The sequence below is a fragment of the Macaca fascicularis genome, chromosome 11, assembly GCF_037993035.2.
Source record: "Macaca fascicularis isolate 582-1 chromosome 11, T2T-MFA8v1.1".
NCBI lineage: Eukaryota > Metazoa > Chordata > Mammalia > Primates > Cercopithecidae > Macaca > Macaca fascicularis.
This window is the reverse complement of record NC_088385.1, coordinates 62517293-62657194: the sequence shown is the minus strand read 5'-3', so window position 1 is coordinate 62657194 and position 139902 is coordinate 62517293. Positions and strand designations below refer to the sequence as shown.

Sequence of the window (139902 nt, the reverse complement as noted above, 5' to 3'; positions counted from 1 at the left end):
AATGTTATAAGAAGACATGAGAATGTGGTTTTTGTTAAAGGAAAACTGATTTTTTGTCTACTTTAGAGGTTTTTAAAAAGTTGTTTTAGTGCTGGGCGCTGTGGCTCACACCTGTAATCCCAGCACTTTGGGAGGCCGAGGCAAGCAGATCACCAGGTCAGGAGATCCAGACCATCTTGGCTAACATGGTGAAACCCTGTCTCTACTAAAAATACAAAAAATTAGTCAGGCGTGGTGGCAGGCGCCTGTAGTCCCAGCTACTCTGGAGGCTGAGGCAGTAGAATTGCTTGAATCCAGGAGACAGAGGTTGCAATGAGCCAAGATGATTCCACTTCACTCCAGCTGGGGCACTCTGTCTCAAAAAAAAAAAAAAAAAAAAAAAAAAAAATTCCAGGCATGGTGGCTCACGCCTGTAATCCCAGCACTTTGGGAGGCCGAGGTGGGTGGATCACGAGGTCAGGAGATCGAGACCATCCTGGCCAACATGGTGAAACCCTGTCTCTACTAAAAAAAAAAAATACAAAAAAAAAAAAATTAGCTGGGCATGGTGGCAGGCACCTGTAGTCCCAGCTACTTGGGAGGCTGAGGCAGGAGAATGGTGTGAACCCAGGGAACGGAGCTTGCAGTGAGCTGGGATGGAGCCACTGCATTCCAGCCTGGAGGACAGAGTGAGACTCCATGTCAAAAAAAAAAAAAGAAAAAAAAAAAAGGAAGTTATTTTAAATTGAAGAATGATAATAGATAAAACAAAATGCGTATAAAAAGTTGGAAAAAAAGGGAATGGAAAAATTATTAAGAGGTTATAAAAGGTTTATGAAAATGTTACCTTGTGTGGTCAAAACTGGTTGAAATTAGATAGATTTCTTTATGAGATTTTATTAAAATTAGCTTTGGCATTAATAATAAACATGCAAAGAGAGAATTTGGCTTTCTCTTTTAAACAAGGTTTTTGTGCAGTATTAATAAGAGATAGTAAAAGATTTTTGCTTACTTTTTTTTTTTTTTGAGACGGAGTCTTGCTCTGTCGCCCAGGCTGCAGTGCACTGGTGCGATCTCAGCTCACTGCAAGCTCCGCCTCCCAGGTTCACACCATTCTCCTGCCTCAGCCTCCCAAGTAGCTGGGACTACAGGTGCCCACCACCACGCCTGGCTAATTGTTTGTATTTTTATATATTTATTTATTTTTGAGACAGAGTCTCACTTTGTCACCCAGGCTGCAATGCAGTGGTGCGATCTCAGCTCACTGCAAGCTCTGCCTCCCAGGTTCACGCCATTCTCCTGCCTCAGCCACCCGAGTAGCTGAGACTACAGGCGCCCACCACCATGCCCGTCTAATTTTTTTGTATTTTCAGTAGAGACAGGGTTTCACTGTGTTAGCCAGGATGGTCTCAATCTCCTGACCTCGTGATCCGCCTGCCTCGGCCTCCCAAAGTGCTGGGATTACAGACATGAGCCACCGCGACCAGCCAATTGTTTGTATTTTTAGTAGAGACGGGGTTTCACTGTGTTAGCCAGGATGGTCTTGATCTCCTGACCTCGTGATCCACCTGCCTCAGCCTCCCAAATTGCTGGGATTACAGGTGTAAACCACCACAACTGGTCAATTTTTGCTTACTTTTTAATTAAACTGCCAAAGCTACTTGGCCTCCTGACTAGCTGACTAATGTCACAAAGCCTGGCTAATTTAAACAATATTTGTAGAGATGTGGTCTCACTATGTTGCCCAGACTGGTCTTGAACTCCTGGGCTCAAACAGTCATCTGACTTCGGCCTCCCAAAATGCTAGGATTACAGGTGTGAGCCAATGCACCTGGCTCCTTGTTTTGTTTTTTAGAGACAAGATCCCAATCTGTCACCCAGACTAGGGTACAGTGGCATGATCATTGCTCATTGAGGCCTGGAACTACTTCTGGGCTCAAGTGATCCTCCCACCTCAGTTTCCCAAGTAGCTAGGACTACAGGGCCATGCCACCGTGCCTGGCACCTACCTATTTTTAAAAGATTTTGCAGAGATGGGGTCTTGCTATGTTGCTCAGGCTAGTCTTGAACTCTTGATCTTGTGATCCACCCACCTTGGCCTCCCAAAGTGTTGGGATTACAGGCATGAGCCACTGCACCCAACTTTTTATTATTATTATTATTATTATTATTTTTGAGACAGAGTCTCTGTTACCCAGCCTGGAGTGTAGTGGCATGATCTTGGCTCACTGCAACCCCTGTCTCCCAGGTTCAAGTGATTCCTGTGCCTCAGCCTCCTGAGTAGCTGGGATTACAGTCACATGCCACCATACCCAGCTAATTTTCCTAGTTTTTGTAGAGACAGCATTTCACCATGTTGGCCAGGCTGGTCTTGAACTCCTGATCTCAAGTGATACACCTGCCTCAGCCTCCCAAAGTGCTGGGATTACAGCATGAGCCACTGTGCGTGGCCTAATGCTTGTTTTTGAGACAAAGTCTCTCTCTGTCACCCAGGCTGTAGCGTAGTGGCACAATCATGGCTCACTGCAGTGTTGAGCTCATGGGCTCAATCAATCCTCCTCAGTCTCCTGAGTAGCTGGATTACAGATGCATGTCACTGGATAATTTTTGTATTTTTTGTAGAGATGGGGTTTTGCCATGTTGCCCATCCTGGTCTGGAACTCCTAGGCTCAAGTGATTTACCAGCCTTGGCTTCCCAAAGTGCTGGGATTACAGGCATGAACCACTGCACTTGGCCTTGAGCTATTTATAGTTTATAACAATTTGGTAAATTATACTTCTATGAGTAAAATCAAAATATTTACTTTTCTCTGTGCCTGATTTCTCCAGAATTCAGAAACTATTTGTGAGTATTCTTAGTTTATGGCAATATGGTTATTTGAATAAGTTTAATAATAATCTATTTTCTTTTGTGATGAGACACAATTGGAGTCTTATTTTACTAAGGCTGTGTCTGGATTGGCATATTTTCAAATATGACCAGATTGCTTTCAGGAATTGAAGTAGACTCTGTAGAGCTGATATAAAGCCTCCTGGAAAGCCTGACCTGTAACCTTGTCTATATAGTTCCCTTACAAGGTTTCTGACTTGTGATAAGTAAAGAATGTCACTTTCTGGTAGGTCTAGGAATTTATTTTATTTTATTTTTATTTTTATTTTTTAAGACAGTGGTTCACTTCATCACCCAGGCTGGAGTATAGTGGTGTGATCTCGGCTCACTGCAACCTCTGCCTCCTAGGCTCAAGTGATTTTCAAGCCTCAGCCTCCTGAGCTGGGATTATAGGCGCCCACTGTCATGCCTGGCTAATTTTTGTATTTTTAGTAGAGACGGGGTTTTGCTGTGTTGACCAGGCTGGTCTCAAACTCCTGGCCTCAAGTGATTCACACGTCTCAGCCTCCCAAACTGCTGGGATTACAGGCATGGGCAACTGCACCCAGCCCAGGTCTAGGAATTTCAAGGTATTTTGAAGACCTTGAGAAGAAAAGAATTCAGCAGATTCATATAGGTGTTACAAACACAAGCTCATGATAAATCTTTGACGTGAGTTTCTAGCCTTCAGGCTTTTAAAAGTCTAATATAAAATTCCTTATTAAAAAATTCTGGGCTGGGCGCGGTGGTTCAAGCCTGTAATCCCAGCACTTTGGGAGGCCGAGGTGGGCGGATCACAAGGTCAGGAGATCGAGACCACAGTGAAACCCCGTCTCTACTAAAAATACAAAAAATTAGCCGGGCACGGTGGCGGGCGCCTGTAGTCCCAGCTACTCAGGAGGCTGAGGCAGGAGAATGGCGGGAACCCGGGAGGCGGAGCTTGCAGTGAGCCGAGATCACGCCACTGCACTCCAGCCTGGGCAACAGCGTGAGACTCCGTCTCAAAAAAAAAAAAAAAAAAAAAAAAAAAAATTCTGGCCAGGCATGGTGGCTCATGCCTGTAATCCTAGCACTTTGGGAGGCTGAGGCGGGAGGATCACTTGAGGTCAGGAATTCAAAACCAGCTTGGCCATCATGGTGAAACCCCGTATCTACTACAAATACAAAAAATTAGCTGGGCATGGTGGTGCACACCTGTAATCCCAGCTACTCGGGAGGCTGAGGCAGGAGAATTGCTTGAATCCGGGAGGCAGAGGTTGCAGTGAGCCAAGATCATGCCACCACACTACAGCTTGGGAGACAGAGTGAGACTCCATTTCAAAAAAAAAAAAAAAAAAATTCAGCAAAGACAACTTTAAAAGAGCCTATATGACCAATTCTTGCTGTACTTTATGCAGATAATCAGGCCACGTATAATAAAACTAAAATGTATTTTGCAAATAAATTTATCCTATTATTATTTGTCTTTGGTAGAAATGGGGAACTGGAAAGAGAAAAATTATGTTTCAGAAAAAATATAGTACACATGATATTAGATTGTAACCTTGGCCATTGTTTTTGAATCTTTATTATTTGCCTACAATCTGGACAGAATCTGAATTCTTTCCCAGACACAAGTCTCCAAACTAATGTTTTCAACAAATTTTCCTACAATTTTTCTGACTTGGACTCACTAAAAATTAAAATTGTGCCTTTATTGAAGCCCTGCATACTGAAGCTAGATAGCCTGAAGTAACCTCCAGGAGAAATCACCACAGCAACTTATGTAGAAACAGCATTTGTGCTTGTTAATGTATAGAATACTCAGAACATTCACCTGAACACCTTGTTTGAATTACAATTCAGAAAAATCTGTCAGATTGCATTGGCAATCTGAAGATACCTTAGAGACTCTGCAAAAATGAATTTATAGACTACTCCAGACATTAACTTTTGTTTTTCTTCTGTTTCCATAGAAACGACTCTTACTAAAGATCTGTTTGTCTGCATCATATATAGAGGCCTAGCCCATCTGCAGTAGCACCTCCTGGAATGGGACACAGCTGTTTAACCAAACTGATCTATTCTCAGAACTAAGACTGATTAATGAAGATATGGGATGATATATTTAAATTTGCTCTTTTCTGCTTATCCAAATTTGTCAGCTCCTTTCTCTATCTCCATCTAACAACCTTCACCTCAAATCTCTCCAAAGCTATCAACCTGACTTTTAATATTTGAATCATTTTTAAGTTTCAAAGTGGGGACGGAAGGAAATAAAAATGTTTTACCCCAAAATATATTTATTTGACATATTCTGAGATGGCTGTCAGAGAGCCAGAAAATAGTAGCTCTGTAAATCTGTATTTTGTGGGGAAGATTTGCATCTGTAAGAATCTGCGTTGATACAGCCTGGCCTTCCCTTGCCCAAATCCAGAGAAGATTCACTGAGAGTCTGACACCTTTAAACCTCTGAAACATGTACCATCAATCCTCTTTGAGGGCTGCTGCTTGAGAGGTTTCATTTGCAAAACAAGACCACCTTTGCTAGTCAGGCCTCTTCTCTCCTTCCCATTATCTGTTTTGCCACTATAACATGATTTACCACTGTAACCTGTTTCTGGCCATGCTCTGAGCCCCGTTCTATCTGTAACCTCAAGATGGTATATAAGCTTCTGTACCACACTGGGGATGGGATAATCATTCTATGGCTCTCTCCCCTGTGCACATTAATAAGTTTGTATGCCTTTTCTCCAATCAATCTGCCTTTTGTGAGTTGAGTTTTCAGTGAACCTTCAGAGGTTAGAGGGGAACTTTTCCTTTGGCCCCTGCAACACCTTACTGAGAAAAGGTACAAGAAAGATCAGTTGTGAGCTTGAATTTCTGAAGATGCCTTTATTTACTTTTCACGTTTGACTTATAGTTTGGCTGGGTATTTAATTCCAGGTTAAAATAATTTCTTTCAGAATTTTAAAGGCATTGCTCTTTTAATGTTAGCCTTCAATATTACATTGACAAAACAGGTGTCATCTGATTCATGATACCTAATATATGACTTGTGTTTTCTCTCTGAAAGTTTTAGGAGCCAGGTGCGGTAGCTCATACCTGTAATCCCAGCACTTTGGGAGGCCGAGGTGAACAGATCACCTGAAGTCAGGAGGTTGAGGCCAGCCTGGTCAACATGGTGAAACCCCATCTCTACTAAAAAAAAAAACAAAAAACAAAAAAAGGGCCGGGCGTGGTGGCTCATGCCTGTAATCCTAGCACTTTGGGAGCCCGAAGGCAGGCGGATCACGAGGTCAGGAGATCGAGACCATCCTGGCTAACATGGTGAAACCCCATCTCTACTAAAAATACAAAAAAAAAAAAAAGAAAGAAAGAAAGAAAGAAAAACTAGCTGGGCGTGGTGGTGGGCACCTGTAGTCCCAACTACTAGGGAGGATGAGGCAGGAGAATGGCATGAACCCAGGAGGCGGAGCTTGCAGTGAGCTGAGATCTCACCAACGCACTCCAGCCTGGGCAACAGAGTGAGACTCTGTCTCAAAAAAAGAAAAAAAAAAAAGAAAAGCCAGGAGAGGTGGCTCACGCCTGTAATCCCAACACTTTGGGAGGCTGAGGTGGGTGCACAAGGTCAGGAGATCAAGACCATCCTGGGCAACATGGTGAAACCCTGTCTCTACTAAAAATACAAAAAAAAAAAAATAGTTGGGTGTGGTGGTGTGCGCCTGTAATCCCAGCTACTCGGGGGGCTGATGCAGGAGAATTGCTTGAATCTGGGAGGTGGAAGTCGCAGTGAGCTGAGATCGCTCGCACCACTGCACTCCAGCCTGGGCGACAGAGCGAGATTATGTTTTTTTTTTTTTTTTTTTTTTAATTAGCTGGGTGTGGTGGTGGGCGCCTGTAATCCCAGCTACTCGGGAGCCTGAGGCAGGAGAATTGCTTGAACCTGGGAGGCAGAGGCTGTAGTGCGCCAAGATTGTGCTACTGCATACTTCAGCCTGGGCAACAGAGTGAGACTCTGTCTCAAAAAAGAAAAAAAAAAAAAAAAAAGAAAGAAAAGAAAGTTTTTGGGATCTGCTCTTTAACTTGATGATATGATTGGTATATTTCTATCTTTATTTTTATCTTTCTGAATGCTTAGGACACTTTTTTAAATTTTGAGACTAATCTTCAGTTTTGGAAAGCATTTTTTTTTTGAGACAGGGTCTTGCTCTGTCACATAGACTGGAGTGCAGTGGCACAAACACAGCTCACTGTACCCTTGACCTCCCAGGCTCGAGAGATTTTCCCACCTCAGCCTCTGGAATAGCTGGGACTACAGGTGCTCACCACTATGCCTGGCTAGTTTATTTTTATTTTTTTGTAGAGATGGGGTCTTCCTGTGTTGCCCAGGCTGGTCTCAAACTCCTGGGTTCAAGTTCTTCCTTCCTTGGCCTCCCAAAGGGCTGGGACTACAGGCTTGAGCCTCTGTACCTGGCCTGGAAAGCATTTTCACATGATTTCCTTGGTAATTTCCTCCTTATTTCTCTCTCTGTTGTTCCTTTCTGATATTATATCTTCTCAACTGACATTTGAGTTTTCTACCCTTTTCACTTCTATTGTCACTTGTTCAGTCTTTTTGTTCTACTTAGAGATTTCCTTGACTTTAGCTTCCAGCTTTTCCAATGGAATGTTTTTAATGTTGGTTATCATACTTTAAATTTCCATGACTTTTTTCTTCTTCTTTGAATTATGAAAAATAACACCTTTTCATTTTGATAGGCCAAGGCAGGTGGATCACCTGAGGTCAGGAGTTTGAGACCAGCCTGGCCAACATGGTGAAACTCCGTCTCTACTAAAAATACAAAAAGTGGCCAGGCGTGGTGGTGCTCGCCTGTAATTCCAGCTACTGGGGAGGCTGAGGCAGGAGAATCTCTTGAACCCAGGAAGCAGAGGTTGTAGTGAGCCAAGATCGTGCCACTGCACTCCAGCCTGGGCGACAGAGTGAGACTCCATCTAGGAAAAAAAAAAAAGAAAAGAAAAAAAAATAGCATCTTTCATTTCATGGCATTGATGTTTTCTCTTATCCAAAAATATAAATTATATATTTAAAAAGCAATCTTTTTATGTTGCTTATTCCCTTTGTTTCTTCCAAGTCTTTATTTATTTATTTATTTATTTATTTATTTATTTATTTATTCTTGTTTGTTCTGGTCTCGGTTTTCCATATTGGAAGTTTTCCTCAGATGTCTTGTGAACTGTGACTGTTCATTCATATGTAAGAGTGTGTAACTAAAAAACCTGGTTAGAAGCTGTGTGTTTCACAGTGACCTGCTGATGAGATTCACTGTGGGGAGGCAGGCAGTGTGTTGGCTTTTTGTCAAGGGGCACCCAAGTATCAGTGTTTGTGTTGTCCTCTGGAGCTATTCAGTCCTGCCAGAGAAGAACACTCCAGCTTTCTGTATGGTGGGTGAAATTTTGGCTGCTAGTACACTGGCAACGGGGAAGGAAAAGGAGTCTCGTTCTTCGGTGTGGTAACTCTGATAGGCAGAAAGAACGCCCCCACCTCCAGAGATATATTTTCTTCCTATTCCCCAGGACCTGTGACTATTACATTATTTGATGAAAGAGTTAAAAGTACCTTACATATGGCCAGGTGCAGTGGTTCAGGCCCGTAATCCCAGCACTTTGGGAGGCTGAGGTGAGCGGATCATGACGTCAGGAGATCGAGACCATCCTGGTCAACATGGTGAAACCCCATCTCTACTAAGAATACAAAAAATTAGCTGGGTGTGGGGGCGGACGCCTGTAATCCCAGCTACTTGGGAGGCTGAGGCAGGAGAATCCCTTGAACCTGGGAGGTGGAGGTTGCAGTGAGCCAAGATCACACCACTGCACTCTAGCCTGGTAACAGAGCAAGACGCTGTCTAAAAAAAAAAAAAAAAAAAAAAATTACCTTGTATAGCAAAAGATGTGATTAAATTAAGGATTTTTAAGAAAAAGATTTTTATTCTGCATTATCCAGGTGGGCCCGAAACACTGTTACACACACCTTTATAAGAGAGAGGCAGAGGGAAATTAGATGGTTAGATGGAGACACTCACAAAGGAGAAGATAATGTGAAGACGAAAGCAGAGATTGGAATAACGTGGACATAAGCCAAAAAACACCTGGAGCCACCAGGTGCTGGAAATGGCAAGAAACAGATTTTCTCCATGGCCTTTCCAGGGTGTGTGACCCTGCTGATGCCTTGATTTCAGACTTCTGGCTTCCAGGACTGTGACAGAATACATAGCTGTTGTTTGAAAGCCAGCCAATTTATGGTATTTTGTTTCAGCAGCCATAGGAAACGAATACAGTGACTTTCACTTAAACCCCTGCTTTCAGTCTGGTTTCACGCCCCGCTCTGCCTCTCCAGGCTCAATTTCTCTGGAGAACAAATCTCACATCTGCTGGGAATTTGCCTGGGCCTGGTGAGAGAAACACAAGTATAGGGGCCTCAATACATTTTATTTGTTCAGGCAGATTCTTGCTGTGTCAACCAGGCTGGAGTTCAGTGGCATGATCTTGGCTGACTACAACCTCCACCTCCCAGGTTCAAGCGATTCTTGTGCCTCAGCCTTCTGAGTAGCTGGGATTACAGGCTTATCCCACCGCACACACACCTGTAATCTAACTTTTGTATTTTTAGTAGAGATGAGGTTTCACCATGTTGGTCAGGCTGGTCTCCAACTCCTGGCATCAAGTGATCTGCTCGCCTCTGCCTCCCAAAATGCTGGGATTATAAGCGCAAGCCACTGTGCCTGGCCCACAGACTTTTTTTTTACTGCGGATCTTATACAAACTATATGTCTTATTTAAATTATCCCTTACCCCTGCCATCTGAGAGACTGATGCCTTCCATTGCTGATACTTCTGGAATAAAAGAGACAGGGTCGACCAGGCATGGTGGTTCACGCCTTTAATCCCAATACTTTGAGAGGCCAAGGCAGGTGGATCACTGGAGGTCAGGAGTTCAAGACCAGCCTGGCCAACATGGTGAAACCCCGTCTCTACTAAAAATACAAAGAATCAGCCAGGTGTGGTGGCAGGTGCCTGTAATCCCAGCTACTCAGGAGGCTGAGCAGGAGAATCACTTGAACCCGGGAGACAGAAGTTGCAGTGAGCTGACATCATGTCATTGCACTCCAGCCTGGGTGACAACAATGAAACTCTGTCTCAAAAAAAAAAAAAAGACAGGGTTGGGGCATAAATTGGCTTGCTTCCTGTTTGTTTCACTCTCCATGGGCATTTAGGCTTCAACTCTCTCCAAACTAAATGTTATCACTCCTCTATTTGATTTCCCTCTTCCAAAAATATGTTATCATCTCCCAGGCATTGATTCTTCTCCTGTTCTCCTGGTCCTTGTATGTTTATTCCTTTATTATCATTTTAGAGGACAGAGTGAACATAAATTCATGTATTTATTTTATTAATTAACTAATTCATTTATTTTTGAAACAGGATTTCACTCTGTCGCCCGGCTGGAGTGCAGGGGTGTGACTACAGCTCCTCATAGCCTTGACCTCCTGGGCTCAAGCAATCCTCCTGCCTCAGCCTCCCGAGTAGCTGGGACCACAGGTGCACACCACCACACTTGGCTAATTTTTGTTTTTGTTTTGAGACAGAGTCTCACTCTCCTGCCCAGGCTGGAGTGCAGTGGTGCGATCTCAGTTCACTGCAACCTCCACTTCCCAGGTTCAAGCGATTCTTCTGCCTCAACCTCCTGAGTAGCTGGGATTACAGGCGCCTGCCACCATGCCCAGCTAATTTTTGTATTTTTAGTAGAGACGGGTTTTCGCCATATTGGCCGGGCTGGTCTCAAACTCCTGACCTCATGATCCACTGCCTTGGCCTCCCAAAGTGCTGGGATTACAGGCGTGAGCCATCACACCCGGCCATTTTTGGTTTTTTGTAGACATGGGATTTTGCCATATTGCCCAGGCTGGTCTTGAACTCCTGGGTTCAAGGGATCCTCCTGCCTCAGCCTCCTAAAATGGTAGGATTACAGGCATGATCCATCGCGCCCAGCCTGACGATCTTTTTACTGTTTCCATGATTTTGCCTTTCCCAGAATGTCATATAGTTAGAATCATACATACAAGCTACATCATAGCATGTAGCCTTTTCAGATTGGCTTATTTTATTTTATTTATTTATTCATTTATTTTTGAGAATGGGTCTCACTCTGTCACTTAGGCTGGAGTGAAGTGGCACGATCTCAATTCACTGCAACCTCCTCCTCCTGGGGTGTAGCAATCCTCCCACCTCAGCCTCTGAGTATCTGGGACCACAAGTGTGTGCCACGACATCAGGCTAATTTTTTTTTTTTTTGAGGTGGAGTCTCACTGTGTTGCCCAGGCTGGAGTGCAGTGGCGTGATCTTGGCTCACTGTAACCTCCACCTCCCAGGTTCAAGCGACTCTCCTGCCTCAGCCTCCCGAGTAGCTGGGATTACAGACACCCGCCACCACACCCGGCTAATTTTTTTTTTTTTTTGTATTTTTAGTAGCGACAGGGTTTCGCTAGGCTGTCTCAAACTCCTGACCCCAGGTGATCCACCTTCCTTGGCCTCCCAAAATGCTGGGATTACAGGTATGAGCCACTGTGCCAGGCCCAGATTGGCTTCTTTTACTTAGTAATATGCATTTAAGTTTCCTCTGTGTCTTTTCACAGCTTGATAATTCATTTCTTTTTAGCAATAATATTCTGTTGTCTGGATGTACTACAGTTTATTAATACATTCACTTACTGAAGGACATCTTGGTTGCTTCTACATTTCAGCAATTATGGATAAAGATGCTGTAAACATCCATGTGGAAGTTTTTGTATGGACATAACTTTTCAGTTCATTTGGGTAAATATGAAGGAGCACAACTGCTGGATCATATTGTAACAGTATGTTTAATTTTGTAGGCAACTGCCAAACTGTCTTTCAAAGTAACTGTACCATTTTGCACTTCCACCAGCAATGAATGAGAGTTCCTGTTTCTCCACATCCTTGCCAGCATTTGGTATTGTCAGTGTTTTGGATTTTGGCTATTCTAATAGGTGTAAGTGATATCTCACTGTTGTTTTAATTTGCAGTTCTCTAATGACATAGGATGTCAAACATCTTTTCATATGCTTACCTGCGATCTTTATGTCTTATTTGATGAGATGACTCTTCAGATCTTTTACCCACATTTTAATTGGGTTATATATTTATTGCATTTTAAATGATCTTTGCATGTTAGTCAGCAATCCTTAATCAGTAAACATATCTGGTAAACAAATCAGATTTGTTTATTTTAATTGCAAATAAACAAATATTTGCAATTAAGATATGCAAATATTTTCTTCCAGTCTGTGTCATGTCTTCTCATTCTGTTGACATTGTCTTTAGCAGAGCAGTTTCTAATTTAATTTAATTTTATTATTATTATTTTTTGAGACAGGAGTCTCGCTCTGTCGCCCAGGCTGGAGTGCAGTGGCGTGATCTTGGCTCACTGCAACCTCTGCCTCCTAGATTTAAGCGATTCTCCTGCCCCATCCTCCCGAGTAGCTGGGACTACAGGCGCCAGCCATCACGCCCGGCTAATTTTTTGTATTTTTAGTAGAGATGGGGTTTCACCATGTTAGTCAGGATGGTCTCAATCTCCTGGCCTTGTGATCCACCTGCCTCAGCCTCCCAAAGTGCTGGGATTACAAGCGTGAGCCACCGTGCCTGGCCAGTTTCTAATTTTAATTAAGTCCAATTTATCAATTTTTTTAATGAACCATGTCTTTGGTATTGTATCTAAAAAGTCATTTTCATACCTAAGGTCATCTAGGTTTCTCCTTACATTCCAGGAGTTCTATCGTTTTGCATTTTATATTTAGGTCTATGATCCATTTTGAGCTAATTTTTTTTTTTTTTTTTGAGACGGAGTCTGCTCTGTTGCCCAGGCTGGAGTGCAGTGGCATGATCTCGGCTCACTGCAAGCTCCGCCTCCCGGGTTCATGCCATTCTCCTGCCTCAGCCTACCGAGTAGCTGGGACTACAGGCCCCGCCACCATGCCTGGCTAATTTTTTCTGTTTTTAGTAGAGATGGGGTTTCACCGTGTTAGCCAGGATGGTCTTGATCTCCTGACCTCATGATCCACCCGCCTCGGCCTCCCAAAGTGCTGGGATTACAGGCGTGAGCCACTGCGCCCGGCTGACGAGCTAATTTTTGTGAAGGATATAAGGTCTGTGTCTAGATTCATTTTTTTTTGCATAAGGATTTCTAGTTGTTCTAGCACAGTTATTGAAAAGACTATCTTGCTCCATTGTATTGCTTTTGCTCCTCCATTGGAGATCAGTTGACTATATTTATGCAGCTCTATTTCTGTTTCTGGGCTCTCTATTCTGCTCCATTGATCTACTTGTCTATTCTTTTTTTCTTGAGACAAGATCTGGCTCTGTCACCCAGGCTGGAGTGCAGTGGTGCGATCTTGTCTCACTACAACCTCTGGATTCAAGCCAACCTCCCACCTCAGCCTCCCAAGTAGCTGGGACTACAGGTGCATGCCATTATGTCCAGCTAATTTTTGCATTTTTTGTTGAGATGGGGTTTCACTATGTTGCACAGGCTGGTCTCAAACTCCTGAGCTCAAGCGACCCACCCACCTCAGCCTCTCAAAGTGTTAGGATTACATGTGTGAGCCACTTCATCCAGCCTACTTGTCTATTCTTTCACTAATACTACGCTGTTTTGATTACCATGGCTTTATTAGTCATGAAGTCAGGTAGTATTAGCCCTCTGACTTTGTTCTTGAATATTGAGTTGACTATTCTGTTTTGTTGTGTTTTGTTTATTTTTACCTTTCCATATAACCTTTAGAGACCCTGTCTCAAATAAAAGAAAAAAATTTAAAAAAAAGAACAAGCAGCAAGCAGAACAGGTGTTTGTAGACGATTTTTTGAGACAGGGTCTTGCTGTTTTGCCCAGGCTAGAGTGCAGTGGCAGGATCACAGCTCACTGCAGCTTCAACCTCCCAAGCTTAAGTGATCCTCCTGACTGCATCCTCCAGAGTACCTGGGACCATAGACATGCGCTATGACATTTGGATAATTTTTTTTTTTTTTTCTTTTTGATATGGAGTCTCTCTCTGTCACCCAGGCTGGAGTGCAGTGGTACTATCTCAGCTCACCGCAACCTCCACCTCCCGGGCTCAAGCAATTCTCCTGCCTCAGCCTCCTGAGTAGCTGGAATTACGGGTATGTGCCACTATGCCCAGCTAATTTTTGTATTTTTAGTAGAGACAAGGTTTTACCATGTTGGCCAGGATGGATTTTTTTTTTTTTTTTTTTTTTTTTAAAGATGGGGGCTTCCCTATGTTGCCAGGCTGGTCTCAAACTCCTGGGCTTAAGCTATCCTCCCACCTCAGCCTCCCAAAGTGCTGAGATTATAGGTGTGAACCACCATACCTGGCCTAGAATACCTTTGATGGAATACAGACAGGGAAAGAACATGAGGGTCCCTTATGGGGTACCTGAAATATTTTCTATCTTGATCTGAGTGATGGCTTCATAGACCAATATACACATTTTTAAAAAAATCAAAATACACACTTAAAATTAGTCCACTTTATACATTTTATTGCATGTGTGCTATCTCTCAATTAAGAAAAATATATTAACCTAGTATTACATTAAGTAGAGAACATCCACAACCAAAAAAGAGAGCTAGGGCATCCACAGATTTAGGTTCCCCTTGTGAAACTCCTTCCTGTAACAAGGCTTTTGATCTCACTAAAGAGTAACTCCCTGCTATGCTAGCAGCAAAGCCTGGAATGTGATCAGGAGTCAACAAAGTGCTGGGCCAGGTTTCTCCAACTCATGACGAGGCACTTGAAAATGGAAGACTTGAGGACGTAATGTCCCCTTTGGACTATTATGACTTGAGACATATGTTCTCTAAACCGGGCGCTGAGAAGAGGCAACAACCCCAGGACAGATTATCTGAAATATCCAAGTAACCTATTAGGTCCTGCCTGGCTGGGTCCTCCCCATTTCAGTTAAAAGGCCCTGAAGACCAGGGATCAATCCTCAGGTCCTGCAACCTCACTCTGTCTTCTGTCTTTCAGCCTTTTGCAAAAATGTTGTCAACATTTCCTGCGTTTTCACTTAATAGGGTCTTAGGTCCCTCTGGAAGTCGAGAGCATAAAAAAGCAGTCTGGAATTTCTTTGTATTATGGCATTGTTTAGTTCAGACTTAATTTCCCCTTCTGCTTCCTCCTTTGTGCCCTCTTACCCCAGGTCAGACAGGGTGACAGTCACACAGCCAGCTTGTGATCTGCAAGGGTGTATTATAGACAACAGGGAGGTATTTGTGTGGCTCTAAGAATTCACTGGGGAGGGTGACACTAGCCCTGTAAAATGTCCTCTGTAGTTTGTGGGGCTGTGTGAAGGCACCAGCTCACATTCTGTTTGCCTGGGAGAGACTCACAGTGAAGGAGGTTCCAAACCAGTGAATGCAAAGAAAGATAAAAGAAAACAGTCTCCTGGCCGGGCGCGGTGGCTCACGCCTGTAATCCCAGCACTTTGGGAGGCCGTAGGCGGGCGGATCACAAGGTCAGGAGATCGAGACCACGGTGAAACCCCGTCTCTACTAAAAATACAAAATATTAGCCGGGCGCGGTTGTGGGCGCCTGTAGTCCCAGCTACTCGGGAGGCTGAGGCAGGAGAATGGCGTGAACCCGGGAGGCGGAGCTTGCAGTGAGCCGAGATCGCGCCACTGCACTCCAGCCTGGGCGACAGAGCGAGACTCCGTCTCAAAAAAAAAAAAAAAAAAAAAAGAAAGTCTCCTTAGGATCAACAGTCTTTTTTCTCAGTTATCTTTTCCTATTTCACATTTCAAACACTCCTTTCACAGCTGAGCAGCAGTGCTCATTGTGCCAAAGTTGCACACAGCTCCCTTCCAGTTTGAGTTTGGAATTGTGCCCCTTTAAAACCACTTTAAAACCTTTTAGTTCTTTCTTCCTATGTGCAAGATATATTTGTACACAGCATCAACCCTTCCCCTATGGTCAAATTAATGAATTCCATTTAAAAAAGAATAAAAACACACTGGTGAACACCCAGTATCCTTCTTAAGAAATTTAGGCCGGGCGCGGTGGCTCAAGCCCGTAATCCCAGCACTTTGGGAGGCCGAGACGGGTGGATCACGAGGTCAGGAGATCGAGACCATCCTGGCTAACACGGTGAAACCCCATCTCTAATAAAAAATACAAAAAAACTAGCCGGGCGAGGTGGCGGGCGCCTGTAGTCCCAGCTACTCAGGAGGCTGAGGCAGGAGAATGGCGTGAACCCGGGAGGTGGAGCTTGCAGTGAGCTGAGATCTGGCCACTGTACTCCAGCCTGGGCGACAGAGCAAGACTCTGTCTCAAAAAAAAAAAAAAAAAAAAAAGAAATTTAGAGGCAAAATAGGGGTTGGAGAGAACCCCCCACCCCATCAAAGCAGGTGTCAAGGCATCCCTTTGCCATCAAGGACAGACTTCTTACTCCAACACTCCTCTCTGCAGTTGCTGGCCTGGCACGAACAGAGCTGGGTCTTTCCCAACTTTCTCTCCCTCATCTAGTTACTACCCTCTTCAAAAGGAGAGGTCAGGCCGGGCACAGTGGCTCACCATGATGCATGAAGGGATATATTCTAGCCCCTGGGACAAGGAGGAGACTAGAGAAATAAGAAATGTCAGTGTTCTCTCAGCATCTGGGATGACAGGGAAATGAAGGTAGCACAGGGGTTTTTTGCTTCTTCTAGGAATGGCAGGCTTTTCTTTGAAGAAAACCAAACTGCTTTTCCTAAGGGAGGTAGGATGTGGGTAAGCACTTTGCCCTCTTGTCCTCACCCAAGGTAAGGACAGAGTGAGACTCTGTCTCACCAAAAAAAAAAAAAAAAAAAAAAGAAAGAAAAAGAAAAGCCAGTAGCCATTTCCAGGGGAATCCTGTGGGCAGCACCTTTTTCTGAGAAATGGAGAAGGGGAGTAGATGTTGGTCTCCCTCACACTTTGGCAGAAGCTGAAGAACTTCTGGATTTGGGTCTGACATCCTTTGGGTTTTAGTAGAAACCCCATCTCTACTAAAAATACAAAATTAGTGGGGCGTGATGGTACATGCCTGTAATCCCAGCAACTTGGGAGGCTGAGGCAGGAGAATCGCTGGAACCTGGGAGGCAGAGGTTGCGGTGAGCCAAGATCGTGCCACTGCACTCCAGCCTGGGCAACAAGAGCGAAACTCCGTCTCAAAAAAAAAACAGGAGAGGTCAGTGCTGGGCTCTTTCCCTTGCCAATCCCCTATCAAGCCCTTCTGCCAACAAAAAAAAGGAACCAAACATGGGTTTTCCAGGCCCATGACAGTCCCCAACATCAAGACAGATCTGTTTCCTGGTGTCACAGGGTGATGACAAGAGGGCAAAGTGCTTACCCACATCCTACCTCCCTTAGGAAAAGCAGTTTGGTTTTCTTCAAAGAAAAGCCTGCCATTCCTAGAAGAAGCAAAAAACCCCTGTGCTACCTTCATTTCCCTATCATCCCAGACTCTGAGAGAACACTGACATTTCTTATTTCTCTAGTCTCCTCCTTGTCCCAGGGGCTAGTATGTATCCCTTCATGCAACAGGTGCTGTGCTGGGGAATAAGACAACCAGTAGAAGCCTCCAGGCTGGGGGTGGTGGCTCACGCCTGTAATCCCAGCACTTTGGGAGGCAGAGGTTGCGGTTAGCCAAGATTGTGGGTGAAGGAGGGTGGATCGCCTGAGGTCAGGAGTTTGAGACCAGCCTGGCTAACACGGTGAAACCCCATTTCTAGCAAAAAAAAAAAAAATTAGCTGGGCATGGTGGCATGCGCCTGTAATCCCAGCTACTCGGGAGGCCAAGGCAGGATAATCGCTTCAACCCAGGAGGCGGAGGTTGCAGTGAGCTGAGATCACGCCATTGCATTCCAGCCTGGGCGACAGAGCAAGACTCTGTCTCACACACACAGAAAAAAAAATAGAGAAAAGAAGAGAAAAGTCGCCATTTCCAGGGGAGTCCTGTGGGATAGCACCCTGTTCTGAGAAATGGAGAAGGGGAGCAGATGTTGGTCTCCCTCACACTTTGGCAGAAACTGAAGAACTTCTGGATTTGGGTCTGACGTCCTGTCAACTGAGCTGATGCAGGCCAGTGCCCGATGCAGTGTGTGTGCATGCTGCAGTGGTGGGTGGGTGGGAACGCCGGGAAGTGTTCATACAGGGGTTGAGGAAGTTTGGAGCATCATGGGAACAGAATGTGCTGGCCCTGTCCCTGAGCCATACCCAAGCCCCTCCCACTTCCCTGGTCACTAACCGGTTCCAGCTGTGCACAGTCCTGACCATCACTTCCCATACGGCTTCTAGGAACTTATGCGTAATTAAAGAAGTGTGTGCGTATGTCTGTGTTTGTGGGTATGTAGGGGAGTCCTCCTAAAAACAGAGGTTTCCAGGGTAACAGCTTAAAAATTCAACCCCACTCCGCCAAAGAAAGCTCCCTATCTCCTGATTCCCTCGGGGTTCTGAGGAGGAAACAGGTCAGAGGCTAACACCACCAACTCCCACATTTCTCCAGATCAAGGGCAAAGTCGGGGCCAGCCCTAACTTGGTTACAGCTCATGTTTTCCTCACCTCCAGTTTCCAGTTTCAGGCTCCAGATTTGCCCTTATACCTGCCCTCCAGGATTCCCCTTTCTTCTTTCCCCAGCTTCCCTGCCCACTGCCTCCACAGGGTAAGGGTGACTGTCAGAGGGGGTGGGCGATGGCTTCAAGATTAGCTTCTCCTGAGCTTAGAAATCTCTACAAACTTTGGCCTTCCACTCATAGCCCCTTGGCCCCTGATCATTAGAAAATACTCTCAGAGGTCTACCCTACTCCCATTTCCTATAGTTTAAAATATTGTATTAAAAATATTTCTGTAAAACTCTTTTGCCACAATTTGTGGACAGAGAGGGAAACCAATTTGCAGGAAGGGAGCAAGCAAGACAAATAACCCCATTTTTTTCTTTCAGATCAAGTTCTCCTTTTGCGGCAGGCCAGCCACATGTCCTAACCCTTCGCACACATGCCCACATCTCCCCCAGTGAGAGATGACAAATTTAGAGGGAAAAAGAGCTGGGTCAGCCTGGCTCAGGGGTTAGGGGCTGGTGGAGGGGTGGTCATGATGCTGTGCTGGCAACAATTAGTCATCCAGTCCTTGCACATGTGCCCGGCCTGCAGCTCCTGACTCTAGGGGCTTTTGTTTGGGTCCCAGTGGGAACTCTGGGAACTCTGGGAGACTGAAGAGCGCTGAGCAAAGATGGCAGCTTTAGAGCCCGCTCTAGGCTCTGCTGCATCCTAGCTATGTGACCTGAAGCAACTTATTAGAGACTCCATTTCTTTTTCTGTAAAAAGATGATAATACTGGCCGGGTGCAGTGGCTCACGCCTCTAATCCCAGCACTTTGGGAGGCCAAGTGGGTGGATCACTTGAGCTCAGGAGTTTGAGATCAGCCTGGCCAACAGAGTGAAATCCCGTCTCTACTAAAAGTACAAAAATTAGCTGGGTGTGGTGGCATGCGCCTGTAATCCCAGCTATTCGGGTGGCTGAGGCAGGAGAATTGCTTGATCCCGGGAGGCGGAGGTTGCAGTGAGCCGAGATTGCACCACTGCACTCTCCAGCCTGGGCCACAGAGACTCAGTCTCAGAAAAGGAGTAAAAAAGATGGTAATACTGGCTCAAGGGTTGTTGTTAAAATTTAAATGAAGTTAACTATTTGGCAGCTTTTACTTTTGATTTATTCTCTCTCCTGGCCCCTAAGTTGCTAGAATGTGGTTCCACCCCCAGGCCTTCTGAGGCCAGAGTTAGTACCCAACCTCACCTTATGATAACCGCCATCTCTCTCCCTAACACACTAAATATATATATATATATATTTATTTTTTATATATTTTATATATATATATATATATATTTTTTTTTTTTCTGGCTGGGCACAGTGGCTCACAGGTATAATCACAGCACTTTGGGAGGCTGAGGTGGGCGGATCACTTGAGCCCAAGACAAGCTTGAGCAACATAGGAAACCTGCCTCCCCCGCCCCCCACCCTTTCTACAAAAAATACAAAAATTAGCTGGGCTGGGTGGTGCATGCCTGTAGCTCCAGTTATGCTGGAGGCTGAAGTGGGAGGATTGCTTGAGCCCAGAAGGCGAAGGTTGCAGTGAGCCAGGATTATTGTGCCACTGCATTCCAGCCTGGGAGACCAAAAAAAAAAATTTTTTTTTTTCTTTTTTTCCTTACGTGAGGTTTCTAAGGGGAGGGAGTAATTTGCTATAGCATTCGTTTTACTTTACTCCTTTCCCTTGCATCCTCCTTGTCTGTCTCTTCCCCACCTCTCCCCTCACGTCTCCTCCATTATCCTCTCTGGCTCCTAAAGCTTTCTCCTCCATCCCAGCCAGTCTCCAGTGGCTGAGGCCAGGCAGGCGGAGCTGGATAAACTCAGGTCCTCAGACAGTTTCAAAGAAATGCATCAAAATGTTACTAGTGGTTCTCTTTTGGGTAGAATTTACTAGTGGTTTTCATTTTCTTCTTTGTTTTGGTATTTTCTAACACCAAATATTATAATGAATGATGAATAACTTATTCAGGAAAAAAACACAAAACATTACTTTTAAAAATCGTAATTAATTTTCAATTGGCCCATGTTCTGTTCTCAAAAGGAGAAAGACAGGAATGGGGGTAGAACGAGGGAGGAAAGAGAGGAGAAGGAGCCCTGCAGGGGACTAAGCAGGAACTTGTCCCCAAACTCCATCATTTCCTGGGTGCATCAGCTTTGGTGATGGGCCCTGTCACTCATCTCTCAGAGGTTTTCTGTCCTTCCTTGCCTGTCACTGGTCACTTGAGACTTAGTCACCCAATGGTTACCAGTTGGGTGGTGGATGGCTCAGAGGGACCAGCATCACTGAGGGCAGCAGTGTGAATCAGGAGCATCCCCCACCTTGATCCTGGGCTATGAGGTGTTCCCTTGTGGCCTCCCAGCCCTTCTGAGAACATAAGTTCAGCTACCTTTCCCCCCATTCCTATGTCTACTTCGTTGTGCTTTAGAACAATATGCAAATGTATGATGTGTAACTGATGGTGGATCCTTCAGGGGCTCCTAGTTACTTAAAGAACAAAGCTCTAAGTGTCATTGTGGTGTATGGAAAGAGCATGAGTTATAGAGTCAGCAGAGGGATTTGAATAAGGTCAGGCCAGTTAGGAGTTCCATGTTCTTGGTCAAATTTCCCTTTCTGAGTATCTATTTCCTCCTACAAAAAGGGGTCAGAATAATTCTTCCCTCACCAGACCAGATGGCTGTGAGAACTAAAGGAGGTAATATATAAAGCATGTAATACATAGTAGCTATTTTTTTTTTTTTTTTTTTTTTACTATTTTTTTGGGATAGAGTCTGGCTCTGTCGCCTAGGATGGAGTGCAGTGATGCAATCTCGGCTCACTGCAACCTCTGTCTCCCAGGTTCAAGCAATTCTCCTGCCTCAGCCTCCCAAGTAGCTGGGATTACAGGCACGTGCCACCACGCCTGGCTACTTTTTGTATTTTTAGTAGAGAGAGGGTTTCACCATGTTGGCCAGGCTGGTCTCAAACTCTTGACCTCAGGTGATCCACCCACCTCAGCCTCCCAAAGTGCTGGGATTACAAGTGTGAGCCACCATGCCTGGCCTTTATTTACTTTTAATTTTTTATTTCCATAGGTTTTTGGGGAACAGGTGGTATTTGGTTGCATAAGTTCTTTAGTGTTTAGTGGTGATTTGTGAGATTTTGGTGCACCCATCACCCAATAGTAGGTATTTTTATTTTAATTAACTAATTAATTAATTAATTTTGAGACGGAGTCTCACTCTGTCACCAGGCTGGAGTCCAGTGGCATGATCTCAGCTCACTGCAATCTCCGCCTCCCCAGTTTAACCAATTCTCCTGCCTCAGCCTCCCAAGTAGCTGGGACTATAGGTGCATGCCACCACACTGGGCTAATTTTTTTATTTTAGTAGAGACAGGGTTTCACCATGTTGACCAGGATGGTCTCGAACTCCTGACCTTGTGATCTGCCTACCTTGGCCTTCCAAAGTGCCGGGATTACAAGCATGACTCACTGCGCCCGGCCATATTTTTATTTATTTTAATTTAATTTTATTTTTTTCCAAGACAGAGTCTTGCTCTGTTGCCTGGGCTGGAGTGCAGTGGTACGATCTTGGCTCACTGCAACCTCCGCCCCCTGGGTTTAAGCAATTCTTCTGCCTCAGCCTCCACAGTAACTGGGATTACAGGCGCATGCCATCACACCCGGCTAATTTTTGGTATTTTAGTAGAGACAAGATTTTGCTATGTTGGCCGGGCTGGTCTGAAACTCCTGACCTCGTGATCCGCCCACCTCAGCCCCCAAAAGTGCTGGGATTACAGGTGTGAGCCATCGCGCCCAGCCGGTATTTTAAAATGTAAGTTTTTCTTCTTTTCCTTGCATAGCATTTAAGGCCCCCTCCAAATTCTGTCTCCCAACCACTTTCCCACCCTGTCATTCTTTGACAGTGATTTATTAAGTAGGGCCTCGAAAGCATGGAGATGGCCTGGGACAGGCACTCGGGATTCAGTGGTGAATGAAGCAGTCCTGACCCTTCTGACTTACTGAGTACAGCAGGCTCTCAGCTCTGCACTTTTACTCAAGACCTGCACTGTCTGTCTCTCAGTATCCTTTTACCCTATCAATTCTTTTTTTTTTTTTTTTTTTTTTTGAGATGGAGTTTTTGCTCTGTTGCCCAGGCTGGAGCGCAATGGTGCAATTTCAACTCACTGCAACCTCCGCCTCCTGGGTTCCAGCGATTCTCCCGCCTCAGCCTCAAGAGTAGCTTGGATTACAGGCACCCGCCACCATACCCGGCTAATTTTTGTATTTTCAGTAGAAACAAGGTTTCACCATGTTGGTCAGGCTGGTCTCGAACTTGATCTCAAGTGATCCCCCTGCCTTGGCCTTTCAAAGTGCTAGGATTACAAGAGTGAGCCACCATGCCTGGCCTTCCCCCATCAATTCTTAGCTGGCCTTCAAAGCCCATCTCAAAGCCTGCCTTCTCAGCAAACCTCCCCCCAGCCCCAAGCCCCTTAGGGTGAGTCACCGCTGGCCCGGAATGCTGGCTCCCCTCTTCCCAGGTGTTTCGATTTGCCTCACCTGATCTGTAAGCTCCCTGAGGGTAGGCTCTGCGCCCTTTACTTATTTGTGCCCTTGTTAAGCCCCACCTACACCCACATATTCCAAGCTCATCAGATTCTTGAAATAATGGCTTTTTATTAAAGCAGACATAAGTGGGTTTCAGGAGCATTTATATTCCCAACTTGGTCTTGGGTACAAAGAAACTGAGGACTTCACCCTTGACTCCTTCACCTGAAACCCAAGCTACCTCAGCTGTTTCCTACCTCTCAGCTTATCCTAGGGAAACTCAAAGGTAGGGGCGGAGTGATTTGCTGGCCCAGGGTCCCTGGGGCACAGTGATGTCTAACTCCAGGGGATGTCCATGGTCCCTATCTCTAGACTCTCCAGAGATTCTGGTTCTCGTCCTGCCCGGATGCTCACCCTAGGGCAGTATGAAAAGTTTTTCCATCTCCAGCAGAGGACTCTGAGGGAAGGGATTGGGAACTCTCTTTGGCTTCCACTCTCTGGTAGGGCAAGTGTTAATGGTGAATTGCAACATATCTCTGGCTGAGTCACCTCCTTCTGCCTCTCCCCACAATTCCCCTCAGCTGTTATAAAGAGGACCAGAGGCTGGAGAGTAAAAAGAACTGGAGGAAAGAGTCCCTCTGCCTAGCATTGCTTCCCCCAGGCTCCCAGAAATCTCAGGTCAGAGGGCACAGACAACCTCTGGAGCTCTTGTCTGGTGGGACCATGAACTGGCAGCAGCTGTGGCTGGGCTTCCTACTCCCCATGACAGTCTCAGGTCGGGTCCTGGGGCTTGCAGAGGAGATGGCCGTGGTAAGTCCCCCAAGAAAGAGACCTGGGCCAGGGGAGGGACAGGGGTTACTGCCCATTCAAGCCTCCCTCCTGACCCCCAGCCTGCCTGCCTTTCCCTTGCTCCCTCTGCCCCATGGTCTACCCTGCCCATCTCCTGCTGCCTCCCCTTGTTCCACCTGAGCCCCTTCTCTAAGGTGCTTCTGCATTAGTGCTTCCATATCTGGCCCCTTCTCTCCTGAGGGACCTGTTAGGTCACTTAGAAACTTTACTCTGAGACTAACCCCCTTTTAACCTGCTTACCTCCACTCCCATCACAGGAGTACCTGTCGCAATATGGGTACCTACAGAAGCCTCTAGAAGGATCTAATAACTTCAAGCCAGAAGATATCACCGAGGCTCTGAGGTGAGAAGCTATGAGGTGCATGCCTTTAGGGCTAAGGTCTAAAGGTCTTCTTCCTTCTCATACCTTCCTCTCCCTAGGCCCACCTCCTCCTGACCCTAAACCATGGCAGGGATCTAGAGATGGGTGGCGATCATTATTATGGTGGTGGGGCATGGGGTGAGATGGGGATTCACAGACCAGGAATACAGTCATTGGATCTCCCTAGGCCCTAAGCACTCCTTTGGAGTCTCTACCCACATCATACCTCAAATACTAATATTTAGTTATAGCCCACATAAAGTATAATGATATGTAAAACTGAGTTGAGTTGTTGACATGCTGTTACCTTTTGTGGGCCTTTAATTCAGTACTTATTTCTGTTTTATAATTTTATATGTTGATATAATGGATTGTTTTTCTTTCTGCTCTCAGATATGTTCAGGTCCCTTGAAAAGCCCATAGGCCCTATGACAGTCCGTAGATGGATGAAATTGCTCTAGAGCAAGCTGGGCTGGGAGGGGTATCCAGCCAGGAGGGGAGGAGGTTGAAAGAGGACAGGCTGTCAGGTGGGAGCACTAGTGGGAAGCTCTCCAGAGCAGGGGAGCCGGACACCTCCACAGAGTAGGAGAAGGTTAGAAATTGCAGTAGAGGGGCCAAGCATGGTGGCTCACGCCTGTAATCCCAGCACTTTGGGAGATCCAGGCAGGGGAATTGCTTGAGCCCAGAAGTTTGAGAGCAACCTGGGCAACACAGTGAGACCCCATCTCTACCAAAAAAGAAAGGAAGAAAGAGAGAGAAAGGGAGAAGAAAAAGAAAGAAAGAGAAAGAAAGGAAGAGAGAGAGAAAGAAAGAAAGAGAGAGAGACAGAGAGAGAAAGAGAAAGAAAGAAAGAGAGAGAGAGACAGAGAGAGAAAGAAAGAAAGAAAGAAAGAAAGAAAGAAAGAAAGAAAGAAAGAAAGAAAGAAAGAAAGAAAGAAAGAAAGAAAGAAATTACAGTAGAGGAGGAAGGCTACACCTGAGGGTCAGCTTACTCGAATGAAAGAGCCTGAAATGGGGAGATGAAGCTGGAGTATCTCCATTTCTGTAGAAAGTCCAAATTATGAGGACTGGAGGCTGGAGTAACCCTGTCAGCTTCAGGGATTCTGTGCTATTCTTGGCCATGACCTTGGGCAGCAGGAAGTCAAAGAGCAATCATCTCCAGCTCCCGGTCATTTCAGATTTTCCTGTCCTGGTAGACCCATCCCTCTCCCTCCTTCAGAGCTTTTCAGGAAGCATCTGAACTTCCAGTCTCAGGTCAGCTGGATGATGCCACAAGGGCCCGCATGAAGCAGCCTCGTTGTGGCCTAGAGGATCCCTTCAACCAGAAGACCCTTAAATACCTGTTGCTGGGTGAGAACGGAGCCTGGAAAAGGGAGGGAGAGGAGGGGTGCTGTGATTCTGGACTGTGGGTGGCATCAGGACAGTCTGGACCAGCTCAGTGTTGAATACCTGGTGATTACCTGGTTATCACCTGTCTTGGGGGTTGAATGCCTAAACCCAGAGGAGCTCTCTGGGGTTGGCAGAAGGATCTGTATTTCTAATCTGTTTTCTGGTCATTAACTAGGCCGCTGGAGAAAGAAGCACTTGACTTTCCGCATCTTGAACCTGCCCTCCACCCTTCCATCCCACACAGCCCGGGCAGCCCTGCGTCAAGCCTTCCAGGACTGGAGCAATGTGGCTCCCTTGACCTTCCGAGAGGTGCAGGCTGGTGGGGCTGACATCCGCCTCTCCTTCCATGGCCGCCAAAGCTTGTACTGTTCCAATTCTTTTGATGGGCCTGGTAGGCAACAGTTCTCAGTTCCCACCTCATAGACCTCTGAGATTACCTCTGTCTCCTTGAACCAGTGACTCTGGAACCTTGATGTTTGGGCTGCCCTTTATCCCACCTGCACCATACACTCTAATTACCTTATAACGGGAGCAGGGGAGCAGTTGGTCATCTACATGGTGCCTCCCTCCCTCCCTCACCTCCCTCCCTCCCTTTCTTCCTTCCTTCCTTCTCTCCCTCCCTCCTTTCCTCCCTTCTTTCTTTCCTCTCTCTTGCTTGCTTGACAGAGTCTCACTCTGTTGCCCAGACTGGAGTACAGTGGCACAGTCATGGCTCACTGCAGCCTCAACCTCCCAGGCTCAAGTGATCCTCTCACCTCAGCCTCCCAGGTAGAGACTACAGGAAAACACTACCACACCTGGCTAATTTTTGTAGAGATGAGGTTTTGCTATGTTGTCCAGGCTGGTCTAAAACTCCTGTACTCAAGCAATCATCCTGCATTGACCTCTGAAAATGTTGGGATTACAGGTGTGAGCCATCACCCCTGGCTGCCTATGCTTCTTTTTCTCCCTTAAGTTCCCCTGTTCAAGGCATACCTTAGAGGTATGGGCCAGAGAGGACTGGGTCAGAGAGCACGGAGTGGCTGGGGAGGTAAGGGACAGTGATGGGCATTCCTGAGAGAACTGGGTGATGACAGGGGAATCTGAAAGGAGAGAAAGAAGCATCTAAGAGACAGTGAACATAGCTGGGGGAATTTTAAGGGCATGCATTAATTAGAGTTTATAATAGGCAGGGTGTGCTCTGGCCTAGCGGGCTCTGACCCCCTTCCTGTTCACCTTTGCCTTTGTCCAGGGAGAGTCCTGGCCCATGCCGACATCCCAGAGCTGGGCAGTGTGCACTTCGACGAAGACGAGTTCTGGACTGAGGGGACCTACCGCGGGGTGAACCTGCGCATCATTGCAGCCCATGAAGTGGGCCATGCCCTGGGGCTGGGGCACTCCCGATATTCCCAGGCCCTCATGGCCCCAGTCTACCAGGGCTACCAGCCCCACTTCAAGCTACACCCAGATGATGTGGCAGGCATCCAGGCTCTCTATGGTCAGTCCCTTCCCCTAGTGAGGGGCAGGGTCAGTCTGACTCCCATGTCAAGGCTTGAAGAGACAGGTCTAGCCTCCATATAGGGATATAGCTTAGTGTCTTTCTTCTCTTCCAGCCCAGTTACTCAGTCTTCTTCATTTTCAGGAACAGTTTCTCTCTGACTTTTCTATGTCTAATCTACCTTCCAGGCCTCTCTCTCCTTACACCCATGCTTGGGGATGGAGAATGCACATTCTTCTTCTTCTTCTTCTTCTTCTTTTTTTTTTTTGAGATGGTGCCTCACTCTGTCACCCAGGCTGGAGTGCAATGGCACAATCTTGGCTCACTGCAACCTCTGCCTCCTGGGTTCAAGCGATTCTCCTGCCTCAGCCTCCCAAGTAGCTGGGATTACAGGTGCATGCCACCATGCCCAGCTAATTTTTTTTGTATTTTAGTAGAGACGGGGTTTCACCATGTTGCCCAGGATGGTCTTGAATTCCTGAGCTCAGGCAGTCCACCCGCCTCAGCCTTCCAAAGTGCTAGGATTACAGGTGTGAGCCACCACACCCGGCAAGAATGCACATTCTAACAATCCTCCTTCTCCCTTTCTGGTGCTTCTCAAACCTACAATGTGTCTTCCACTGATACCAACATAATATTGCCTACCACGAATGACAATGCTCTAGGATTCCCTTCTCCCCTCTGTATGGGGCCTCTGGGCAAAACTTACAGGAGACTGGTGCGGAGGACAGGTGCTGTGAGTTCTCTCCCTAAGCAGCATGACTTTACCTTGTAGGCAAGAAGAGTCCAGTGATAAAGGATGAGGAAGAAGAAGAGACAGAGCTGCCCACTGTGTCCCCAGTGCCCACAGAACCCAGTCCCATGCCAGACCCCTGCAGTGGTGAACTGGATGCCATGATGCTGGGTGAGGTCCTTCCCCTCCAGGCTGTTGGCAGGCAGTGGGGGCAGCCTGCTGATCCTGAGGCCTGGACATATGGGAGTGACATGGGACTTCAGCATGAGCAATGGAGGTTAGATCCCAGGCATTAATGACCATGGAAGGAGACATGTGACATGGGGAGGGAGAGTTCAGAGCCAAATTAAAGGTGGCTTAGGCAGGCACTTACCAAGGTTGCCACCCTCTAGGGCCACTAGAACACATCTGGAAATGCAGCAAGATGGAGAAAACTACATTAACCAGATTGCCTGTTAGAGAGGGTGTTGCACCTGGTTGGAAGGACAACTAGGAAGCCACTTGGAGGGGAGGCTGAGGTTCCTAAGGAGGAATAGCTATCTGCAGGACTTTTGTTTTGTTGAGTAGACCAAAGCTGAAATGCTCTGAGCAACAAAGCATTCTGAATCCTCTTTCTCTGCCTTTAATTTTCTCCTTGAATCAAAGTTGAATGACTATTTGAAGAATCAGCCTGCAGGGGGAGGGCAAATTGTTAGTCAGCCTGAGATACCCCCAAGTTTCTGTCTACTTGACCTCTGTCTTTTTGACTTGTTGACACACCATTACTCTAAGGGCCCCGTGGGACGACCTATGCTTTCAAGGGGGACTACGTGTGGACTGTATCAGATTCAGGACCAGGCCCCTTGTTCCGAGTGTCTGCCCTTTGGGAGGGGCTCCCCGGAAACCTGGATGCTGCTGTCTATTCGCCTCGAACACAATGGATTCACTTCTTTAAGGGTAAGGGGGCTAGTTTACAGTATCTTACTTGAGGAGGACCTAATCTTAAACTATAAAAGGGAGGGAAATGAGAAGTTTCTGAATGGGTGGACTGGAGGAGACCAAAAGCTATCACCTGAGGACAGAGGTGACTTGTTCTCTCCTCACATGCTCTCAGGAGACAAGGTGTGGCGCTACGTTAATTTCAAGATGTCTCCTGGCTTCCCCAAGAAGCTGAATAGGGTAGAACCTAACCTGGATGCAGCTTTCTATTGGCCTCTCAACCAAAAGGTGTTCCTCTTTAAGGTATAAAGTTCAAAGCAAGGGCAAATCCCTTCTTAGGAGTGGTGGGCTACCTTATACTGAGAATCGAAGCTTGTGCTTGAAGGGAGATGTTCTGCAGCTGCACTGGGCTGGGGGTAGACCTCTGGGGGTCCTACGCTTTCTCCTCTTCCTCTCCCCACCCATCCCATATCCAGGGCTCCGGGTACTGGCAGTGGGACGAGCTGGCCCGAACTGACTTCAGCAGCTACCCCAAACCAATCAAGGGTTTGTTTACGGGAGTGCCAAACCAGCCTTCAGCTGCTACGAGTTGGCAAGATGGCCGAGTCTTCTTCTTCAAAGGCAAAGTCTACTGGCGCCTCAACCAGCAGCTTCGAGTAGAGAAAGGCTATCCCAGAAATATTGCCCACAACTGGATGCACTGTCGTCCCCAGACTGTAGACACTACCCCATCAGGTGGGGATACCACTCCTTCAGGTATGGGCACAACCTTGGATACCACTCTCTCAGCCACAGATACCACATTTGAATACTGACTGCTCACCCACAGACACAATCTTGGACATTACGCCCTCAGGCTCCACCACCCACCCTTTCATTCCCTCCCAGAGGCCTAATACCTGAATGAAATACCTGTCTGCTCAGTTGAACCTCGCAGGTGCTGTAGCAGGGGCATGACTGTAGAACTCAGGCCTCTAACAGTTCCAGCTCCAGCCACCACTCTCCTGTGCTCTTTCAATCCTGAGAAGTGCTCCCCTAACTCAGATTTGGCCCCCAACTCCATTTCCTGTCTGTCTTAGACAGCCCTTCCAACTGCGTCATCTCTTTTCTGGAGGTCAATGGTGGAGGCAGATGCCTGGGTCCTGTTCTTCTTACATAAAATGCAAGAAAACAGCATGGCCACTAAACTGAGCAAGGGCGTTGGAATCCTTGAGAATCACATTTATGTGCTTATGGTTATGGGCAAGCTAATTAACCTTGTTGAACCTCAGATTCCCCATTTGCAACATTAGGTTAAGACCAGTCCTGCAGGGTTGTTGCACTAAATGAAATACTGTATGTGAAGTGCCTGGCACAGTGTCTGGTACATTTGTGTTTAATAAAGGCTAACTATGTTCATAAGAGAGGACTGAACAGCTCTTCCTCTAGCTGTCTGGTTGTATAACTCTTACAGTAGTCTGTATGATACAGGTACCTCTATTAGATCTTTAGGGGACAGAGGATTTGTCAAGATGGTTAGCTCTTTGTTTTGGGGTGCAGAGAAAGAAAAGAGCACCAACAGCAGAGGCTAGACTCCTGGTTCAGTATGTAATGCCATTTTATTCACATGCTCCCATGTTCTCCCTCCCTCCCATTGTAGCCTTGCTGCCCAGGGGAGGGATATGTCTTCCTTTATGCATCTGGGAAACCAGGAACAGACCTGGGGCAGGAGAGTCAGAGGGGGAAGAGTTAGAGTGGGTTAGTGTCTGGAACAAAGTTCTGGTTAAGGAGGAAATTAGTGCCACCCACAGTGAGAAGCAGAGAAAGCACTTGTCTCCTATGCAGCCCTGAAGACCAGGCTCCTTTGGGCAAAAGGCAAGACTCTGGCAGGTGGGCCAATGCTCTCTCCTTGGAGCAAGAAGCCAGCTTTTGGGGAAGGCAGGTCCTGAGGCAGGCACTGCCCTGTGGTCTTCCCCAGGTTGAGGAGAAAAGTGGAAGCACCATGGAAGATAGTGCTCCTAGCTGAGGTAGGAGGTGGGGGTTTAAGCCTATGGGGCCCAGGGGGAAGGTCAAAGAAACCCAACTATCCCCTAATGAAGTGCCTGGAGGTGGGGGTATCTTGGAGCTCCTCAGAGCCCTTCTTCCCATCAAAAAGCTATCAAATGCCTTAGAAGCTCCCTGATCCTACAAAACAAAAACCACTTGTTTCTACCACTGTGAGGCATGCTGAGGTGGATATTTAAAAGGCTATTTCAAGACCAGGTACGGTGGCTATAATCCTAGCACTTTGGGAGGCTGAAGCAGGAGGATCACTTGAGCCCAGGAGTTCAAGACCAGCTTGGGCAACATAGGGAGACCCTGTCTCTGCAAAAAAAATAAAAACAAATGGCCGGGCGCGGTGGTTCAAGCCTGTAATCCCAGCACTTTGGGAGGCCGAGGCGGGTGGATCACGAGGTCAGGAGATCGAGACTATCCTGGCTAACATGGTGAAACCCCGTCTCTACTAAAAAAAAAAATACAAAAAACTAGCCGGGCGTGGTGGCGGGCGCCTGTAGTCTCAGCTACTTGGGAGGCTGAGGCGGGAGAATGGCGTGAACCCGGGAGGCGGAGCTTGCAGTGAGCCGAGATCACGCCACTGCACTCCAGCCTGGGAGACACAGCGAGACTCCGTCTCAAAAAAAAAAAAATAAAAAATAAAAAATAAAAAAATAAAAACAAATGAATAAAAATTAGCTGTGTGTGGCGCCTGTGGTCCCAGCCACTTGGGAGGCTGAATGAGAGGCTTGCTTGGGCCAGGGAAGTCAAGGTTGTCATGAGCTATGATCACGCCACGGCACTGGACAGAACAAGACCTTGTCTCAAAAAAAAAGACTATATGGATAAGGCTTGGAGGGAATTCGGTAGTCAGTTTCTTCGGGGACCAGGGTACCTCTATTATTGGTCGGAGGTAAATATTCATACTTCCCTTCTTCCCCCTTCCCCATAAGACTCTTCTCTGTTCTTGGAACATATTCCTACAAGGCTGGTCTGGGTTGAGGCACAGATCCTATCCCCAAGTCCAAGAGGTGGGGAAGTTTATGTGCAGGTCCTGTGGCTCAAACCCTGTCCACCTAGTGCTCCCAGGCCCTCACAGGGGTGAGGGCGAAAGTGGAAGTCCAGGCTCAGGTCTGGTTAGAACCAGAGATTCAGGTAAGGGGTACAGTGGAACCACAGTCAGAATCCAGGTCCAGGACGGCGTAGGGGGCTGTGGCCTGGGGTCCTGGTCCCAGTTGGCACTCTTGAAGACTCTGGAAATAACGCTGGGGGGACACAGGGCAGAGAGGAAGGAGGGGCCTGGGTCAGAGCGCCCCTCCCACCCTGACCATCCCCATATGCCCTCTGCTCCATCTGCCCAGGGTGTCCCCAACCCCCCCACTCACTGGAGTGAGACTGTCAGCAGGGCTCCAGGTATTGGCAGGGAGCTGGTGCCGATAGCTGCCCTCACAAAGCCCCACCCCAGAGGGGATCCAGTGCCATTTGGCCTTTTGCTAAAGGGTCGGAAGGAGTTGGAGATGCCTTTGCTGGTGGCTTCAGACCACTGCTGGCCGGGTGCGGTGGCTCACGCTTGTAATCCCAGCACTTTGGGAGGCTGAGGTGGGTGGATCACTTGAGGTCGGGAGTTCAGGGCCAGCTTGGCCAACATGGTGAAACCCTGTCTCTACTAAAGATACAAAAACTAGCCGGGCATAGTGGTGCACATCTGTAATCCCAGCTACTCGGGAAGCTAAGGCATGAGAATCACTTGAATCCAGGAGGCGGAGGTTGCAGTGAGCCAAGATCATGCCACTGCACTCCAGCCTGGGTGACAGAGTGAGACTGTCTCAAAAAAAAAGACCACTGCTTAGGAGGGGGCAATACAGACTCAAGGAGGCCTCTTTAGACCTGAATCCTACCCTAATACACTCGAAAGAAACCCATTTGACCTTCCTGTTATGTTTCTCTCAAGCCTCATCTTCCCCCCATTTATTCTTTTTTTGTTTTTGAAATGGACTCTTGCTCTGTCACCCAGGCTGGAGTGTACTGGTGTGATCTCGGCTCACTGCAAGCTCCACTTCCCGGGTTCAAGCCATTTTCCTGCCTCAGCCTCCAGAGTAGCTGGGACTACAGGCGCCCGCCAACACGCCTGGCTAGTTTATTTTTTGTATTTTTAGTAGACACAGGGTTTCACCATGTTAGTCACGATGGTCTCGATCTCCTGACCTCGTGACCCGCCCGCCTTGGCCCCCAAAGTTCTGGGATTACAGGCATGAGCCACCACGCCCGGCCCCCCATTTATTCTAAAAGAAACTCTTTGGAATTCTATTCTTTCCTCCTAGACTTCCCTGAGATCCTCCTTTCCTTCTGCAACTCTCTCCTGCTTCCCCTGACTCCTTCAACTTTTTTTTCAGTGCCCTGCCCCATTCACCTTGGACATCCTCCCCCACTCTCCTTCCTCAAATGTATTTCTCCCCTTCCCCTCCTCAAGTCTAGGAACTGGGGACATAAGTAGGCACAGTTTGGCTGCTTCTGTACCACAGCACTAACTCACCATTGGTGTGGCCTCCATGTTCCTCAGGCATGAACTTGCTTCTGTACCACAGCACTAACTCACCACTGGTATGGCCTCCATGTTCCCCAGGCATGAGCTTCCACTGGGCCAGGGCCCCAAGGGCCCCCAAGGCTGGCCAAATCCCCAGTAAGACCCAGCTATATCAGCAGAGAGAAGACAAGGGTGGAAGTGTCTACAGGCGTTGGCCCAGCCGACTGCCCAGTGCCAGCCCCTCCAGGAATTAGTCAGCATAGGCCACAAACACTGCAGAACCCAGCAGGGCTGTGCCCAGAACTGTGAATGGACGTGACCACCCAAGTGTGAGCAGGGTTCCCAGCAGCGCCGGCCCCCGCAGCCCCCCAGCTGGCACCCATGCTGAAGGTGGTTGGTAGATAGGCTCAGTGGAGAGCAGGGCTCCAGCACCCAAGGTCAGGCGTAGCAGGAGACCAGTTAATAAGAGCCCAACACAGTGAACCAGCATGGTGACCACGCCGTAGAGGAGTGGTCTATGTAGAGAGTGCTGTGGTGATGACCACAGCAATGCCCACTCTCATTTCCAGGCTCAGCTGTGTCTCCAGCACCCGCACCTTGTGGCACAGTAGGAAGCTCCTGACAGCAGACCGGAGAGAAATATCACTGTCTTGAAGCAGCGATAGCCTGGGAAGTGAGGCAGGAGGCATTGAGAGGCAGGAAGGGGGCTCTATGGGGATGACTCTGATGAATTCCAGGGGAGAGGAATGGCTCACTAGAGGAGCAGAAGACAGGAGCAGCATGTCAGGAGACCTCAAGCCCAGGGGCAGAAAGGGGTAGCTTAGGGTCGGGGGGTCACTGTTTCCAGAACTGTGAGGGAATGGGAGGGAAAATCAAGAGGTAAGATGGATACATCCAGGGGAGTAAGGATAGAAAGAAGGTCTGTCCTTTCAGGGATAGCAGATAGGAAAAAATCAGCACAAGCTGATTCAGGTTTTTGGGGAAGAGTGAAGAAGCCTGAAACATAGAGAATAATTTAGGAATGGGGTTTTCAGGTAGGAGGTAAGAGAAAGGCAAATGATAGATGCCAGAAGTGAGAGCTAGAAGGCATGGGCATGGAGGATGGACAAGAAGCTGGCAAGAGCAACAACATAGGCCTAGGAATACAGCCAGAGCAACATGGGTCACACTGCAGGTAGGAACCCCTGGCAGGGAGGTGAGATGGCTCAGGAGCGAGGAGGAAAGTTGGCATCATCCTTGAGGGTGACAGTCTCAGGTAATGGCCCCCTAGGTCCTTGGCCCTGCCCTCACCGAAGCAGCAGTAGATGATTCCAAAGCAGCAGCAAAGGGCACACACCGGGGCAGGTGCCACTTCAGGATTGTCCTGGGGTTCCAAAACACATCTTGGGTCTGGAGGCTCTGGGAGTTGTTGATTAAAGGGCCTGGGGTCAGATGTCACAGCCAGGGGTGGCAAGACTTCCTCCAGGGCCAAAGAGAAAGCGGTCACAGAGGGGGAGATGTCAGCTCCTCTCATCCATCCATGAATGTCTTTAGGGGATAGGGAAACCTGCAGGGGGGCACGGGACAGACACTTTGGTGCCCATAAATCTTGAGGATTCTGTACCTCTATTTACTTTAAATAATGGTACCCATTTCAGAAGCCAGTATGACCCTGTTGAGGTAACTGAAGAAATCTATAGGATTGGATTGAGAGGAGCAGGATCTGTCTTTACCACTCTCTGAAACAAGGACACTTAAGTAAAATGTAAAAGGAAATCTTATAAAATAATGAAAATCTTACAAAGTAATGAGCCTTTGCCTGCCCCCACCACCCTGCAGCTCTTCAGGGTGAGGATGGAAGGAACAGGAAGCCCTGGATGTGTGGAGGGAGGGGTGCAGGGACATTATTGCCCTATCTGCGATTGGGACTTAATACTATCCCACGAGATTGGGAAGGGTGAGGTTAATAGAGAGGGGAGAGGGAGGGAGACCAGGACAGTATGAGTCATGGTAGGGTCTCTGGACAGCTCCTCCAGCCACAGGGCAGAAAGAGGGAAAAAACCAGACACCAAGAGTTTGGAAGGAGGAATTAAGTATGAGACACACCCACAGTTTGTCAGGGTTTTAAAGCCTCAGCTTCATGCTGAGATGGAGTTGTTGGAGGAAGGGGCATCCAGCCACAGTCCTAATCCCACAGCCCCTCATGGAATAAGCAAGGATTTTGCCCACAGACATCTCACATCCTGGTAGCCACTCGCACCTCCCCTTAGGATACTGGTGGGAATTTTCCTACCTTACCCTTCCCCCAGCGGTATCAGGGCTGCCAATGGGATTTGAATTCAGATCCTGAAAGGAGAACACCAAGGAGGAGCCGGCATTTCGGGCACTGTGGGAATGAAGTGGCATAAATGCAGGCGCTTTACTTCCTTCAGCTGTCCTTTGGATATCAAGGTCCTTACAGGCTGGAGGGTTGGCTCTCGGAGCTCCTCTCCTCAATCTGCTTGGAAGTCTGGGGACCCTGAACAAGATGGGGGTTGGGGAGGGGATGTTAACTACTCACTACCCTGCCAGGGTTGAGGAGGAGGGGGTGGAAGTGCTTCCCTAGACCCCCAGCTGCATCCCCGCTCGGAGGTCCTAGACGCCGAAGGGTCGGCTGTCGGTCGAGGGCACCCCCAGGGCCACTCTGTTTGTTGCTGCCTAAACTCTTTCAAGTCGCAGCCCAGGCTCTGTGAGCTAAATGCAACTAGCTGGGGGGGTAGAGAAAGGGGACAGGGCGTGTGTGTTTGTCTGTCTCTGTGTGTGTGTGTGTGTGTGTGTGTGTGTGTGTGTGTGTGTGTGTGTGCGCGCGCGCGCGCGCGCGCCCGCGCGTCCGCGGTGGGTGGAGGGGGGTGACATCACAAGGCAGGCCCCTCCAACTCTTTCCCCTGTGTGTGTGGGGACCCAGGTTGCCTACTGCTCTAGTCCAGGACCAGAGACCCCCAACTATATAGCAGGTAAGAGTCTTGAGAGTCACCCCAAGAGTTTTGGAGAAGGGTCTCCGAATACTTAGGAGATGACAACCGGAAGCTCTCAAAGCCCCAATAGGGGTCCCAGCGCCCCCCTAGCTCCAGCTTGGTTTCTTCCACTTCCCAGAGAATTGGAGTATTGTCTTCTGGAGAGCCGGGTGGTCGGGATCGTGGACCCAGGGAAGGGGCTTTTGCTAGGCTGGGAGAGCCAGCGGGGGGTTCATGGGTGGAAAAACTTTTGGATCAAGACGGGGCCTGGAAGGGGCACTGACAGGAGAGGTATAAGGCTAGAGCCGTGTGCAGAGGAGGGCACCGACGGAACGGGAGTCGGGGGCGCATGTGGACGTCCACCAAATAGCTTGGTATGCAGATAAGATGTCAAGCAGCATGTAGATGAGTTCAGTATTCTTTGGCTCTCGGGTAAGGTTCTGAGCCGAGCTGAGTTACGCTCCCAGTTCCTAGGCACCGCTCGGTGATCGGGCCAGGGGAGCTGCGTCCCAAGGGGAGGATCCAGGTATAAGGGGCAGCTCGCCAGCTGGGTCAAGCGAGGGGGAGGCCGTGGGTTGCTGTGAAAGGAGGGGCAGCGCTGCAGGGCGAGGGTGGGGGCCAGTCCGGGGCACCCTCTCCTCTGCTCCACCTCCGCACCGCAGGATACAAAGGGGCCTCTGTCCTCGCAGCTGCCAGCACGGAAGGGATCAGGGCAGTGACTCTTCTGAGCTCCCCGGTTTGGTCTGCAAGGGAAACAGACTACGTGAGGCTCGGTGGCTGCCCTCCATCTCCCAGGAATACACCCAGAGCAACCCTGAGAGTCTGCCCTTAGTCTGCAGGCATTGGTGCAGAGCCCACTTGCCTTGCTTCCAGCGGTGCAACCTGCGGGAATCCTATTCCCACACGCGGAGGCAGGGGTCTTTAAATGGCGGAGCCAGTACTTCCTTAGGACCGCCTCCTTGGAGTCGACGCAGCACTAGCTGGACTGGCTCGCCTCTCAGCCAACCACTATTTCTTTTCCTTCCCGTCTCTTCCCTGGTGACCCCGGAAGTGGAAGTAGGCCCAGGTCGGCGGCGGCGGCGGGGACGGAAGGCGGAAGCAGAGCGTGAGCGGGAGGCGGAGCCGGGAGAGCGGCTCTCGTAGCTCACCCTGGCCCCAGGCCGGGCGGCTCGAGGGGGAGGAGTTACCGCCGTTCTTCGGTACGTCCGTTTTTTTTTGTTTTTATTTTTTTTGTTTGTTTGCTTGCTTGTTTTTGAGATGGAGTCTCGCTCTGTCGCCCAGGCTGGAGTACAGTGGAACGATGTCGGCTCACTGCAACCTCCACCTTCCGGGTTCAAGCGATTCTTCTGTCTCAGCCTCCCGGGTAGCTGGGACTACAGGTGCGCGCCACCACGCTTGGCTAATTTTTGTATTTTTAATAGAGACGGAGTTTCACCATATTGGTCAGGCTGGTCTCCAACTCCTGACCTCGTGATCCGCCCGCCTCGGCTTCCCAAAGTGCTGGGAGTATAGGCGTGAGCCACCGTGCCCGGCCACCTTCGTCCCTTCTACACAGCCGGTGGGTTCCCTGGTAGTCTTTCTTAGGGGCAGCCCTAAGCTCCGCCCCCAGATTTTCCTCCAGGGCCGCACGGCCCCCACCCTTTACTGGCAGTCTATGCCCCCTATCCGGCCGCCTTTCCCATTTTCCTAAGAGTGACCCACCCTCCCCCGACCACACCCTTTACTGTACCTCCCTTTTTCCCTGATTGAAGGTTATAGTTTTCTGGGGAAAGAAGAAAAACTTAGGTGATTTGGAGGAGAGGGGAGGGAGCAAGCAGGGTTGTGGTGAGTCTAGTTTTGGCTTATTGCTAGGAATAGCGAATGCCCCCAAAGAACTTGGGAAAACAAGGGAGGTGGATGAATTAAATGTGTCCACTACTTAAGATTGTTTAATTCCTCTCTTGGTCTCATCCTTGACCGTCTCCACCTTGACATCTGTTACAGGCATCAGAACACACCATGATGGCTGTGACCTAAGACCCTCAGGAAGCCCTGGGGTCATGGCCCAGAAGCACCCCGGAGAAAGAGGGTTGTGTGGAGCCCACCATAGTGGTGGTGCCTCCCTCAGGACTTTAGGACCCTCCGTGGACCCTGAAATACCTTCATTCTCAGGACTCAGGGACTCAGCAGGGACTGCTCCTAATGGTACCCGCTGCTTCACAGAGCACTCTGGTCCTAAGTACACACAGCACCCAAACCCAGCCCATTGGTTGGACCCAAGCCATGGCCCCCCAAGGGGTCCAGGACCACCTAGAGATGCAGAGGACCCTGACCAGAGTGAGACATCGTCAGAAGAAGAGTCAGGAGTGGACCAGGAACTCTCAAAAGAAGATGAGGCGGGGTACCAGGAGGATGGGAACCCTTCTTTTCTTTCCATTCCATCTGCTTGCAACTGCCAGGGAACACCTGGAATTCCAGAAGGGCCTTACTCTGAGGGAGAAAACGGCTCTTCTAGCAACTTTTGCCACCACTGTACCTCTCCAGCCTTGGGGGAAGATGAAGAGTTGGAAGAGGAATATGATGATGAAGAATCTCTTAAGTTCCCCAGTGATTTTTCACGTGTGTCCAGCGGAAAGAAACCCGCATCCCGGAGACAGCGGCACCGCTTTCCAACCAAGGAGGATACTCGGGAGGGTGGACGAAGGGATCCCAGGTCCCCTGGTCGACATCGGCTGGGCCGGAAACGAAGTCAGGCAGATAAGCGCAGAGGCCTGGGATTGTGGGGAGCTGAGGAACTGTGTCAACTTGGACAGGCAGGCTTTTGGTGGCTGATTGAACTGCTGGTATTGGTGGGAGAGTACGTAGAAACTTGTGGCCATCTCATCTATGCATGCAGGCAGCTGAAAAGCAGTGATTTGGACCTTTTTCGAGTTTGGATGGGAGTCTGGACTGGGCGGCTGGGGGGCTGGGCCCAGGTCATGTTTCAGTTTCTAAGCCAGGGATTTTACTGTGGAGTAGGATTGTTTACCCGTTTTCTTAAGCTGCTGGGTGCTTTGCTGCTCCTGGCTCTGGCCGTCTTTTTGGGCTTTCTACAGTTGGGATGGCGGTTTCTGGTGGGACTAGGTGACCGTTTAGGCTGGAGGGATAAGGCCACCTGGCTCTTCTCTTGGCTGGATTCCCCAGCCTTGCAGCGTTGCTTGACTCTGCTGAGAGATAGCAGGCCATGGCAGCGGCTGGTAAGAATAGTTCAGTGGGGCTGGCTGGAGTTGCCTTGGGTCAAGCAGAATACTAATAGGCAGGGGAATGCACCTGTAGCTAGTGGGCGCTACTGCCAGCCTGAAGAGGAAGTGGCTCGACTCTTGACCATGACTGGGGTTCCTGAGGATGAGCTAAACCCTTTCCACGTACTGGGGGTTGAGGCCACAGCATCAGATGTTGAACTGAAGAAGGCCTATAGACAGCTGGCAGTGATGGTGAGTACCCTTCTGTTTCCTGTTCCTCTCTTTTGTTCCCATATTTTCTTTTCTTTTCTTTTTTTTTGAGATGTAGTCTTGCCTCGTCACTCAGGCTGGAGTGCAGTGGCACAATCTCAGCTCACTGCAACCTCCGCCTCCTGGGTTCAAGCGATTCTCCTGCCTTAGCCTCATGAGTAGCTGGGATTACAGGTGCGCACTACCATGCCTGGCTAATTTTTTTTTGTATTTTTAGTAAAGACTGGGTTTCACCATGCTGGTCTCGAACTCCTGATCTCATGATCCATCCGCCTCAGCCTCCCAAAGTGCTGGGATTACAAGTGTGAGCCACGGCTCCTGGCCTGTTCCTATATTTTCTATTCCAGTTTTAGGGAGAGTGGAATAAAGGGAAGGCAGAGTAGAAAGTTAACGGGTAGGTGAAGATTAACTTTTTTTTTTTTTGAGAAGGAGTCTCGCTCTATCTCTTAGGCTGGAGTGCAGTGGCATGATCTTGGCTCACTGCAAACTCCGCCTCCCGGGTTGACGCCATTCTCCTGCCTCAGCCTCCCGAGTAGCTGGGACTACAGGCGCCCACCACCATGCCCGGCTAATTTTTTGTATTTTTAGTAGAGACGGGGTTTCACCATGTTAGCCAAGATGGTCTCGATCTCCTGACCTTGTGATCCGCCTGCCTCGACCTCCCAAGGTGCTGGGATTACAGGTGTGAGCCACTGTACCCGGCCGGTTAACATATTCTTAGGAAGGAGTCATAAAGACTTTTTGGACCAGGTGTAGTGGCTCACACCTGTGATCTCAGCACTTTGGGAGGCCAGGCTTGGTGGCGCATGCCTGTAGTCCCAGCTACTAAGGAGGCTGAGGTGGGAGGATCAGTTGAGCCCAAGAGGTCGAGGCTGCAGTGAGCCAGGATCATGTACCTACAGTCTGGGCAACAAAGCCAGACCATGTGAAAAAAAAAAAAAGATATTTTCCCCTCTACGATGGGGTCTGATCTTCCCTCCATTTTGTTTCTTGTCATGAGATATATTTTTTTTTTTTTTTTTTTTTTTTTTTTTTTTGAGACGGAGTTTCGCTCTGTCACCCAGGCTGGAGTGCAGTGGCCGGACCTCAGCTCACTGCAAGCTCCGCCTCCCGGGTTCCGGTCATTCTCCTGCCTCAGCCTCCCGAGTAGCTGGAACCACAGGCGCCCGCCACCTCGCCCGGCTAGTTTTTTGTATTTTTAGTAGAGACGGGGTTTCACCGTATTAGCCAGGATGGTCTCGATCTCCTGACCTCGTGATCCGCCCGTCTCGGCCTCCCAAAGTGCTGGGATTACAGGCTTGAGCCACCGCGCCCGGCCGAGATATATTTTTTGAACCTGGTATATTAGGCAATGTAGCACTCATTCACCTGGAATATCTAGGTGAAGTCCCTCTAACTAGAATGGGAAAAAGACCTGTTCAGAGAACACCTCAGTTGCTCTTCCCTGAACAAATGAGGTTTTTTTTTTTTTTTTTTTTTTAAACGTGGGGCAACCCAACTATTTCTCCCAGAGAAGCAAATATGGACCTAGTGTGGGAGGGTCAGGGAGTGCATGTAAGTATTTAGCACCAGGTAGGAGAAAACAGGCTGTTTCAGGGTCAGCAACTCAGAATAGGAGAGGGAAAGAAAATGGAAGTGTATGCATATGTACGTCATACATGAAAATATGGTTGCTTTTATTGATAAGAGGGCGTGCAGGGCCGGGCGCGGTGGCTCACGCCTGTAATCCCAGCACTTTGGGAGGCTGAGGTGGGTGAATCACGAGGTTAGGAGATCGAGACCATCCTGGCTAACATGGTGAAACCCCATCTCTATTAAAAATACAAAAAAATTAGCTGGGCGTGGTGGCGGGCGCCTGTAGTCCCAGCTACTCGGGAGGCTGAGGCAGGAAAATGGCAGTAACCCGGAGGGGGAGCTTGCAGTGAGCTGAGATCGTGCCACTGTACTTCAGCCTGGGCGACAGAGCAAGACCTTGTCTCAAAAAAAAGAAAAGAAAAAAAAAGAGGGTGTGCAGATGGGAGTTGTGTTGCAACTTATGACTGAGGGAAATGGTTTAATACAAGCATGCTATCAAATTGTATTAGCAGTAGATATTAGATTGATATTAGATACCGGATTGTTACTGCTATTTCTGTACAAATAAAACTATATTATGAATGTAAGTAAGGTGTGTAAATTGGAGGCCTACTTACACTGGAGTGTATGGAGCTGGAGTGGTAAAACATCACAGTGTGCAAATTACCTCAATGGCTGCATGACACCAAAAAGGAATGGGCAACTAAAGTTTTCATTAATGATTAAAGGTATAGTAAACCACCACACCTATAACTTACCAAAGGACTGAATTAATTTGGTGGGAAATGTATGCCCCTTAGTAGGTAGCTTGGTATATTTTTTTTTTTTTTTTTTTTTGAGACAGGGTCTCACTCCAGTTCCCCAGGCTGGAGTACAGTGGCAGGATCTCAGCTCACTGCAGCCTTGACCCCCACCAAGCTCAGGTGATTCTTCCACCTCAGCTTCCCGAGTAGCTGGAACTACAGTTGTGCACCACCACACCCGGCTATTTTTATTTTTAGTAGAGATGGGGGTCTCGCTATGTTGCCTAGCCTGATCTCGAACTCCTGGACTCAAGCAATCCACCTGCCTCGGCCTCCCGGAATGTTGGGATTACAGGCTTGAGCCACTGCGCTTGGCCTCTGCTCTATTTTTAGAGTGGGTAACAATTGTTTACTCAATTTTTAGAGTGGGTAACAATTGTTTACTCTCATTGTTACTAATTCTACTAGTAGTAGAGCTCTTTTCTCACCTTCTTTTAGTAGACATCCTGTTTTGGAGAGTATTATTCTTAACAAAAATTCTCATTTTTCAATTTCTCTTGGAGTAGAGATGTAGTTAAGTTCCCCTACCCTCAAAACATCTATCCCTATACCCCAAAGATCTCTCTTGTCCTGGACCAGAGTGTCTCTGGGCTTTTATTGAACCTCTCACTGCCACTAAGCCCTAGTGTGAACATGACTAAAAGGCTGTTCAATTAGCTTGGGAATGTGGGAAATTTAACAGCATTTTAGTTATTTGGCATCAGGCAGGAGACTAGCTTTATCTCTTTGGGGAATGGGGATGCATACAATTAGGAAGCTGTAGGAAGAGAGGATATTATTTGTCTTGGAGAGAAGGCTGAAAGTATATAAAAAGCCTCTGAGACCATGATACACTATTTCATTTCTGAGACTGAAAGGTAGATCACTGTAGGAAGTTTTGGATATGAGAATTTTCTAGTTAAAAAAGAATGAGTTTCAAGATGTAACATCTTTGGAACTCTTATTTTATGACTGATATATGTGTGTGCCGGAGACCAACTGTCCCAATTCATCTGGGATTGAGGAGTTTCTAGAGGCATGGGACTTTTCAGTGCTAAAACTGGGAAAGTCTCAGGCAAACTGGATGAATCCACTGTAGTGCCTGATTCTTTGCTACATACTTCATATATATTCTTATCTAATCCCCCCAGCAATCCATGATATATATATTCAGGCTGGGTGCGGTGGCACACGCCTGTAATCCCAGCACTTTGGGAGGCTGAGGTACGCAGATCACTTGAGGTTAGGAGTTCAAGACCAGACTGTCCAACTAGATGAAACCCCGTCTCCACTAAAAATACAAAAAAATTAGCCAAGTGTGGTGGCACATGCCTGTAATCCCACCTACTAGAGAGGCTGAGGCAGGATAATTGCTAGAACCTGGGAGGCGGAGGTTACAGTGAGCTGAGATCGTGCCACTGCACTCTAGCCTGGGCGACAGAGTGAGACTTTGTCTCAAAAAAAAGATAGATATTCAAGGTAATATAGCTAATTAACAGAGCCGTGAATTGAACCAGATCTGCAGAGCCAGAGCAATTAATCATTAAGCTACGCTGACTCTTCAAAAGGGTGATGAAAGAGAGCCCTTTGATATGAGAATAAACTCAAGGTGGGGAGAGGGTTGGAATGGATTTGTAATGAAATCTGTCTTGGTAGGTTCATCCTGACAAAAATCATCATCCCCGGGCTGAGGAGGCCTTCAAGGTTTTGCGAGCAGCTTGGGACATTGTCAGCAATGCTGAAAAGCGAAAGGAATATGAGATGTAAGTTGGAGATGGGAAATCATCAGATAATGGTAAATGAAAAATCCTCAATAGGAGAGGCATCTGGACTTGGGGGTGGAGGCTCGTTGAGGTGGAGAGAACTAAAGTCACTTGTCTTTCTCGCTAGACAGGGGCCTCAAGAGGCCAATTGATGTGTCTCCCTTTGTCCCTCCCTCAATACCTTCTGACTTACAAAGTGTTTCTTCTCTTAGGAAACGAATGGCAGAGAATGAGCTGAGCCGGTCAGTAAATGAGTTTCTGTCCAAGCTGCAAGATGACCTCAAGGAGGCAATGAATACTATGATGTGTAGCCGATGCCAAGGAAAGCATAGGTATGAAATAGAAGGAGAGGGATGGGACAATCACAGCTCAGGGATTAGGTAACCAAAGATCTTCCTCGTGAGTATTGGTAATTATGAGTTACATCTGTATCTCATAATTAGTAAAAAGACCCTTAAGTTTCTACCTTTGTCATATTGTCAAGAGATTGACTATTTTAATTAGCACTAAGAAAAATTAGCTTTTAAGATAGAACATTGAAGGCATATGAAATATCTAAGTGGGGGTAATTTTAGATGTTTCAGCCCTATTTGTGAATAATGGTAAGACTACTAGTAATGCCCTAAGTAGGCTTGACAAATTATTAAAGAACTATCCTTTTGTTGGTTGCAGGAGGTTTGAAATGGACCGGGAACCTAAGAGTGCCAGATACTGTGCTGAGTGTAATAGACTGCATCCTGCTGAGGAAGGGGACTTTTGGGCAGAGTCAAGCATGTTGGGCCTCAAGATCACCTACTTTGCACTGATGGATGGAAAGGTGTATGACATCACAGGTACTCTCTGTCCTCTAGAAATACAGGCTCATACTTCCTGATCTTTTATGTGCTCTAAACTGCAATGTTTTGGCTAATTATTTCTCATGTTTACAGAGTGGGCTGGATGCCAGCGTGTAGGTATCTCCCCAGATACCCACAGAGTCCCCTATCACATCTCATTTGGTTCTCGGATTCCAGGCACCAGAGGGCGGCAGAGGTAGGTGGTATTTCTGTCAATAATCTACCCACTATTTCAGTTTTGAATATGGTTTCAGATGACCTGCTTTTTAGGACACTCAGGGGCCTTATTTTCTAGGAAGTTTGGGAACTGGTAAGTATATCTAACTTTAGGTAACCATATAACTCTAACATCTCTTGCCTTATTTCTGTTTTATCTCAGAGCCACCCCAGATGCCCCTCCTGCTGATCTTCAGGATTTCTTAAGTCGGATCTTTCAAGTACCCCCAGGGCAGATGCCCAATGGGAACTTCTTTGCAGCTCCTCAGCCTGCCCCTGGTGCCACTGCAGCTTCTAAGCCCAACAGCACAGTACCCAAGGGAGAAGCCAAACCGAAGCGGCGGAAGAAAGTGAGGAGGCCCTTCCAACGTTGACGCCCCTTCTTTCCTCAAAACAATGTCAGGGAGTCAAAAGGGCTGTGTACAGCACAGGATGGAGTTTGATTTATCCCTCCTCCCCCAACACCTAGGAACTGAATCTTTTGTTTTTTTTTTTTTGAGAGACGGAGTCTCGCTCTATTGCCCAGCTGGAGTGCAGTGGTGTAATCTCGGCTTACTGCAACCTCTGTCTCCTGGGTTCAAGCAATTCTCCCATCTCAGCCTCCTGAGTAGCTGGGATTACAGGCACACACCACCACACCTGGCCCAACTAATTCTTTTTTGTATTTTTAGTAGAGACGGGGTTTCACCATGTTGCCCAGGCTGGTCTCAAACTCCTGAGCTCAGGTGATCCACCCGTCTTGGCCTTCCAAAGTGCTGGATTACAGGCATGAGCCACCGCGCCCGGCCTGAATCTTGTCTTTTGACAATACCAAAGAAATAGGGGGTAGCTAGAGTAAAGAACCTAGGGCCTGGACCTGGGCTGGACAGTATATCCCTTTAGGTGTGGGAACTGGGTATTTCCCTGGGGTCTGTATGCCTTTGTCTTGTCATTTGCTTTTAGGGCAGATGACACTTTTTCCCACCCTTTTAAAGCCACAAGTCTGTCTTCTTTCTTGAACCATTTCAGGAGGAGCCCTCTCCTTTACCCCGATATAATATTTAAAAGACAGAACAAGAAAGCATGTAGCCCTAATGATAGGAGATTACTGCATAGAGTTCAGAGAGTGGAAACTGAATTTTCCCTCGACTTTCACTTTGTGGGTAAATCACCCAATTTTAGGCTCTTTTCTGCAAGGATGGCCAAAATTAATCATTTTTAAAAAGTAGATTCATGCCCACTGCCCTTGGGTGAGGGGGAAGGATGCAGGGGTTCCCAGAAGCCCCCATGTGATTCAAGGGTTTGTATTTTTTTTTTTAAGTTTGTTCATATTTGTATGTACATACCTATTTAAAGCCAGGGGATTATCTTTCTATAAATGTATAACTGGTAACCTGTATCTTCCCTCTTTTTTGCCCATATAACTGGAGCCCTTTTTCTCATTTGAGAATCCCTTCCCAAGAAGTGTTAAGCTTAGAGTGAAGGGCACCTCCTACTGGACCAAAGGAGAGGGGACTAGAGAATTGTTTTAAGTTTTATACATTAGGTCAGTATTCCATCTTCCTACCCCCAGCCTTATGAGGACAGCTCTCTGCCCTTCCTGCTGATTAAACTGCAGCTATAGCTGGAAAAAATTATTATAAGAAAAATACACAGCAAAAAAGGTGGTAGGTGTAGAAGATAGGGAAAGATGTAATCACTGAACAAGCTGCCCAAATGGCTTCCTGCTATGGAGGAGAGTGATTTGGCCCTTACCTCACCTGCCTTCCTGATTCAAAGAAACTTGCCGCTGGCAGGACTGGGCCCAGGAGCCCCATTTGCCAATCTCTTCTCTTCTTGGGAGTCTGGAAAAGGTTGTATAGTTCTCACACTTTCAAGGTGTAGAAGACAGTATGGAGAATAAGAGAAGGATGTTTTATAGTCCTCTGTTTTACTGCCTTCCCTATGCCCATGGAGCTGTCCCAAAACCCATCCCTCAGTATTTGTTGATGCCAAAGACACGAACCCCATGGAACTGGGGCAACTTCGGCAGCAGTACACTGAGCAATGAGGCTGTGTTGATGAGGAAGTGAGCAGCATCATACTTGGTATAGAAGCTGGCCAGGAGATAGCTGGGGAGAGAAAAAAATAGGGTGAGTGAGGTTGGCCTTCCCTATCCATATTCTTTTTTTTTTTTTTTTTTTTAAAGAGACAGTTCTCACTATGTTTCCCAGGTTGCAGTGCAGTGGCTATTCACAGGTGTGATACGTGTGGTACAACCTCAAATTCCTGGGCTCAAACAATCCTTCTGCCATAGCCTCCCAGGCAGCTGGGACTCCAGGCATGCACCACAGTGCCCTGCTCTTTCTCTTCTATTTTAAATGACCAGTTTTACTGTATATTTACTGTTCTAGATTATCTAAAACTATTCCAGCTATATCAACAGCATTTACTTTGGGGTTCAGGAGATAGCACCTTTAACTGGAGACTATAAGTCAGTATCTGTTAATTGCTAATGACATGGCAAATGACGGCTGAAGCTATTTGTCTGTATGACTGTTAAGAGTCCTCTTTGCTTCCACTCCCTACAGTGTTTTTGAAGATTACTATCAGTTCTGCCTTGATTTACTTATTTTGGCAGTGTAAAATCATTTGGTTTTATTTGGCACTTATCTTTTCTAAGTCCTTTCATTTCCTTACTACCAAGGAGGCAGCAAGGAATGCTTGATTACAGCATTGACTTCTACATTTTACTGCTCTCTGTAGACTTAGAACTAGTATACCTTAATATCTTCAAAGGCTTTTAGATGGGTAGTCTGTTTTTTAACAGCTTCCCTATGGGCCTTTCTCCCTGGCTCTTGGAGCTCTTTCTAACCCAGCATATCCTCATTTCCCCCATAGACTCACAGCACAATAGGAGAGATGCTGAGGAACTTGCGGGAAGAGGTAAACTGGAGCCCATAGTCCATTTGCTCCCAGTGTGTCAGTAGCCGAGCCTTTCCTTGGTCAGGAGTCTCAAAGGGTGTCCCTTTCACCGTATGAAGGAAGACATACATAGCCTGGGAACAGGGAAGGTGGCAGTGTGAAGGGCAGAGAGTAGTTCTTCAGTCAAAGAATTATGTTAAGATCCCAAAAGGAACACATAAATCCCCAAACAATTGGTGATTTTATTTTGCTTTTGGTCGGGAAACGCTGGGGTGGGTACAAGGCCGCGGTTTAGTGCTCACCAGGTTATGGATGACGTTGGTCAGGGTCCAGACAACAGGAATGCTGAAGAAGGGGATGCTGAGTAGAACCACATGCAGCAGTCCTACCAAGATGATGTAGGCCAGCCAGATGCCTCGGCTATTCATCACTCGAGTGTTGGGGTTTACTTCGCTGTGCGCCACCCCCACATTCATCCTAGCCATAATGGGGGATCAGGCAGGAGTCCAACTCAGTTTTTTCTCAACCCCTCTTTGAGCTTTCTCCCAGTTGTCTCTCAGATAGCCCCAATTCCCTGAACTCTATTGGGAATGAAGAACTTACCCATCACGCAGAAAATAAAAACTGAAAACTTGGGGAAAACTTTAAAAGACAAGAAGAGTCCTCACTACATTTTAGAGACACAGTCATTTTTGCTCTGATCTTTACACTTCAACTGTAACATGAAGGTGTACGTAGACTTGGGGCACTCCCTTCAGTGAGCGAGGGAAATAGGAGTATCTGACTTTCCTGAAGAAGTTAATAACCATAAAGAGGTCACGCACACCCAGTATTCCAGGAGAAAGTCATGGAATCATCAAAGAACCACTAAGAAGGGATGACAGAGTAAAGCTCACTCTGGTCCCCACTTTGTTCTCTGGGGCTTGTCCACCCTCTCTCACACCTCCGTGGCATGTAAGCAGTCAGCATCCCCATTACTTCTCTCAAGCGGGGGGCACGACAACAACTTGCCCACGGCTTCTGGACTGGGTTCGGAAGGGACCTGAGCTCAACGCCTGGAGAGATGGAGCCTTGGCTCTGACTCCAGGGGCGGCAGTGATTATCTGAACTCGGTTCTTTAAAATTGTGGTAGCCCTTAAGCTGATGATGTCTGGTTAGGAAGCGGCTGTTGCCCGCCCCAGCCCCACCGCCAGTTCCTTAAGCCCGCCCCATGCCCCTCCCAGCTTCCTCCTCACGTTCGTCGGTATTTTCAGGGCTCCCTTCAGCGCTCCCCTCTCAATATTTAGGTCACCGCTTCCTCGGCGCCCCTTTCCTCGCCCACCATTTTTCCTCAGCAACCCTTACGGTCTTTGCAGCCCTACCTGCCAGCTCAGATCCCCGTCCCGGCTATGGGCGCAGCGCCGGCTACCACACCTGAAGTCTCCAGGAAGTAACGCCTCCCCGTCTGCCCCTTTCCTATTGGAGGAACACAATCAGCGCTGCCACCACCCATTGGTTGGTGATCTGTAATGCAGATGCACAGTTGGTTGCCATTTCTGTCGTTCGCAAGATACAGTGCCCGCCCCTTTCCCTGTTCCACCTTTTGAAAGAGGTGGGGAAAGCTGCCTAGAGAAGTGAGAACGACGTCAGCTATTGACCAATGGGAAGAGTTGATGGTATGGCGTGGGAGCAAGAGTGACAACGATTGGTCGGTCTTGCATCTCTACGCCTAAGGCGGGAGCTCCTGGAGGCGGAGGCAGCGGGTGGGGGCCTAGTGGAGTGAGGGGTAACAAGATGGCGACCGAAACGGTGGAGCTCCATAAGCTGAAGGTACAGTGAATCGGGGAAGGGCTGAGTTGGACTTTTCTAGGAACTGAATTCTACAGGGTAGCTTGCGCCTTCTCCTACGTGTTGTCTTTGCAGCCTTTTCCACTTCGTTTTTCGGCTCCCACTGTAGCTCTTTTGTGCCACCCTTCCACACTACGCCTTCCCTAATTTCCCATTTCTCCTCACGGTTTTACTGCTATATTTATTTATTTCTGCTCCTTTCATCGTTGTATCGTCCGTCATCCTTCCCCATCGGGTTGTGTAAGTGCCTTTTACCTGTTATACTCCTCGTTGCTTTTCAGGGCTGCATTACGTCAGTTCGTCCCTCCTTTTTGCCCCATGTCCGACCCAGGATCCGTTTTTCTTCCCTGGGATGATGTTTCCAGTCTGTCGTCCGAAGCTGAGATTCGCCTGTTAGCAAATGGTGGCATTTTTTTATATTTCTCTCTAAATAGGTCCCAGACACTCAGAAAATACTTCCACTCCCCTTTTCTAGGTGGGATTATGCCCCCAGGCCGAATTTTGAAACCAGGGAGAGGCCTCTCAGAAAAGATCGGTCTCGCCTTAGAAGCCTGGGATTGAGGAGACCTTGAGAATAGTAAAAGTACAGACACCTCTGATTTAAAAGTTTTCGAGTTCTCTCACGCGGCTCTCGGCCCGCCGGCCTTCCTCACGCACCATCTCCTACCACCAGAGAGAACTCATACCTGCAATATTTGGGAAAAACAGTTCCAAGGTTAAGATTATCTCTTTTCCATTTCATATCTCGGATGGGCCCTGCATCTCCTGGTGTTACCATTGGCTGACACTGAATCACAGAAGCTGTTTTAAATTGTCTTGTGAGAATCTTGGTAGTTTTCTCACACCTAGATATATAAAAACGTTAAAAATATATTAAAAAGCAGAAAACTTTAAAAAATATTTTCTTTTAGGGTAAATTAAGATAATCTTGATTGTGGTTTCACAAGTAGTTTTCTCATTACATGTTTTGGACAAACCAGGCTGATATAGCTGAAACTGAAAAGTGATCCTTTAAAGTTTGAAGAGTTTTTTGTTTTGTTTTGTTTTGTTTTTTGTTGTTGTTGTTTAAGAAAGCTTAAGGGTAGTAAGGGTAGGGAGAGGACCCTTCTTTAGTCACTTATTAGTTGACCCCAATTAGTCTTTCTGCGAAAGCTAGTGTTTTCTTACTCTTGGATTCTAAACTCTATTAGTGGATTTTTGTGTTATTCTGGAGTTATTGTTAACTTGATGGTACCGAAATGCATAGATTATATCAGTGGTCTCCTGATATTGTGATGAGTAAAAAAAAAAAAAAATTGAGCAATCATCTCCACTTTGTGTATATATACTGTACTTATAGAAATTGTATACTTCCATACTGTTATAAAACATACACAGAAAAGGAATTTTTGAATGAGATAAAAAGGAACTGTGAATAGAAGAGCTAATATTTTCTTCCTATTTGTCCTATTTTTGAAATCCCTGGAGTAAGTCACCAGCTGCCCGATGACTTACTTACATTTATAGATTGTGTTGGTTTATGGAGTTCCTCCTTCCATCAAATCTGTATTTGTCAGGTCTATATTAAATTTGTATTTGATTGGATAAGTAACTTTTACATAAAGTCCTCTGACCTGGTTTTAGTGTTACAGTCTAAGAGAACATTAGGCACTCTTGACAGCCTAAAAAGAACTCGCTCTTTAATCACATTTGCTTGTCTTTGCTTTTTCTCTAGAGCACTTCTTAACCTTTTGGAGGTCACAGATATCTTTGAAACTCTGATGAAAGGTATGGACCCTCTCCCCAGAAAAAGGCATGTACACATATTTTGCATGCAGTTTGAGGGGCTTCATAAAACTACCTTGTAGCCCTGAGGAGTCCATGGACCTCTGGTTAAGAACTCATGCCTTTGGCTGGGCGTGGTGGCTCACACCTGTAATCCTAGCACTTTGGGAGGCCGAGGTGGGCGGATTGCTTGAGGCCAGGAGTTCGAGACCAGCCTGGGCAACATGGCGAAACCCTGCCTCTACCAAAAATGCGAAAATTAGCCAGGTGTGATGGCAAGTGCCTATAGTCCCAGCTACTGAGGAGGCTGAGGCACAAGACTCGCTTGAGACCGGGATGGAGGTTGCACTGAGCCGAGGTGGTGCACTGCACTCCAGCCTGGGAGACAGTGAGACTCCATCTCAAAAAGAAAAAAAGAACTCATGCCTTTGATTCTGATTTTTAGGGCAGTTAGTTCCACTGGCGATCTTGATGCAATGATCCTGACTTCTGGGTTGACTTGGGGTTTTATTGCCTTTGAAAAAAATCTTGGCTGGGCCCAGTGACCCACACCTCTAATCCCAACTCTTTGGGAGGCGGAGGCCAGGAGTTTGAGACCAGCTTAGGCAACATAGTGACACCCTGTCTCTACAAAAAATTAAAAAATTAGCTGGGCATGGTGGCGCACACCTGTAGTCCCAGCTCCTCAAGAGGCTGAGGTGGGAGGATTGCTTGAGCCTGGAAGGCCAAGGCTGCGGTGAGCTGTGTGATAATTGCTCCACTGCACTTCAGCCTGGGTGACAAAGGGAGACCTTGTCTCAAAAAAAAAAAAAAAAGAAAAAAATATCTCCATTGTCATAAAGAGATTTTGGGCTTTGGTATGGAACTTCAGGGGAAGGGAATACCTTTGAAGCAGGAAGGAAACATAGTATGTATCTGAGTTGATATGTAATGTCATATCAACAGCAAATTTCTGAGGATTTTGTAGAAATGCATTTTTTTTTTTTTTTTTTTTTTTAAATTGAGATGGAGTCTTGCTCTGTCACCCAGGCTGGAGTGCCGTGGCAAGATCTCGGCTCACTGCAACCTCCGCCTCCCAGGTTCAAGCGATTCTCATGCCTCAGCTTCCGGAGTAGCTGGGATTACAAGCACGTGCCATCGCGCCTGGCTAATTTTTGTATTTTTAGTAGAGACGGAGTTTCACCATGTTGTTGGCCCGGCTGGACTTGAACTACTGACCTCAGGTGATCCTCTTGCCTTGGCCTCCCAAAGTGCTGGGATTATAGGCATGAGCCACCGCACTTAGCCCATTCTAACACATTTGGAAAGAGAGATTGAACTGTGGATGAAAATGGTTTGAACTGTAACAGTTCCAGTCAAACATCAGAAAAGGAACTATTGCAGAGGAGAGGAGAAAGCGGTAGTGGTGTCAGAGTGTTGAGAATAGTGAGACATTTGTATTGGAAAGTGAAGTGAGGAAATACATTGGTGGTTGAAGATAGTTTGGAAAGGAAAATAGGTAAACTATAAAGGTAAATCAAAAATGATGTTGAAAAGGGCTTTCTAAGTTGTATAAGGAATTCTGGCCTTTGTCATATAATAAGTAGGGCTGGGAGCCTTTGGAAGTTTGAAAGGAAGAGCTTGATGTGATCAGCTTGTATTCTGTTGGCAGATGGGATTTGTAGGGGGAGTGATTTCACCACTTAGATGTTTATTTTCAGAGTCATTCCTCTGCTTAAAACCTTCAAATTATGTCCCTGCCAGTCTCTGCGGTATAGTTACTAACACTTCAACTACTGCGGCCTTATTTTATTTCATTTCTTCAGAATGATTGTCTTCATCAGTTGCTAACACTTAGCATTTATTATGTGGCAAAGCACTGTTTGAAGCCATTTGCATGCACTGATTTAATTCTCATAATAACCCTATAAGGTAAATACTTATATTATCCTCATTTGAAAATCAGAAAAACTGTAGCTCAGAGAGAGTAACTGAGTAACTTGCTCTGGTTGCACAGCTAATATGTGGTATATTAAATCCAAGCAGGCTGGGCGTGGTGGCTCACGCCTGTAATCCCAGTACTTTGGGAGGATGAGGCGGGTGGATCACCTGAGTTCGGGAGTTCGAGACCAGCCTGACCAACATGGAGAAACCCTGTCTTTACTAAAAATACAAAATTAGCTGGACGTGGCCGGGCGCGGTGGCTCACGCCTGTAATCCCAGCACTTTGGGAGGCCGAGGCGGGCGGATCACAAGGTCAGGAGATCGAGACCACGGTGAAACCCCGTCTCTACTAAAAATACAAACAATTAGCCGGGCGCGGTTGTGGGCGCCTGTAGTCCCAGCTACTCGGGAGGCTGAGGCAGGAGAATGGCGTGAACCCGGGAGGCGGAGCTTGCAGTGAGCCGAGATCGCGCCACTGCACTCCAGCCTGGGCGACAGAGCGAGACTCCGTCTCAAAAAAAAAAAAAAAAAATTAGCTGGACGTGGTGGCACATGCCTGTAATCCCAGCTACTCGGGAGGCTGAGGCAGGAGAATCGCTTGAACCTGGTAGGCGGAGGTTGCGGTGAGCCGAGATGGCGCCATTGCTCTCCAGCCTGGGCAACAAAAGTGAAACTCCGTCTCAAAAAAAAAAAAAAAAAAAAAAAAAAAAAAAAAAATCCAGGCATCCTGTCTCCAGAATTCCTGTTCTTAATCATTGTACACTGCTTCTCCTTCTTACCTCAACCCAGAACCTTCACATATGCTGCAGTTGGAGTTTTCTTTTGGCTGTAGTACTTCTGCCAGCCTTCCTCCCTAACACCTTTATCTAATTAATTACTACACCCTTTTCAGGTGTTTCACCCAAATATTATTTACCCAAGGAAACTTTCTCTGTTCTATCCACACACATGGTCAGGCCACTTTTTATATAGTTTCATAGGACCCTGTATGTTGTTTAAAAATCAGCTGAACATGCTGGGCGCAGTGGCTCATGCCTGTAATCCCAGCACTTTGGGAGGCTGAGGTGGGCGGATCATGAGGTCAGGAGTTCAAGACCAGTCTGACCAACGTGGTGAAACCCCATCTCTACTAAAAATACCAAAATTAGCCAGGCCTGGTGGCGTGCACCTGAAACCCCAGCTACTCGGGAAACTGAGACAGGAGAATCGCTTGAACCCGGGAAGCAGAGGTTACAGGAGCTGAGATCGCGCCATTGCACTCCAAGTCTGAGCAACAGAGTGAGACTGTCTCAAAAAAAAAAAAAAATCAACTAAACACTATCTGATCATTGATTGGCTTGTTCCCTCCCTGCAAGATTGTAAGCTCCGAATGGGAAAGGACTCTGTTTTGCTCATGATTATTTGCCTGTATCCAAGATAATACTTGATACACAGTAGGCGCTCAATAATGATTTATCGAGTGAATAAGCATGTCAAGAGTTCAAAAGAATGGGAATGAATTTGAAAGACATTTAGGATGTAGTAGAATTTCAAGTATTTATAGATCAGTTAGATATGGGAAGATTGAAAGATGACTCCAGGGTTTGGGCAGTGATACCTTTAGTCTGGGTTGGAGGAGAAGAAGCCAGTTTTGTGCAGAAGAGATAAGTTCAGTTTGAGGCTTAGGTGTCTGTGGGACATCCACCTGGAGATGTCAGGTAGTCAGTTGGAAACGTGGGTCTTTCACTCAAGAGCTGAAAGCTAATGATGCAGACTTGGTTTATTCAGAAAATAAGGAGCACCTGCCATGTCCCAGTTACTGTGGGTGCCAGAGATACAGCAGTGTACAAGACAGACAAAATCCTTGCTCTCATAGAGCTTGTATTTTACTGAGGGAAGGCAAAAAGTAAAATTTATGGTATGTCAAATGGTGATTGATAAGGCACATAGAGAAAAATAGGAGAAAGGAATAGGGAGTACAATGGGAAGGGTATTGTAATTTTAAATAGGGTAACTGGGGAAGGCCTCATTAACAAGGAGATGATTACAAAAAGACTTTAAGGAGGTGAAGGAATGAGCTATGTGCAAAGTGTTAGAGGAATAGTACAAGACCAGTTTGGCTTATCAGAGTGAGCAATGGTAATAAGGTAATGGTAGGGGAGGGCAAACTTGTAGGACCTTTTAGGTGATAGGATTCAGCCTTTTACCCTTAGTGAGATAGGAAACCAGTGGATGATGTTTGACTAGAGGAGTGACATGTTCTGACTTAAATTTTCAAACGATCACTGTTACTTTGTTGAGAATAAGCTGTAGTGAGGCAAGGGCTGAAAAGTTTTGACAATAATCTGTATGAAAGAAAGACTAGAGTAGTAGCGTTTGCAGTGGTGAGAAGGGTTTGATTCTGGATATATTTTAAAGATAATGCTGATAGACTTTGCTGCTCATTGAGATCAGGAAGTGAATTAGCCTTTGATATAAGTAGAATGACAAGAGGGGCAAAGAAGGAACCTTAGTGAATATTTACAGGTTTGGGTGGAAGAAGAGCTAGCAAGGAGGCTGAGGAGAAGAGAATGAAAGAAAGAAGTGCCAAGACTTTGGCAGTTAATACTGGGCATAAATGAGAGACACTTGAGCTGGTATATTGGCCTACTGTTTACAAGCTGTGATTTGTTTGTTTTTTGAGACAGTGTCTTGCTTTTTCTCCCAGGCTGGAGTGTAGTGGCATAATCAGGGGTCACTGCAGCCTGTCTTCCTGGACTCAAGTGATCCACCTCAGCCTCTGCTCCCACCCAGTAGGTGGGACTACAGGGGCACATCACCACACCTGAACTGTGTATTTTTTAATTTTCTGTAGAGACCGAGTCTCCCTGTGTTTTCCAGGCTGGCCTCAAACTCCTGGCTTTGAGCAATCCTCCCACCTCAGCCTCCCAAAGTGCTGGGATTACAGGCATGAGCCACCACATCTGGCCAAGCTGTGTGATATTTAAGCAAGTTATTGAATTTCTTTAAGCCTAATTGTAATACCAACCACTTAGGTTCCTTGTAAAGATTTTGAGTTCCTATCATATGTTATAGGTGATATAAAACATTTCTGCCTTCAAAGAATTTACAAACTATACATTGACATAACATGAAAAAGATGATTTTTTTTTTTTTTTTTGGGATGGACTCTTGCTCTGTCACCCAGGCTGGAGTGCAATGACGTGGTCTCAGCTCACTGCAACCTCTGCCTCCTGGGCTTAAGCCCTTCTCCTTCTGCCTCAGCCTCCCGAGTAGCTGGGATTACAGGTGCCTGCCACCACGCCCAGCTAATTTTTGTATTTTTAGTAGAGACAGGGTTTCACCATGTTGGCCAGGCTGGTCTTGAACTCCTGACCTCAGGTGATCCGCCCGCCTTGGCCTCCCAAAGTGCTGGGAATACAGGCGTGAGCCACCACGCCTAGCCAACATGAAAAATATTTCTGATAAAATATTTTAATCCAAATTTGGCCGGGTGTGGTGGCTTACACCTGTAATCCCAGCCCTTTGAGAGGCCGAGGTGGGAAGATCACCTGAGGTCAGGAGTTCAAGACCAGCCTGACCAACATGGTGAAATCCCATCTCTTCTAAAAATACAAAATTAGCTTGGCATGGTGGTGCGTGCCTGTAATCCCAGCCACTCGGGAAGCTGAAGCAGGAGAATTGCTTGAACCGGAGAGACGGAGGTTGCAGTGAGCCAAGATTGTGCCACTGCACTCCAGCCTGAGTGACAAGGGCGAAACTGAGTCTCAAAAAAAAAAAAAAAAAAATTCAAGATCAGTTAATTAGAAGAAATCACAGGGCAAGCTGGGCACGGTGTCTCATGCCTATAATCCTAACCAACACTTTGGGAGGCTGAGGCAGGAAGATCACTTGAGCCCAGGAGTTTAAGAACAGCCTGGGCAACATAGTAAGACCTCATCTCTACAGGAAATCAAAAAATTAGTTGGCTGTGGTGGCATACACCTGTGGTCCCAGCTATATAGGAGGCTGAGGCAGGAGGATTGTTTGAGCCCCAGAGGTCAAGGCTGCAGTGAGCCATGATCACGCTGCTGCATTCCAGTCTGGGCAACAGAGCAAAACCCTGAGTCAAAATCAACATAAATAGAAATCACAGGGCAATGCATGATTAATGTCAAATGTATTATGGGGGTAAGTTGATATGTCCTTTCTCTGTGGGTTGGATAGGTAGAATAGAGAATGCTTTATTGACCTTGAAAAATAAGATTTAAAAAATTTTTTGAATGGGTAATCATGCACAAGTTCACAAAAGAGTATATGGTAAAAAGTTTCTTTCCTACACTTTTCCCGAACTAGCTTCCTCTTCTCAGATTCAACCAGTGTCAACTTACCTGTTTCTTCTCCAGACATCTTGTTTATATACATTATACAGAGACATGTGTGTATTATTTTTTACATTAATGTTAGTATCCTATATAGAATGTTCTATAACTTTTTTTTTTTTTTTTTTTTTGAAGACAGCGTCTCCCCTCTGTCACCCAGACTGGAGTGCAGTGGTGTGATCATGGCTTACTGTAGCCTCAACCTCCTGGACTCAAGTGATGCTCCTGCCTTAGCCTCCCAAGTAGCTAGGACTACAAGTGTGCACTACCATGCTCAGCGAGTTTTTTGTTTTTTGAGAGACAGGGTCTCACTGTGTTGCCCAGACTGGTCTTGAACTCCTAGGCTCAAGTGATCCTCCTTTGTTGACCTCCCAAAGTACTAGGATGACAGATGTGAACCACTATGCCTACCTAGCTGTTTTTTTTTTTTGTTTATTTTCTTCTTGGGACAAGGTCTTGCTATGTTGCCCAGGCTGGAGTGCAGTGGCATGATCATGGCTCATTGCAACCTCAGCCTCCCAGAACCAAGTGATCTTTCCACCTCAGCCACCTTAGTAGCTGGGACTGTAGGCACATGCGACTATGCTCGGCTGATTTTTTTTTTTTTCTTCAGTAGCCTTACTGGGATATAATTCATGTACCATACAATTCATTCAGTATACCTGTTAAAATATTTTTTGTTTGTTTTGAGACAGGGTCTCCCTTTGTCACCCAAGCTGGAGTGCAGTGGCATGATCTCAGCTCACTGCAGCCTTGACTTCTTGGACTCAGGCCATCCTCCAGCCTTAGCCCCTCCGGTAGCTGGGACTACAGGCGCATGCCACCATGCTTGCCTGTTTTTGTATTTTTAGTAGAGATGGGGTTTCAACATGTTGCCCAGGCTGGTCTCGAACTCCTGGACTCAAGTGATCTGCCTACCTCCAGCCTCCCAAAGTGCTGGAGTCAAAACATTTCAAATCAAATCAAATCAATTTAGACAAATGGAGTAAGATTTTATGTTAGTCCTATTTTAAGTTTTAAAAGGTTTTAGTTCTGCTAATGTAATTGTGCTGAAATATGTGCAAAAAGAAATGACATCATTTTCAGCTATTTTATGTTTTTATTAATCTTTTCTTTCTTTCTTTCTTTCTTTCTTTCTTTCTTTCTTTCTTTCTTTCTTTCTTTCTTTCTTTCTTTCTTTCTTTCTCTTTCTTTCTTTCTTTCTCTCTTTCTCTTTCTTTCTCTCTTTCCCTTCCTTCCGTCTGTCCGTCCTTCCTTCCGTCCGTCCGTCCTTCCTTCCTTCCACCATCTTTCTTTGCCAGGTATCACTGTGTTGCCCAGGCTGGAGTACAATGCTGTGATCACAGTTACATAGCAGCCTTGACCTCCCAGGTTCAAGCGTTCCTCCCACCTCGGCTTCCCTAGTAGTTGGGACCACAGGCATGTGCTACCTTGTGTGACTAATTAAAAAAAATTTTTTTTTTTTTTTTAGGAACAGGGTCTCACTCTATTGCCCAGGCTGTTCTTGAACTCCTGGGCTCAAAGCTGTCCTCCTGACTCAGCCTTCCAACGTGCCGGGACTACAGGCATGAGCCACCATGCCCAGCCTCTGTTTCCCTTTTAAAATAATGTCCTAGTATATGAGAAGAACTCACTATATGACAAAAGAAGTCGTACAACGTTATATAAAAGCTGTATGTAGGCTGAGCGCAGTGGCTCACGCCTCCCTACAAATGATATATGTAAATGTTAAGTGATCTGTAAGTGCCGGGATTACATATGACTTTTATTTTCCTCTAAACTTTTCAGAATTTTCTAACTATTCTACAGTGAACATAATACTTTTATAACAAACTAACAAAAAATTTAAAGTGTAATTAAAATCAAATGACTTGTTCTCCAGGAAGTGGAAAGAAAATAAAGTATCAGCGTGAGAAAGAACAAGATTCTTTTAAAAAAAAAATTTTTTTTTGGAGACGGAGTCTCGCTCTGTCACCCAGGCCGAAATGCAGTGGTACGATCTCGGCTCACTGCAAGCTCTGCCTCCCAGGTTCACACTATTCTCCTGCCTCAGCCTCCCGAGTAGCTGGGACTACAGGTGCCCCCCATCATGCCCAGCTAATTTTTTTTTTTTTAATTTTTTGTATTTTTAGTAGAGACAGGGTTTCACCATGCTAGCCAGGAAGGTTTCAATCTCTTGACCTCATGATCCACCCGCCTCGGCCTCCCAAAGTGCTGGGATCACTCCCAAAGGCGTGAGCCACCGTTCCCGACCAAAAAACCTTTTTTTTTTAATAGAGATGGCATCTCATGGTGTTGCCCAGGCTGGTCTCAAACTTCTGGGTTCAGGTAGTCCTCCTGCCTTGGCCTCACAAGGGACTGGGATTGTAAGCATGAGCCACGGAAATCAAGATTCTTACTTAATAAAGGGACATTAAAGATGACTTATAATGTTATTTAAGGTATAGTTCACAGGCCTCTGCTGGTCCATGATCTAGCTGTTCCTGGTTAGTGGTGAAATAAATACAAAAATTGAGTGTAAGCTTTTAGAAAGTTTTATAGCAGTTTGATAGCACTGCGATATCCAAGTGTGTGCTCATTTTTGTAGTAATTGATTTTTATTGTTATTGCAAAAGTATTGCTCCATGACCTGATTGTAATGTTGTAAAAAGCAACCTTATCAGCCTATCTATGTAAAAGTACATTGAGCTGGGCACAGTGGTGTGTACCTGTAGTCCCAGCTGGAGTTTGGAGTGGGAGGATTAGTTGAGTTCAATAGTTTAAGTTCAGCCTGGGCAACATGGCGAGACCACTGTCTCTAAAAATAAATAAATAAAATAAAAATACATTGATTTGTGAAACTATGAAATCTGAGACCAGTGATTTAGTACTTAATAAATATAAAGCACTTACTAGCTGTCAGGCACTGTTCTAAATGCTTGATAGAATTTTTGATTTAAGGCCGGGCGTGGTGGCTCATGCCTGTAATCGCAACACTTTGGGAGGCCGAGGCAGGCGGATCACAAGGTCAGGAATTCGAGACCAGCCTGGCCGATATGGTGAAACCCCATCTGTACTAAAAATACAAAAATTAGATGGGTACGGTGGCGTGCGCCTGTAGTCCCAGCTGCTCGGGAGGCTGAGGCAGGAGAATCGCTTGAACCCGGGGGGCAGAGGGTGCAGAAGCTGAGGTCGTGCCACTGCACTCCAGCCTGAGTGATATGGTGAGACTTCGTCTCATAAAAAAAACAAACAAAAAAATATATATGTATATATTTAGTAGAGATGGGGTTTCACCGTGCTAGCCAGGATGGTCTGGATCTCTTGACCTCACCTAATGATCCTCATTATATATAAAAAATATATATATACTTTTTTTTTTTGTAATGGCTCACACCTGTAATCCCAGAACTTTGGGAGGCCAAGGCAGGTGGATCACTTGCGGTCAGGAGTTCGAGACCAGCCTGGCCAACATGGTGAAACCCCGCCTCTAGTAAAAATACAAAAATTAGCCAGGCGTGGTGGCGGGCGCCTGTAATCCCAGCTACTCGGGAGGCTGAGGCAGGAGAATTACTTGAACCCAGAAGGCAGAGGTTGCAGTGAGCCAAGATCGTGCCACTGTACTCCAGCCAGGGCACCAGAGCAAGACTCCGTCTCAAAAAAAAAAAAAAATTTTTTTTTTTTTTTTTTTACTTAATCTTCATAACAACCCTATGAAATAGGTACTGTTATTGTTCCTATTTCACAAGTAAGGAAACTGAGGCACAGAGAGGTGAAGTTATTCATATAAGGTTGCAAGTAGTAAAATTGGAATTCTAACCTAAGTAGTCTGGCTTCAGAGTCTATGCTCTCCAGTCACTCTGCAGTCATTTTTTTTTTAAAACAGGCTAAAGCCTTAAAAATAATTTTTTTTTTTTTGAGACATAATTTCGTTCTTGGCATGCAGGCTGGAGCGCAATGGTGCGATCTCAGCTCCCTGCAACCTCTGTGTCCCAGGTTCAAGCCGTTCTCCTGCCTCAGCCTCCTGAATAGCTGGGATTACAGGCATGCGCCACCATGCCTGACTAGTTTTGTATTTTATTTTTAATTTTTATTTATTTTTTTGAGACAGTCTCACTCTTTCACCTGCTGGAGTGCAATGGCATGATTTCGGCTCACTGCAACCTCCGCCTCCTGGGTTTAAGCAATTCTATTGCCTCAGCCTCCTGAATAGCTGGGATTATAGGTGCCTGCCACCACGCCCGGCTAATATTTGTATTTTTAGTAGAGACAGGGTTTCACCATGTTGACCAAGTTGGTCTTGAACTCCTGACTTCAGTTGATCTGCCCACCTAGGCGCCCCAAAGTGCTGGGATTATAGGCGTGAGCCACCGCACCCAGCCTAGTTTTGTATTTTTAGTAGAGATGGGGTTTCACCATGTTAGCTAGGCTGCTGTTGAACTCCTGACCTCAGATGATCTGCCCGCCTTGGCCTCCCAAAGTGCTTGTAACAGGCATGAGCCACTGTCCCCGGCCTAAAAATAATTTTTAATGGATGGTTACCTACCATGTTCCTCAGTAGAGGTTGCTTTCGGCTTGTTGGGTTGGGCACTTCCGTTCGTAACATCCCCTCCTGCCTGCCCCACTCACTAAATGCTTTACCAGTCATTGTGATATATTTTAAAAATAGAAAAAACTCTCCACTCTTCATTATGAAATGTTCCCCTGGCTGAAAAATGTAGAGATGCAGGGAATACTCCATAGTTGTAAAATTTTTTGTCTATAGGAATCTGCCTTCTAGATTCTGATTGGTCATAGATCTGTGCTTCAAAACAAAAAAGGTCATCTTTCAGACCAGACATCTATCTGTGTGTTGATCTGCATATAGAATTTCTGGAGCCTTTCTTTCCTGCTTGTTCTCCTGGGTCAGCATGTCATTGTGCTTCATAAAATAAGAATATAGAGCCCAGTAAGGCCATTACATCATTTATTATGGAGTCTATATTTCAGTTACCTGTGACTTACAGGTAGCAAATCATACTGTTAACCTTCTTTGCCTAAAATTCTGAGGTCTTTATCCTTTGAGTTACTATTGAGCCAATCCTCACTTATCCAGTTTTTGTATAACTTAAGTTTTGAATCTAAGTGTAGGAATTTATATGTATACCTTATTCCTTCTAAATTGAGTCTTTGTTTTGGCTTATTATTAGTCCTGAAGAAGTGTTTTTTTTTTTCTTTTTTCTGTTTCTGTGGTGTTTTTTAAGCTTAGTTATGTCCGTAATACATCAATTCTCCTCCTCCTATTGTCTGTAAAATTGATGAACATAGCTTTTATATCTTTAGATAAGTTACTGATTTTAAAATCTTCAGCAGAACTCTAGGGTATGCCATTAGATATTTCTTCTCATTTTGACATAGATCCTGTAATCAGTTCATTGTTGACATTAGCTAATGTATCTACTTGATTCTACGGTGGTTACATCTGTATGCATGTATATGGTAGATTGTAATAAAGGATCTGGGATAATAAGTGGTAAGGAGAATCTGCTTTTAGATCATTGGATTTTCTGCTTGAAGGTTCATTCTTCCAATATGCTGGCTGCCACAGTAATCTTTGGAATAAAACCTTTTTCCCCCTTAGAATATTTAGAAATAACTAGAGATTTGTGACAGTTAGTAGGTATGCAAATAGATGAAGTTTTTATTAAAGTGTGATGTTTATCCTTAGGCAGTTCCTCTTGTGTATTGAATATCATTAGAGGAAAATGGATCATCGTTGTGGACCTAGAGCCTTGGTAGAATTAATGGCAGTAATTTGGGATGGAACTTCATTTTCTTTTTTTCTTTTCCTTGTGGGAACTACCGTTTTATTCACTGGTGTTCATCCTGTTAACTAAGGAAAAGTTTTATTTTTTTCCCCTCAGCTTGCTGAACTAAAGCAAGAATGTCTTGCTCGTGGTTTGGAGACCAAGGGAATAAAGCAAGATCTTATCCACAGACTCCAGGCATATCTTGAAGAACATGGTGAGTACTTTGTGGAGGCAGAATGATGTGAGTGAGGGGATTTTCAGGCTTTGACACTGAAAAGATTTCTTTTTTTTTTTTTAAGTCATTAGTGATGTAAGCTCTTAATTAACGGCATCAAGAAAACTCTTTTTTTTTTTGAGGTGGAGTCTCGCTCTGTTGCCCAGGCTGGAGTGTAGTGACACAGTCTCAGCTCACTGCAACCTCCGTCTTCCGGGTTCAACCAATTCTCCTGTCTCAGCCTCCCGAGCAGCTGGAACTACAGGCGCACGCCACCACGCCTGGCTGATTTTTGTGTTTTTAGTAGAGACGGGGGTTCACCATATTGGTCGGACTGGTCTAGAACTCCTGACTTCAGGGGATCCACCCGCCTCGGCCTTCCAAAGTGCTGGGATTACAGGCGTGAGCCACCATACCTGGCCATCTTGTACAACCTTCATCTCAGGTTGTACAAGTCCCCTCTCTAATTTTTATTTACTTATTCCCTTTTATTTCCATTCCTCGTTCCACTTCCTCCCCAACCCATTTAGGCACTCATTCTAATGTGTTTGAATGTATTTTTTTGGTCTTTTTCATGATAAAATATATAGTGTTGTTTCGTAGAATGTTTTCATTTATATAATTGGTAATTATATAACTGGCCATAGCCTTGCTTTATTTCTCATTTCATTCACTAAGTGTTGTGTTTTTTTTAAATGTGTCCGTGTGGAATGTGACTGTGTAGTTATCTAGTCTGTTGATTCTAATTCCTGCGTAGCATTCCATGATGGATAACCACACATTTTACTTAATTCACTCGGTGACAGAAACATATTGCCACCAAGCCTCTGCTACTACAAGTGATACTACTTATAGTATACTATATGTATATAATAGTATATAGTATATATTATGCTATGGGTTGAATATTATATATTTGAAATACTTGAGACCAGAAATGTTTCAGTTTTTATATTTTTTTTGGATTTTGGAATATTTGTGTATATATGTAATGAGGTATCTTGGGGGTGAGATGCAAGCCTAAACACAAAATTCATTTGTTTCTTATCCATATATTTGAAAGTAGTTTTACACAGTATTTAAAATAATCTTGTACATGAAACAGAGTTTTGACTGTGACCCATCGCATGAGGTTAGGTGTGGGGTTTTCCACTTGTGGGGTTGTATCAGCCTTCAGAAAGTTTTAGATTTAGAAGCATTTTAGGTTTTGAATTTTCAGATTGGCAATGCTTGACCTGTAGGATATAGTATACTATATTCTATATACTAATAATATATAGTATATTATTATGAACTACTTATTTCATGCTTTTAAGTTCCTGTGAAAGTTTTTTTGGGGTATATGCCCAAGAGTGGTATTTCTAATTAATATTCATACATATATACTTAATGTGACTAAGGACTCCCAAATTGTTTTCCAGAATTGCTCTATAGATCTACAGTCTCATCACTAGTACATAAGGGTTCTTGTATCTCCACAAACCTAAACTTGGCACTGTCCTATCAAGTGGCCTAAGTTTTGCTAATTTGTTGGCTGTTTTATGTTCTCCATGAAAAAAGTTTAAACATTTCACAATTCTTTTGTTTCTTCTTTGCCCATTTTTCTATTGAGGTTCCCATAATTTGCTTGTTGGTTTGCAGGCATTTCTTTTATATCCTAATAACTATTCTTTTGTTGGTTTTAGGCACAAATATCTTCTTTGGCTGTGCAGGGTGGTTCATGCCTGTAACTCAGCACTTTGGGAGGCTAAGGTGGTATGACCTCTTGAGGCCAGGAGTTTGAGACCAGTCTGGACAGCATAGTGAGATCCATCTCTAAGAAAAATAATAGAATTAGCTGGGTGTAGTGATGTGCACTTATAGTCCTACCTACTTGGGAGGCTAAGGCAGGAGAATCCCTTGAGCCCAGGACGTGGAGGCTGCAGGGAGCTGTGATTGTGCCACTACACTTCAGTCTGGGCGATAGAGTAAGACTCTGTCTCAACAGAAACAAATATCTTGTCATTTGTCTTTTAACTTTCTTTGTGCTATCCTTAAGTAGAAGTACTTAGTTTCGAAAAATATTCAGTTTTTCACTTCTTACTTTTGCTTCTGAGTTGTTTTTCTGTTAAACAAATCTTTCCCCACCACTAAATCTCAAAGATACTTTTCCACATTACTTTTTTTGTTTGTTTATTTTTCAAGACTGGGTCTTGCTCTGTCACCCAGGCTGGAGTGCAGTGACATCATCTCAGCTCACTGCAACCTCTGCCTTCCAGGTTCAAGTAATGTTCTCACTTCAGCCTCCCTAGTAGCTAAGACTATAGGCACACACCCCGACACCCAGCTACTTTTTAAATATTTTTTGTAAAGACGGGGTTTCACTGTGTTCCCCAAGCTGGTCGCTTGAACTCCTGGGTTCAAGGATCCACCTGCCTCTGCCTCCCAGATTTGTGGGATTACAGAGAGCCACGGTGCCTGACCCCACATTACTTTTAAAATTAAAATTAATTCTCTAGTTTGACTTCACATTTAGTTCTTCAGTCCAACTGGAGTTCACATTTGTAATTAATGTTAGGTAGAGAGAGATCTGGTTTTGTCTTCTCCAGATGTAGCAGATTTTATGTGCATCAATTTCTGCCTTCACTATTGGATTTTTTGGGGGAAAGCAAAGTGATTATAATTTTAACCTTGGTAAGTGATCAAGATGGTTTTGTAGCAGGGCTTGACCTGAATATTTTAATATTCTTTAGCTGAAGAGGAGGCAAATGAAGAAGATGTACTGGGAGATGAAACAGAGGTGAGTTGGATAGAGTAAGGTTAGTCTCTGGTCTGGTAATATGACACTGCTTTGGCCACATTGCTTTAACATCAGTCATTGGAAGACTTAGATATAAATTTATTAGGGGAGCATAAGATGGGTATGAAGGTTCTGAGAGACTGGTTTATTTTGGAGTTCTGATGTTCTTCTATTTATAGATATTTATTGTTTAGATTTATGTTAACCACCTTGTTTCATTTGGTTTTAGGAAGAAGAAACAAAGCCCATTGAGCTACCTGTCAAAGAGGAAGAACCCCCTGAAAAAACTGTTGATGTGTAATTATCTCTTTTTTATAATCTTGAGTACAGAGCAGGCAGCTCTTTTTTTTATTGTGTTTAATGTTTAACTCTGTTTACCTCTTACATGTTCCCATTGGCCTTTTCATTTCTGATTAGGTCATTTTTTGTTTTTTAGAAGGGACTACTTCAAAGTACTTGGTCCCAGTGAAACAAAGCAAATTGTCTCTGAGTTATGTAATAGGTAATTAGGACAAGGCGACTTCAAGCCCAGACATAGTTTAATTCTCCTAGCCTTTGTTGTTCTTTTGTAGGGTCACTATAATAGATTATTCTGTTACTCTATAGAGAATCTGTACAATTCTGTATACAGTGTAAAACTGTATAAACTCTGTTAACTCCTTTTTTTTTTTTTTTTTTTTGAGACAGGATCTCACTCTGTTGCCCAGACTGGAGTGCAGTGGCGCGATCTCGGCTCACTGTAACCTCCGCTTCCCAGGCTCAAGCAATTCTCCTGCCTCAGCCTCCCGAGTAGCTGGGATTATAGGCATGCGCCACTACTGCCCGACTAGTTTTTGTATTTTTAGTAGAGACAGGGTTTTACCATGTTGGCCAGGCTGGTCTTGAACTCCTGACCTCAAATGATCCACCTACCTTGGCCTCCCTAAGTACTGGGATTATAGGTGTGAGCCACCATGCCCAGCCCATTCTCTTAACTGTTTATAAGAGTTTTGCACTTTTCTGTAAAAGTGTAAAACTTAGGCCAGGCACGGTGGCGCATGCTCGTCCAGCACTTGGGATTTGGGAGGCTGAGGCATGTGGATCACGAGGTCTGGGCGTGGTGGCGGGCGCCTGTAGTCCCAGCTGCTCAGAGGCTGAGGCAGGAGAATGGCGTGAGCCCGGAAGGCGGAGGTTGCAGTGAGCTGAGATCGCGCCACTGTACTCCAGCCTGGGCAACAGAGCGAGACTCCGTCTCAAAAAAAAAAAAAAGAACAGTTGAGTCCTAAACTTTTAACATTTTTGTTCCTCATAGCTGTGTCAGTGCATTTAATTATAAAAGGCAATATATTTACAAGTAAAAAGTCAGTACATAGTGGAATATATCAATTAAAAATTAAGTACTCTTTGTATCCATTCTCATCTGACTTTACTGAGGTTTTTAGAACAGTACATACTTTTGGAAGATTTTATATGGGTCTGCATGTGTTTATGTGCATACGTATGTATGTGTATATATAGATACACCTGTACACACACTATGTACACTCTTGATTTTTTTCATATCTGGAAATTTTTTATATCATCATTTTCTTATGTAAGTGTTAGTTATACGCTAGGCATTGTTCTTAAGAGTTATATGCTAGGCATTGTTCTAAATGTTTTACAAATACTTTCATTTTATCCTCAGTAGACCCTATGAAGCCAGGATAATTATCCTAGAAGTGGTCTCTTTTTTGTTTAGCTTGTCATTATGGGAAATTACAAGTATATACAAAAGTTCAACTAGTACAATAGACTCTCATCTACCTATCACCCACATTTACTAGTTATCAACTTAGAACCTTGTTTTTTCTAGCATTTAATAGTATTCCATTCTGTGGATAAACAGTAATTTATTTCACCAGCGTTCTATTGATGGACATTTAGATTATTCATAAAAGAAAAAAAATGTAGTTCTGCATGTCCTTTTCTAATTATTTATACTCACAAGTATACCCGTAGGGTAAATTCCTAGCAGTGGATTTGCTGCATCACAGAGGATGTACATTTAACATCTTGATAGATTTTTGTCAAATATCCCTTTATATATTTTTGAGACAGGGACTCTTATCCAGGCTGGAGTGCAGTGGAACAATCTTGGCTCACTGCAACCTCCTTTTCCCAGCTCAAGCAGTCCTCCAGCTTCAGCCTCCCGAGTAGCTGGGACTATAGGCATGAGCCACTACGCCCGGCTCTTTTTTGTATTTTTTGTAGAGATAGGGTTTTGCTGTGTTTGCCAGGCTGGTCTCGAACTCCTGAGCTCAAAGCAATCCACCTGCCTTGGCCTGCCAAACTGCTGGGATTACAGGTGTGAGCCACCATGCCCAGCCTATCAAATATTACTTTCTAAAGCCATTTAGTTATCTTTCCATCATAAGATGTTTATGATTAGATATAGTGCCTTGAAAAAATGACTTTGTGAGATAGTTTTAAAATAGAAATGTTACGGGGATTTCTGGAACAAGAAAGAAGATCAAGTGAATACCATCATAATTGGCTTGTGTGGGTTAAAAAATAGAGGTTCAAAAGTTTGAAATTCATTATTCATAGAATATTTAAAATGTGCATTCTGTTCAGGGGGTTTTAATTCTATTAATGAATTTTGAAGCTAGGAAATTGAAGTGGGTGGGGTGATCATTTTGATTTTTAGAGGATAGTTGTGGTTAGACTGAAGTATGTACAAAAAGATTCTGGGTCTCTGTATTTCTGAGAATGTTGTTTACGTGATTGGGTAGGAGAGAAATTTCTCAGTGAAGAGTGGAAATTTCCCGTGCATTTGATGTTTGTTTATTGCGCTTGAGTTTAGTTATACCTAAGGGAATTGGAATAGAATGGAAGGAAACTTCCCTTCTGGGGTTCCCTTTCTGCCATGAGGTGCACTGCATTGACTGTACTTCAGAGTGGGAATAGGGAGGAAGCCATTGCAGTTGGGTTAATGGAGAGTACTGCTTTCTTGATGGCATTGTATTTCAAGTAAAACATTAAACTTCTTTGGCTTTCTGTGCCTAAATTATAAGACAAGGTTAGGGAAGGATGGCAAGGAAATCTGAATTGTTTAGAAATTTCTTTAAACATCAGAATAGTCAGGGCTAGTTTAGATTCTTTGACTATTTAAAAGGAGATCCCTTTCTTCATCTTTGGCCTGAGATTCTCCAAAAATGTATCTGTTTCTAGTTTGATTCCCCACCCCCAACCAGCTAAAGCAGTTACATATTGTAGGACTTTGTTATGGTCAGCAGGGGGCACCCATTGCTTGTCTGTCAGTCCAGGGATTTCCAATAAAAGGGTGGAAGAGAGTACTTGTTCCAGAATTGCTTCCTCTGAAAATGTCATTAAACCATTACTACCTTTCAGGGCATCAAATGGGAAAAGTGTCCGGGATATTGGAACAAAAGCTGCCCATGTCTCTAAATGAGGGACCTTAATGAGACTGGTTATGACCCACAGTTTTATGGGAGTTGTTTGGTGGAGGGTTAATGCCCTTCCATTTATCCTGGGTACTTCCGAACTTTGTCTCCCGCCCCTGTGGTCCCCCCTCTTTTGTTTTCTCTTAAACCTTTGACCAGTAACATGCCATGTTTTCCTAATTCAAACTCCCCTTAGACTTTTTTCTTCCTACCTTCTTTGGCATTTTTATTTGTTCCACTTTGTTCCAACTAGAGCTACATTCCTCATGGGAGAAATAAGGGATTTTTAAAAGAAGGAAACCAGACCTTGTAGAGTACTTAATTGTTGTGATGAATATTGGGAGCTGGTGCTTAAAGGAGGATTGGAGGGTTACTCATTAGTTCAAAAGTAAATTAAAGGCTGGGCTTGGTGGCTGACGCCTGTAATCCCAGCACTCTGGGAGGCTGAGGCAGGTGGATCACTTGAGGCCAGTTCGTAACTAGCCTGGCCAACATGGTGAAACCCTATCTTTACTAAAAATACAAAAATTAGCTGGGCGTGGTGGCAGGCGCCTGTAATTCCAGCTACTTGGGAGGTTGAGGCAGGAGAACCTCTTGAACCCAGGAGGTGGAGGTTGCAGTGAGCCAAGATTGCACCGTTGCACTCCAGCCTGGGTGACAAGAGCAAAACTCCGTCTCAGAAAAAAAAAAGTAAATTAAAAAGTTCCTAAAAGCAAATGAGATGGTTTCTGGTGTCCTTTGAATGTTTCCCTTCAGCCCAGTGTATTTAACCAGACTTCTTTCCTTATTTCTTTATTGTACTTTAGCTAAAGAAGATTAGTTTGTTATTTGAACTCTTTCTTCTCAATAGATGACAGTTAAAGGAACCAAAGCTCTAGTGAACTTCATGTTTCTTTGGCATAAGGGGTGGCAGAGAGATAATAGGGCAGAGATAATTCAAGTGAATTCTTACACATTTCCTGAGGTTGTGGTTTAGAATATCAGTTTTCTCATTTTAAAAGATCTCTTTCTTTTCTAGGGCAGCAGAGAAGAAAGTGGTGAAAATTACATCTGAAATACCACAGACTGAGGTAGGTATTCTGTTCCCTAGTAGAACAGTCTCTACATTTCTGTCTCCCTCTTACCCTTTATTATATCTGCATCATCCTCTAAAATTTATTCACAGGCAGAAAATCAGTATTGACAGATTTTGGTGTTGAAACGTTTCACTGCCAACTGCTCTTTGGAAAATATTTGGCTGGCATAGGGTAGTCTTTCTTGAAGCTGTAGTCTTTTTATATGTAACACTATTGTCTTAACAATGACTCTCTTTGAGATGTTTACAAACCTAGGATTAGAATTTGGGAGGATTGTACTTTGAAAATGTATTGGTAGATGTGACTCTTATGTTGCTACCGGCCAGTAGCTGAGATTGAAATTCCACTGGTTTCTGTGGGGTAGGACTGTGAAACCAGGTTCCAGTTGAGATCTTGTGTTCAGTGTCATACTTGCAAAGTAGAGAATTATTAAACTCTTTTAGAATGGCATAAAACAATGCTGCCTCATTTCTAACTGAAAGAATGCCATTAGTGTTGGAACCAAGCTATTCCTTTGATTACTTTTCAAAGGTCAGCCAAACATAGCTTTTGACTTCTTGGCTTCATGTATAATGTAGGTTTTACTTTATTTCTCCCTTTTGTTTTTGAGGGTATGTAATAATAGTCTTTTTGTGTTTGCTTTCTGGGAAGGGCTGTTAAGTCCTAGTATGGACACAACCTGCTATCTTCTAGGATTGTCAGTATTTTCAGTTTGGACCCTAAGAAATTACTTCTGATGTTTTTAAGATACCTTCTTTTGGCTGGGCGGGGTGGCTCACGCCTGTAATCCCAGCAGTTTGGGAGGCTGAGGTGGACAGTTCACTTGAAGTCAGGAGTTCGAGATCAGCCTGGCCATCATGGTGAAATCTCATTTCTACTAAAAGCACAAAAATTAGCTGGGCACAGTGGCACAGTCCTCTAATACCAGTTACTCGGGAGGCTGAGCCACGAGAATCGCTTGAACCCAGGAGGCTGAGGTTGCAGTGAGCTGAGATCATGCCACTGTATCCAGCCTGGGGGACAGAGTGAGACTTTTAAAAAAATTTTTTTATTTTTATTATTTTTATTTTTTTAAAGATACCTACCTCTGACTAACTTTCTTAAACCATAAATTGACTTCTTTTTTCTTCCTTTTTTTTTTTTTTTTTTTTTTTTTGGTCTATTTTTACTTAGAGAATGCAGAAGAGGGCTGAACGATTCAATGTACCTGTGAGCTTGGAGAGTAAGAAAGCTGCTCGGGCAGCTAGGTGAGTGTCCCCAGCCTTTTGGGCCTGCGATAGTGATGTTGTAAAGGTGAAGATATGTGATCCTAGGTTTTTGATATAATTGTTGATTTAAGTAGAATAGAGGCTTGCTGAAGGATATGAACACTTTTTTGACCCTATTCAGAACGTATCTACTGGTTTGGTTATAGTAGCTATAAATTGGGCTTTATTGAGAAGGGTTTTTGTAACAGTTAAAGCCAGGAACTGACTACTACTACTAATTCTGATAAGGCTTCCTCTTAGCTTAATCTCTGGACTTGGTAAGAGGGAGAGTAAACTGAACCTCTTTCATGGGGTTGTTAGAATTAGCTAATGATTGCAAGACTTGAGATCACAAGCAAGAAGTGTCATATGTATACTTGACACGGAGACAGACAACCAGGAGTGTGAACAGCTTCCTAAAATTTAGTTTGTTTTTCCTTCTTCAGGTTTGGGATTTCTTCAGTTCCAACAAAAGGTAAGAGTACAGAGATACTTCTGAGAAAGTTACCCTTTTATTCTTTCTTTTCTGGTATAACAGGTTTCATTTCTCCAAAATAAGGTAAATTTGCTAGCTGTAGAAACTCTTAAGAGATTATAGCATTCATCTCCTGCTTTAGATATAATTATACTTAGGCCTTCCTGGGCAATTAAAAGAGATACTGAATGTTATGAGAGGATAGGAAGTGCCAACATTTGTCTGTCTTTCTTGAACATCTTCAAAGAAGTTTCTCTAGTACTTTGCTTACTTATTCTAGGGTCTCAACTGCATAAAATTATTGCATACTTCCCAGTGTTATACTGGCTATTATAAGTGATAAAAGGGAAAAGAATATCTTCTACCTTAACAGCTTTACTTCTAGGAACGTATAAGGAAATAGTCTTGAATGTGCATAAAGACTTAGCCTCAAGGATTATCACAGCATTATTTATAGTGATCAATAACTGGAAACAACCAACTGTACAACAGAGAATTGGTTATTAAATGTGTGCCATGGTATAGAAGACTATACTGTGCTGAAATAATATTGAAAGATATTTATCAGCGATATTAATAAAAAGTTACAAGTTTATATTAACAGTATGTTCCCATTTTAGTCATGTAAGAGTGCATGTATAGATAGGAAAAAAGGTTGGAAGGATATACAGTAGACACTTGAACAACACAGGTTTGAACTGCACAGGTCCACTTATACATGGATTTATTTTTTTTCCCCAATAAATACACTTTGCCCTCTGTATCTGAGGGCTCTTCATAACCAAATGTGGTTCAGAAATACAGTATTTTTGGGATGCGAAACCTGCAGATATGGAGGAGCAACTTATTATAATCTGCTGCAGAACTTGAGCATAGTGGATTTTGGTATCAGCTGCAGGGTTGGGGTTGGATCCAATCCCCTGAGGAAATGGAGGGATGACTGTATTCTAAAATGTTAGTACTCATTATCTCTGGTTGGTGGAATTTTGAATGATTTATTTCTTTTTGCTTGTCTGTGTTTTTAAAATCGATACAATGAATATGTATCACTTTTATAATGAATTAGAGGAAATTATTACTATTTTTTGAGACACAGTCTTGCTCTGTCACCCAGACTGGAGTGCAGGGACGCAGTCTGGCTCACTGCAACCTCTGCCTCCCGGGTTCAAGCTATTTTCCTGCTTCAGCCTGCTTCAGCTGGGACTGCAGGTGCGTGACACCACACCCAGCTAATTTTTGCATTTTTAGTAGAGACAGGTTTCACTGTGTTGGCCAGGCTGGTCTTGAACTCCTGACCTCAAGTGATCCACTCACCTCTGCCTCCCAAAATGGTGGGATTACAGGTGTGCCGAGCCTGAAATAGTTATTATTTTTAAGAAACTCTGGGTGTGGTGGCTCACACCTATAATCCCAACACTTTGGAATGCCAAGCTGGGAGGATTGCTTGAGCCCAGGAGTTGGAAACTAGCTTGGGAAACAAAGTGACACCTTGTTTCTACAAAAAATTAAAAAATTAGCTAGACATGGTAGCAGGTGCCTGTAGTCCCAGCTACTTGGGACGCTGGGGTGGGAGGATCTCTTGAGCCTGGGAGGTCTTTGCTGTGCTTTTAAAAAGGTGGAAAAATTTCTGGCCACTATCACTAAGTGTTATAGAAAAAAAAATTTTTTTCTGACTCTTAGTTATACCAAGAGAGATAATATAATTGGTGAAGATACAACAGAAATTATAGAAGGTGGTGCTTTTTTATTTTTTTTAAGAGACAGGGTTTCACTATATTGCCCATGCTGGACTTGAGCTCCTGGGCTCAAGCAACCCTCCCTCAACCTCCTGAGTAACTGGGACTACAGGTGCGTGGCTAAAATGCTATTTGAAGAAAGATAATAGTTAATAGTCTGAAAAGGGAACCTGATAAAAAATACAGTTTCAGTTTTACTCATAATTCTGACATCTTAGAATTATAGAGTAACTCGCCGGGCGTGGTGGCTCAAGCCTGTAATCCCAGCACTTTGGGAGGCTGAGACGGGCGGATCACGAGGTCAGGAGATCGAGACCATCCTGGCTAACACGGTGAAACCCCGTCTCTACTAAAAATACAAAAAACTAGCCAGGCGAGGTGGCGGGAACCTGTAGTCCCAGCTACTCGGGAGGCTGAGGCAGGAGAATGGCGTAAACCTGGGAGGCGGAGCTTGCAGTGAGCTGAGATCCGGCCACTGCACTCCAGCCTGGGCGACAGAGCTAGACTCCATCTCAAAAAAAAAAAAAAGAACTATAGAGTAACTCTAAAATAACGGAATTTGGGAACATTTAAAAGGAAGCATTGTTTTTTGAATGAGATCCTGAAAAGTTTGAAGTAAATAATTATTGGTTAGGTTCTTGGTGATAATTTCAGGACAGAAAATTGGCCTTAAGGAAGCATAATTTCTTTTTATTTTTTTTGAGATGGAGTCTTGCTCTGTTGCCCAGACTGGAGCGCAGTGGCACCCCTCAGCACAGCCTCTGCCTCCTGGGTTCAAGCAATTCTCCTGTCTCAGCCTCCTGAGTAGCTGGGACTACAGGCGCATGCCACCACGCCCTGCTAATTTTTGTTTTTTTAGTAGAGACGGGATTTCACCATATTGGTCAGGCTTGTCTAGAACGCCTGACTTCAGGTGATCCACCTGCCTTGGCCTCCCAAAGTGCTGGGATTACAGGCGTGAGCCACCGCACCCGGCCCAGGAGCCAAAGTTTCAACTCGTACTAGTAGTTCTTGTTTGTCCAGATGTGATCTCTTTTTTAAGAGCTTTAGAGAGATGCAATTTATATGATGTAACAATTCATCCATTTAAAGGTATATAATTCATTATTCCATAGTATATTCACAGGGTTGTGCAGCCATCATCACCGTGCTTATCACCCCAAAAAGAAACTGTGCCCATTAGCAGATATCCTCCATTACCTCTCCCTGCCCAGCCCTAAGCAGCCGCTTAGTTTTTTTCTCCGTGGAAATTTGCCTTCATATGAATGAATTCATATAGTATATTGTCTTTAGTGACTGGATTCTTTCACTTAGCATAGTTTTCAAGGTTCACTTATGTTGTAGCATGTATCTCTATTCATTTTTATTATTTAATAATATTCCATTGTATGGATATACTATACTTAATTTAGCCAGTCATCAAGCTGATGGGTGTTTTTCTTTAACTTTTTGTCTAATATGAATAATGCTGCTGTGAACATTTATGTACAAGTTTTTGTGTAATTATATGTTTTCATTTTCTCTTGGCTGTATACTAGCAGTGGAATTGTGGGATCATGCGTAACTGTATTTACCTTTTGAGGAACTGCCAAACTGTTTTCCAGAGCAGCTGTACCGTTTTATGTTCCTGCTAGCAGTTAATGGAGACATGATTGCTAGATGGAATTTCTGCCTTTTCTTTGTCATCATAGGATAAAGGGGGTGTGTCCCGTATACAGTTTTTATGTTGCCTAATTTGACTTGAAGACTGTCGGCTTTTATGACTTTTAAAAATATTAAATAAAAAAAAATAAATAAATAAAATAAAAATATTAAATAAAATTTTGTTTACTTCCTTAGGTCTGTCATCTGATAACAAACCTATGGTAAGAAATCTTTTTTTATTTCTTACACACCCAGATCTTAATTCTGTATAGCTAACTTTAGAGACTCCTCACCAGATTAGAAGAAACTCTGAGAACATTAATTTGTTGACTGTTTTCAGTATAATGTTATATGTCCTGAATTTAAAAAATTGTTGGAGATACTGAGAGGTCAGGAAAATTGTCACATGTTCAGTTACTGCAGACGTCTTTCTTCCTACCACTCTTTTCGAAAGTAAGAATAGATTTTGTTAGCTAGAGAACAACCCGTGTATAAAACTCTTTGTTTTATGGTACTGAATCCTTGTCCAATGGCCTTAGATAATGTCTAATTCATAATTACCACAAGAGAATCTATGGAAGCAATTTAGGAGTTCTGTTTGTAGATAGTGCTTTTTTTTTTTTTTTAAATTTTTTAAATACTATCCATGAATTGTGAAATCATAGTAAAGAATGGTAGAATAAAATGGCTTTCTGGACCATTGTTTCTAGTCAGCATATTTTAAGAATGGTAACGAATACTGTGGTGAAATAGAATCAGCTTTATGAAATCCTGCTTTAGGGGTTGCTGCTTAATATTGTAAGTTAAGATTTAATATTATTAATGAAAATTTCCTATTCTTTTTTTTTTTTTAAGATGGAGTTTCATTCTTGTTGCCCAGGCTGGAGTGCAATGGTGCAGTCTCAGCTTACTACAACCTCCGCCTCCTAGGTTCAAGGAATTATTCTGCCTCAGCCTCCCAAGTAGCTGGGATTACAGGTGCCCCCCCACCATGCCTGGCTAATTTTTGTATTTTTAGTAGAGACGGGGTTTCACCATGTTGGCCAGGCTGGTCTCGAACTCCTGACCTCAGGTGATCTGCCCACCTCAGCCTCCCAAACTGCTGGGATTACAGGCATGAGCCACCGCACCGGCCCTAAATAATTCTTACAATAGTAACGAGTCCATGTACCAAGGTTTCCAAGAAAGAGGAGGGAAGAGAATCGAGTGGGTAGTGGTTATAGATTGTCTTCTGAAAAAGGTGCTTCTGTGATGGTTTCTCTTTGCTTGGAGATAGATTTAAGAAATACTTGCAGAGACGATATGAGAATTAATGATTTTGGATTGAGAATGGTAGACTTGTTTGGAGGTGATGATTTAGACATGTGTTTGCTTTCTCCAGCAGTGTTTGCCTTCCCTTGATCTTAAGCCCTCCTTAGGCTATTGACACCTGTGATAAATGCAGGAGGCAGGACTGAATGTTTCACTGCATTCCAGAGGAGGCCTTTTAATAATCAGTGGACTGGATGATTGCTGCTTAGTTTTCTTATTTTTCTCATAGGGTATCTTTGATGTTATAGGCTTGTTTAAACTCTTAGCTTCAGACTATAGTTTCTGCATTTTTTGTTTTCTGTTTTGATTTTTTAAAACTGTGTTCTTTCCCCCATGTTTTTATAGGTTAACTTGGATAAGCTGAAGGAAAGAGCTCAAAGATTTGGTTTGAATGTCTCTTCAATCTCCAGAAAGGTAATGTAGGTTCGATGGAAGTAATGTTTTCGTGACATTAGAGCAGCTTATGGGAACTACATAGTCTGGAAATGACCCTCCTGAGAATGTAACTGGCTACAAAGCATTTCATTTCACATACTCGTTTGACTGTCACCTCCTCTCGCTGGCTCTTGATTATATTATAGGAATTATTTCACAAGCCGATTGCTTTTTCCCGTGGATTGTTTTCATAGCTTTCACCCAGGCTGCTAGAGCATGGTCTATATTTCTTTTCTTTCTTTCTTTTTTTTCCTTTGAGACAGGGTCATTCTGTTGCCAGACTGGAGTGCAGTGGTGTGATCATGGCTCACTGCAGGCTTGACCTCCTTGGGCTCAGGTGATCCTCCCATGTCAGCCTCTCACGTAGCTAAAACTGCGGCGCGTGCCACCATGCCCAGCTAATTTTTTTCTATTTTTGGTAGAGACGAGATTTTGCTATGTTACACAAGCTGGTCTCAAACTCCTGGGCCGAAGGGATCCACCCACTTCTGCCTCCCAGAGTGCTGGGATTACAGGCGTGAGCCATTGCACCCAGCCTGAGTATGGTCTATATTTCTGTTGGTTAAGATGTTGAATTCAGTGAAGTTAAAACTTATTACAACTACTTTAACTTTGATAATAGGCATAATGGGAATTAAATAATCAGGAGAAGATAGTCTTGTTTTTAGGTCAGAAGTACTTAGAAATAAAACTTGGAGGATTGGTGGAACAAAAATAAAAAAGTTAACTCATTCTTTATGCCCCTCTGCTAATTGATGTTATTTACTTTATTAAGCAAGATGACTTTGTTTACTTCATGCTGTGTGGGATGATTGGTTCCCCAGGGCATAGTTGCCTTTGTAGTTTTGCTAGGCACATTGGTTAAAATGATAAGGATTTTTCTATTTGCCTAGAGCAGGTGATCTCTTAATCTTTGTTGTTTAGAACAGGAACATGTTTCTTGGTTGTCAAAGTGGTGGCAGGGTATTTGAAACCAGAAAAACCATCATTTAAGAAAAAAATCGGCCGGGCATGGTGGCTCACGCCTGTAATCCTAGCACTTTGGGAAGCCGAGGCGGGCGGATCACCTGAGGTCAGGAGTTCGAGACCAGGCCGGCCAACATGGTAAAACCCTGTCTCTACTAAAACTACAAAAATTAGCTGGGCGTGGTGGCACATGCCTTAATCCCAGCTACTTGGGAGACTGAGGCAGGAGAATCACTTGAACCCGGGAGGCGGAGGTTGTAGTGAGCCGAGATCATGCTTCTGTACTCCAGCCTGGGCAACAGAGTGAGACTCCGTCTCAAAAAAAAGAAAAAAATCATTATTTCCAACTCAGCATAAAAGTATTTAGCTCTCTAGAAAGCCATTGAAAGAAACTTATCTGACATTGGTTATATGTTTTGCTTAGTAAAAAAACTAAACACTAAAAGTAATCATTATTGTGACACTATGGAACACTTGTGCACAACTTTGTTCCATCTTCCATTTAGGTTAACTTTTTTTTTTTTTCCCAATCTTTTTTGAGACAGGTTCTCACTCTGTCACCCAGGCTGCAGTGCAGTAGCATGATCACAGCTCATTGCAGCCTCCATTTCCCAGGCTCGAGCAAGCCTCCCACCTCAGCCTCCTGAGTAGGTGGGACCACAGACGTGTGCCACCATGCCTGGCTAGTTTTTTGAATTTTTTTTTAAGAGACGAGGTCTCCCTGTGTTGCCTAGCTGGTCTCGAACTTCTGGCCTCAAGACATCCTCCTGCCTTGGCCTCCCAAAATGCGGGACTGTAGGTGTAAGCCACTGCACCTGGCCTGGGTTATCATTTTTTATATTAACCAGAAATATAGCATCAGGTCCGTGTGCCTAGCATGATGCTGAGACCATCTATGCTCAGTGGGAATACTTGCTCATTTATGTGAAGTAAGAAAAAATTTGGAGTTGAGAGGCAGAGTATGTGATTCTTAAGCCACATGCACCTTAATTGGGAAGGGCTGTTATAAACCAAAGGTCACTTGTGTTGTGCCAGATGGCCAAGGGGAAGGATGCCTTGGATCTGTGGCCCTAGTTCTCGTCTGTTTTCTCCTCTTTTATATGAGGGCTAGATGTCTGAGAACCCCAGCAGTAAAAATTCACTCCATCTTCTAAGGAATTGTCTGTGTTCCTTCAGAATCTACAAAATTGAACATCATATCTCTTACTACATAGCTCATAGCTCCTACTACACATTGCTGAGAAGAATTTGTCCATCAATGCTATACTATATACCTGTGTTATTTTTATAGTATTTCATTACAGGAATAGCAGGTCTTTCTCTTCCCTTCCCTAGACTTTTTCTCTTTCTTTGACCTTTTTTCATTTTTAATCCACAGGAGGCTGAGTAAAACAGATACATATATTAACTTTGTGACTTTGAGCAAATTACTGAACTTCTTTGATCCTCATCTGTAAGACTTAGAGCAATACCTAGCAACCTGATTGGGAAGAGTAAATAATTGGATACAGGGCCAGGTGCAATGTCTTATGCCTGAAATCCCATGATTTTGGGAGGCTGAGGTAGGAGGATTAATTGAGCCCAGGAGTTTGAGGCTGCAGTGAGCCATGATAGTGACACTGCACTCCAGCCTGGGTAACAGAGTGAGATCCTGTCTTTTTTTTTTCTTTTTTCCTGAGACAGGGTCTTGTTCTGTCACCCAGGCAGTGCAGTGGTGCAGTGGTGCAGTGGTGCAGTGGTGCGATCTCAGCTCACTACAACCTCTGCCTCCTGGGTTCAAGTGATTTTTCCCACCTCAACCTCCTGAGTAGCTGAGAATATGGGAGCGCGCCACCACACCCAGCTAATTTTGCATTTTTAGTAGAGATGGAGTTTCTCCATATTGTCCAAGCTGGTCTCAAACTTTTGGTCTCAAGTGATCCACCCACCTTGGCCTCCCAAAGTGCTGGGATTACAGGTGTGAGCCACCGCACATGGCCTAGACTCTGTCTTTAAAAATAAAAATTGTATACAGTATTCAAAATTACCTAACAGTGCTACTTTGACCCTCAATAAATGTTGGTTTTCTTCCTTTTTTTTTAGTTCAGTTCTGTTGGTAAATTGCCTTTATGGCCTTAAAATTGAGTCAATTAACTTGACTCAATTTTAGTTTTTGTTGATCATTGATAAGATTTCAGCACCCATTTTAAGTCTCTGGAGGGTTGTAATACAATAATGGTAATTGGCAGAACTCTGGCTCTGAGCTTCCTTCTCTAATAACATTGATTGCCAATATGTATAGCATATTTTTTTATTTGCATATGTGCTAGAGTAGTGCTTCTGAAATTATCTGTGGCAAAAAACTAGTTTAAAAATTTTTTTGATTATTGCAGAGTGATAACTTTTATAAAATGCAATTAAAATGTTACAACAGTATTAAATTATTCTGAAAGTTTCTTAACATTTTCAATTTCTGGACCTTTACACACTGGTAAGAAACAGTTTGGAGACTAGCACCAGGAGGCAGACTATATTTTAAGTAGCACTTTACTAGCATATGTATGGTTTCTAGGGACTACTTTACTTGGAGATTTGTGACCTTTTGAGATGTCCTCTTTGAGTATAGGCCCCATTTACATTGGTTATAAGTCTTGATTTTCAGAACCATCCTAATTTGAACAGTTTGGTCTGTTTTGTCCCGTAAACCATCACAGTGTCCCAGAAATGCTGATGTTTTGCTGTCTACACCAGCACTGTCCAATAAAACTTATTTTACAAAGCCATTTGTGGCTAGTGGCTACTGTATTGGACAACTCATATCTAGCTTATATCTCCCACACAGCTTTCATACTTGGAAGTAGCATAGAAATTACTTGTCAGACCACATACTTGCACCTCTGTTAATCTGTAGCTGAGAATTTTTTTTAATAATTGTAGAAAATATAAACAGTTTCAGAGTAAATCTATGAAAGGAGAGAAGTTGGAGGAAAAGGAGTAAGACATAAGAAAAGTAAGGATTCTTTTTTTCTAGAACTTAGTGTTCTAGTGAACAGTTCCACATCCTGGAATTGCAGCTGGGTACATTGTCTGGTGAGAATTGGCTAGTTCTTGTGCTTAACTATTTATCACCAGAATGAGTTGTTACCTAGTGTTTGGTTGGTTGGCAGAGGTTAGTGACTTAGTTAAGTTTGTGTTTACGGAACTGCCAGATGAGCATACTTTTGTCCACTTCATCCTGGGATTCTGGGTTCCAGTGTAACCTTCTATATAATTTGGTCACTTGTCTTTTAAGTTGTGTAATTCTCTAGGCACGGATTTTATTCAGTTAGATGTGGTACACATAGTGGCAGTTAGCAGGTAATGTAGCCTCTTCTCCTAGTATTCTAAGCAAGACAATGAAAAACCCACTTTTTGTCATCTCTGTTGTGTGGGGTTTGTCTGCTTGATCCAACTTATGTCCCTGCTTGCTTGCTGATTTCTCTTTAGTGGACTTGGCTACTGATCAGTGTAGTATATGAATAAAGAGGAAGTATGTGAGAGCAAATGAGCTGTGGATTGAATAATGTTTATGATCGATTTCTTTTTTTCTTTTTTTTTAGAGATAGGGTCTCATATGTTGCCCAGGCTGGTCTCCAATTCCTGGGCTCAACTGATCCTTCTGCCTCAGCCTCCCAAAGTGCTGGGATTACAGGTGTTAGCCACTGTGCCCAGCCTATTTTTTATTTATTTATTTTTTAATTGTCACAATCTGCTCATCTCCTCTTCATATTTTAGATTTATGGCTTGAGCCTATTACAGATTTAAGGAACCTGAGTCTCTGCTATTTTTCCTAGGCTGACTTTTGCATGACTATTTATATATTTCAGTTTTTAGCTCCACTAGTGTACTATACACATATCAGGCACTACACAGAAATGTAAAGAAATCTCTCTCCCACCTCCCCCCAGCCTCCCCTAAATCATCATCTCCTTTTCCCTCTGCCCAAGAAAAGTCTGTTTGTTCATGTTTCCAGCTTAAGTCTCAGTGAATAGAATCTTACTGGTTTAGACTAATGGAAAGTGACAAGGCGAAGAATGGCATTGGCATTTACAGAAAATTTTTTTTTTTTTCTTTTTTTTGGTGAGATGGAGTCTTGCTCTGTCGCCCAGGCTGGGTGCGGTGGCGCGATCTCCACTCACTGCAAGCTCCACCTCCTGGATTCACGCCATTCTCCTGCCTTAGCCTCCCCTGTGGCTGGGACTACAGGCGCCCACCACCGCGCCCGGCTAATTTTTGTATTTTTAGTAGAGACAGGGTTTCACCGTGTTAGTCAGGATGGTCTCGATCTCCTGACCTCGTGATCCACCCGTCTCGGCCTTCCAAAGTGCTGGGATTACAGGCGTGAGCCACCGCGCCCGGCTACAGAAATTTTTTACACAAGAGGCTATAAATTGTCCCCTTCAACCCTTTGGACTGTTTGAGGATAGAGTGGCATGGCTTTTCTCATAAGTCTCATGGTGACAGTGGACTAACAAACCTCCCACCCCCCTCAAACAAAACAAAACAAAACTCAGATAAATAACATGTAGCTGGTTTGCTCTCATTGATCACCAGCTAGGTTTTCTGTCTTGTGCTTGACTGGTTGTTTTTCCTCCCTCTGTTTCCCGTGCCTCCCAAGAGAAGTAGTGTTTGGGTCAGTGCCGTTGGTGAAGGACAGAACTTAGCCTGGCACATAGGAAACCATTTTTATTTTTCTTTTAAGACAGGGTCTAACTCTGTCACCCGGGCTGGAGTGCAGTGACGCAATGATAGCTCACTGCAGCCTCAGCCTCCTAGGGTCAAGTGATCCTTCCGCCTCAGCCTCCTGAGTAGCTGGGACTACAGGTGTGCGCCACCACACCCAGCTAATTTTAGTATTTTTTGTAGAGATGGGGTTTCACCATGTTGCCCAGGCTGGTGTTTTTGAACTCCTGGACTCAAGCAGTCTTCCAGCCTCAGCCTCCCAAAGTGCTGAGATTACAACCATGAGCTACTGTGACTGGAAACTCATCTTCGAAAGGAGTTTGAAGCCTGGGCAACATAATGAGACCCTGTCTTCTATAAAAAGTAAAAACAAATTAGCCAGGTGCAGTGTGGCACATGCCTCTGGTCCCAGCTACTTAGGAGACTTAGGAGGGAGGATTGCTTCAGCCTAGGAGGTCAAGACTGCAGTGAGCCATGTTCATATCACTGCATGCCAGCCTGAGTGATGGAGCGAGACCCCATCTCCATAAAAAATTTTAAAAAAGAAAAGAATGGGAGATGGATAGAGGGAATAAAGCCAGCTCAGTTAATATATTTGTAGTCAAGGGATATTAGTTTTGGTAAAAACTAAGTCTGGGCTTAGTGCTGTAGTATTAACTGCTGTGCTAATTTGAGTGGATTGTTTTATATTTTTCAAACATTGGCACCTCGGGAAGGAGGAACTTGGTACTTTAGGACATTATAGGAAATCCATCTACATGAGTATTTAAAAAAACAAAACAAGTCTAATCCCAGGCACTAAGCAGAAAACTGGAATGTGGTTGATACTCTTTTCTTTCCCCAGGAATGTGAGGGCGGTATATGTTACTGATTCTTGGTTACTAGTAGAAGGTACAAGCATCTTATATCATTATTGACCTTAGCACATCTTCCTTTTTTATGTATTAGAATAGTACCAGGATTTTTCTACTTCCAGCCCTTCATATAGGTAACTGTCCTAAAGAGTTATCTCAGCCGGGCGCAGTGGCTCACGCCTGTAATCCCAGCACTTTGGGAGGCCGAGGCGGGCGATCACAAGGTCAGGAGATTGAGACCATCCTGGCTAACATGGTGAAACCCCATCTCTACCAAAAATACAAAAATTAGCCGGGCCTGGTGGCGGGCGCCTGTAGTGCCAGCTACTCGGGAGGCTGAGGCAGGAGAATGGTGGGAACCTGGGGAGGTGGGGCTTGCAGGGAGCCGAGTTTGCACCACTGCACTCCAGCCTGGGCAACAGAGCGAGACTGCATATCCAAAAAAAAGAGTTATCTTAAGTCCAGCAAACCCTGAAGGATACTTTTCCCAGGTTTATGATTTTTGCCACGCTTATTTCCTGATGAGTATGATCTGTGTTAACACAGTGTCACAATATAAAAAGTTTAGGCTGGGCACAGAGGTTCACACCTATAATCCTAGCTCTAGTACTTTGAAGTATCACTTGATCCCAGGAGTTCGAGACCAGCCTGGGCAACATAATAAGATCCTATCTCTACAAAAAATAAAAATAGCCAGGTATGGTGGTGAGTGCCTGTAGTCCCAGCTTCTTGAAAGGCTGAGGTGGAAGCATTGCTTGAGTCCAAGAGGTCAAGGCTGCAGTAAGCCATGATGGCATCACTGCACTTTAGCCTAGGAAACAGAGCAAGACCCTATCTGAACAACAACAAAAAGAATATAAAAAGGTTGAAAGTAGCCGGGTGCGGTGGCTCAAGCCTGTAATCCCAGCACTTTGGGAGGCCGAGACGGGCGGATCACAAGGTCAGGAGATCGAGACCATCCTGGCTAACACGGTGAAACCCCATCTCTACTAAAAAATAAAAAAAAAACTAGCCGGGCGAAGTGGCGGGTGCCTGTAGTCCCAGCTACTCGGGAGGCTGAGGCAGGAGAATGGCGTGAACCTGAGAGGAGGAGCTTGCAGTGAGCTGAGATCCGGCCACTGCACTCCAGCCTGGGTGACAGAGCAAGACTCCATCTCAAAAAAAAAAAAAGGTTGAAAGTAGACTGTGCCTCTACTGACTTCTTCATGAGGCTGGTGACTAGAATATTCTTGGGTAGCTGCAGTGATCATTTTCATGAACCTTTTGTATTACATTTTTTATCACCATTGGTAGGAGATGAACCACTTCACAGTAAGTGAGGTATTGGATGTGCCTTTTTGTTTGTTTGTTTGTTTGTTTCGTTTTTGAGATGGAGTTTCGCTCTTTTGCCCGGGCTGAAGTGCAGTGATGCAATCTCAGCTCAGTGCAACCTCTGCCTTTCGGTTTTAAGCGATTCTCCTGCCTCAGCTTCCCAAGTAGCTGGGATTGCAGGCACCCGCCACCACGCCTGGCTAATTTTTGTATTTTTAGTAGAGATGGGGTTTTGCCGTGTTGGCCAGGCTGGTCTCGAACTCGTGACTTCGTGATCTGCCCGCCTTGGCCTCCCAAAGGGACCTGCCTTGTTTGTTAGGAGCTTGTCACTTAACTGTATTGAGGTACCAAAGAGGAAGCTGAGACAAAGTCAATTCAAAGTACAGACGGGCACCAGTCTTCTAGCATACAGATTTCATTGTAGCTAACTAACGGCATGCTGTTCTCAATTCACTCTCTGGAAGGCCTGTTGTATTCTATCTTCTATTCTCCCACCATCTGAAATAAGTGAAGAAATATTTTTTGTTCCTTTGCTTCAGTGCTGGGTTTTGGTGTACAGATTAGCCATTGGGATGTGGAAAGATGAAAGAGGTTCATACAGCAGTCCTCCCTTACCTGTGGTTGTGCTTTCTGTTGTTTCAGTTACCCTCAGTCAACCACAGTCCTAAAATATTACATGGAAAATTCCAGAAACAAACAGTTTATAAGTTTTAAATTGCACACTGTTCTGAGTAGCATGATAAAATCTTGCCATGTCCTGCTCAGGTACATGAATCATCCCCTTGTCCAGCATATCCCTACTACTTCCCCATTAGAGCAATGCTTGTGTTGAAGTAACTGTTATTTTACTTAATATTGGCCCTAATGCGCAAGAGTAGTGATGCTGGCATATTGTTGTAATTTTTTTTTTTTTTTGAGACAGAGTTTTGCACTTGTTGCCCAGGCTGGAGTGCAGTGGTGTGATCTTGGATCACTGCAACCTCCGCCTCCTGGGTTCCGGTGATTCTCCTGCTTCAGCCTCTCAAGTAGCTGGGATTACAGGCATGTGCCACTGTGCCCAGCTAGTTTTTTATTTTATTTTTATTTATTTATTTATTTTTTGAGATAGAGTTTCTCTGTCACCCAGGCTGGATGGAGTGCAGTGGCACAATCTCAGCTCACTGCAACCTCCGCCTCCTGGGTTCTAGCAATTCTCCTGCCTCAGCCTCCCGAATAGCTGGGATTGTAGGCATGTGCCACTATGCCCGGCTAATTTTTTTTGTATTTTTAGTGGAGATGGGGTTTCACTATATTGGCCAGGCTGGTCTCGAACTTCTGACCTTGTGATCTGCCCACCTTAGCCTCCCAAAGTGCTGGGATTACAGGCATGAGCTACTGCGCCCGACCTTATTTATTTATTTATTTATTTAGAGACAAGGTTTTGCTCTGTCACCCAGGCTGGAGTGCAGTGGCATGATCACAGCTCACTGCAGCCTCCACCTCCCGGGCTTAAGTGACCCTCCCACCTCAGCCTCATGAGTAGCTGGGACTACAGGTACACACCAACACGCCCAGCCAATTTTTAAATTTTTTTGTAGATACAGGGTCTCACTATGTTACCCAAGCTGGTCTCAAACTCCTGGGCCCAGGTGATCCTCCCGCCTTGGTCTCCCAAAGTGCTGGGATTACAGGGTTGGGCCACCATGCCTGGCCTGTTCTATTTCATTATTGCTGTTAATCTCTTATTGTGTCTAATTTAAAAATTAAAATTGCAGGTAAAAACAGTATATATAGAGTTTGGTACTATTTGAGGCTTCAGGGGGTTTTGGAATGTATCCCTCTTGTATAAGAGGGACTACTATACTATGGTTTTAGAAGTTGGTCACCAGCCTTCTCAGAGGGTCTGTAATTAGGATTTGTTTGTTTAAGTATGGCTGTATAAACCTTTTCCAAAGGAAGAATGATGGGGCCATGCATAGGATATTACCAACATGGAACTTTATAAACCTAAGGAACCATAAGCTATGGTGAAGAGTTTGGTAGAGTATCTTTAAAGGAAGTAGTGGTAGAAGAATTAGATCCCAGAATAAGTTGGAAAAGTAGCCTGCTTAGTAAATTTGGGTTCTATTCAGATATACTCAAGCAGCAGTGCCTAGGCTTGGTGTAAAATTTAATTCTCCATTTCTCTTTCTTATACAGCCGTGGGACCAAGAAAAACGCAGATAGTAGACTTGTAAGTGGAAAAAACAAAACTAAATGTAGGCCCCTCAGCCATTGATACCTCACTGATCAAGAGCTTTTGGGGGAATTTCCCTGCTCCTTCATCCTAGGTTATTTCAATAACTGTTCTTTTCAACTTAGATTAACCACCAAGAAAAGAAGATTACTCTATGGTAGATAGAGATAGCAATTGAGAGAGTGGATATCTTAGAAGATAAATTTCAGGAAAAGCTAAAACTCAACCTCATAGTCTTCAGGATTTCTTAGGTAACATTTCTTGGAGTTTTTTGTTTTGTTTTGTTTTGTTTTTTGTTTTTTTGTGTGTTTTGTTTTGTTTTGTTTTGCTTTGCTTTTTGAGACAGTCTCACCCTGTCCCCCAGGCTGGAGTGCAATGGCATTATCTTGGCTCACTGCAACCTCCGCCTCTCAGGTTCAAGTGATTCTCCTGCCTCAGCCTCCCGAGTAGCTTGGATTACAGGTGGGTGCCACCACGGCCAGCTAATTTTTTGTATCTTTAGTAGAGACCGGGTTTCACCATGTTGGCCAGGCTGGTCTTGAACTCCTGATCTCGTGATCTGCTGGCCTCGGCCTCCCAAAGTGCTGGGCTTACAGGCGTGAACTACAGCGCCTGGCCTCTTGGAGCATTTTTAAGACTAAACAAATGTTTAACCACTCTTTTACATTCCCTTTTCATTCATAATACTTTGAAAATAAATATTGGGCCTTTTCAAGGAGAGATACAATGTGTAATCCTATATCTGTTTTCTTCTTCTCTGTCTCCTCCCCTTTAAGATAAAAAAATGCAGTACTCTTCCCCACCCGCCCAGTGGAACAAACTTTGAGAGAGTGGTAAAAGGAGCTGTTTAAAGGGGAAACAGGCCAGCACAGTGACTCAAACCTATAATCTCAGCACTTTGAGAGGCCGAGGTGGGTGGATCACCTCAGGTCAGGAGTTTGAGACCAGCCTGGCCAACATGTGAAACTCCATCTCTAGTAAAAATACAAAAATTAGCTGGGTATGGTGGCTCACGCCTGTAGTCCCAACTACTCAGGAGACTGAATCACGAGAATTGCTTGAACCCTGGAGGTGGAGGTCTCAGTGAGCTGAGATTATGCCACTGCACTCCAGCCTGGGCAACTGAGAGAGACTTGGTCTCAAAAATAATATTAAGAAAAATAGGCCAGGCGTGGTGGCTCATGCCTATAATCCCAGCACTTTGGGAGGCTGAGGCGGTGGATCATGAGGTCAGGAGATCGAGATCATCCTGGCTAACACGGTGAAACCCCGACTCTACTAAAAAATACAAAAAAAAAATTAGCCAGGCGTGGTGGCAGACGCCTATAGTCCCAGCTACTCAGGAGGCTGAGGCAGGAGAATGGCATGAACCCAGGAGGTGGAGCTTGCATTGAGTTGAGTTCACACCACCGCACTCCAGCCTGGGCAACACAGCGAGACTCCATCTCAAAAAAATAATAATAAATAAAATTAAATTAAAAAATAATAATAAAGAGGAAGCAATAGGGGAAACTCTCTGACCTCAGTTTATTCCATCATCTGGTTCTTCATCTGTCCCTGCAGAGGAACAGAACTTGTCTTTTGTCTGTAACACAAATACATCATCTCCCTCCCTTCCCAGGTTCCCCCACACCCACACGTCTCACTTCCTTTTATTATGGGTCCAGTCAGTGATGTCAGTTATGTGCGCCATTCAACTGCTGTTGAACAGCTTGGCTATAGGAATTTGGAAGAGCGAAGAGGCAGAATGGAATTTTTCTCTCTCCTGACTAGAGCAAGACAATGTATTCTAATTTCAACCAGAGAAGTAGGAGACGGGTTTTTCTTTGCTCAACTTCTCCTTCTACTGTCCCACTATTCCCTACAATCCTTCAACATATACTTTTTACCTAGCCAATGTATGAGGAAAAAATTGGACAAGAGATGTTAGAAGTAAAAATTGAACATTTTAAGAGGAAAAGTTTGGGCGGGTGTAGTGGCTCACACCTGTAATCCCAGCACTTTGGAAGGTTAAGGCCGGTGGATTGTGAGGTCAGGAGATCGAGAACATCCTGGCTAACACGGAAAAACCCTGTCTCTACTAAAAATATAAAAAATTAGCAGCACGTGGTGGCATGCGCCTGTAGTCCCAGCTACTCGGGAGGCTGAGGCAGGAGAATCGCTTGAACCCGGGAGGCAGAGGTTGCAGTGAGCCTAGATCACGCCACTGCACTCCAGCCTGGGTAACAGAGTGAGACTCTGTCTCAAAAAATAAATAAATAAATAAATAAAGAGGAAAAGTCTTTAATATTTAGGGAAACAAGGTGAAATTTTTGATGCTATGTCAGCATTCATGGCTGGTGCTTTGCGCTACATTTATGGTAAACTGGGTATTTGGGAAAGTTCTGTTAGATGTTTAGACCTCCCTGAAGGTGCATGGCTGAGATCATTAAGCTCTCGTACCTTTTAATTTTATGTATTTCTCTCTGATTTCATTCATTGAATTTGCACCTGAAGAACTTCAGGTAAAGAAATTTGTAGTAAGAAAAAACTCTTTTCTGTTTCCCCTGGTCAATACCCCCTCCATAATGTCTTTGCATTCCTTCGTCTAACATGTCAGAATTGATGACTTCGATAAAAGACAAGTTTTATGCCTCTCTTTGGCCCCCTGCTCGTCTTTGCCACAAGAGTAAACACAGCCTCAAAGGGCTCAAGAGGAATGCTGGATTCTGTTAAGTCTGTTTTACTTTTCAGTATGTTCAGTTGTTTTTGCCAGCCTCTTTCTTGAGATGGGCTTATTCTCTGGGTAAGAGTTTTTTCTTTTTTCTTTTGAAAGTACCACTCTTAGTACATACGGTAAATAGTTTTAAAAATTACATTATATCTGGTTGTATATCTAATTTTGGGGTGATAGATAGTTGGCCTGGCCTTTCTGAGTGAAGCAATATCTATCCACACTCCCAGATACTCTCCCCAGCTGTAGTGAAATGTGAGCTCTCTGAATCCAAGTATACTCAGCCCTCTGTATCCATGGGTTCTACATCTGTGGATCAAAAGCATTTGGGGGGGAAAATACAACAATAAAAAATAATACAAATGAAACAGGATCGTATAACAGCTATTCATGTAACATTTACATTCTATTAGTTGTAAGTACTCTGGAGATGATTTAAAGTATATAGACGGGATGAGCGTAGGTTATATGTAAATACTGTGCTTTTTTTTTTTTTTTTTTTTTTAAAGATGCAGTCTCACACTCTTGTAGAGTGCTGTGTCCCAGATCCTGGCTCACTGCAGCCTCCACCTCCTAGGCTCAAGTAACCCCACCTCATCCCCCGCAAGTAGCTGGGACCACAGGCGTGCACCACCACACCTGGCTAATTTTATTTTGCAGAGATAAGGTCTCCCTATTTTGCCCAGGCTAGTCTCAAAGTCCTGGGCTCAAGCAGTCCTCCTGCCTTTCAAAGTGCTTAGATTACAGGCGGAAGCCACTGCACCTAGCCTTATGTCATTTTGTATAAGGGACTTGAGTGCCCACAGATTTTGGTATCTGCAGGTGGGGGCAGGGGTGGTCCTGGAACCAATGCTTCTTGGATTCTGAGGGACAACTGTATATCCTTCAGAGTCTCTATGGGAGGAAATAAAGTGGTGTTGGGGAAGGAATTTTTTGGTATATGTGTATGCGATTAATTTTTTTGATAGGAAATTTTGGTTAAAGGCTCCTCATGTTGTGAGAGCTATAGCAGAATGGGAATGTTTAAAATGTATGTTAATACTTGAGAGGTTTATACATGTGGGTTCAGTTAAAATAAGATTGAACAATTATGGGATAGTTCATTTTCTTATGTACTCACCAAAGTAGCAAAGTTGCTCTTCATGACAGATAGCTAAAGGAGGTCAGATCCCATAGTATTTTGGAGGTGGAGGTGGGGATGAGGCAGGACATCAAATTGGAGATACTTTAAGGGGATTACTTGGTGGTGATGTTTGTAAATTAGCAAAGACCCCATTTTTAATATAATATGAAGTCCCTTGTTAAGATCTAGAAAATTTGGCCGGGCGCGGTGGCTCAAGCCTGTAATCCCAGCACTTTGGGAGGCCGAGGCGGGCGGATCACAAGGTCAGGAGATCGAGACCACAGTGAAACCCCGTCTCTACTAAAAATACAAAAAATTAGCCGGGCGCGGTGGCGGGCGCCTGTAGTCCTAGCTACTCAGGAGGCTGAGGCAGGAGAATGGCGTGAACCCAGGAGGCGGAGCTTGCAGTGAGCCGAGATCGCGCCACTGCACTCCAGCCTGGGCGACAGAGCGAGACTCCGTCTCAAAAAAAAAAAAAAAAAAAAAAAAAAAGATCTAGAAAATTTTAACCCCTTTTTTCCTCTCCCTTTCCTTTGCTACTCTTTTTTTCATGGTTTTTTTTTTTCTTTCTTTTTTTTTTTTTTTGAGACAGTCTCGCTCCGTTTCCCAGGCTGGAGTGCAGCGGTGTGATCCCAGCTCACTGCAACCTCTGCCTCCTGGGTTCAAACAATTCTCCTGCCTCAGCTTCCTGAGTAGCTGGGACTATAAGTAGGCACCACCACGCCTGGCTAATTTTTGTATCTTTGGTAGAGGCTGGGTTTCACCATGTTGGCCAGGCTGGTCTCAAACTCCTGACTTTGGGTGATTCGCCTACCTTGGCCTCCTAAAGTGCTGGGATTACAGGTGTGAGCCACCATACTTGTCCATCTTTTTTTCATTTTTTTTTTTTTCTTTTTTAATTTAACCTTTTAACTCCCAGAGCAGATTCTTAGGACAGAAATAGAAATGTGTGGCCGGGCGTGGTGGCTTGCGCCTGTAATCTCAGTGCTTTGGGAGGCCAAGGCAGGCAGATCACGAGGTCAGGAGGTGGAGACCATCCTGGCTAACATGGTGAAACCCTGTCTCTACTAAAAATACAAAAAAAGTTAGCCGGGTGTGGTGGCAGGCACCTGTAATCCCAGCTGTTTGGGAGGCTGAGGCAGGAGAATGGCTTGAACCCGGGAGGCGGAGGTTGCAGTGAGCCAGTGTTGCGTCACTGCACTCCAGTTTGGGTGACAGAGCAAGACTCCACCTCCAAAAAAAAAAAATACAAATACAAATAGAAATGTGTTTTCAGGCCGGGCGCGGTGGCTCACGCCTGTAATCCCAGCACTTTGGGAGGCCGAGGCGGGCGGATTACGAGGTCAGGAGATCGAGACCATCCTGGCGAACACGGTGAAACCCCGTCTCTACTAAAAATACAAAAAAATTAGCCGGGCGTGGTGGTGGGTGCCCGTAGTCCCAGCTACTCGGGAGGCTGAGACAGGAGAATGGCATGAACCCAGGAGGCAATGGAGCTTGCAGTGAGCGGAGATTGCGACACTGCACTCCAGCCTGGGCGACAGAGCGAGACTCCGTCTCAAAAAAAAAAAAAAAAAAAAAAGAAATGTGTTTTCAGGGTATTGTACACTTGGAGTTTGTAACAAATATTAACTCTGGAAGTCCCTAGCAGGGGAGATATGTAACTGAGAAGGAGATTATATTTGAAATACTTGATCTGGACTTTATTTTATTTATTTATTTTGAGGGGGTTTCACTCTCGTCACCCAAACTGGAGTGCAGGGATGCAATCTCGGCTCACTGCAACCTCCACTTCCTGAGTTCAGTCGATTCTTCTGCCTCAACCTCCCGAGTAGCTGGGATGACAGGTGCATGCCGCCACGCCTGGCTAATTTTTGTATTTTTTTCTTTAGTAGAGATGGGATTTCACCATGTTGGCTAGGCTGGTCTTGAACTCCTGACCTCAAAGTGATCCACCCGCCTAGGCCTCCCAAAGTCCTGGGATTACAGGTGTGAGCCACCGTGCCCAGCCCCTTGATCTTGACATTAGAAAGTAATTATTGGTAGGGAGTTTATTGGGGTATAGAGTAGGCAGTTACAGAATTTGCATATCATACCCATGCTTAGGTATGAGGTGGTTGAAAAGAAGGAGCAATTAGAAATGAACAGAGGTGGTACAGTGGCTCATGCCTATAATCCCAACATTTTGGGAGGCCAAAGTGGGAGGATTACTTGAGCCCAGGAATTGAGACCAGCCTGTGCAGTATAGTGAGACCTTGTCTCTACAAGAAAATAAACAATTAGCTGGGCGGGCTGGCATGCCTGAAGTCCCAGCTACTTAGGAGGCTGAGGTGGGAGGATTGCTTGAGCCGGGGAGGTCCAGGCTGCAGCGAGCGGTGATCGTGCCACTGCACTCCAGCCTGGGTGACAGAGCGAGAGACTCTGTCTCAAAAAGAAAAAAGGGCCAGGTGCAGTGTCTCATGCCTATGATCCCAGCATTTTGAGAGGCCAAGGCGGGTCGATCACTTGAGGTCAGGAGTTTGAGACCAGCCTGGCCAAGATGGTGAAACCCCGTCTCTACTAAAAATACTAAAATTAGCCAGTGTGGTGGTGGGCACCTGCAATCCCAGCTACTCAGGAGGCTGAGGCAGGAGAATCACTTGAACCTGGGAGGTGGAGGTTGCAGTGAGCAGAGATCACACCATTGCACTCCAGCCTGGGCAACAAGAGTAAAACTCTGTCTCAAAAAAAAAAAAAAGAAGAATAAGAAGAAATCCCATTTTCCCTTTCCCCCACTTTATTGATATTCCTCCTTTCCCTTTGTATCAGTTCTGTAGGAAAAAATGCCTTTGTGTGCTGCAATCTAGTTGCCTCCCTCTTTTCCCCACATAACTGCAGTGTGCCCTGATCTTGTTTTGGCATGTTCTTCCTGTATTGAACTGTGATGAAAGATTCTCTCTGCTTTTCTATTTGAATTGTAGGAGAGCAGTAAGACAGGTGTGCTACCCAGAATCCTCTGTGATTTCGTCACAGCTCTCTTTTTACCCCTCACATCTCTGCGGCTGAAATAGTGTTTGTAGGAAGCATAAACTTTGGAATACCCTTAGCATTTATAGGAAATAATTGGAGCAGGATGGGAGTCTTCTTTGGACTTGATGAGAACTTTTTTTTTTTTTTTTTTTTTTTTTTGAGACGGAGTCTCGCTCTGTCGCCCAGGCTGGAGTGCAGTGGCCCGATCTCAGCTCACTGCAAGCTCCGCCTCCCGGGTTTACGCCATTCTCCTGCCTCAGCCTCCCGAGTAGCTGGGACTACAGGCGCCCACCACCTCGCCCGGCTAGTTTTTTGTATTTTTTAGTAGAGATGGGGTTTCACCGGGTTAGCCAGGATGGTCTCGATCTCCTGACCTCGTGATCCGCCCGTCTCGGCCTCCCAAAGTGCTGGGATTACAGGCTTGAGCCACCGCGCCCGGCCGATGAGAACTTTTAAAAAGTTATTTGGTCTGTATTTTTTCAAAGCTACTTGAAATGGGCCCCAAATAATGGTTGCACATAAGGGTTACGGGGAACCTTTTAAAAAATACAGCTCTGTAGGCCTTCCCTTTTGAGATGTCGATTTATTAGGTTGGGTTGTGGCCTGAAATCTGCATTTTTAAATACTTTATATGAAAATAATCTGGTTTCCTAGTGCTCACTCTTAAATTTCTGAATGGTCAGTTAACTGTCCTCCCTTCTCTGTATGTTTTGGCTAAAACAGCATATACCTCTCCTGAAAAGTTTCAGCTTCCCAGGCTGGGCACAGTGGCTCATGCCTGTAATTCCAGCACTTTGGGAGGCCGAGGTGGGCGGATCATCTGAGGTTGGGAGTTAGAGACCAGCCTGGCCAACATGGAGAAACCCTGTCTCTACTAAAAAATACAAAATTAGCCAGGTGTGCTGGTACATGCCTGTAATCCCATCTTCTCAGGAGGCTGAGGCGGGAGAATCGCTTGAACCCGGGAGACAGAGGTTGTGGTGAGCTGAGATCGTGCCATTGCACTCCAGCCTGGACAGAAAGAGCAAAACTCTGTCTCAAAAAAAAAAAAAAAAAAATTTCAGCTTCCCTCTACTGACTTCTTGACATTTCTGCCAGGCTCTGCATCACTTATCCTTAAAAGCAGCAGCTCCTTGGCTTTTAAGGGAGGGAGATGGGGACTTTTAATAGAAACTTGATTTCTGGGGGTCTCAAGTGTGAAGCCTTCATTTCCTCCACCTGCCTTGCTTTGTCCTACAATCAGCTAGAGCAAGACCGAAACGACCTCCTCTGGGGTTGAAGAGGAGTGGGGGTTGGGGAAAGAGCTTGATTTGGACAAGAGAAGGAAAAGGTGGTGGAACCTAGTGAGCAAGTAGTTCTTACCTGACTGTGTTATTGGGCTTCAAATCCTGTGAAGATAAGAGGAAATACGATTCCTGGTGTTCTCTTTAAAGTTCCTAGCACCCTACCAGGCCTAGAAAGTTGATACTGATCTCACACTTGAAAGAGACTGTTGAGAGTAGGTTAAGATAGTTATATTGGGGAGGTGTGTTATGTGTATGTGTGTGGATAGTGTTGGAGTGTCTCTACTATATTATTTGCTAAGGTGGTGTACTTGCTGCTAGTCTGGTCTCTCACCTTCATCTGCTTAAGCTCTGTGCATTGATTTTTGGGACCACCCTATGTTCTGTTGTCTGGCTGCCATAAAGGCTCGGGAATAAACAGTTTCAGAAACTGGGGCAGGGAAGGTGACAGCTGTGTTTTAAGCATCCAAGTGTTTCTGAGAGAATAACCATCAGTTGCTGTCATTCATCCTGAGAGTATGAAATTGGAAGCTCGCTTACCCTGGAGTGTTTCATAACCTTTACCTCTGGGAAGTCAAGACCATGTCATCATTAATCTACCATCGCCTGAAAGCCCCCAGGCTCTGCTTTTCATCCTGCCATCAGTCATGTGGCACTGAGATTCAGGAAAAGTGGCCAAAAGGCTCCCTCTTTTCCTTTTTCCATACTACCTTGCATTCCCTTGGAAATCAGACTGGCCTGAGAACTATTAACACCTTAATATGGTAACTCATTTACAGAGGGGGGCAGTTATTTGTTATTTTTGTGAAATATGACATCTTAGCTCTCTGTCAGCCTCTTTTCTATCACTCTAGGGAAAAGACTTCTGAGGGGGAAAATAATAGCAGTACCTGAGCTCCCCTGAAATGCTTCTTTCTGCTTGTAAGGATTTTTCTCACTGGACTCTTTAGATTGGAATTTCTGCTTCTCACACATGGTATAAGGAGGGATGATAAGTGAGTGAGCTTGTTACACTTGACCAGGAACAGTGCCTGGCTTGGTTAATTCTTTTGGTCGCAGAGAATAATGATGTTTCTTATTTGAATCCAGTAAAAGTACTCATGTTTTATGTTCTTGGGAATTACTGAGTTCAAATTCCCTAATGATGCTTGGGTTACACTTTGCTTTGTTTCTCCTAGTTTCTTTTTATATGATCCGGAGTGGCAATGGTAATAAGATTGAAGAAGGTGGGCCGGGTGCGGTGTCTCACACCTGCAATCCCAGCACTTTGGGAGGCTGAGGCGAGTGGATCACCTGAGGTCAGGAGTTCGAGACCAGCCTGGCTAATATGGTGAAACCCCGTTTCTACTAAACACACACACACACAACTAGCCAGGCACGGTGGCACACGCCTGTAATCCCAGCTACTTGAGAGGCTGAGGCAGGAGAATCACTTGAACCTGGGAAGCAGAGGTTGCAGTGAACCGAGATTATGTCATTGTACTCCAGCTTGGGCAACAAGAGTGAAACTCTGTCTTTAAAAAAAAAAAAAAAAGATTGAAGAAGGTGAATGCTTTCAACACACAACCCATGGGGTGCTAATTAAATCAAATTGGACCCCTTTTGGCAGAGTAAATAGCCATGGCACACAAGCAAGGAGCAGTATTCTTTATTGTATTTAGGATAAAATTAGTAAGATTTGAAAAATGTTCTCATGAATTTGAATCTTGAAGACACAGATTGGGTTTAGAAAATAAAGTTAGAACTCCATTTTGGGTAGACATAGTAATGGTACTCTGCTGTAAAAAGGGAACAGACACTTTAGAAAATATCTGTGGTATTCAGCCGCCAATTATTGCATCCGATCTTCCTTTTGCAGCTTACTTCCTGGCTACAGTATATATGCCATGGAAATCATTGCTAAGAACCCTTAATTTAAAATTTCTAGTTATAGGCTGGGTGTGGTGACTCATGCCTGTAATCCCAACACTTTGGGAGGCTGAGGTGGGTGGATCACTAAGTCAGGAGTTTGAGACCGGCCTGGCCAACATGGTGACACCCTGTCTCTACTAAAAAACAAAAATTAGCTGGGTGTGGTTGCAGGCACCTGTAATCCCAGCTATTCGGGAGGCTGAGGCAGGAGAATCATTTGAACCCAGGAGGTGGAGGTTACAGTGAGCTGAGATTGTGCCATTACCCTTCAGCCTGGGCGACAGGGCGAGACTCTGTCTCAGGAAAAAAAAAAAAAAAATTCAGGGCCGGGCGTGGTGGCTCGTGCCTGTAATCCTAACACTTTGGGAGGCTGAGGTGGGTGGATCATGAGGTCAGGAGATTGAGACCATCCTGGCTAACACAGTGAAACCCTATCTCTACTAAAAATACGAAAAAAAACCCCAAAAAACTAGCCGGGCCTGGTGGCAAGCACCTGTAGTCCCAGCTACTCGGGAGACTGAGGCAGGAGAAAGGCCTGAACCCTGGAAGCGGAGCTTGCAGTGGGCTGAGATCTTGCCACTGCACTCTAACCTGGGTGACAGAGCAAGACTCCGTCTCAAAAAAAAAAAAAAAAAAAATTCTAGTTGTAACCTGGTAACTCTTTCCCGTCTCTTTTTTCTTCTCAGGACATTAAGTATTTTAATGTTTATAGAGGAGTATGTTCTAAAGAGACCAGCAGCAACCTTGTAACTAACTACACTTCATCTTGCTTTCTAAATTCCTATCTCTGTTTCTGTGTGTTTGCTTTTCATCTCTGGATCTCATGTTTCTCTCTCACCTCAATACTTCTGGCCTCTCTCTTCTAATAGAAACACAAATACTCCTCACCTTACGATGTGGGTTATATCCTGATAAAAACCCATCTTAGGCTGGATGCAGTGGCTCATGCCTGTAATCCCTGCACTCTGGGAGGCCGAGGCAGGCGGATCACGAGGTCAGGAGATCGAGACCATCCTGGCCAACACGGTGAAACCCTGTCTCTACTAAAAAAACACACACATGGCCGGGCACGGTGGCTCAAGCCTGTAATCCCAGCACTTTGGGAGGCCGAGACGGGCGGATCACGAGGTCAGGAGATCGAGACCATCCTGGCTAACACGGTGAAACCCCGTCTCTACTAAAAATACAAGAAAATTAGCCGGGCGAGGTGGCGGGCGCCTGTAGTCCCAGCTACTCGGAAGGCTGAGGCAGGAGAATGGCATGAACCCGGGAGGTGGAGCTTGCAGTGAGCCGAGATCGCGCCACTGCACTCCAGCCTGGGGCACAGAGCAAGACTCCGTCTCAAAAAAAAAAAAAAAAAAAAAACACACACACGTACACACAAAATTAGCCAGGCATGATGGTGGGTGCCTGTAGTCTCAGCTACTAGGGAGGCTGAGGCAGGGGAATGGCGTGAACCCAGGAGGCAGAGCTTGTAGTGAGCCGAGATTGTGCCACTGCATGTCAACCTGGGCAACTGAGCGAGACTCCATCTTAAAAAAAAAAAAAAAAAAAAAAAATCTTAAGTCAAAAATTCATTTAATACACCTAACCTTTTGAATATCATAGCTTAGCTAGTTGACCTTAAACATGCCCAGAACCCTTATATTAGTCTACAGTTGGGCAAAATCATCTAACACAAAGCCTATTTTGTAATAAAGTGTTGAATGTCTCATGTAACTTATTGAATACTGAAAGTGAAAAACAGAATGGTTGTATGGATACATCAAGTATAGTTTCTACTGAGCATGCATCGTTCGCTGTTGTAAAGTTGAAAAATCTTAAAGCATTGTAAGTTGGGGACCATTTGTATGTTCAAAATCACTTGCTAAAGACAGGCTAAACATTTGGCTCCAAGCCTTATGGCAGCCAGTAGAAAGGGAAAGCACAGTTGCGCTGTTTATGGTTATTCACAGGATTCAGAAGGTAAAAACTAACAAGTTGCCTAAGAAAAGCATAACTCTTTTGGATCTGGGGGCTAGAAAGAAAATTTCCCTCATGAGTCCTCATAATGCAGTTATGTAAAGAACAGTAGTATACACCTTTATAGTAACTTGGTGAATTCATAAGCCTCGTGAAGTTAAGGATCATATTCCTTAACTTTATCTTATTCGTCTCTGTATTCCCAGTACCTGACCCAAAGTAGATACTCATTTGACTAGTGAATGAACGAATTAATTTTGTGGCTGCAGTGCTATTGATAATGTTGATGTCACATAATTCAGAGATTCCTCAGGGGCCTTTAGAGAACCTCTATTTAACCTATTACCTTAAATAGATATATTTTATTGGTAGTCATTAATTATTAGGGTTTATGAAATCAGTAAAGCCTAGCAGCCCAGATTTTCAAGGTCTGAGAAAGAGAAGATAGTTTGACCTGGCGTGATGGCTCACACCTGTAATCCCAGCACTTTGGGAGGCTGAGGCGGGTGTATCACGTGAGGTCAGGAGTTTGAGACCAGCCCGGCCAACATGGTGAAACCCCATCTCTACTAAAAATACACAAAATTAGCTGGGCATCGGGCTCACGCCTGTAATCCCAGCTACTCGAGAGACTGAGACAGGAGAATTGCTTGAACCCAGGAGGCAGAGATTGCAGTGAGCCAAGATTGTGCCATTGCACTCCAGCCTGGGCAACAGAATGAGACTTTGTCTCAAAAAAAGAAAGAGGCTGGGTGTGGTGGCTCACGCCTGTAATCTCAGCACTTTGGGAGGCTGCGGCGGGCAGATCACCTGAGGTCAGGACCAGCCTGGCTGACTTGGTGAAACCCTGTCTGTACTAAAAATACAAAAATTAGTCTGGTGTGGTGGTGGCGGGCACCTGTAATCCCAGCTACTCTGGAGGCCGAGGCAGGAGAATCTCAAGAACCGGGAAGTCGGGGGTTGCAGTGAGCTGAGATCGCACCACTACACTCCAGCTTGGGCAATAGAGTGGGACTTGGTCTCAAAAAAAATAAATAAGAGGGCCGGGCACAGTGGTTCACGCCTGTAATCCCAGCATTGTGGGAGGCTGAGGCAGGTGAATCACCTGAGGTCAGGAGTTTGAGACCAGCCAGGCCAACATGGAGAAACCCTGTCTCTACTAAAAGTACCAAAAAAAATTAGCTGGGCAAGGCTGGGCGCGGTGGCTCAAGCCTGTAATCCCAGCACTTTGGGAGGCCGAGACGGGCGGATCACGAGGTCAGGAGATCAAGACCATCCTGGCTAACACGGTGAAACCCCGTCTCTACTAAAAAATACAAAAAACTAGCCAGGCGAGGTGGCGGGTGCCTGTAGTCCCAGCTACTCGGGAGGCTGAGGCAGGAGAATGGCATAAACCTGGGAGGCGGAGCTTGCAGTGAGCTGAGATCCAGCCACTGCACTCCAGCCTGGACGACAGAGCGAGACTCTGTCTCAAAAAAAAAATAAGCTGGGCATGGTGACGGGCACCTGTAATCCCAGCTACTCGGGAGGCTGGGGCAGGAGAATCGCCTGAACCCGGGAGACAGAGGTTGCAGTGAGCCGATATCGCGCCATTGCACTCCAGCCTGGTGACAGAGTGAGACTCTGTCTCTAAATAAATAAATAAATAAATAAGCGCCGGGGGACAGGAAGGAAAGGAGGGGGGAGGGAGATGGTTAATAGGACTTTGTGGAGAAGACTGATTTTGTCCAGTAACTGTTCTTCCACAACCCAAATTTTAACCCTTAGTCATCTGTCCAAGTATATACTCTTTTCTTGCAGCTAAAGGGAGTTTTCTTGTTGCCTTGGTAATGGATCTGATTCTTACCAGCCTTTGGTGATTTCGCTCATTTATTTATTTATTTGTATTTATATATTTTTGAGACAAGATCTCACTCTGTTGCCCAGACTGAAGTGCAGTGGCATGACAATGGCCCACTGCAGCCTCAACCTCCTTGGCTTAAGCAATCCTCCGCCATCAGCCTCTCGAGTCTCGAGTAGCTGGAACCACAGGCATGTACCACCATGCCCAGCTAAAATTTTTTTTTTTTTTTTTTTAGAGATGGGATCTCACTATGTTGCCCAGGTTGGTTTTGAACTCCTGAGCTCAAGTGATCCTCCCACCTCGGCCTCCCAAAGTGCTTGGGATGGCAGGTGTGAACCACCATACTAGGCCACCATGATTTCACTTCTTATCTAGAAGAATGAATGGCATTGTTAGCTTAAATTTTGATTGTGATCTCAAACTTTGTTTCAAGGAGCAGGAGAAATACGGCAATAAAAGTAATAGCTAACGTTTATTAAATACGTTTTATAGTTCCTGTGTGCAAAGTACTCTTTACACATGTTGTTTGTATCTTAGAACAGGCTTGAATGTCTGTCTTTTCTCTTCCAGGTATTGTTTTCAAGGGCTCAGTTTGGAACTGTATTCTACAATGGAAAATACAATGATAGTAAGGGTATTTGGTTTTATTAAATATAGACCCTGGGGCTGGGCATGGTGGCTCATTCCTGTAATCCCAGCACTTTGGGAGGCAGAGACTGGGAGGCAGAGGCGAGTAGATTGCTTGAGCTTAGGAGTTCAAGACCAACCTGGGCAACATGGTGAAACCCTCTCTCTACAAAAAATACAAAAATTACCTGGGTGTGTTGGCTTGCGCCTGTGGTCCCAGCTGCTTGGGAGGCTGAGGTAAGAAGCTCCCTTGAGCCTGAGAGGTGGAGGTTGCAGTGAGCTGACATCGAGCCACTATACTCCAGCCTGGGTGACGGAGCGAGACTGTCTCAAAACAACAACAAAAAAAATCAAAAAACAAAAAACCCCAAAAACTATGCTTTATGTTCTTATATAGGTACTCTCTCCTCTTTTGCACAGTTATTTCTCATTTTTATAAATGAGATCTTAAGGAAAGCAAACAAGGCAGGTATTGGGTACCATGAGGGTTGCATATATTGAAATTACTGGCATCCATCAGTTGGTTGGCTTGGTGTTTTAAATCTTGAGAAGGAAGAGGAGGGAGGAATTGAAATGTATGAATTAATCTGAACTTCCAATGCCTGTGTTTGGCGAGTAAGGACAGTTTTCTCTTGATTTTGTGTGCAAGTTGTTTGTTTTTAGGAGTATAGATTTGATAGGAAATAAGGGCACTTCAGACTCAAGCACTTCTTTTCTCACACAGCAGTATGCATGGGAAAAAAAAAGAGTTTTGTTAGTAGTTGAGGATTTGAGGGAGGGTGGTGGGGGGGGAGGGATGAAGAAGGGAAAGGTTTGCAAATGCATGTGACACTGAGCTAGAGGGGTCACTGCTGCCTGCAGATGCCACAACCCCATTTGTGCACTTGAGCGTGGCCTGAGGGAGCATTGGCCTGATGAATGCAGAGAGACATGCGTTTTGATCGAGGTAATTTCCCTCAGATGGGTTTCGCCATCCCATGAATCAAAACCTGTCAGCAAGGAGCTAAAGATGGAGTGAAGTTTATTGTACATTTGTTTCCATGCGACACCGTCACGCTAGAAGGGTCAAGTGAGAGAGATCATTAGAACTGTGTTGATTTACTGGGCCCAGTTGTGCACTTTCCCTGCAGGGAAAGGAGGAAAGAGGCTTTAAGAGAGGAGCTGAGGGGTGCTGGGTGGGGAGGGAAGGGCAATCTGTTTGTGGGGAGTTGGGGGAAAGATGTATTGTTGTTGTTGTTTCCCCTGGAACTCCTGATGGGTTTAGAACAGATGCTCTGCCTGTATCTCTGGAAGAGGCACCAAAGATCTTATTAAAAAGGGAAGCTAGACTGGGTGTGGTGGCTCATGCCTGTAATCCCAGCACTTTGAGAGGCAAGGTGAAAGGATTACTTGAGTCCAGGAGTTTGAAACCAGCCTGGGCAACATAGCAAGACCCTGTCCCTATTAAAAAAAAAAAAAAAAAGCCAGGCATGGCACATACCTGTAGTCCTAGCTACTCAGGAGGCTAAGGTTAGAGGATTACTTGAGCCCAGGAATTCAACATTTCAGTGAGCCATGATCATGCTACTGCACTACAGCATGGCAACAGAGTGAGGCCCTGTCTCTTAAAAAGGTGGGGAGCGAGGCAGGTGGCTAATGGAGAAATCAGACTCCCCATTTCAGGATATAGCAAAATAAAGAACCAGGAGCAAAACTGGCCTGCACATTCCAAGTGGACATACGTTGGGGGAGGATGTGGCCTCAGGGTTTGTGCTGATATAATCTCTGAGTTTCAAGTCTTATCTCCTTTGTGATTTGAACTTGCTGAAGTACTGCTAGTGCTAAATTGAATGGAAAAAAAGTGTATAATGGTAGTTTAACTAAAGATGGTGGTCTAGTCTTGCCTCTCCACAAGAAGAGAGCCTCCATTTATTTTCCTGAAAACTGTTTCCTACTTGGCCAGGAGACTTAGTGAAGATATATCAACTAGAACATTCTAGAGGTTCTCAATTTGAAATCTCTATTTATATTCTATATTCACTTTATCTTAGTGGTAGTAGATCAAGAAAACTTTCCCTCTTGACTTTGTTAGCAAAAAATGTGGTGGGACTTAATGTTTGTTGGAAACCTTCCTTATTCTTTTTTTTTTTTTTCTTGTGAAATGGAGTCTGGCTCTGTCACCAGGCTGGAGTGCAGTGGTGCGATCTTGGCTCACTGCAACCTCCGCCTCCCGGGTTCAAGTGATTCTCCTGCCTCCGCTTCCTGAGTAGGGACTACAGGCACGCGCCACCACGCCCAACTAATTTTTGTATTTTTTAAATAGAGACAAGGTTTCACTATGTTGGCCAGGATGGTCTCAATCTCCTGACCGTGTGATCTGCCCGCCTCGGCCTCCCAAAGTGCTGGGATTACAGGCGTGAGCCACTGCGTCCAGCCTTATTCTTATTTTTAGTCTTATTTTTTTTGAGATGGAGTTTTGGTCTTGTTGCCCAGGCTGGAGAATGTCGTGATCTCGGCTCACTGCAACCTCCGCCTCCTGGGTTCAAGAGATTCTTCTGCCTCAGCCTCCTGAGTAACTGGGATTACAGGCATGCATCACTACACCTGGCTAATTTTGTATTTTTAGTAGAGATGGGGTTTCTCCATGTTGGTCAGGCTGGTCTTGAACTCCTGACCTCAGGTGATCGCCTGCCTCGGCCTCCCAAAGTGCTAGGATTATAGGCGTGAACCACTGCGCCCAGCCTAATTTTGTGTTTTTAGTAGAGGCGGGGTTTCTCCATGTTGGTCAGGCTGGTCTCGAACTCCCAACCTCAGGTGATTTTAGAAAATCCTTCCTGGAATTTTCCCAAAGTGCTGGGATTGCAGGTGTGAGCCACTGCTCCTAGCCCCTTATTCTTTTATTACATCTCAACAAATGGGATAGCCAATTAGGCAAAATTAGAAACAGATTCAGCTGAGAAAAACATTAGTACAAGATTACTAACTGGAGCCCTTTCCCTAGATACTGTTACTTATAAATTGTAGGTATATGGTACGCTAGAAAGAAGAAAGGGTCCTAGTATTCTTGACCTGATTATTTGAGTGAAGTGATTAAAATTTACTAGTGTTTTTAGCTAAGGGTTCTGATGATCCTTCTTCCTTCTGAATTAAGCACTTAATTGTCCTACTGTTCTTCCAAAGAAATACTTAAGTGAGATACCTTGAGGAGGTGGTAAAGCTAAGAAAGTGGATTGCTGAGTAAAATGTTCTGGATTCCAATCCTCGTATTATTTGTGAAATTTTGGGCGAGTCACTTAATCTCTCCAAGACTCAGTTTTCCTATCTATGGAATGAATTTAATTATAGTGCCTACTCCATGGGATTATTATAAGAAGTAAATGATGCCAGGTACAGTGGCTCACACCTGTAATCCCAACACTTTGGAAGACTGAGGCAAGAGGATTGATTTGAGCCCAGGAGTTCAAGACTAGCCTGGGAAACATAGCGAGACCCCCTCTCTGCAAAAATGAAAATAAAGTAGTAAATGAGCCTGGGTGCGGTGGCTCACACCTGTAATCCCAACACTGGGAGGCTAAGGCGGGTGGATCACCTGAGGTCAGGAGTTCGAGACCAGCCTGGCTAACATGGCGAAACCCCATCTCTACTGAAAATACAAAAATTAGCCAGGCGTGGTGGCGTGCACCTGTAGTTCCAGCTACTCAGGAGGCTGAGGCGGGAGAATTGCTTGAACCTGGAAGGCAGAGGTTGCATTGAGCCAAGATGGCACCACTGCACTCCAGCCTGGGTGACACAGCGAGACTCTGTCTCAGGGCGAAAAAAAAAAAAAAGTAGTAAATGAGATACTGCATGTAAAGAACTACACACAGTACCTGGTACATACTAAGCACTCATATGTTAATGGCTATAGTGTTATTATTTTAATTTATTATTATTGAGGACAAGAATACTTCTTTTTTTCTTTGAACCTGGCTTAATGTTTTTATAATAGTTTAGAGTACATTAATGAGGTACCCATTGTGGATTTGCTGGTGGTCATAATGAGAAAGGCAGAAAAACTGTGGAGGCAGTAGTTTATTCTAGTAATACACTGTGATTAAATGATAACTTGTATAGGATTCTTAATTGCTTTGTAACCGTCATTCTTTCTTAGGTCCCTTCCTACTCACTAGAAAGCAGATGCAGCAAAAGGGAGAAAATGAACATCTTTCTCAAGCTGAAAGAGTTAAAGAAAGACCAAGACAGTACTCCTGCCTGCTGTGTTCAGACAGGTGGACTAGTTAAATTGAGCACAGAAAGCTGGATAGCTGCTCTGCTTTTAATTTGTACAGGTGGCTGCTGTGGCCACAGGGACAAAGGCAACTCCTTAGTTGGGGTTGAGAGTAGATGCATTGAAAAATTCCTGTGTTTCTGTAGGTCTTTTGGTGTAACCTTTGCTTTTGACCCTGTAGTTTTGGGACACCCAGAGAGACAGCCTGCCTATGGACTGTAGGAATATAATTTCCTTGGGGTTTAAAAACAAATCCAGCTCAGAAACACCACACAGACATTCTTTAAAAGTTGGTTTGAGGCCGGGTGCGGTGGCTCACACCTGTATTCCCAGCACTTTGGGAGGCTAAGGCGGGCGGATCACCTGAGGTTGGGAGTTCGAGACCAGCCTGACCAACATGGAAAAACCCCGTCTCAACTAAAAATACAAAATTGGCCGGGCGTGGTGGTGCATGCCTGTAGTCCAGCTACTCGGGAGGCACAGGTTGCAGTTAGCTGAGATTGTGCCACTGCACTGCAGCCTAGGTAACGAAGTAAGACTCTGTCTCCAAAAAAAAAAAAAAAAAATGGTTTGTTTGAACTCTTTTGAGACGGAGTCCTGCTCTGTCACCCAGGATGGACTGCAATGGCATGATCTCAGCTCGCTGTAACCTCCGCCTCCTGGGTTCAAGCTATTTTCCTGCCTCAGCCTCCCAAGTAGCTGAGATTACAGGCACCTGCTGCCATACCTGGCCAATTTTTGTATGTTTATTAAAGACAGGTTTCACCATGTTGGCCAGGCTGGTCTCCAACTCCTGACCTCAAGTGATCTGCCTGCCTTGGCCTCCCAAAGTGCTGGAATTACAGGTGTGAGCCACCATGCCCTTGTTTGAACTCTTCTGATCTGTCCTTCTGTTGGGTTAACTTATGTAAATAAAGTCAAAGAAACTGTCCTGCTCTTTAATGAGGATGGGTACATCTGTAGGGAGTAGAGGGTCTCTTGAGATTATGAGAGAATGAGATCTTTGTATATATGTGCCAAATTTTAGAAAATCCTTCCTGGGGGAAAGACACCTGAGGAGCCTACCTGAGTTCAGATGTTTTCTAATCCTGAGGCTGAGCTTCTGATGACTGGTGATAAAATGTGAGGGGAAGGTGGAGAAAGAGAAAATAACTGTTAAAGTGGGCTAAACAAAGTGGTAGGGTTTAGGTTCTGATAGGAAAATATATAGACTCTTATACTGAACACTGTTGGACATGAATGATGTCCAACACCTAGGATAATGGCCAGCTCCAACTCATGGTAAACTGAAATATTCTCTCATTCCCAGGCAGACATCATGAGTTTCACAGATGCTTGGAAAATGTCCACAGCATTTCTCTTAAAGAGTTGACTGTGGCTGTCACCTTGATTGACCTGTTTTAAGAATCATTTCAAAGAAGCCTTCTATGGCTTTGCTGGGTGTTTCAAACAAATAAGTTTTTCAGAAATACCACTCTGGTCCTCTTCCCCTTTCTTTCCTTGGTAACGTGTAAGCAGTGTTCAACAAGTAGTTTGGGTACCTTCTAACTAGGTGTTACTAGGTGTAACTGGGTGTTACTCAGTGAAACCTTAGTTTTCCATATCCCTCAACTGCCAAAATTGCTTGAGCATAGAAATTTGTTTTATGGGTGTTTCTTACTGTTTATTTTATTTTATTTATTTATTTATTTTGAGACAGAGTCTTGCTGTGTCACCCAGGCTGGAGTGCAATGGTGCAATTTCAGCTTAGTGCAACCTCTGCTTCCCAGGTTCAAGCAGTTCTCTGCCTTAGCCTCCCTAGTAGTTGAGATTACAGGCGGCTGCCACCTCACCCGGCTAATTTTTTTGTATTTTTAGCAGAAATGGGGTTTCACCACCTTGGCCAGGCTGGTGTTGACCTCCGGATCCACCCGCCTCAGCCTCCCAAAGTGCTGGGATTACAGGCGTGGGCCACCATGCCCAGCCTCTTACTGTTTATTTACTCTACTTGTCTATGAGTATTGAGGCCCTGCCTAAAATTAAGTTTTTAGTCATTATAGGTACAATATAGTATATGCTAGCTTATTCAGTTTCTTATGTATCTTATCTCTTTATGTGATCCTTAGTTCTTGGTGCAAGGTTGGTTAGCACCTTGTGACCAATAAGTTATCATTTCATTCCCATTTACTTGGTGAATGGAGGCTAGTTTGTTTCAATTATTTCCTTTGTCCCTGAACAGTCTGAAGATGATGAGAAACTGAAAAAGAGGAAGGAGCGATTTGGGATTGTCACAAGTTCAGCTGGAACTGGAACCACAGAGGATACAGAGGTAAAAATATACCTGGAATGCTTCATAGACCTTGAAGGGAAATTAGAGTGAATAAACTGAATGGAGAAATATTGTTTCCCCACCTATTTATTTATTTACTTATTTAAGTAGAGATGGGGTCTCTGTTACTCAGGAAGTGAGTGAATAAACTGAGTAGAGAAACACTGTTTTCCCACCTACTTCTTATGTATGTATGTATGTAGAGATTGGGTCTCATTCTGTTGCTCAGGCTGGTCTCAAACTCCTGAACTCAAGCGATCCTCCGCACTCAGCTCCCAAATTGTTGGGATTATTATAGGCATGAGCCACTATGTCTGGCTACCCACCTACTTCTTAAGTGCCCAAATATTTTGCCTTTTTCTTGATAAATTTTTTTCTGGATGAAGTGGCAACACTGAATTCCATCAATATACTTAATTCAGTGTTAGAGTCTATTAGACTAGTGGCAAAGAGTATAATGTTTGGAATCAGGTAGGCTTGGATTTTAAAAGTGGCTCTGGGCTGGGTGTGGTGGCTCGTGCCTGTAATCCTAGCATTTTGGCTGAGGCAGGCAGATCTCTTGAGCCCAGGAGTTCGAGATGAGCCTGGGCAACATGGAGAAACCCTGTCTCTACTAAGAATACAAAAATTAGCCAGGCGTGGTGGCACACACCTGTAGTCGCAGCTACTCAGGAGGCTGAGATGGTTGAGCCCAGGAGGTCAAGGCTGCAGTGAACCTGGATGTCGCCACTGTACTCCAGACTGGGCAATAGAGTGAGACCCTGTCTCAAAAAAGAAAAAGGCAGCCAGGCACGGTGGCTCATGCCTGTAATCCTAGCACTTTGGGAGGCTGAGGCGGGCAGATTGAGGTTGGGAGTTCAAGATCAGCCTAGCCAACATGATGAAACCCCATTTTTACTAAAAATACAAAAACTTAGTCGGGTGCAGTGGCGTGTGCCTGTAATCCCAGCTACTCTGGAGACTGAGACTTGAGAATCTCTTGAAACCGGGAGGCAGAGGTTGCAGTGAGCCAAGATCATGCCACTGTACTCCAGCCTGGGCTACAGAGTGAGACTTGGTCTCAAAAAAAAAAAAAAAGAAAAAGAAAAAGGCTTTGCCACTTAGTATTAATAAGTTATAGTACTTCCTGAGCCTCAGTTTCATCATCCAGGAAGTGGAGATAATATACCTACCTCAAAGTGATATTTAAAGAATGAAACGATTCTGTGTAAAAAGGGATAGTTTTAAAATATTTAATAAGTACTGGTTGTGCCTAACTCCCTTCTGGAAAAGGACAATGGACTCAAATGAGATTTCGTGTTCTTGTCACTTTGTTTACAGATAGTTTCTCAAAATGAAAGAATCCCAGCACTTTAGGAGAGCAGTGTGGGAGGATCACTTGAGGTCAGGAGTTGGAAACCAGCCTGAGCAACATAGTGAGACCTCATCTCTACTAAAAGTTTTTTTTAAATTAGCTGGGTGTGGTGGCATGTGCCTGTAGTCCCAGCTACTCCAGAGGATGAGGTAGAGGTTGCAGTGAGCCCAGATTGCACCACTGCACTTCAGCCTAGGCAACAGAGAAAGACCGTCTCAAAAAAAAAAAAAAATAATATATATATATATATATATATATGGCTGTTCTTGCATTGCTATAAAGGAGAAATACATGAGACCGGGAAGCATGGTGCTGGCATCTGCTTGGCTTCTGGGGAGGCCTCAGGAAGCTTACAATCATGGTGGGAGAAATGGCCATATCTTACAAAAACTTACTATCTTGAGGACTGTACCAACAGGATGATGCTTTATGAAAAGGTTTTTGTTTTTTTTTTTTTTTTTTGAGACGGAGTCTTGCTCTGTCGTCTAGGCTGGAGTGTGGTGGCACAATCTCAGCTTACTGCAACCTCCGCCTCCCGGGTTCAAGTGATTCTTCTGCCTCAGCCTCCTGAGTATCTGGCATTACAGGCGCGTACCACCACACCTGGCTAATTTTTGTGTTTTTCGTAGAGACGGGGTTTCGCCGTGTTGGTCAGGCTGGCCAAACTCCTGACCTCATTATCTGCCTGTCTCTGCCTCTCAAAGTCCTGGGATTACAGGCGTGAGCCACTGCGCCCGGCCTATGAAAAGCTTCTTTATGAATAAGTATCAGAGTTAGTCTTGTAAATTAAACCCTGAAAATTTTAGAATCAGATCAGTTAGCACTCTTCACTAGAAAAAAGCCAGAGGAGTTTGTATTCTGTGAGGGGCAGTGGTTGGGAGTGCCCATGAAGGACTTGGTGCTGTTCTGTGAGTCACTTCCAGAACTAGAAGTCTTCCCTCACCATTTTGTGTCCTCTCCAGTGTTGCTGCCTCCTTTAAGAGATCTATGATAGGGACTCACCCACATACCACTCACTCCCTGTTCGTTCTGTTGGCATCAAAGATTTATATGCCTTTTTTGTGAGTTGGAGTCCTAAGGAATAGCTACTGTCTGGGCCTGACTGCTCAGAAGGGCATCTCCTTCACCTCTGTGAATAGCATTTCTTAATCCTTTATCCTCTGAAATCTTCCATCTCCCCATTGACTGGAAGACTTTCCCCAGCCTGTTAAGAGCCTATTGTTTCCAGGCTAGCTGATCTCAGGCTGAGTGGTCTTCCTTCAGGAATCTTCCCATTTTCTACCACTGTTCTCTCTCTTCCTCGCCCCCAATAATCTTTACTCCTCACCCTCCTTAGCCGCTAAACTTTCCCAGCTCCTCCTGGTTAACTGGAAAGATTGGAGAGATTCAGGAATGAAATCTCTAGCTGCCAAGCTCAAGTCTGGGCCATCCTTCCTTCTCGGGCCTTGTGACAGTTCATGTGAGTTTGGGTTAAAGCGGCCAGGAACCCAGGCAACTATTGTCTTCAGTCTAATTTTTTTCTTCTTGCTGCTTCTTTACAGGCAAAGAAGAGGAAAAGAGCAGAGCGCTTTGGGATTGCCTGATGAAAAGTTCTTGATACTATCTGTTCTCCAGTGTTTTCCATTTCTCTCATTCTTCTTGGTCACATATATGCCTAAATGCACAGTCACGTGCCTACGTCCTGCCTCGCAATGAGGGAGCATGTACCCCAGGTACATCCGTGAACTGCGGCAGCAGTTTGACTTATTGCTGTTTCAGCTTTAAGGTTGTTGTGTTTTTGTTTTTGATTATGTTGCTCGTTAATAAAAAAAAAAAAAAAAATAGAAAAGAGAACAATGTGTTTTATTAGGTGCTCCTTTGATTTATTGGAGCCAGATTAGACCAGATAAGAGGAGCTTCAAGGGCAAATATTATAGAGAGAGAATTGGCCGTAACATCTTTATCCCTTAGAAGAGAAGATGAGGAAAAAGATTGAGTTTACCCTTTAAGCCTATTTATTCCCTTCTCTCATACTCACAAGCATTTTTTATCCTCTGTGAAGAGGTTAAGTTACCCACCCACCAAGTCTTTGCTCCAGCAGCTTGTAGTGACCCGCTGAAATAAAACAGAACATGGGAGGTTTTAGGTGTTGCAAAGGACATAAATACAAGGGCAGTGATTAGCAGCCTTCTGTTCCGAGCTAATAATGCTGACTTTTTCTTGGATAAAATAGAGTCCAGGGTCCCACATTAGAGGAAAAGGGCCCTCATTTCAAGGGTGGCCTGGCATGATACTGTGTTGGTCAGTCAGTTCAGGAAGGGAGATGGGCTGGATATCCTTCAGAGATAGAAGAAATTTTGTGTGCGGAATCAAAGCATGACAGAGGATGTCAGAGCTGTTACACATTGTTAGCTAAGTCATTGGGAACATAAGCAGTGGAACTGGAGGCTTCAAGTTCATGTAGGTCTGAAACCTCCTACTTAATCTTTTTGTATATGTTAGTGCAGAGTTTCTCCTCTTAATCTTTATGTAAGCTTGGTTTTTGTTTGAGTTATTTTTGGTAATAAGATTTAGGAGCCTGGCACCTTACGTGAAAACTTTGGTACTATGATCAGATCCCATGTTGCTGTGGTATAATCCTTTATCCTTATTTCTACTAAAACCTGCCTGGTTTTGTGCTTAATGAAATGGTAATGGTTTGATCACCTTTCTAATGTCAAGAATCTGTTTATTTCTCTAAAGTCTCTGGTTGGTGAGGAAGGCAGGGACCTAAAGCTTAGATACTTTAGGAAAATTGTGCCTCGGAGAGCAGATCCAAAAACTGCTGCCCATTTGTTGTGAAGTTTGCCCCATTCTGAGACTTTGGAGAAGTGAACAAAAGGGAATGCTGGTTAAATTTCTGACACCTCCTCATCCAAATAAACCTTACAATTGGAATGACCTTCCCTTTTTCCCTCTTTTCTGTCTGCCTCCCTTTTCTTTACCTCAGGCTCTGATCTTGGGGCTAGCTTTTCCTGTCTCTACTCTGTCTGCATCTGAAAACAGAATAGATCTTATTTGTAATTTGAGAGATCATAGATTCACTAATGGTTTCTACCTCAATGTGGTTTTAAAAAGAGAAAAATGCATGAGGGAATAGAGCAGATGCTGACTATGAAGTGGAACAGTGGATCTTTTGGAAGTTTTCTTCACTTTGTCTCTTTATCCTCTATAACCTTCCAGAAAGATATTCAGCCTTACTTGCCAGGATTCTCTTCTTGAAGCCTAATTATTCTCCTCACTCATCTTCCCCCAGATCTTTGAACAGTGTTTTCCAATTGGTGAGGATATTTTTTTTCTTACTAACCTTTTTCTTCCCATTTCAGCAGCTGTTCCTGTGTTGGTCAGAAGTCTCTAACCTCCGAGCCAGATCAAATCCTCCCCTTCCTATCTCGTTATAATCATTCCCCACATACTCTTTGAACATGAATAGTTCAGGATGCCTTTTTCCCAATTCAGTTTTAAAACAGTAATTCCATTTGGAGATGGAACAGACATTGAGGCTTGTAATTGTTTGCCTGAGATCTTAGTACCCTTCCTTCCTATCCCCCAGTTTCCCTACTGTAGCTGATCCAGCATCCAGATGTGGTTAACTGATTCCAAGTCCTGAAGCTGTGACATTCTCTGCATACCTGGAAGCTCTTAATGAGGGAGTCTATAAAAGCTGTGGGGAGAACTAGCTTCCTCAGCTGTAAATCTGTACTTTTTTATGGTTCTCTAGGATTATTCTCTTTTTTTCCACTCTCACTCTAAACTGCCCAGCCCCTCACCCCATCTCTTAAGAACTGCTGAAGATAGAGGCTAGAAGCTTCTGTGAGGATGAGGGCTATAGGAAGGAAGGTGTGAATAAGGTCAGGACTTCTTGGTGTTGAGCTGAGTTTTCTTGCTGTGTCTGGCATGAGGAGTGAGGGAGGAGCTTAAGGGAGGATAACTTTTTTGCTGTTCTCTTATATGATTATTGGAATCCCCCCAAAATTTAACCTCCCCTTCTCTTGCCATATCTAGGCTTTTCTTGTTTTTCCCTCCAAAGGGATTGACAATTACAGATTTCACATCTTTCCAGATTCTTTGAGCCCAAGGTGTCCCCAACTTTCTTGTTATCTCTTTCCCTTATGTTGTTCCTGTATTTAGGTTTCTACCTCCTGGATCACTTTTAATAGGATAGATTAGAATGTAATATTGTTTAGCAACTACTTAGGTTTAATTTCTTGTTCTGCCACACTAGCTCTGAGACCTTGGGCCAATAATCATTCTCTTTTCAGACTGTACCAAAAGGAACCCCATTGTGAAGGTTGCTGTGTGAATGAAGTGATATTCTCATATCATGTATTCACACTACAATTTGATTACCATAATTTACATAGTAATCATTTAATAAATATTAGCTCTTAATCTTACTGGGTGTTAGGGTACTATGGAAATACATATTTCTTTCCGAGTAGGTTCTAGCTAGGTGTGAGTGCCCTAGTTTGAACATGTTTGTGTGTGCATACACCCAGTTAGCAGTTGTATTTGGAGAAAAAGAAAAGGCAGAAAGAGTCCCATTCACTCCCTCAACCCCAGCTCACTGGCAGGAAAGCTGGACATTGTTGCTTTGGAGCATTGACTTTCCTGCTTCTGCTCCACTATAGACCAGAAGCTGTAAATGCCACTGCCTGCTGATTCTTAGCTTGGGGCCCCTGCCATTTAAAATATGGGCAAGGTCAGAGTATAGGATAGCTTCTCATGCCCTTAGTTGGAGGATGTTTTAAGATAAAGAAGAAAAGACTTGTAAAAAGTCATCTTGAGTGGTTGGTCTCTTTTGGGTGTTCTCTCAGTATAGGAAACAAGTGAGCCACGGGGAGAGAAAACCCATTTTCAGCTCAGGACAAAGTTAGGGGTAGATGTGGATATAGTTCCCTTGGGAAGATAGAATACATAACACTTCTGCTACTCAACCAGTTCCAGCCTCAGTCTTGTAGTTGGTCTCCGGTAGGGTCAATGTGCTGATAGAACTGATAAGACAGGGAAAGCATGGCAGTACACTGAACCCTCAGCAGCCCTGTCCCCAATTCTGGATCAGGTTGATGTCACAGGAGCTTTGCTTATTTTTATTTTAACTTTTTTTTAGAGACAGTGTCTTACTATGTTGCTCAGCTTGGAGTACAGTGGCTATTTACAGGTCCAATCATAGCACACTGCAGCCCTGACCCTCTGGCCTCAAGTGGTCCTCCTGCCGCAACCTCCTGAATAGCTGGAACTACAGGAGCACACCACTGGGTCCTGCTTTCCTTATTTTTTAAAAATGTGAGTCAGGCAATATTCTTTTGCCATTCCCAATTCATATGCCCGGGGAATTGTGCTCTAGTTACATGGGAAAAAATTTTACAGTGAACTGAAAGAATATTTGAGATGCTATTTTAGCCACTCTTGTGTAACAAGGCAAGTTGGATGGCTATGTTGGTTTACAGATTTTTGTCAAACTTCGTTGAGGAAACCTAGGAACAGGGACTGCAGGAGAATAGGACACTAGCTGGATCATCTCAAGAGAATCTTTAGATCTTCCATTCTGTGGAGGCTGGGAGAGGGGTTTTGTAGTCTTTGGGACTGTTTTGGCTCAAGCTTTTCAGAGAGGGGTTGTTCTAGTTGCCCCCAGTTTCCTGTCCTCTTCCCATCCTTCCTTGGCCTGCATGTCCCAAACCTCATACCACCATGCCCTTAGTGTTTTCTGTCTTGCTCCAGGACCCCATCTTCTTAGTCATTGAATACGAGGTTTCCTGTCTCAGATCCTCTTCACCTCTGGTTCTCCAAGGTGTAAATGTGGCACTTGATTAGGGAGAAGAGCTCAGCACTGAATTCTAAACTCTTTGACTGCTTTTATTTTTTTTTTCAGGTTCAAGTGCTGGATTGTGTCATGTGACCATCCCAAAACTCAGAGCACCCTATGGCCATCTTTGCCCTCTGTCACATAACTTGAAAACTGCCTGATGGCCTTTTTGCAGTGGTTCCCTCCAGGAAGCCTTGATCTCAGTTGAAGAAGTTCTTTCCCGGCATTCCAGTGCCCCTGTCAGCTCCATACTCCTCAGACACCCTTAACAAAGGCTGTCATGCACACAATGTAACAAATACACAAAATAAATGATAATTACACTAATAATGATATGTTCAGAGGGGCACTGGCCAGGTCCACACATATCATAGGTGGGAGGGGGTGCTAACTCCCACTGGGTTGCTGAGCTGTCCCCCAAGCCCCTTTACTCCATGCCTCTTTGGGGGTGGGGAGGAACAGGGGAATGAGAGTTCAGCTCACAGATTTATGTTCAGAAGAGAAAGACCCCTGCCCCCGCTACCACACACACACACAAAGGTCTTTATTTGGTGGTATTAAAGGGGCAGTATTCTAAGTGTCCCCCATATTTAATGGCCCAGCTCTCTAGAATCTGTAGAAGGAAGATATACCTGATGCTTATTGCCCAATCCCTACTCTGCGAAGATCAAGAGGCATTTGACCTTGGAGGGAGATATCATCTGTTCTTCACTTCTCTGTTCCTTTCCTTCCACCAAGGAAATGTGAGTGGTGTTGATGGCCGGGTGTGTCTTGTTCTCCAGGATTGGGGCAGAAGGAAGGATGAAGAACAGGGCCAGAGAGGCTTGGGGTTAGCATAGCTGCTATATGGGTGAAGGCAAGCTGAAAAGCCTAACAGCCCCTGCCCATTCCTCTACTGAAACACCTTGTTTCACTTTCTCACTATAAGAATAGGAATAAGATGTTAAAGCTCACCAACATCACCTTCTCAAGGGTGGTCACATACCTTTGCCCCTTCCACCAACTGGCCAAGAGGGAGAGTCATGCTCTTGGGAAGAATGAGCCATCCAGGTTTGCTCACCAGCTTGGGCTTTACTTTAAGTTCAGTACTGTTTTTATCAGACCCGTAACTGCTGGCTCTACTTAGAGTGACAGTTTTGCTGAAGGTTCTTACCCCACCTCTCCTGACATCCTCTAAGCTCTTGCCTGGAGCCAAGAGGCGTGGTGGTGAAGTAAGGATAGGGTGTGGATCAGGAGATTCTCAACTTGGCTTCTAGGCACTGTCCAGCTGGGAGGCAGAGGGGAACTTGTACTCTGAAGCCTGTGACTCCTCTTAAGCCTCACATCTCTTCACCACTACTCTGGTGCCCTGGTTATCTGTCCCACAGCGAGAGGTATTTTATGTCCATAAAGTGCCCGTGGTAAGTGCTCAGAATTCATCTCTTGGCTGTGGCGGGTGCTGTCATTTCTCATTCCATTGAGGGGAAGAAACTGAGGCACAGCGAGTCCAGAGGAGAATGGGTCAGGGTTGTGGGAGGAATTAATGGGCCTAGCTAGTAACTTGAAATGGCAACCAGTCTGCCTTCTTCCTAGCCTTCCAAACCCGGGAGTCTCCATCCTTCCCATCCTCTGTTCTAACTGGCCTTGTCAGATGCTTTTCCCCACTGTACTTTCCCCTCCCTGCTGCCAGGTACTGTTAGATTCCAAAAATAAAAGGAAAATAATTATACACTCTGCTTCCTTGTTCTCCCCTCTTCCACCCTGAGCTTTTGGGGTTAGGGGACTAAAATATCCCCCTTCCAGAATCCCTCCCACCTTGGTCTGCTGGCTTTATTCCCTAGCCCAGAGCAGTGATTTGGATTCAAATGCCCTGTAACCTTCAGCCTCCTTACTGCTCCTTTCTTGACCTCTCCTAACGCTTTCCAGACCCAGGGGACTCTAGGGTCTCTATACTCTTTCTTATTGACCTGAAGATAGAGGCTGGGAGCAGGGCCATTCCAGAGGCTCTTTGGTCTCTCTCTTGGCTGAGGGAATTTGGGCTTAAGCAGGCTGCACCCTCTGGCTAAGTAACTCAGTATCATGAGGGTTGACCTGAGGGTTTAAAGTAGCTCTCATCATATAGATCCTGGATGTTGAGGGTTCTCTTTCCCACCCCTCTATCCCCAGCTCTTAAACCCTAACCTCTTACTATTTCCATGACAACTGGCTTAAATTCAACCCATTTGGCTCAGAAAAAGTTGAGTTAGGGTGATAATGGGTTAGAAACTAAACTTCATGTGTCGACCCTCTTGCCCTTTACTCCCATTCCCAACCCTGGAGGCTTTATACAAGTGCTTAAGTGGGTAGGTGTTGGGGAGAGCAGGGTTTGGGGAATAAGGGATAAATGGGGCACAGTGGGCAGGGGCCCTCCTATTCCAGTAAAGCCAAATACCAAAAAAATGAAAAGTCACAATAAATAAATAAATAAAAATTCCCAAATCCTTTTGCCCCTGCCCTCACTTCCCTTCCCCTAGCCACTGTGGAGGGAGAGAAGGGAAAAAGAACGAATTTTTGATTTCTTCTCCTACTGAGTAGTCAGGGGATCTCCCCAAACTATACCAAGCCCCTCACCTTGCCAGTGGAAGAAAGGAGGCTTGGTGTGGGGCTTTCATTTATTACTCCATTTCAGTCTCTTTCTCAGTGTTTTGTCTCTGCCTAGTCTGTCTCTTCTGCCTCTCTCTCTTTGCCTTCTCACTGCTGCTCTTTTTGTTCCTGTCTCTATCCCTCTGTCTCTACATCTCTCTGTCTTTTTGTCAAACCTTCGCATCTGCAAACTTCAAACACTCCCCACCCTGACTATGCCCCTCCTTCCCCTTTCCCCCAAACCCCTCACCCCTCAATACCCACCTGCCTCCCTCTGTTGTATTGCACACTGCTTGGTCGGGGAACAGGGTGTGATGTTCAATGGGAAGAGTGGAGGGAGCTCTAGGGCTTGGGGGAATGGGGGCAGGGCTGGGGGTCTTGGGGTAGGGTCTGTGGGGGAGGCATCCTCTATCCCCCACCTTAAGAGCAGCCACAGCGATCCACCACCATGCCAGGGATCTTGCCGTAGATAATCTGCTGCTTGTCATTGAAGTAGAGCATGTTGATTGGGGACATCTTGGTGGGGGTACAACAGGGCCCAGCAGAGCCTCTTGGATTGGCCTGCTGCACCAAATGGGTATGCGGATATTTTTGCATGAACATGTACTCGCACTGGCCGGAGCAGTAGTTGGCCTTGTAGCGCTTAGGTGCGATGATCCAGTCCCAGCCGAAAGCCTCAAAGTCCACTGTGAGGGGATATCGGCAGCAGCGGGACTCGCTTGAGTGCTCGTCGCAGTCCAGACCCAGGTTCCGCCGGGAACGTTTTGTGTTCTCTAGGACTCGAAGCTCCATGAATGGATGCTGAGGGTCAGGGAGAGGGGAAAGAAATGTGATACGGCCCTGAACAGTTCCTCTTCCCTGTTCCTTTCCCACCTGCCAGGGGCATCAGAATAGAGACCGCTGACTTCTCAGCTTTTCCATTGCTCCCACCCCCAGAATTTATCTTCTGCCCACTTTTCTTGCCAGCTAGCTAACTCTCCTTCAACTCACCATCTCTAATTCTTACTCTTCTGGCAAACTGACCCCCGTCAGCCCCTTGGCCCAGTGCCTCAACAGCCAGTTTTTGTGTTCTCACAGCTCTTCCATTAACTGACACCTTTACCTTCAAATCCAGTTTTCAGCTGTTGTCTGATTTGGATCCTTGAGAAGTAACAGTTGCCACCCTACTCCTCAGCTCCTCTAGAATGAGCTCCTGACCCCAGAGAAGTAATGCTAGACCCCAACCTGCCTCACATTCCTTGTCTACCTTTTCCAATGTAACCCCATCTCCTCGGGGCCAGGTTACACATATCCACCACCTCAGGCCCCCTGCTCACCAGCCCCTCAGCTCCTGGCCCCAGGGAGGTGACAGCCAGGTCTGTGCCACTGGGATCAAAGGCGTTGATCTCGATGCCCCAGTTGCTCTGTGGCTGGCGGAACCAGCTGTGTAGCACTTGCTTGAAGTCGATGCTCTGCCAATGGCCTGAGCGTGAGTGCAGCTCAATCTTCAGTGAGCGGATACGGATGTGACGCCGGCCTCCGCCCCCTCCCCCTGCGGTCCCTTCCCCAGTTAGGGGTTTTAGTCGCAAAATCTGCAGGTAGACTGTGGCTGGGCGGGGTACAGGCCGTAGGTACACCCACAGCTGGGCCTTCAGTACCTTTGTGAACATCACCTTGGGGCTGAAGTGAAAATGGCAGCAGAGAGGGCTGCCATCTGTCTGTACTGCTGGGTCCGCTGATAAGAGAGAAGGGCACAGCATCAGCAAAGGGTGTTTGTGTAGGGTATCAGTAGTCCTGGGTGGCATTGGCAATCTGGACTTCTCAGCCTGACTTTTCCAATTCTTTACCCTTCTCCCATGCCTGTCTTATAACATGTCTCTGGTACCTAAAACAGCACTTCCTCTATAGGATGATGGCCCTATAAGGCCTTACTGATACATATTCATTTCCTAATCCACTTGCCCTAATATATAGATTCCCGTCTACCAGATAACCTGCAAAATTATTCCTCCACCACCATCCTTACTGGCCTCCAACCTTTCCCAGCATGTAAGGCTCCAACATTTTCTGAATCTTTGAAGCTCTTTATAGAAGCCATACCTCCTATCACACCTGCTGCCCTTACGTCACCTTGCCCCCTATCTGCTCTGACTTATCTGCTGGGCAGGTAGAGCCTGGCACATCCCTCCGCCACAAAAAAAAAAAAAAAAAAAAAAAAAACACAGGTGGCCTCAGAGAGGGGATAACCCAGGGTCCAGATAGGGAGCATGAGCTAAATTTACCCCATTATGTAAACCAGAATTCAGATCTAGGCTTCTTGCCTCACTCCCATTAGGAATAACACCTAGCAAAATGGAACTATCCAAGCACTTCCTATACATCTGTCTCCCCATTCTCTCCTAAGAAGTTTCTTCAGCTGCTGCTTCATCATCATCACCATGACTGCTCCAGCTCTTGAGGAAAGGAATAATTACCTTCATGGTGTTGCCTCCTATTTGCCTAAAGCACCAGAAATAATATTAAATACACCAGATCAACTACAATGCCTTTTTTTTCCCCTGAGCTTCCTTTGGCTTCTCAGTCTAGTGCTGGTAGGTCATGACAAAGTTTTAACATCCCAACTTTACATTTTGACCCATTTCTCCTTGCTCTGGACCATAAATTGATCCTTCTTGGGTCTAATGAACAATTCTCAATAAATATCTGCCTCTGCTTCCATTCCAGCTCCTCTTCACTGCCTTTCTTAAGTCAGTTGGGAGTGCCCTACAACATGTCTCCATTGGACAGTATATGTCTATCCTCACTCTAGATAGGAAGAATCAGGAATGAGCTTCCAGAGCCATAGAAGCAGAGTCAGGAAGTCTGGGCCTTTAAGTATCCTCCCCATGTCTTGAGTTCTGCAAAATCAGGACGGACTTAGGATGTCCTGTCAGCTTTTCCCCACTCCCACCCTGGGAGAAAGAGGACCTTCTAAGTGAGATGAGGAGGAAAATGCTTAATGAACTTCATATATTCAGGATATGATACCCAAAGTCTCTATAGCTTTTTTTTTTTTTTCTTGATTATTCTCTGAGGTCCCAGGACCCTGGCAGTCCAGTTATTTTACTGGCTGGAGCTTCAGTGATGGTGCAATGGAGTAGGGTTTGGGGAGTGAGAATTCAGAGATTAGAAGTAGCTGGGGTAGGGAAGCTACTAGTGAGATGGGGAGTGACAAGCAACATCCCAAATAGCATACTCTACCTAATTTCAGCATAGGAATTGCCTGTTTTCTTGCCATTAGGTACTAACCTCCATGAGAGTAGACACTATGTTATTCATACTGTGTCTGTTTTGCTCACCATTGTAGCTTTAGTGCCTCCCATAGTGGCAGACAGCACTCAGTAAATACGCAGTCAATGAACTCCCTAAACTCCCAATCTTAAATTATACAGGCAAGTGCCTGAAAGTTCTTCCTGGCATCTAAATTCTGTTCTTTGACTATAATTGAAGTGGGTTTAATCACTGCCTGATTCCTTACTAACCACTATATAACTTTACTAAACTTCTCAGTGTGATATAATTCTTGCTTCACATAAGTGCTAAGCATTAACTAGAGAATGTGAAAATAGAAAACGAACAAACCAACATTTATTGAGAAGCTACTACTATTTTCACATTCTCTACTAAGCTCTAAACATAACCCTCCCTCTACCTAAGCTGATCCAGGGTTTGAAGATGAGGGCTACATCTAAGTCTTTGGTTCCATGTACTTGTCCCCCAGTGGACAGGGGACAGTCAGTGCTACAAGGAGGTAGGGCATAGGGAAAAAGGAAAGAGCAGAGAGAAGAGCCAGGGGAGAGACTGGAGATGGTGAGGGAGATGAGTTAAGAGTTGAAGGCAGATGAGTAGATATAGGGAGAGAAATAGAGGCTAGAGTGGAAAAATGCAGGGGATAATCATGGCAAAGGGAGAATAAGTTTGGGAGTTTGAGAATCCTGATGCGGGGGCAGTGATAGAAAGGAGTGGGTGATGGTTAGAAAGCTAAAGGTGGGAGGAAGCTAAACCTAGTGGGGTAAAGGAGAGAAAGGATAGAAAGGGTACAGACGGAGGAACAAAGGAGAAGCAGGTAGAGCCACAGAGGGAAACGGGGCTTGAGAGAGTCCCCAACACACATATGCCGAGCTCTGATGGGGAGGAAAAGGGGCCACATCTGTGTTGAATTGATCGGGCTGGTGGCAGGCAGCAGGTCAGGTTTAGTAGGCGGCGCTGGTGGGAGAGAGAGGTCACTGCACTATTTTCAGCAAATGCCCAACCCCCTCCCTGCACACCACCTCCCCTTCCCCCTACCCTAACCCCCCCCAACACACACACTCCCAACCATGGCTGGAAGGCCTAAGGGCAGGAGGTTGGGCTGAGAGGGCAGGGGCCTCTTGGTGTGGGGAGGAGAGAAACTCAGGGGCTGGGCTTGGCTCCCAGAAGGGCAGGGGGCTGGGTTCCCAGGATGAAGGCTCGGTGGGAGAGCCTGAGAGGGTAGAGGGAACTAGGGCAGGCAGAGCAGCCTAGGAGAGGTGGGGGCTGGGGTCCAGGGTTGAGGGCTGGGGGAGGGGAGGGAGGGGGAGGGGAACGGAGGCCATCTCTGCTGACAAACACCTCCCCCGATTAGCAGAGCACAAGTCTCTTATTAAAGCGGGTCCCTGGGGATTAGACTATAAAAGTCTCTTTTTCCTTTTCCCCTCTCTCCCTCCCCTCCCCTCCCCTCCACTCCCCCTCCCTCTCTTAAGAGCTCAGCTAGGCTCTTAAAGGGGACGTACAATACCTGGCCGGAGACCCAGTTCCCTACTTGCACAAGTCCTGGGGTGGCACCAGAGTGGAAGCTGGGATGGGATCCCACCAGCTAGTGTCCCCTCCCCACCCACCCAGGCCTCACCTGCACAGCCCAACTCATGTAGGCAGGGTCCCTTCATTTCGTGTATTCCCATTGCCAGAGCTAACTCTGGTGGGCTCGGGCCTGTTGGTTAAGGGATGCTAAGGATATTTAGGGGCAAGGGGAAGTCCACAGCCCCATCACCCATCCTGGAAATCTTCACACACACTACACCACATAGACTAGAGTATCTTTTCCCTCTGTAACCTTCATCTTCCAGCAAACTCTTGATCTGAATTCCTCTATAACTCTGTTTCCTAGAAACCCCACCCCCTACCCTCAGTCGATCTGAGACTGATCCTACTAGCTTCCATAAGCAGAAGCCTTAAGAATAGAAGGGAAACTGAGGAACCCGAGACCAGATCCCCATGCCTCCCACCCCCACAGCCAGTTAGTTTCCTGGTTCTTTGAGCTTAACAGCCCCGACCAAGTATTGTGGAATTGAGAGGTCTGCAGAAATACCAGGGGCAGTGTGAGGCATTCAGCCTCCCAGATGCACACCTGGGTTCCTGTGCCTCTCCCATGGGGGTGGGCCACTGGGACTCCCCTCAGCCCCCAGCTTTTTATGACCCATCTGCCAATAAACCAGTCTCCCCCGTCTTCTGTTCACAGCCATAAAACCAAACTCTGTGTGTGTTGCAGGGGGCTGTGGGAAGGGGGGAACCTTGCCAAACCACTAGGGAATAAGAGAGGCCTGGTTCCCTGTAGTTGGGGAGGGGGGAGACCTCAGTGGGGGAGGAGGAGAAGGAGTCACCTGACCCTAGGGAGAGCTGGAAAGGGCGGGGGGGAGGGGGGGCGGGTGTAGTATTCGCCTGGATTTTCCAGGTCATAAAATTTCAAAGCAGCTCATGTCTATTATATATGTTCATCTTCCGTTTGGTCAGGGGCTCGGATGCCTGGGTTCCCGCTCCCCCATCTATTCTTTCTCTTTTTTCCTAGGTCTTCCTCTCTCTCAAGTCCAGCTGCGGTAGGGGCGGGCAAATAAGGGATGGAACACTAAGGTTTGAGTAGCCAATGAGTGTCCTTAGCCCCCAGCGCAATGGAGTTGAGTTCTCTGAGCTCGGTCAGTATCAAGAAGGCACAGCTTTTCCGCCCCTTCGGATACCCGGTCTGAGACAAGGCTCAGGATGGAAAGGGTGCCAGCTGGGTTGCCAGGAGGTGTACAGGCTCTGGGACCCTATTCTTGGGAGAGAGCACACAGTTCTCTGCAGCCGAGTGGGCACGCTGCGAAAGGAGCACGGAGTGGGGAGTTAGCGCCAGGGCCACTGGGAGGCAGGGAGCACTGCAGTCCAGCTGGGGCTGCGGGGGTCCTGCAGCCTCCCGATTCTGTTCTCCAGCCTCCCAGCCACGGCTCTTCAGGACAGAGTCGCTGCCCAGCCCCAGCTTCCCCGGACTCCAACAACGGTCTTTTTCGCATACTGGGGGTGGAAGGCAGTATCTCGAAACCCGCCCCATTTCCCCCCGCCCCAACCTCCGGAAACTGGGCGTGCATACAACTTTGCAGCCCATCTCCATCGCTCGAAAAACTTCTATGAAGTAGCCCCCGCTCCCTAATTCGTCAAGTTTTCGCAGGAAAAGCTTCCGGGCCGGGGCAGCAGGGAGCGCCCCGCTTGGAGCAGAAGGCGCCCATCGCGGGGCCAGAGCCAGCACCCCACTGCTCGCGCCCCGCAGCCCACTTACTCTCCTGGGCCATGCTAATGACGGTCTCGGTGGTGGCGTGGTACTCGTCCTCCTCCAGGAAGTCCTCGGGCTGCAGCGCGTCGCCCTGGAAGTCGTGTAGGTCCAGGATCTGCTGCAGCGGCGGCGCCTTGGGCAGCAGCTGCTTCACCACCTCGCGGCTGATGTTGGGCGCCTCCTTGAGCCGCAGTTTGCTCAAGATCTGCGACTTGATGCTCTCTAGGCGCAGCTCGCGGCTGTGCTGCCGCCACACGCACACGGGGCAGCCGTCCGGCTCGGGCGCCACGGACGGGGCTGGCCGGCTAGAGCGCTCCCCCCCGACCCCCGCCGCTGCCGCCGCCGCCGCCGCCGCCGCCGCCGCCGCCGCGGGGCCCTCGGCCGCCTCCCCCCGGGGCCGCAGCTCCAGGGCGAGGAGCAGGAAGCCCAGCAGCAGCGGGGCCGCGAGCACCATGCTGGAGGGGAGGGGAGGGAGGACTGGGGGGCGGGGACGCCGGAGTCCCGCGGGGAGGGGGCGGAGGGAGGAGGGAGGGAGGAGGAGGGGGTCCGGGCGGCGCGGGATTGGGGGCTGCCCGGCCGAGGGGGGACCCGGGGGGCCGGGGGCGGCGGGCGCGCGGGCGGGGCGGGCGGGCGGCCGGGGCGGGCGGCTGGGGGGGCCCGAGCCCGGGCCAGGCCCTTTATAGCCCCGGCCCCCGTGTCGTCAGCGGCCGCGATTGGCTGCGGAGCCAACAAAAGAGGCAGCGCTGTCATCCGAGGCGAGAGAGGGAGCCGGAGAGATCCGAGGAATAGAGAGAGGGAGGGAGTGAGGGAGCAAGGGCCAGAGAGAGATGAAGAGACAGAGATATGAGGGGGCGGGGGGGGGGGGAATGGATATAGGGGAAAGTCAGAGCCAGAGAGACCAAGGAGAATCAGAGAGAAAAAGGGGGACGAGACAGAGATAGGAAAAGGAGGAGGAGGAGAGAGGGAGAGACAAAGGAGGAAAAGAAGAGTCAGGGGGAAGATGCAGAGGTGAGAGACTTAGCTAGAGAGGGAAATAGTGTGTCTGTGGGAGACACAGAACCAAGGAGGAGAATGACTGGGACAACTAGTGGGAGAGTTAGAGTGGAGACAAAAATGGGGAGAACAGGGGTACCACTAGACAGGGGGAGACAGAGGTCTACAGAGCCAGACCACAAGAGATCGGGGGTCATGGAGATGGGAACAGGGGCAGAGGAACACAGGACAGAGGAGTGCCCTGGGAAAGAGAGGTGGGGAGAGAAATCAGGATTGGGGAGGAGAGAGAGGGGCACAGACAGGGAGATACCAAGGGAGCCCCTGAGGAGGTAGGTGCAGGGGATTGGGGGTGGGGGAGAGGAAAAGCAGAAACTCCTGAGAGAAGGAGCCACAAGAGTCAGCCTCGGTGGGAGCACGGAGAGCCCAGGGGACAGAGGTGGAGAACTTGAGACCAGAGGAGCTCTAGCCATCAGAGGTAGCCCAAAGAAGATGCTCAAAGAAGCCGTGGAAGGAAGCATCAGGCTAGGCTCATCAGAGGGATTAAGGGGACTAGGAGAGGAAGAGGTCAGGGACAACCTAAGAAGGTGGAGAGGTGATGGGAAGAACTGAAACAGAGGGAAGACATAGAGCTGGGAAGACTGTGAGCTTGAAATTGGGGCTTAACAGGGCTAAGGGAGTCAGCTGGCTGGAAAAGGCAGGAGCTAGAGGCCACTGGGGGAGGGGTGGGAAGGAGATGGCTGGAGGCTGCTATACTTGAGGAGAAATCTGGATTTCTGGATTTCTAGCTATATCTTTGGATCTGCAGGGTCTGAGAAGTCTGAGAAGGGGATGGAGGTTGCAAGGGTGAGCATGGGAGAGAAGTCTGCGCTCAGATGCACGAGATGAAATACAGATGTGGGACCAGCCCTAGTCTTCAGGTGTGACCCTGGACACAGCCAGAGAGCAGAGTAGAACAGTACTAAGGTGAAAAACTGTTTTGAAGGTGCTTAACTTCTGACTTCAGGTTTTCCAGGCTTATTTCTGGATCTGAAAGCCCTGGAGCAATAGTCAAATCGAAAATGTTTGGGTCACGCTGGGTACGGTGGCTTATGCCTGTAATCCCAGCACTTTGGGAGGCCGAGGCGGGTGGATCACGAGGTCAGGGGATCGAGACCATCCTGGCTAACACAGTGAAACACTGTCTTTACTAAAAATACAAAAAATTGGCCGGGCGTGGTGGCGGGCGCCTGTAGTCCCAACTGCTGGGGAGGCTGAGGCAGGGGAATGGCGTGAACCAGGGAGGCGGAGCTTGCAGTGAGCTGAGATGGCAGATGGTGCCACTGCACTCCAGCCTGGGCGACAGACACTCCGTCTCAAAAAAAAAAAAAAAAAAAGAAAAAAGAAAATGTTTGAAGGAATCAGGTCTTGCTAATTTCCTGGCATCCACAATGTTTATTTAATAAATTGATGAACTTTATTATTGGGCTTCTCAGAATAGTGGGGCATTGGTTTCCTCTCTGGAATTAAAGCCCAATAAGATATCTTAAAGTTGGGCTGGCATAGGCATCAGGAGTACCAGATATAAGGATACAGTTGGGTTGAGGAACTGTAGTAGAATAAGGGAAGAAACTGGGGATCTGGGTATGAGGGGAGGAGGTTGGGTAGAGGTTAGGAGGACCAAGCTGGGCAAGCTGGGGAGCTTTGAAGAGACAATCCATTTCCATGGGCAACAGAAACTGAAACCAAAGCAGACTGGAATAAAAACTTAGACAGCTTGTTCCCTCCCTTGCTTTCAACCAAGACATGGGCATTTCAGTGTTTCAAGTTCCTTCATCTATAATATGGGGGTCACAATTCCTACCCTTAACTGGTTGTGAGGATTACATATAAGCAATTGATAGTGGCCTTCATGGGCTTCTTCTCTTTCATGATTCTTCCTTTCCTTTCTGATTTTCCAGAGCAGTGATTGCCTTTAGCACATATTCTAGCATATCCTATTTTCTAAAATGTTTCTCTGATGTCATTTCTTCAGCAAAATTGGAAAGGCTGTGAGAGCAAAGTTGGTGTCACCTTCTTCTCCTCCTCCCTTAGAGAAGGTAGTACAGACTTCACTTCCTCACCAAACATGTATCTAGTGGCAGGTGCAAAGATAAATGAGATGCAAAAGTAAGTAAGACTCAGCTCCTTTCCTCAGAGAACAAATAAACTAGAAAAGACACTAGGAAGGCTGGGCGCGGTGGGTCATGCCTGTAATCCCAACACTTTGGGAGGCTGAGGCAGGTGGATCACGTGAGGTCAGGAGTTCGAGACCAGGCTGGCCAACATGGTGAAATCCCGTCTTTACTAAAAATACAAAAATTAGTCAGGCATGGTGGTGTGTGACTGTAATCCCAGCTACTTAAGAGGCTGAGGTGGGAGAATCGCTTGAACCTGGAAGGTGGAGGTTGCGGTGAGCTGAGATCATGCTACTGCACTCCAGCCTGGGCAACAGAGTGAGACTCTGTCAAAAAAAAAAAAAAAAAAAAAGAAAGAAAGGAGGAAAGAAGGAAGGATGAAAAAGAAAGAAAGAAAGAAGGAAAGAAAGAAAGAAAGAAGGAAAGAAAGAAAGAAGGAAAAAAGTAAACAGGACCAGCCAGAACTCTAGGCCAGATGCCTCCTGGGTATCTCAATCTAGGTGTTTCAAGGCACTTCAAACATCACAGGTTAGAGAACTCCTCCTTTCTTTCTCCCTAAAATGTGTCCCATCCTGCAGCTTTTCACTTTAGTGAATGACAATCATCCAGGCTAGAAACTTGAATGTTGTGTTTCACCCTTGTCCTCTTGATCATTTCTGAATCTTTGCACAGGTTGTTTCTTCTTCCTGGAACAACTCACCCGACTGCTTCCACTCCCTTCCACCCACCAATCTCTTGGCCAAGTTTACTCTTTCTTTAGGTCTCAGCATAGATCCCATCCAAGAATCCTTTCCTGACTTCAGGTATAGAGTAGCTGCTTCTTCCAGATATATCTGCACCATTCTGTGAGGTATGGAGATTAATCACCTAGCTTCTAGACTAGAAGTAGACTGGCTAGGCTCAAGTCCCAGCTCTCTTCCTTTCTGGTTGTGTGAACTTGGACAAGTTATTAAGCCTCTTTATACCTCAGATTCCTCACCTGTAAGATGGGGATAATTGTGTGTGTATATATATATACACACACATAGAAAGAGAGAGAGAGGGAGAGAGAGAGACGGAATGTTGCTTTGTCACCCAGGTTGGAGTGCAGTGGCGAGGTCTCGACTCACTGCAACCTCCACCTCCCAGGTTCAAGCTAAGGATAGATTCACCTATCCTTAGCTGCCCGAATAGCTGGGATTACAGGCACATGCCACCATGCCTGGCTAATTTTTGTATTTTTAGTAAAGACGGGGTTTCACCATGTTGGCCAGATAGGTCTTGAACTCCTGACCTCAAGCAATCTACCCGCCTCGCCTCCCGAAGTGCTGGGATTACAGGCGTGAGCCACTGTGCCTGGCCAAGGATAACAATATTGTACCTATTTCATAAGGTTATGAGGATTAAATGTCTGAAAAACTGTTCTAAATGCATTAGTTATTGCTGTTCCTCCAATGTACAACCCTGACCTTGGGAGACCAGAATGAGCAAGAACTTTTTCGCCAAAGTATTCCTTAACAGTTTTGAATAAAGAATGAACGAGCCCTGCTAAGTGAATTTGATAAGAGTTGTGTAGGGGAAACAAAACAGTGTATTTGTATATATGAGGGATTATTGGTATCTGCCAAATACAGGGAATTAGAGTCAGGAACATTTAAGACAGAAAGGATTTATATCTCCTGATAGCCTTCTCAGTTTCCAAGACTAAACTTAATCCAATAAGAGGACAAGACTGCCATCTGATGGTAGAATCTGGAATATCAGCTCCTTGGAGGTGGAACTAAAACCATGGCTTGTTTTATTTTTGCATACATTGTACATTTTCATTTTAGACATTTAGTTTGAAAAGTTCTATATCATAATGCATTAAGCCTTGTCCTTTCTCCAGTGCCTCCTAGATGTTGCCTCTTTCCTTGAGTTCCCTCAGGTATGGTCCTGTTGGGATCCCCTGAGTTTCAGGAACTAACCCCTGGGTGGTTTCTTTTAGGAGTTTCAGAACTCCAGCTGCCCCAGACTCCCAAAAATGGGGCACTGGTGGCTTTACGGAAAAGAAATTTGGAGGGATCTGGACATTAGATCTTTCCTTATCCTAGTACATGTAAGGTTTGGGGCCCCGCCCACTGTCCTAGTCTCCCTGGCAACTGTCTTCCTGCCAAGGGTGCCCCTCTCCCAGAGTTACCCAGGCAACCTTCAGGCCCGCCTTCTTCAAGGTCCTGACTGGTTCATAGCAAATGTGGGTCACAGCCTAAGGGAGGCATTTAGGCTTAAAATGTATGAACTGCCAGGAGAGAAGGCGGCTGTGTTCCGCGGGAGTGTATGAGGTTTCAGGACTTGCTAGAGAGAGAGGTGCTTGGGTAGATGGTCTGCTACATCCTCAGGAAGAGCTGCAGCTCCCTGGAGCCTGTCACCGGGGTCTGAGGCCAGAGTTGCCTGGACTATGATCAGAAGTGCTGCTGCCAGAACAGGAGAACCATTGTAAGGGAACCCTGTAAGGAGGGACTCTTGCCACCCTGCACCTTCACCACAATGGCCACCTCCACACCCAAACTGCCTTGTCTATCAGAGCTAGGCTCAGTGGGGAGTAGCTATTTTTCTCTCCTCCCTGGGGAGGATCCCTAATTCTATCTCTTCTTCCTTTTTTCTCCTAAAGTTTCTATTTTGAGGGTCAGTGGACTCATTCTTCGGCACTGCAGGGCTTTCTAAGGAGGGGAGGGGCTACATCTCATTGAGGTTTACTCCCCAGCTCTCCTGCTCTCCCTGCATGTGCCTCTAGGGGAGTGGGGAGGCTATTCTGGGCTGGGGATGGTGTGTTAGCAGAGTGGACCCCTTCCAGTCCTCTGCCCACAAATCCTGCAGCCCCAGAGAGGATGTCACTGTAATTACTGTCCTCTCCCACACCACATTCTAAACCCTACAATTATCTTGCTGGGATCACTTGGCAGTCTTGTTAACCTCTTTAGCCCCGAGGCCCTCTAAGAGAAGTTGGGAGTTGGGAGAAGGGGGCCAAAGAGTTGGTGTTTGGGGTGGGGGGCACTGTGGCAGGATACAACTGGGGGACTCTAAGAATCATTTGGGGTTATGTCTTCCTTTGCCTCTGGCCTCCCTCCTGCTCATCCCCAATCTGTCCCCTCTCCCCTTCTCATGGCAGGCCAGCTCTACAACTCCACTGGGTGCAAGCTGCTTCTTATCTTCATTCTTGGCCTCCCTAGGGTCCCCACCTCTTCCCTGAGTTCTCACCTACTGCTCCCTCTCCGGACCCATGGTGGGTCCTCATTGTAGGCCCTGTTTCTGGCAGTGACCAATGCTGCCAGCAGGAGGCACCACTATTCCAGCTGCTGCTCCAGGAAAAGAACGGGTCTGAGTGAAATGTCAGCTTCTCCAAGGACCTTAAAACGCTGGCAGATGGGCTGATCCGGGAGGCGACAAAGCACGGCCTGGGCTGCCAGGTGAGGGAGCTGCTGGGAAGCAGGAGGGAACTGCAGGAGTGTTCAGAGGAAATTCTGTCTCCAGAGGGAACGAAGGAGAAAGCAGAGGATAGTGAAGGTCAAAGTTGTCAGATGAGGGGTGTGTGTGTGTGTGTGTGTGTGTGTGTGTGTGTGTGTGAACGGTGAGGGTGTGAGGATAACCAGAGGGTCTGGCTGGGATCTGGGAATGGGAACTTGAAATTGGTGAGGGCAGGAGAAACTGGTCTGGGCTCTACCAAGGGGTGCCAGCACTCCTCACCCTTGGTTCCCTGGGCGGCAAGACCACATCCATGGGGAAGAACCCAACCAGTTTGAGAACAGCCTGGGTGAGTCTGCCATAGGCCCTTCTTTGGCAGGTATCTCAGGTCCTCTGCTGCCCCAATGCATCGCCCAGGCTGTGCTAGGCAGCCTCCAGAATCCAGGAGTTCTCTTTGTAATAGCCCTCTTGCCACACTATATTTTTTGTCTGTGTCTGTAAGGTTGTAAGCACCCTGAAGGCAGGGACATGTCTTCCTTATCTCCATGTTTAGGCTCCCCATACATGGATGAATACATGAATGAATTTTTCCTGAGCCCCTGCCTAGGCCTCTTGACCTTTTAGTCCCAAGGAACAGAAACCTGAGATAACCACCTAGCCCCAGCATCACCTCTTTGTCATTTTTCCTATGTTCATCTCTGTTCCATCCTAGGAAAAACTTCAGTTGTGAGGCTCTGTGATTCTCAGGTAGATACCTCTGTGCTCCTGCGGCTGGTTCTGGGCCAGAACCACATATCAGCTAAGATCCTGGCCAAGGGAGTGCATAAGCAAGACATGAGCCTGGACGAGGCTCCCAAGCTGGATGGGCTGGAGCTGTTCATCCTGCCCACTCACCAGCTGGGCATTTGGATGGACCTCTTGTTAATGATGGCACTGGCTGGGAAGAGACTGGGACAGGAGTGCCAATGAGGGGCCAGAGGTCAGGAACTAGGGGCCCAAGAAATGGGGAAAGGAATTGAGGCGGGCCCTGAGGACAGATCCTGGTGAGGGGTGGGGCTGGAGTGTGGGCTTGCGAGAGGAGCTAGACCTTGAGGCTTAAATTGGGGGGGTCTAGGCCAAGGCCAAGGCCAAGGTGAGTGTAAGGGGCAGGAGGCTGGATTATCCCTCCCACCCCTACCTTGGCTACGTCAGTTGGGGTGGGGTATCCAGATATTTCTCAAAGCAAAATAATTTTAATTCCCATGAGTCTAAAAATAGGGTATGATAAAGCCTTATCATTCTTTTTTGTTTGTTTTTTGAGGTCCTTGGAGAAGGACTTCAAAACGCTGGCAGATGGGCTGATCCAGGGGTGTTGCTCTGTTGCCCAGGTTGGAGTGCAGTGGCATGATCTGGGCTCACTGCAGCCTCTGTCTCCTGGTTTCAAGCAATCTTCCTGCCTCAGCCTCCTGAGTAGCTAGGACTACACAGGCACATGCCACTACGCCCAGATAATTTTTGTATTTTTAGTAGAGATGGAGTTTCACCATGTTGGCCAGGCTGGTCTTGAACTCCTGACCTCAGGTGATCCACCCGCCTCGGCCTCCTAAAGTATTGGGATTACAGGCGTGAGCCACCGGACCCTGATTTTTTTTTTCTTAAAAAAAATAGATGGGGTTTCACCATCTTGCCCAGGCTGATCTCAAACTCCTGGGCTCCTGCCTCAGCCTCTCGAGTAGCTAAGACTACAGGCACATGCCACCATGCCCAGCTAATTTTTTTGTATTTTTAGTATATACATGATTTTGCCATGTTGGGCAGGCTGGTGTTGAACTTCTGACCTCCGGTGATCCACCTGCCTTGGCCTCCTAAAGTGTTGGGATTACAGGCGTGAGCCACCCCACCGGACCCGGTTTTTTTTTTTTTTTTTAATAGAGATAGGGTTTCACCATCTTGCCCAGGCTGATCTCAAACTCCTGGGCTCCTACTCAGCCTCTCAAAGTGTTGGGATTACAGGTGTGAGCCACCACATCCAGCCAAGCCTTACCATTCTTTTGTTTGTTTGTTTTTGAGATGGAGTTTCCCTCTTGTTGCTCAGGCTGGAGTGCAGTGGTGCCATCTCAGCTCATGGCAACCTCCGTCTCCTGGGTTCAAGTGATTCTCCTGCTTCAGGCTCCCCAGTAGCTGGGATTACAGGCATGCAGCACTACGCTCAGCTAATTTGTATTTTTAGTAGAGACGGGGTCTCTCCATGTTGGTCAGGCTAGTCTCGAACTCCTAACCTCAGGTGATCTGCCCGCCTCAGCCTCCCAAAGTGCTGGTATTACAGGCGTGAGCCACTGTGCCCAGCCACCATTTTTTTTTTTTTAATTTTTTTGAAATGGAGTCTTGCTCTGTCACCCAGGCTGCAGTGCAGTGCTGCAATCTCAGCTCATTGCAACCTCCGCCTCCCAGGTTCAAGCAATTCTCCTGCCTCAGCCTCCCGAGTAGCTGGGACTACAGGTGCATGCCACCATGGCTAATTTTTTGTATTTTAGTAGAGATGGGGTTTCACTGTGTTGCCCAGGCTGGTCTTGAACTCCTGAGCTCAGGCTATCTGTCCACCTCGGCCTCCCAAAGTGCTAGGATTACAGGCGTGAGCCACTGCGCTCGGCCCGGCCACCATTCTTAAAGATAAAACCAGTTCCCTTAATTTATTCTGTAATCCTCACAACTGCCCTGTGAGGTGGGGAAGGGAGTTGTTTTCCTCCTACTCAACTGGGAGAAAACTTAGGCTCAGGGGGAGAGGTCACCCCATTCGTGAGCAGCAGAACCAGGTCTCACACCAGGGCTTCTGGCCTCAGAGAGCTTCTTGCTGGCAGCAGGTGTGACAGCACTGGAGTGTTACATCAAGACCCTGGCAGGGTGTGTTGGCTCACGCCTGTAATCCCAGCACTTTGGGAGGCTGAGGCAGGTGGATCACTTGAGCGTGGTGGTGGACACCTGTAATCCCAGCTACTCAGGAGGCTGAGGCAGGAGAATCGTTTGAACCCAGGAGGCAGAGGTTGCAGTGAGATGAGATCGTGCCATTGCACTCCAGCCTGGGCAACAAGAGGAAACTCTGTCGGGGGGAAAAAAAAGAATTTAAAAAATTAGCTAGTTGTGGTGGTGGGCAACTGTAATCTCAGCTACTTGGGAAGCTGAGGCAGGAGAATCACTTGAAACTGGTAGGTGGAGGTTTTGGGGAGCCGACTGCCACTGCACTTCAGCCTGGGCGACAGAGGGAGACTTCGTCTCCAGAAAAAAAAGACCCTGATTCTTGCCTGCAGGTTGACCTGTTGACCCTGAGTGAGTGGCTTTACCTCTCTGAGCCCCACTTTCCTGGAAGTGAGATATAAGGGGACTTTGGCAATATGTTCTTCTGGGTACCATAGTAATGCAGTCTTGCCAATTATGAAGGGTGTGGCCTCCCTCAAAAAGTTGGAGCAGAGATGGCCATCCAGTGACTGGAGACTCCTTGTTTTTTTTTTTTTTTTTTTTTTTTTGAGATGGAGTCTCATTCTGTTGCTCAGGCTGGAGTACAGTGGCATGATCTCGGGTCACTGCAACCAACCTCTGCCTCCCAGGTTCAAGCGATTCTTCTGCCTCAGCCTCCCGAGTAGCTGGGATTACAGGCATGTACCACCATGCCCGGCTAACTTTTTTTTTTTTTTTGAGACAATCTCACTCTGTTGCCCAGGCTGCAGTGCAGTGGCGTGATCTCAGCTCACTGCAACCTCCGACCCCCAGGGTTAGAGCGATTCTCCTGCCTCAACCTCCTGAGTAGCTGGGATTACAGGCGTGCACCTGTAATCCTGGCTAATTTTTGTATTTTTTAGTAGAGATGGGGGTTTCACCATGTTGGTCAGGCTGGTCTCGAACTTCTGACCTCGTGATCCGCCTGCCTTGGCCTCCCAAAGTGCTGGGATTACAGGCGTGAGCCACCTCCCCGGCCACACCTGGCTAATTTTTGTATTTTTAGTAGAGATGGGGTTTCACCGTGTTGTCCAGGATGGTCTCAAACTCTTGACCTCAGATGATCCACCCGCCTTGGCCTCCCAAAGTGCTGGGATTATAGGCATGAGCCACCGTGCCCGGCCTGGAGACTCCTTTGTGTTCCCCAGTCTCCACCAACCGGTAATACGTAGTGGTGATGTCACCGTGGAGCCCATGCACAGTATTCCCCTGGGGGCTGCACTCAGTGCTAGTGCTGGGGCCTATAACCCACTCTCTGGGGAGCCCCGCAGGGTGGTCTATGAGCTTTGCTGCCAGCAGGACCTGCGAACGCGCAGGTGCAGTCCCTCCTTCAGCCTGCAGTCTGAGAGATGCCATCAAGCACCGTGCCTCTCTCCTTATCCAAAGCTGAGGCCTCTGGACTTAAATTTCAGGCCCCCAATTCAGACCCGACCTCTGGACCTTGAATTTTATCCACCATTCCCCTTACCCTCCCCAGTGGGGAGATGGCTTTGATGATGCATCCTTGTTTCCTTCTTCCCTCCCATCCCTATCTCCTTCTCTTCCCTCGCCCCACTCCTCTCTTACACCTATTTTTCAAAAATTAAAGAAAATGTTTTTTAAACCAAAGTCCGAGAAGCATTGATCCCTCATGCATTTTTGCCTCCCCTTCCCCCATCCTTCCCCATGCCTCTCACCCTCCTCTGTGTCTCCCACTTTCCCGTTTTTCCTCACCCCTCTCCCAACTCTCCTCTTCTTTCCCCTTGATTCTGGATCCCTTCTTTCCTCCTCACCTTCCTCAAATCCCCTTACCCTTTCCTCTGCTTGGGTGCTGGCTACAAGCTGCTGTGCATGGCACTGGGTCTGGCTGATGCCTACATGCTCTCATAAGGCTGCACCTTTGCTTGAGACATCTGTGGTCCCCATGCTGCGTCGCTGGGCCTAGGTTGAGGCGTGGTGGAGCTGGAGGGCAACCTGGCTTTGCTTGGCGTGGAGGGGCAAGGGTCCCCGCCGCAGTGCACCTATCCCCAGCTGGTGCCAGACAACCAAGGGGCAGCAACCTGGGCCGGCGGGGATGGCTTGGTGGCATATCTGGATGTCAGGCACTTGGAGCAGGTGCTGGAGGATCTGAAGGATGTGAAGGGCCAGGTCTGAGATCAACCACTTCCCACTAAGAGGCCCCTCTATCCTTCGGCCCAGCAAACACATGGGGCTCTGTGTCAACTTTCCAGGCTGTAGAAGTGGGCCATTCTTTGTGTGTATGTGTGTAGTAAAATATATATAACATAAAATTCAGGGACATTGAGTACACACACATTGTTGTGCAACCATCAGCACCATCCATCTCCACAACATTTTCATCTTTCTTTCTTTTTCTTTGAGACAGAGTCTTGCTCTGTTGCCCAGGCTGGAGTGCAGTGGCACAATATTGGCTCTACTAAAAGTACAAAATTAACCAGGCATGGTGGCGCATGCCTGTAATTCCAGCTACTCAGGAGGGTGAGGCAGGAGAATCTCTTGAAACCGGGAGGCGGAGGTTGTGGTGAGTCGAGATTGTGCCACTGCACTCTAGCCTGGGCAACAAGAGCAAAACTCCATCTCGAAAAAAACAAAAAACAAAACAAAAAAAACTAGATGTTTATGGTTAAGGAAACAAATTAATAATAATAATAGAAAAAGATAATATCGATTCTTATAAAATATAGTAATTAAGAAAATTAATTGTTTATCACAAACCCTTGTAGCAGAGCATATCTCCCCATATATACAAACATTGTACCTAGGTTGAATGTGTTCCTCCTCTTACTTTTTTTTGAGACAGAGTTTCGCCAGGCATGGTGGTTCACGCCTGTAATCCCAGCACTTTGGAAGGCCAAGGGGGGCGGATCATGAGGTCAAGAGATTGAGACCATCCTGGCCAATATGGTGAAATCCCATCTCTACTAAAAATACAAAAATTAGCTGGGCGTGGTGACATGTGCCTGTAGTCCCAGCTCCTCGGGAGGCTGAGGCAAGAAAATCAACTGAACCCGGGGGGTGGAGGTTGCAGTGAGCCGAGATCGCGCCACTGCACTCCACTCTGGTGACAGAGCGAGACTCCGTCTCAAAAAAAAAAAAAAAAAAAAAGAGAGACGGAGTTTCACTCATCGCCCAGGCTGGAGTGCAGCAACATGATCTCTGCTCACTGCAATCTCTGCCTCCTGGGTTCAAGCGATTCTTCTGCCTCAGCCTTCTGAGTAGCTGGGACTACAGGCACACACCACTATGCCCCGCTACTTTTTCTATTTTTAGTAGAGACAGGGTTTCACCATGTTGGCCGGGCTGGTCTGGAACTCCTGACCTCAGGTGATCCACCCGCCTAGGCCTCCCAAAGTGCTGGGATTACAGGCATGGTGAGCCACCGCACCTGGCCCCTCCTCTTACTTTTGGGAACATCCTACTCTATGGAGCAGCTGTTCTTTCACCACTTTACTTTCTTAATAAACTTGCTTATACCTTGTACTGCGACTCACCCTGAATTCTTTCTTGCATGAGATCTAAGAACCCTCTCTTGTGGTCTGGATGGGGACCCCTTTCCTGTACAAATGCGTTGGCTTCCAACTCCACACAGGCTTGTTCTCTGGGTTTCCCTGGCCTTGTCCTTTCTTCTCCTGTTGCTTTACCAAGTTGCTGCCACCACTCTGCACTTGCTAGTTTGCTTTCAGCTCCTTCCCCTGGTGTTCCTCTAGGAGGGTCCCATTCTCCTGGCCTTCACCTCAGCTCTCCCTCTGCTCACCTGGATATCTCTACTTCCTCCCCTTACTCTGGGGCCCCAGCACGTGCTCCTGACACTGCTCCAGAGAAAGCATCCCATCCAATGGCCTTCTCTTGCTTCTTACCCAAGTTGCCCTCTATACACTATTTGGCAGAGTTCCCTCTTCCTGTCTTTTACTTTTTATTTTTTTGAGGCAGAGTCTTGCTTTGTTGCCCAGGGTGGAGAGCAGTGGTGGGTGTGATCACAGTTCACTTCAACCTCCACCTCCTGGGCTCAAGCGATCCTCCCACTTCAGCCTCTAGAGTAGCTGGGACTACAGGTGCTTGCCACCAAGCCCAGCATTTTTTTTTTTTTTTGGTAGAGATGGAGTTTCACCATGTTGCCCAGGCTGGTCTCAAACTCCTGAGCTCAAGCATTCTGCCTGCATTGGCCTCTCAAAGTGCTGGGATTACAGGTGTGAGCCACAGTGCCCAGGCCTCCTATCAAAGTTCTCTTTTCTCTGCCGGGCGCGGTGGCTCACACCTATAACCCCAGCGCTTTGGGAGGCCCAGGCGGGTGGATCACTTGAGGTCAGGAATTCGAGACCAGCCTGGCCAACATGGTGAAACCCTGTCTCTACTAAAAATACAAAAATTGGCCAGGCATGGTGGTGCGTGCCTGTAATCCCAGCTACTTGGGAGGCTTGAGGCAGGAGAATCGCTTGAACTCAGGAGATGGAGGTTGCGGTGAGCTGAGATAGTGCCACTGTACTCCAGCCTGGGCAACAGAGACTCTGTCTCAAAAAAAAAAAAAAAAAAAGGTTGTCTTTTCTCTTGACCCCTTAGAATGAGGGGAAAAAAACAAAGGCTTTGGAACTCTCCCAGAGATCTGGGTTCAAATCCTAAGACTGCCTTTCACTGGGTTAGATCAATGTGTCAGAGGCGTTTGAACCACAGTGACTCCATTTTGAGCAGGGCTAGGAAAAGAAGGCTGGGACTTGCTGGGATGCATTCTCAGAATGTTAGGCATTTTTAGCTTCTAGATGTTTATGGTTAAGGAAACAATAGTAATAACTAAAAAAAGATAATATCGATTCTTACAAAATATAGTAATGAAGATAATTAATCCTTGATCACAAACCCTTGTAGCAAAGCACATCTCTCCATATATACAAGCATTATACCTACAGTGAATGTGTTCCTCCGCTTACTTTTTTTTTTTTTGAGACGGAGTTTTGTTGGGCACAGAGGCTCATGCCTGTAATCCCAGCACTTTGGAAGGCCAAGGAGGGGTGGATCATGAAGTCAAGAGATCGAGACCATTCTGGCCAATATGGTGAAACCCCATCTCTACTAAAAATACAAAAATTAGCTGGGCGTGGTGGCGCGTGCCTATAGTCCCAGTTACTCGGGAGGCTGAGGCAGGAGAATCAATTGAACACAGGAGGTAGAGCTTACAGTGAGCCAAGATCAATCGCACCACTGCACTCC

The 139902-nt window shown here is 45.9% G+C and overlaps 5 protein-coding genes and 1 pseudogene across 26 annotated transcripts; 3 read left to right on the top strand and 3 right to left on the bottom strand.

Annotated features, from left to right (window-relative positions):
* Positions 1–23611: 23611 nt before the first annotated feature.
* Positions 23612–30160, top strand: MMP19 (matrix metallopeptidase 19). Of its 5 annotated transcripts, none has more exons than XR_010579453.2 (9): positions 23612–23842; positions 24139–24224; positions 25462–25592; positions 25807–26022; positions 26863–27108; positions 27884–28118; positions 28613–28777; positions 28935–29062; positions 29236–30160. XR_010579453.2 is itself a non-coding variant. In XM_005571143.5 (9 exons), exons 1-9 carry the CDS (start codon positions 23756–23758, stop codon positions 29572–29574), a joined length of 1527 nt encoding a protein of 508 aa, XP_005571200.1. In that variant the 5' UTR covers positions 23612–23755; the 3' UTR covers positions 29575–30160. The 5 variants fall into 5 exon arrangements, 4 of the variants coding, with proteins under 4 accessions (XP_005571200.1, XP_073863173.1, XP_045221358.2 ...); XM_005571143.5 differs by having other exon boundaries at positions 27884–28012; XM_045365421.3 differs by having other exon boundaries at positions 23816–23842; positions 25491–25592; positions 27884–28012.
* Positions 30161–30341: 181 nt separating this feature from the next.
* LOC107126713 (transmembrane protein 198-like) lies at positions 30342–37198 on the bottom strand (annotated as a pseudogene).
* DNAJC14 (DnaJ heat shock protein family (Hsp40) member C14) lies at positions 36152–46282 on the top strand. Of its 5 annotated transcripts, none has more exons than XM_005571140.4 (7): positions 36152–36268; positions 38252–39720; positions 43752–43858; positions 44071–44190; positions 44531–44691; positions 44788–44890; positions 45074–46282. In XM_005571140.4, exons 2-7 carry the CDS (start codon positions 38308–38310, stop codon positions 45282–45284), a joined length of 2115 nt encoding a protein of 704 aa, XP_005571197.1. In that variant the 5' UTR covers positions 36152–36268; positions 38252–38307; the 3' UTR covers positions 45285–46282. The 5 variants fall into 5 exon arrangements, with proteins under 5 accessions (XP_005571197.1, XP_045221355.1, XP_015286490.1 ...); XM_045365420.3 differs by lacking the exon at positions 36152–36268 and adding an exon at positions 36437–36642; XM_015431004.3 differs by lacking the exon at positions 36152–36268 and adding an exon at positions 37369–37467.
* Positions 46283–46412: 130 nt separating this feature from the next.
* Positions 46413–49227, bottom strand: ORMDL2 (ORMDL sphingolipid biosynthesis regulator 2). The gene is made up of 4 exons (XM_005571142.5): positions 49155–49227; positions 48096–48270; positions 47776–47927; positions 46413–47000 (listed from the first exon to the last, which is right to left on the bottom strand). The coding sequence occupies exons 2-4, from the start codon at positions 48267–48269 to the stop codon at positions 46865–46867; spliced, it is 462 nt and encodes a 153-aa protein (XP_005571199.1). The 5' UTR covers position 48270; positions 49155–49227; the 3' UTR covers positions 46413–46864.
* Positions 49228–49545: 318 nt separating this feature from the next.
* On the top strand, positions 49546–116331 carry SARNP (SAP domain containing ribonucleoprotein). 13 transcript variants are annotated; one of them, XR_012420327.1, is made up of 14 exons: positions 49546–49602; positions 63530–63629; positions 66362–66408; positions 66638–66705; positions 70852–70903; positions 72083–72156; positions 72603–72631; positions 76207–76232; positions 77668–77736; positions 102219–102276; positions 108740–108829; positions 111725–111895; positions 115312–115487; positions 116074–116331. XR_012420327.1 is itself a non-coding variant. In XM_074007074.1 (12 exons), the coding sequence occupies exons 7-12, from the start codon at positions 72086–72088 to the stop codon at positions 111764–111766; spliced, it is 327 nt and encodes a 108-aa protein (XP_073863175.1). In that variant the 5' UTR covers positions 49546–49602; positions 51335–51387; positions 63530–63629; positions 66362–66408; positions 66638–66705; positions 70852–70903; positions 72083–72085; the 3' UTR covers positions 111767–112011. The 13 variants fall into 13 exon arrangements, 5 of the variants coding, with proteins under 5 accessions (XP_073863175.1, XP_045221361.1, XP_045221360.1 ...); XR_012420330.1 differs by lacking the exon at positions 102219–102276 and adding an exon at positions 51335–51387; XR_010579456.2 differs by lacking the exon at positions 102219–102276.
* On the bottom strand, positions 116040–125813 carry GDF11 (growth differentiation factor 11). Of its 2 annotated transcripts, XR_010579454.2 has the most exons (4): positions 125171–125813; positions 119925–120322; positions 116640–119409; positions 116040–116282 (listed from the first exon to the last, which is right to left on the bottom strand). XR_010579454.2 is itself a non-coding variant. In XM_045365424.3 (3 exons), exons 1-3 carry the CDS (start codon positions 125616–125618, stop codon positions 119029–119031), a joined length of 1227 nt encoding a protein of 408 aa, XP_045221359.1. In that variant the 5' UTR covers positions 125619–125813; the 3' UTR covers positions 116040–119028. The 2 variants fall into 2 exon arrangements, 1 of the variants encoding a protein (XP_045221359.1); XM_045365424.3 differs by having other exon boundaries at positions 116040–119409.
* Between the last annotated feature and the right edge of the window lie 14089 nt (positions 125814–139902).

Coding starts and splice junctions, on each gene's coding strand:
- MMP19 (XM_005571143.5), top strand. CDS start 23,756: ATGAACTGGCAGCAGCTGTGGCTGGGCTTCCTACTCCCCATGACAGTC. Junction 24,225..25,461: donor GATATCACCGAGGCTCTGAG/GTGAGAAGCTAT, acceptor TCCCTCCTTCAG/AGCTTTTCAGGAAGCATCTG. Junction 27,109..27,883: donor AGGCATCCAGGCTCTCTATG/GTCAGTCCCTTC, acceptor TTTACCTTGTAG/GCAAGAAGAGTCCAGTGATA.
- SARNP (XM_045365425.3), top strand. CDS start 49,567: ATGGCGACCGAAACGGTGGAGCTCCATAAGCTGAAG. Junction 63,630..66,361: donor GGCATATCTTGAAGAACATG/GTGAGTACTTTG, acceptor AATATTCTTTAG/CTGAAGAGGAGGCAAATGAA. Junction 72,157..72,602: donor AAAGCTGCTCGGGCAGCTAG/GTGAGTGTCCCC, acceptor TTCCTTCTTCAG/GTTTGGGATTTCTTCAGTTC.
- DNAJC14 (XM_065524344.1), top strand. CDS start 37,569: ATGTCGGCTCACTGCAACCTCCACCTTCCGGGTTCAAGCGATTCTTCT. Junction 44,692..44,787: donor AAAGGTGTATGACATCACAG/GTACTCTCTGTC, acceptor TCATGTTTACAG/AGTGGGCTGGATGCCAGCGT. Junction 44,891..45,073: donor GGCACCAGAGGGCGGCAGAG/GTAGGTGGTATT, acceptor GTTTTATCTCAG/AGCCACCCCAGATGCCCCTC.
- GDF11 (XM_045365424.3), bottom strand. CDS start 125,618: ATGGTGCTCGCGGCCCCGCTGCTGCTGGGCTTCCTGCTCCTCGCCCTG. Junction 120,323..125,170: donor CATTAGCATGGCCCAGGAGA/GTAAGTGGGCTG, acceptor CTCTCTTATCAG/CGGACCCAGCAGTACAGACA. Junction 119,410..119,924: donor GGCCAGGAGCTGAGGGGCTG/GTGAGCAGGGGG, acceptor CCTGACCCTCAG/CATCCATTCATGGAGCTTCG.
- ORMDL2 (XM_005571142.5), bottom strand. CDS start 48,269: ATGAATGTGGGGGTGGCGCACAGCGAAGTAAACCCCAACACTCGAGTG. Junction 47,928..48,095: donor CCAACGTCATCCATAACCTG/GTGAGCACTAAA, acceptor CCCTGTTCCCAG/GCTATGTATGTCTTCCTTCA. Junction 47,001..47,775: donor AGCATCTCTCCTATTGTGCT/GTGAGTCTATGG, acceptor TTCTCTCCCCAG/CTATCTCCTGGCCAGCTTCT.